Raw genomic sequence first — 124,572 nt, 5'->3', positions numbered from 1 at the left:
ATATGGGGTATCAGCGTACTCAAGACAAATTAGACAACGACTTTTGGGATCCAATTTCTCCTGTTACCCTTGTGAAAATAAAAAATTGGGGTATAAAAAAAATCACATTTGGAATATTTGGAAAAAATATGATTTTTTATTTTCATATTATTTACATTATAAACTTTAGTGAAACACTTGGGGGTTCAAAGTGCTCACCACACATCTAGCCAAGTTCCGTAAAGGGTCTAGTTTCCAAAATGGAATCACTTGTGGGGATTTTCCACTGTTTAGGCACATCAGGGGCTCTCCAAATGCGACATGGCGTCCGAACTCAATTCCAGCCAATTTTGGTTTGAAAAAGTCAAACGGCGCTCCTTCACTTCCAAGCTCTGTGGTGCGCCCAAACAGCGGTTCCCCCCCACTTATGGGGTATCAGCGTACTCAGGACAAATTGCACAACAACCTTTGGCATCCAATTTTTCCTGCTACCCTTGGGAAAATAAAAATTTGGGGGCTAAAAATACATTTTTGTGGAAAAAATATGATTTTTATTTTCACGGCTCTACATTATTAACTTTAGTGAAACACTTGGGGGTTCAAAGTGCTCACCACACAGCTAGATAAGTTCCTTGGGGGTCTAGTTTCCAAAATGGGGTAACTTTTGGGGGTTTTCCACTGTTTAGACACATCAGGGGCTCTCCAAACACGACATGGTATCCAATCTCAATTCCAGCCAATTTGCATTGAAAAGTCAAACGTCGCTCTTTCCCTTCTGAGCTCTGCCGTGTGCCTAAACAATGGTTTTTACCCATATATTGGGTCTCGGCAAGTTCAGGAGATATTGCATTATAAATTTTGGGGTTCACTTTTTCCTGTTACCCTTGTGAAAACAAAAAAAAAATAGTCTGAAGTTACATTTTAGTGAAAAGAACTAAAATGTTATTTTTTTTGCTTCCACGTTGCTGCAGTTCCTGTGAAGCACCTTTAATGAACTTCTTGAATGTGGTTTTGAGGACCCTGAGAGGTGCAATTTTTAGTCACTTGGGTATTTTCTGCCATATAGATCCCTAAGTGACTTCAAATGGGAGGTGGTCCCAAAAAAAAATGGTTTTGTAAATTTTGTAGTAAAAATGAGAAATCGCTCGTCAAATTTTAACCCTTATAACTTATGTTTCCAAAATTGTGCTGGTGTAAAGTAGACATGTGGGAAATGTTATATATGAATTATTTTGTGTGACATATTTATCTGATTTAAGGGCATACAAATTCCAAGTATGAAAACTGCTAAATTTTCGCCAAATTTCCATTTTTTACACAAATAAACGCAAGTTATATGGAAGAAATGTTACCAATAATGTGAAGTACAATATGTTATGAAAAAATAATCTCAGAATAACCAAGATCTGTTAAAGCGTTCCGGAGTTACCCCATAAAGGGACAGTGGTCAGATTTGTAAAAATTGGCCCGGTCAATAACATGCAAACCACCCTCGGGGGTAAAGGGGTTAAATAAAAAAACCTATACATGATTGGTATCTATGTAATATACTGACCTGAAAAATTATACTGCCAGATTAGTTTTACCATATAGTGATCATGTGAATGATTCGGTATATTGTATGGCAGGCGAATAGTATCACGGTATAATGGGGGGCATGTGAATGGTACAGTATATTGGATGGCATGTGAATGGTACAGTATATTGGATGGCATGTGAATGGCATGGTATATTGGGGGGCATGTGAATGGTACAGTATATTGGATGGCATGTGAAAGGTACAGTATATTGGATGGCATGTGAATGGTACAGTATATTGGATGGCATGTGAATGGCATGGTATATTGGATGGCATGTGAATGGTACAGTATATTGGATGGCATGTGAATCATACAGTATATTGGATGGCATGTGAATGGTACAGTATATTGGATGGTAGGTGAATGGTACGGTATATTGGATGGCATGTGAATGGTACAGTATATTGGATGGCATGTGAATGGCATGGTATATTGGATGGCATGTGAATGGTACAGTATATTGGATGGCATGTGAATCATACAGTATATTGGATGGCATGTGAAAGGTACAGTATATTGGATGGTAGGTGAATGGTACGGTATATTGGGGGGGCATGTGAATGGCACGGTATATTGGATGGCATGTGAAAGGTACAGTATATTGGATGGTATGTGAATGGTACAGTATATTGGATGGCATGTGAATGGCATGGTATATTGGGGGGCATGTGAATGGTACAGTATATTGGATGGCATGTGAAAGGTACAGTATATTGGATGGCATGTGAATGGTACAGTATATTGGATGGCATGTGAATGGCATGGTATATTGGATGGCATGTGAATGGTACAGTATATTGGATGGCATGTGAATCATACAGTATATTGGATGGCATGTGAATGGTACAGTATATTGGATGGTAGGTGAATGGTACGGTATATTGGATGGCATGTGAATGGTACAGTATATTGGATGGCATGTGAATCATACAGTATATTGGATGGCATGTGAAAGGTACAGTATATTGGATGGTAGGTGAATGGTACGGTATATTGGGGGGGCATGTGAATGGCACGGTATATTGGATGGCATGTGAAAGGTACAGTATATTGGATGGTATGTGAATGGCACGGTATATTGGGGGGCATGTGAAAGGTACAGTATATTGGATGGCATGTGAATCGTACAGTACATTGGATGGCATGTGAAAGGCACGGTATATTGGGGGGGCATGTGAATGGTACAGTATATTGGGGGGGCATGTGAATGGCACGGTATATTGGGGGGCATGTGAATGGTACGGTATATTGGATGGCATGTGAATGGTACAGTATATTGGATGGCATGTGAATCATACAGTATATTGGGGGGCATGTGAATGGTACAGTATATTGGATGGCATGTGAATGGTACAGTATATTGGATGTCATGTGAATCATACAGTATATTGGGGGGCATGTGAATGGTACAGTATATTGGATGGCATGTGAATGGTACGGTATATTGGGGGGCATATGAATGGCACGGTATATTGGGGGGCATGTGAAAGGCACAGTATATTGGATGGCATGTGAATGGCATGGTATGTTGGGGGGCATGTGAATGGTACAGTATATTGGATGGCATGTGAATGGCACGGTATATTGGGGGGCATGTGAATGGTACAGTATATTGGGGGGCATGTGAATGGCATGGTATATTGGGGGGCATGTGAATGGTACAGTATATTGGGGGGCATGTGAAAGGCACGGTATATTGGGGGGCATGTGAATGGTACAGTATATTGGGGGCATATGAATGGCACGGTGTATTGGGGGGCATGTGAATGGTACGGTATATTGGGGGGCATGTGAATGACACGGTATATTGGATGGCATATGAATGGTACAGTATATTGGGGGGCAGGTGAATGGCACGGTATATTGGGTGCAGGTGAAAGGCACAGTATATTGGGGCATGTGAATTGTACAGTACATTGGGGGGCATTTGAATGACACGGTATATTGGATGGCATGTGAATGGTACAGTATATTGGGGGGCATGTGAATGGCACGGTATATTGGGGGAAAGGTGAATGGTACAGTATATTGGGGGCAGGTGAATGGCACAGTATATTGGGGGGCATGTGAATGGCAGAGTATATTAGGGCAGGTGAAAGGCACAGTATATTGGGGGCAGGTGAATGGCACAGTATATTGGGGGCAGGTGACTGGCACAGTATATTGGGGGCATGTAAACGGTACGGTATATTGGGGGCAGGTGAATTGCACAGTATATTGGGGGCAGGTGAATGGCACGGTATATTGGGGCAGGTGAATTGCACAGTATATTGGGGGCATGTGAACGGCACAGTATATTAGGGCAGGTGACTGGCACAGTATATTGGGGGCAGGTGAATGGCACGGTATATTGGGGCAGGTGAATTGCACAGTATATTGGGGGCATGTGAACGGCACAGTATATTAGGGCAGGTGACTGGCACAGTATATTGGGGGCAGGTGAATGGCACAGTATATTGGGGCAGGTGAATTGCACAGTATATTGGGGGCATGTGAACGGCACAGTATATTAGGGCAGGTGACTGGCACAGTATATTGGGGGCAGGTGAATGGCACAGTATATTGGGGTAGGTGAACGGCACGGTATATTGGGGGCAGGTGAATTGCACAGTATATTGGGGAGCATGTGAATGGCACAGTATATTAGGGCAGGTGAATGGCACAGTATATTGGGGGCATGTGAACGGCACGGTATATTGGGGTAGGTGAACGGCACGGTATATTGGGGTAGGTGAACGGCACGGTATATTGGGGTAGGTGAACGGCACGGTATATTGGGGTAGGTGAACGGCACGGTATATTGGGGTAGGTGAACGGCACGGTATATTGGGGAGCATGTGAATGGCACAGTATATTAGGGCAGGTGAATGGCACAGTATATTGGGGGCATGTGAACGGCACGGTATATTGGGGTAGGTGAACGGCACGGTATATTGGGGTAGGTGAACGGCACGGTATATTGGGGTAGGTGAACGGCACGGTATATTGGGGGGCAGGTGAATAAGGTATAATAAGGGCAGTCAGTTTTGAGAGAAGAGGCAGATCATCGGGGCATGTCGCGGTCACTGACACCTTTGCATTGTCGCCTGGTGCCAAGTAGAAATGAACAGGAGCTAAATGTTCCCACATACAGAACGTTACCGTTCGTTTAACGAGGGATTCAAGAGAGGCCTGGATGTCTTCCTGGAGCAGAACAATATTGTATCATACAATTATTAGGTTCTGTAGAAGGACGTAGATCTGGGGATTTATTATGATGGAATATAGGCTGAACTGGATGGACAGATGTCTTTTTTCGGCCTTACTATGTTACTATGTTACCTCAGCCAAGGTTACGTGACAGCTTCGGTACATTTTCTCAATAATTTCCTATGTCATAATAATAGCCTAGAAACAAGAAGCTGCCAGCCGGTGGCCTGAGGAGAGGGGCCCCGAAAACCGCCATGTATACGGAGAGTACGCCGCCATTCTAGCAGATAAATCATACATGACTCAAACTTTGTCACTAGATGGCGCCAGTGGACGCTCAATACTCCGAGATGCCAGTCACAAGATGGCGACGCGTCATTGACGTGCGGGTAAAAGGTTAGAGGTGAAAGTGCAGCAAGTCATGCTTCTCGGCCTCTCCCGGTGTGTTCTGTGCGGAGTCCGAAGAAACCTTTGGGGAAATTGCAATAATGTAGTAATTAAGAGCTGCGTGCTGGGGCAGAGAATCCTGGGGAGCCGCCCGGTCTCCGATAATGGCCGCACTCCACTCCTAGAAGAGCTGATCAGGAGCGATGCGTGGACAGGTTATCTCGGGCGTCTGGAAGAGTGGGGGGCAGTGGATGGAGGGGACGATGTGGCGGTGGTGAAGCGGCTGCTCCCGGTTCTACGGGAACTGAGGGGCAAAGAGAAGGAACTGGAGGAGCTGCAGCACCTGGCAGGTGGGTAGGAGGGCAGTGAGACCCCCATGGCTGTGTGTAGACCCCGTGCCTGCCAAGATGCTGCTACTGTGAAGACCACCCTGTGCCTGGCGCTGGTAGACCATGATCTGCCCTATAATGAGGTGCTACTACAATCCCTAGTATAAGTAGCGATGAGCGGATCAGGCAGAATCATCAGTTCGCCCATCTTATTATCCTGGGAAATCGGATTTGTAGTTCAGATCTTCTCTGTGAACTCATCGTCCCTTATATGTATGTTCAGAATAAACATAATATGTAAAAAACATCTCTCCGCCCCCCCGCGTCCCCTCTGCCCCCTGTCTGCGTCCCCTCTGCCCCCTGTCTGCGTCCCCTCTGCCCCCTGACTGCGTCCCCTCTGCCCCCCCCGTCTGCATCCGCTCTGCCCCCCATCTGCGTCCGCTCTGCCCCCCGTCTGCGTCCCCTCTGTGCCCTGTCTGCATCCCCTCTGCCCTCCGTCTGCATCCGCTCTGCCCCCCCTTCTGCGTCCGCTCTGCCCCCCGTCTGCATCCGCTCTGCCCCCCTGTCTGCGTCCCCTCTGCCCCCCCATCTGCGTCCGCTCTGCCCCCCCGTCTGCATCCGCTCTGCGTCCCCTCTGCCCCCCCTTCTGCGTCCCCTCTGCCCCCCCTTCTGCGTCCCCTCTGCCCCCCTTCTGCGTCCCCTCTGCCCCCCTTCTGCGTCCCCTCTGCCCCCCATCTGCGTCCCCTCTGCCCTCCGTCTGCGTCCGCTCTGTCCTCTCTGCCCCCCGTCTGCATCCGCTCTGCCCCCCTGTCTGCGTCCCCTCTGCCCTCCGTCTGCGTTCGCTCTGCCCCCCCGTCTGCGTCCGCTCTGCCCCCCGTCTGCGTCCGCTCTGCCCTCCGTCTGCATCCGCTCTGCCCCATCTGCATCCCGTCTGCAAATACGAATTTAAAAAACAAAAGCAAGTAGAATTTTTCTTTGTATTCGCTCATCTCTAATAAGTGACCAGACAATCTCAGGTTCCAGTTGTTTGGTCAGATTAAAAAATAAAGTAAAAAAATGTGTTATTATTAAAACCTACTGTTCACCTATTACACATAATAAAAATACCCTTATGTCGCATCACGGCGGCCATAACAGTCCCATCTTTCGTAATATAACACTAATTATCCCGATCGAAAAACAATAGAAGCGCCAAAACTGTGTTTTTTTTTTTTGTTTTTTTTTAAATTTTCCAGTCATCATAACACTTCAATAAAGAGCGATTGTCGGCTTGTCACGAAATAAACCTGCTCTTGTAGATCTCCATTGCCATAATGTCACCGCTCCGTGTATGCTGTACTGTGACTGCGCCCCCGACACTGACTGACAGCAGCTCCTCGTTAGGGATGGTACACGATGACGTGCCGCCATGTTCTTGAAAGAGTAGGAGCAGGGCTGCCCAGACATTTGTCTATGGACAGTCCATAAACAGTTAATAAGTGCTATGAACCCCCAAAATGATGGCACTAAGAAATACAACTCATCCCCAAAAAACAAATGAAAACTATGGTGTGGCCTAAAGGCCCAACGGGGCAGATTAACCCCTTCACGACCTTGCCATTTTCCGTTTCTGCGTTCTTGCTTTTCGCTCCCCTCCTTTCCAGAGACATAACTTTTTAATTTTTCCGTCAATATGGCCATGTGAGAGCTTGTTTTTTGCGGGACAAGCTGCACATTTCAACAACATCATTGGTTTTAGCATCTCGTGTACTAGAAAGCGGGAAAAAATTCCAAGTGCGGTGAAATTGCAAAAAAGTGCAATCCCACACTTGTTTTTTGTTTCACTTTTTTGCTAGGTTCACTAAATGCTAGAAATGACCTGCCTTCAGGTCATTACAAGTTCATAGACACCAAACATGTCTAGGTCACATTTTATCTAAGTGGTAAAAAAAAAAATCCAAACTTTGCTGAAAAAAAAAAAATTGCGCAATTTTCCAATACCCATAGCATCTCCATTTTTCATGATATGGGGTCAGGAGAGGGCTTATTTTTTGCGTGCCAAGCTGGCGTTTTTAATGATACCATTTTGGTGCAGATACATTCTTTTGATCGCCCGTTATTACATTTTAATGCAATGTTGCAGCGACCAAAAAAACATAATTCTGGTGTTTAGAATTTTTTCTCGCTACGCCGTTTAGCGATCAGGTTAATCCTTTTTTATTGATAGATCGGGGGATTCTGAATGCGGCGATACCAAATATGTGTAGGTTTGAATTTTTTTTTTTATTGTTTTATTTTCAATGGGGCGAAAAGGGGGTGATTTAAACTTTTATATATTTTTTTTTTATTTTTTTCATATTTTTTTCAAACATTTTTTTTAACTTTTGCCATGCTTCAATAGCCTCCATGGGAGGCTAGAAGCTGGCACAACTGGATCAGCTCAGCTACATAGCAGCGATAATTAGATCGCTGCTATGTAGCTGAATTGCAGGGTGGCGCTCACAGCAGGCCGGCATCAGTAACCAGAGAGGTCTCAAGGACCTCTATGGTTACCATCCTGACGCATCGCCGACCCCCAATCATGTGACGGGGTCAGCGATGCGATAATTTCCGGCTGCACGGCCGGAAGCACCGGTTTAATGTCGCTGTCAGCGTTTGACAGCGGCATTCAACTGGTTAATAGTGGTGGGTGAATCGCGATTTCACCCGCCGCTATTGCAGGTACACGTCAGCTGTTCAAAACTGCTGACATGTCCCGGCTTTGTGGTGGGCTCAGCGCCGGAGCCCACATCAAAGCAGGGGACCTGACCTCTGCAGTAATAGTACGGCGGGGGTCGGGAAGGGGTTAATATATCTGTTTTTTATTGTTCCTGTGTTTCACTTTATAGAGGAAAATGAAGATTTAAAATCTCTGGCAACAACAGACATGGCTTCCTGCGAGGCGGAGATAACCGACCTAAAATACAAGGTACGGTTTTATTTCTTTACACTGCAGTCGGAAAGGTTTTACACAGTGGATGAGAAAACTAATACAAAAAGCTCGTCATCCCGCCCAACTAATACAAAAGGCTCGTCATCCCGCCCAACTAATACAAAAGGCTCGTCATCCCGCCCAACTAATACAAAAGGCTCGTCATCCCGCCCAACTAATACAAAAGGCTCGTCATCCCGCCCAACTAATACAAAAGGCTCGTCATCCCGCCCAACTAATACAAAAGGCTCGTCATCCCGCCCAACTAATACAAAAGGCTCGTCATCCCGCCCAACTAATACAAAAGGCTCGTCATCCCGCCCAACTAATACAAAAGGCTCGTCATCCCGCCCAACTAATACAAAAGGCTCGTCATCCCGCCCAACTAATACAAAAGGCTCGTCATCCCGCCCAACTAATACAAAAGGCTCGTCATCCCGCCCAACTAATACAAGAGGCTCGTCATCCCGCCCAACTAATACAAGAGGCTCGTCATCCCGCCCAACTAATACAAGAGGCTCGTCATCCCGCCCAACTAATACAAGAGGCTCGTCATCCCGCCCAACTAATACAAGAGGCTCGTCATCCCGCCCAACTAATACAAGAGGCTCGTCATCCCGCCCAACTAATACAAGAGGCTCGTCATCCCGCCCAACTAATACAAGAGGCTCGTCATCCCGCCCAACTAATACAAGAGGCTCACCATCCTGCCCACTGCCGACGTCTTAAAGGGAACCTGTCACCAGGTTTGGCTGATATAAGTTATCCACGGCATTCTTTAATGCTGTATATAAGCCCCCGATCCTACCTGCAAGAGAAGAAAAATAACTTTTATTATACTCACCTGAGGATCGGTCCGGTCCGAGGGGTGTCGCTGATCTTGGTGTAGTACTGCAGTGCGCTGGCGCAGGGAAAAGTCAGAGGCCCAGCGCCTGCGCACTGCAGTACTTTGCTCTGCCCTCAGTAGGGCAGATGGGTACGCCTGCGCAGGAGCGTGATTCTGGAGAGCCATGAAGCAAGCAGGAGGGCGGCATCGCAAGAAGATGGAAGGCGCCGGACCTGGACCTGCGACACCCATCAGACTGGACCACCTCCCGAGTGAGTATAATAAAACTTATTTTTCTTCTCTTGCAGGTTGGATCGGGGGCTTATCTATAGTATTACAGAATGCTGTGGATAAGCCCTGAAAGGCAGTGGCCATAACTCGTATGGGCCAAAACTGGTGACAGGTTCCCTTTAAATTGAGGCTGTTGGCACATGACTCTGCAAGGATGTTTTAGTACGTCCTTAGGAGTGGGGAGCAGACGGGCAGACGTCTCATACTGAAGGTTTGGTACAATCGTTGGTAAAGAAGTGCTGTGGATACAGTATAGGAAGCACTAGCGATGTCTTCTGCTTCAGTCCTGGTGATCATCGACTACTGGGAAGGAGTCTAACGGACCATGACAGGCCTGCAGTGAACGGAGCATCTGTGGCAGAGGAGACACTGAATATTAATATATGTATCAATACTGTGATATTGCTGGATAGAGAACAAGCTATAAGACGAATGCTGGTTTAGGGGGTTAAAAAATAGAATGAAAAGAAAACTATTAAATAAGGGTAAAAAAAGAAAAAACAGGTTCATATCACAAACCCTTTACTTCATCCAAAATAAAGATAAAAAAAATACATATGGTATCGTTGCATCCAGAAAAGTTTGACTTATTAACCCCTTAAAGTCCGCCGATAGGCCTTTTAATGGCGGTAGTTAAGGGTACTTAAACCACAGTGGAAAAAGTGTATAGCGCCCCCTAGAGTCGGATTTTCTCGGGGTCTCAGCTTCTGTGGATAGCCGAGACCCCAGAGAACATGATTCTGGTAGTTTTTTACCGACCCCCAGGTTGCGATCGCTGTTATTAACTGTATAACAGCGACCGCAAAAAAGCGCTATTTGCCATTTAATCTCTCTGTCCTCTGATATGATCGCACACCAGAGGACAGATAAATAGGGTCCCCAATCCCCCCCCACCCCCCGATACTAACCAGTGTCCCTGGGTCCTCCTGCTTCTCAACCACCCCCCCCACAGCCGCTGGCATCTTCCGGTAAAAAAATGGCGGGCGCAAGGCGCCCGCCGAGATGTGCCGTTCGGCACCCGGCAACAGTAGGAAGATTTTTCCTATTGGTTCATTTTGGTCACTGTGATAGGGTCTAGTAAATGAACCCCTCCTTTATCACCCCCTTAGTTAGGGAAAAATAATAAAATAAAATATATTTATTTCCATTTTCCCATTAGGGTTATAGTTGCGCTAAAGTGAGTTGGACAAAAGTTAGGGTTGGGGCTAAAATTAGGGTTAGGGTGAGGATTAGAGTTAGGCTTGGGATTAGGGTTAGCGGTGTCTTGGGAATAGGGTTAGGGTTAAGATTAGGGTTAGGGGTGTGTTGAGGTTAGGGTTGTGATTAGGGTTATGGTTAGAGTTGGGATTATGGTTAGGGGTGTGTTGGATTTAGGGTTGGAATTAGAATTGGGGGATTTTCACTGTTTAGGTACTTAAGGGGGTCTCCAGACACAACATGGCGCCACCATTGATTCCAGCCAATTTTGCGTTCAAAAAGTCAAATGGTGCTCCCTCTCTTTTGAGCTCTGCTGTGCCCCTAACCAGTGGTTTACCCCAACATTTGGGGCATCAGCGTTCTCAGGACAAATTGAACAACAACTTTTGGGGACCAATTTCTCCTGTTACCCTTAGGAAAATAAATAATTGCTGGCTAAAAAATAATTTTTGTGGGAAAAAAATACTTGTTTTCACGGCGCTGCGTTATAAACCTCTGTGAAGCACTTGGGGGTTCATAGTGCTCCCCACACATCTGGATTAGCTCCTTGGGGGGGTCTAGTTTCCAAAATGGTGTCACTTGTGAGGGGTTTCTACTGTTCAGGCACATCAGAGGCTCTGCAAACGCAACATGCTTACCATTCTGTCAAAGTCTGCTTTCCAAAACAGCGCTCCTCCCCTTCCAAGCTCTGCATGTGCCCAAACAGTAGTTTTCCCCCCACATACGGGGTATCGGCGTACTCAAGACAAATTGCGCAACAGCTTTTATGGTCCAATTTCTCCTGTTATCTTTGTGAAAGTAAAAAATACTAGCTGTCTCTTCCTCACCGATCAGACATTGAGGACCTAAGGAAAGTCCCGTCCAACCCCTTTAATTTGTGTGTAAGGCAGTGCTGTGCATCTGTTGTCCCATCTGGACCATCCCGTCCTGCGACTTACATTACCCTTTCTGTTGTACAGATGGCTGGGCTGTTAATTTCCAAAGAAGAAGCTGACGACTGTAACCTTATATTGGAGGTGACGGCTGGTGTCGGGGGACAGGAGGCAATGCTCTTCTCCGCTGAGATATTTGATATGTATCAGCGTTTTGCCGCCTATAAACACTGGAGCTTTGACATATTGGAGTATTTTCGCAGTGATTTAGGTGAATTGTTCTTGATGCCAACGTCACCACAGGGCGGGTCGTCATATACTATGGTTCTACCAATGACTATTGCGTGTGTTGCAGGTGGTGTGCGGCACGCAACAGCAAGTGTGGCTGGTTCTGATGCCTATAGACACCTGAAATACGAGGGTGGCGTGCATCGGGTTCAGAGAGTACCCAAGACGGAGAAGCAAGGAAGAATTCATACCAGCACTATGACTGTCGCTATTCTGCCTCAGCCAAGTGAGGTAAGGACTGTGGGCAACATGTTTGTCCTGTCTTACTTTTTTCTATCTACTTTTAAGTGGCCACAGACATTAAATGGACCAGGTTTTTGCTTTGTAGTCTGAGAACAGCATAATGTAGAGACTGAGACCCTGATTCCAGCAATGTATCACTTGGCTGCTTGTAGTTTTTAACGTCCTGGTGATGCAACGATGATTTTATCACCATAGGACTAGTAAACCTGCTGCCATGTAGTCCTCCATATTCATGAGCTCTGTATAACCCCGCCCCACCAGTGATTGGCAGCTTTTCATCATTGATACACAGAAAGCTGCCAATCCGTAGTGTGGGCGGGGTTATACAGAGCTCCGCAATCTGAGTAATGCTAGATTTGCAGCAGAGAACTGTGATTTTTATCAAAACTGCAGCACCCAGCAAGGTTACTTATGGATTGCTGGATTCAGGGTCTCTGCCCCTACATCATGCTGTCAATTACATAACAAAAACGTGTATCAGATTCACTCTAACCCCTTTACCCCCCAAGGGTGGTTTGCATGTTAATGACCGGGCCAATTTTTACAATTCAGACCACTGTCCCTTTATGAGGTAATAACTCTGGAACGCCTCAACGGATCTTGGCGATTCTGAGATTGTTTTTTTCCATGACATATTGTACTTCAAATTTGGCGAAAATTTTGAAAATGTTGCAATTTTCAAACTGTGAATTTTTATGCCCTTAAAACAGAGAGTTACATGACACAAAATAGTTAATAAGTAACATTTCCCACATGTCTACTTTAACCCCTCTGTGACCTTAGACGTACTATCCCGTCGAGGTGCCCTGGGCTTATCTGACCCTGGACGGGATAGTACGTCATAGCCATAAGCCATAGCTTATCGCAGCTGACATCCGGCACTATGTGCCAGGAGCGGTCACGGACCGCCCCCGGCACATTAACCCCTGGCACACCGCGATCAAAGATGATCGCGATGTGCCGGCGGTGCAGGGAAGCACCGCGCAGGGAGGGGGCTCCCTGCGGGCTTCCCTGAGCCCCCCGCAGCAACGCGATGTGATCGCGTTGCTGCGAGGGTCTCCTCACCTCCCTCCCTGCTCGAGCCCCGGATCCAAGATGGCCGCGGATCCGGGTCCTGCAGGGAGGGAGGTGGCTTCACAGAGCCTGCTCAGAGCAGGCACTGTGAAGGCTGCAGCGCTGCATGTCATATCAGTGATCTGACAGAGTGCTGTGCAAACTGTCAGATCACTGATCTGTGATGTCCCCCCCCTGGGACAAAGTAAAAAAGTAAAAAAAAAATTTTCCAAATGTGTAAAAAAAATAAAAAAAAATATTCCAAAATAATGAAAAAAAAAAATAAATATTATTCCCATAAATACATTTCTTCATCTAAATAAAAAAAAAAAACAATAAAAGTACACATATTTAGTATCGCCGCGTCCGTAACGACCCGACCTATAAAACTGTCCTACTAGTTAACCCCTTCAGTAAACACCGTAAGAAAAAAAAAAAAAAACGAGGCAAAAAACAACGCTTTATTATCATACCGCCGAACAAAAAGTGGAATAACACGCGATCAAAAGGACAGATATAAATAACCATGGTACCGCTGAAAGCGTCATATTGTCCCGCAAAAAAAGAGCCGCCATACAGCATCATCAGCAAAAAAATAAAAAAGTTATAGTCCTGAGAATAAAGCGATGCAAAAATAATTATTTTTTCTGTAAAATAGTTTTTATCGTATAAAAGCACCAAACCATAAAAAAATGATATAAATGAGGTATCGCTGTAATCGTACTGACCCGAAGAATAAAACTGATTTATCAATTTTACCAAACGCGGAACGGTATAAACGCCTCCCCCAATAGAAATTCATGAATAGCTGGCTTTTGGTCATTCTTCCTCACAAAAATCGGAATAAAAAGCGATAAAAAAATGTCACGTGCCCAAAAATGTTTTCAATAAAAACGTCAACTTGTCCCGCAAAAAACAAGACCTCACATGACTCTGTGGACCAAAATATGGAAAAATTATAGCTCTCAAAATGTGGTATTGCAAAAAATATTTTTTGCAATAAAAAGCGTCTTTCAGTGTGTGACGGCTGCCAATCATAAAAATCCGCTAAAAAACTCGCTATAAAAGTAAATCAAACCCCCCTTCATCACCCCCTTAGTTAGGGAAAAATAAAAAAAAATGTATTTATTTCCATTTTCCCATTAGGGCTAGGGTTAGGGCTAGGGTTAGGGCTAGGGCTAGGGTTAGGGCTAGGGTTAGGGCTAGGGCTAGGGCTAGGGTTAGGGTTAGGGCTAGGGTTAGGGCTAGGGTTAGGGCTAGGGTTAGGGTTAGGGCTAGGGCTAGGGTTAGGGCTAGGGTTAGGGTTAGGGTTGGGGCTACAGTTAGGGTTGGGGCTAAAGTTAGGGTTAGGGTTTAGATTACATTTACAGTTGGGAATAGGGTTGGGATTAGGGTTAGGGGTGTGTCAGGGTTAGAGGTGTGGTTAGGGTTACCGTTGGAATTAGGGTTAGAGGTGTGTTTAGATTAGGGTTTCAGTTATAATTGGGGGGTTTCCACTGTTTCGGCACATCAGGGGCTCTCCAAACACGACATGGCGTCCGATCTCAATTCCAGCCAATTCTGCGTTGAAAAAGTAAAACAGTGCTCCTTCCCTTCCGAGCTCTCCTGTGTGCCCAAACAGGGGTTTACCCCAACATATGGGGTATCAGCGTACTCAGGACAAATTGGACAACAACGTTTGTGGACCAATTTCTCCTGTTACCCTTGGGAAAATACAAAACTGGGGGCTAAAAAATAATTTTTGTGGAAAAAAAAATATTTTTTATTTGCATGGCTCTGCGTTATAAACTGTAGTGAAATACTTGGGGGTTCAAAGCTCTCACATCACATCAAGATGAGTTCCTTAGGGGGTCTACTTTCCAAAATGGTGTCACTTGTGGGGGGTTTCTACTGTTTAGGTACATTAGGGGCTCTGCAAACGCAATGTGACGCCTGCAGACCATTCCATCTAAGTCTGCATTCCAAATGGCGCTCCTTCCCTTCCGAACCCTCCCATGCGCCCAAACGGTGGTTCCCCCCCACATATGGGGTATCAGCGTACTCAGGACAAATTGCACAACAACTTTTGGGGTCCAATTTCTCCTGTTACCCTAGGGAAAATACAAAACTGGGGGCTAAAAAATAATTTTTGTGGGAAAAAAATTTTGTTTTATTTTTATGGCTCTGCATTATAAACTTCTGTGAAGCACTTGGTGGGTCAAAGTGCTCACCACACATCCAGATAAGTTCCTTAGGGGGTCTACTTTCCAAAATGGTGTCACTTGTGGGGGGTTTCAATGTTTAGGCACATCAGTGGCTCTCCAAACGCAACATGGCGTCCCATCTCAATTCCTGTCAATTTTGCATTGAAAAGTCAAATAGCGCTCCTTCCCTTCCGAGCTCTCCCATGCGCCCAAACAGTGGTTTACTGCCACATATGGGGTATCAGCGTACTCAGGACAAATTGGACAACAACTTTTGAGGTCCAATTTCTTCTCTTACCCTTGGAAAAATAAAAAATTGGGGGTAAAAATATAATTTTTGTGAAAAAATATGATTTTTTATTTTTACGGTTCTGCATTATAAACTTCTGTGAAGCACTTGGTGGGTCAAAGTGCTCACCACACATCCAGATAAGTTCCTTAGGGGGCCTACTTTCCAAAATGGTGTCACTTGTGGGGGGTTTCAATGTTTAGGCACATCAGTGGCTCTCCAAACGCAACATGGCGTCCCATCTCAATTCCTGTCAATTTTGCATTGAAAAGTCAAATAGCGCTCCTTCCCTTCCGAGCTCTCCCATGCGCCCAAACAGTGGTTTACTGCCACATATGGGGTATCAGCGTACTCAGGACAAATTGGACAACAACTTTTTGGGTCCAATTTCTCCTGTTACCCTTGGTAAAATAAAACAAATTGGAGCTGAAGTAAATTTTTTGTGTAAAAAAGTTAAATGTTCATTTTTATTTAAACATTCCAAAAATTCCTATTAAACACCTGAAGGGTTAATAAACTTCTTGAATGTGGTTTTGAGCACCTTGAGGGGTGCAGTTTTTAGAATGGTGTCACACTTGGGCATTTTCTATCATATAGACCCCTCAAAATGACTTCAAATGAGACGTGGTCCCTAAAAAAAAATGGTGTTGTAAAAATGAGAAATTGCTGGTCAACTTTTAACCCTTATAACTCCCTAACAAAAAAAAAAATTGGTTCCAAAATTATGCTGATGTAAAGGAGACATGTGGGAAATGTTACTTATTAAGTATTTTGTGTGACATATCTCTGTGATTTAATTGCATAAAAATTCAAAGTTTGAAAATTGCGAAATTTTCAAAATTTTCGCCAAATTTCCGTTTTTTTCACAAATAAACGCAGGTACTATCAAAGAAATTTTACCACTATCATGAAGTACAATATGTCACGAGAAAACAATGTAAGAATCACCAGGATCCGTTGAAGCGTTTCAGAGTTATAACCTCATAAAGGGACAGTGGTCAGAATTGTAAAAATTGGCCTGGTCATTAACGTGCAAACCACCCTTGGGGGTAAAGGGGTTAAATCAGCACAATTTTTGAAAGCAATTTTTTTTTTTGTTAGGGAATTATAAGGGTTAAAAGTTAAGCAGTCATTTCTCATTTTTACAACACCATTTTTTTTTGGGACCATCTCATATTTGAAGTCACTTTGAGGGGTCTATATGATAGAAAATACCCAAACCATTCCAAAAACGGCACCCCTCAAGGTGCTCAAAACCCCATTCAAGAAGTCTATTAACCCTTCAGTGCATCACAGGAATTTTTTGAATGTTTAAAAAAAAAATGAACGTTTTTCACAAAAAATTTAATTCAGACCAAATTTTTTTTTATTTTACCAAGGGTAACATTAGCTATTGGACCCCAAAAGTTGTTGTGCATTTTGTCCTGAGTATGCTGATGCCCCATATGTGGGGGTAAACCACTGTTTGGGCGCATGGCATAGCTCGTAAGGGAAGGAGCGCCTGTCACGGATCGCTGCTCTGTGGTGTCACTTATTCGTCACGTGCCTGCTCTCACACGTGACTTTGGGTTGTGCCTGCAAGGGTTAATCTATCTCCCCACTCTCCGTCCAGCATTCAACCTCTGTCCTATGCTGTAAGGGGAGCATAAATCACACACCGACCCAGGCCACACACCCGCTCATACGCGCTGCCACCACTCATTGAATACACGGGCGATGAGTCCCAGAAATAACTAATAAAAATATGTTTATCACTCATAAGGCTCACACACCTTAGGCTATGGATTCTTTAGAACATTCAAGGTTCAACTTATTAAAGGTTTATACTTTAATAGAAAAAGGTTCAATGCTTACAATAAGAAAAGGTATAAAAATATGATAATAAAAAGACATACAACTTATGCAAAACAGTATCAAATAAACAGGAGAAAACTTACAGAAATCATCTAACTTGTAGTCTGCTTTCTGCTCCCTGAGGGGGGGGGGGTGAATGTAGTTCTGGAACACATCAGGTTTTCAGGCTGCCCTCATCATGTGAACCCAATTCTCTGTCTGCAGCCTAAATTTATAACTTTGGTCTGAGGTCAGGTTTCTAGACCAGCCTCCCAGGTTAATATCATAATTGCGGTCTGTTTGATTGGGCACGGCCGCTCTACCAATGAATATATATTCTTTTCCTCTGGGACACGTGTGAAATGGTTCCCAGGGATACCTTCCCTCAGGCCACAATTTAGCATCTCCCCTCCAAGACCTCAGAGGTGTCAAGTGTTCCTTTTGTTCTTCGGCCTTAGCCAGACCCCCTGGTGAGATCTGGAGACAGAATTCTTAAGGCCCCTTCACATTAAGCGACGCTGCAGCGATACCGACAACGATCCGGATTGCTGCAGCGTCGCTGGAGAGCTGTCACACAGACCGCTCTCCAGCGACCAACGATCCCGAGGTCCCCGGTAACCAGGGTAAACATCGGGTAACTAAGCGCAGGGCCGCGCTTAGTAACCCGATGTTTACCCTGGTTACCATGCTAAAAGTAAAAAAAAAACAAACAGTACATACTTACCTACAGCCGTCTGTCCTCCAGCGCTGCGCTCTGCTTCTCTGCTCTCCTCCTGTACTGTCTGGGAGCCGGAAAGCAGAGCGGTGACGTCACCGCTCTGCTTTCCGGCTCACAGCCAGTACAGGAGGAGTGCAGAGCACAACGCTGGAGGACAGACGGCTGTAGGTAAGTATCTAGTGTTTGTTTTTTTTTACTTTTAGGATGGTAACCAGGGTAAACATCGGGTTACTAAGCGCCGCCCTGCGCTTAGTTACCCGATGTTTACCCTGGTTACCAGTGAAGACATCGCTGGATCGGTGTCACACACGCCGATCCAGCGATGTCAGCAGGAGATCCAGCGACGAAATAAAGTTCTGGACTTTATTCAGCGACCAACGATCTCCCAGCAGGGGCCTGATCGTTGGTCGCTGTCACACATAACGATTTCATTAACGATATCGTTGCTACGTCACAAATAGCAACGATATCGTTAACGATATCGTTATGTGTGAAGGTACCTTTACTCTTCCCAAGGAAGTACATATTAAAACCTAGGTGCCACTGGCCTTCAGGACGGATGCTACATTATCACTAGTCACACATATAACCCTAGACAGATGTCAGATGTCACTACACACATATAGATATATATATACACATTTCACCACAGCGCCTTTTTACTTTTTCAATGCAAAATTGGCTGGAATTAAGATCTGAAACCATGTCGCGCTTGGAGAGCCCCTGATGTGTCTAAACAGTGGAAACTCCCCACAAGTGACACCATTTTGGAAACTAGACCCCCTAAGGAACTTATCTAGATGTGTGGTGAGCACTTTGAACCCCCAAGTGCTTCACCGATGTTTATAACGTTAAGCAGTAAAACTAAAAAAATTCATAGTTTTTCCACAAGAGTGAAATTTTTGCTCTCAATTTTTTATTTTCCCAAGGGTAACAGGAGAAATTGGATTCCAAAAGTTGTTGAGCAATTTGTCCTTAGTATGATGATACCCCATATTTGGGGATAAACCACTGTTTGGGCGCATGGCAGGGCTCGGAAGGGAAGGAGCGCCAGATTTTACTGTTATGGTTTGCAGATGCCAAGACCCACTGGGAGAGCCCATGAGGTGCCAAAACAGCAGACCCCCCCCCCCCCATAAGTAACCCCATTTTACAAACTACACCTCTCAATGAATTCATCTAGGGGTGCAGTGATCATATTAACACCATGCGTGCGTAACAGAATTTTATAACATTGGGCAGTGAGGACAAAATAACTACATTTTTACCACCAAAATTTTGTTTTCGCCAAAAATTTTACATTTTCACACAAGAAGTGGGTAAAAATGGCAACAAAATTTGTTCCACAATTTCTACTGAACGTGGCAATACCCCATGTGTGGCTGTACAGTGCTACTTAGCCATGCGGAGAGACTAGGGAGGAATGGGCGCTATTTGCTTATTCAAGTGAATTGGTCTGTGCACATATCAGTGTGTTTCTACGGACAGTGTGTCCATGGGCAAAACACACTGATATGTCCATTTTTTAAAGTCAGCACAGGCCATAAAACGTCCCGCACACGTGCATACACATAACACACATGGATGTCATCCATGTGACAAGCATCGGAGCCTGGGACAGAAGTGTTACAGTAAGTGCTGTTCCCTGTCGCCGGGTGCTGAACATGGCTCTCCTGCTCTGCCGCTGATGGGCGTGAGCAGGGGAGAATGATGAGAATTACATTTAAGTAATAAAAGAGACAGCCGGTGGCGGCTGATGGAACTAATACTCCCATCAGCCTACCCCTGCTGCTGCTAATAATAGTGACAGCAGGAGAGGCGGATGGGAGAATTCATCTGCCGCTCCTGCGCTGTAAATAAATACGGTAATTTAAAAAAAAAAATGGTGTGGGTTAACCCCCTATTTTTAATAACCAGCCAGACAATACTCAGCTGTCAGCTTCAGCAAGGTTGGATATCAAGAAGAGAGTGGTCGCCACGCCATTTTTAAAAAATTATTTATTTAAATAATTAAAAAACAACGGCGTTGGGTTCCCCCCCATCATTTTTGACAACCAGCCTTGCTAAAGCTCACAGCTGGGGGCTGGTATTTTTAGGCTGGTAAGGGGCCATGGATATTGACCCCCTCCCCCAGCCTAAAAATAGCAGCCCACAGCTGCCCAGAGAGGGCACAGCTATTAGATGCCACAATTCTGGAGCTTTGCCTGACTCTTCCCAGTTGCCCTGTAGCAGTGGCAAGTGGGGTAATAGTTGTGGGGTTGATGTCACCGGTGACATCAAGCCCACGGCTTAATAATGGAGAAGCATCTATAAGACGTGCCTGAGGAGGTGGTGATGGCGAACTAAGTCGAGGGGTTCAAGAGAGGTCTGGATGTCTTCCTGGAGCAGAACAATATTGTATCATACAATTATTAGGTTCTGTAGAAGGACGTAGATCTGGGGATTTATTATGATGGAATATAGGCTGAACTGGATGGACAAATGTCTTTTTTCGGGCTTACTATGTTACTATGTTACATTACTAATCCTACAGTTGTAATCTACTATATAATTGTCTAAGGGTCACTTCCGTCTGTCCTTCTGTCTGTCTGTCTGTCACGGATATTCATTGGTCGCGGCCTCTGTCTGTCATGGAAATCCAAGTCCCTGATTGGTCGCGGCAAAACAGCCACGACAATCAGCGACGGGCACAGTCCGGAAGAAAATGGCCGCTCCTTACTCTTACAGTGCCCGGTGCCCGCATACTCCCCTCCAGTCACCGCTCACACAGGGTTAATGCCGGCGGTAACGGACCGCGTTATGCCGCAGGTAACGCACTACGTAACTGCTGCTATTAACCCTGTGTCCCCCCAACTTTTTACTATTGATGCTGCCTATGCGGCATCAATAGTAAAAAGATCTAATGTTAAAAATAATAATAAAAAAACAAAACCTGCTATTCTTACCCTCCGTCGTCCGACGATGCGCTCGCGCCTGCCGCCATCTTCCGTTCCCGGCGATGCATTGCGAAATTACCCAGAAGACTTGGCGGTCTCACGAGACCGCTAAGTCATCTGGGTAATTTCGCAATGCATCCTGGGAACGGAAGATGGCGGCAGCCGCGCGTGTAGCGCCGGAGCTTCGCTGGATCCCAGGGGGTGAGTACATAACTATTTTTTATTTTAATTATTTTTTTAACAGGGATATGGTGCTCACACTGCTGTATACTACGTGGGCTGTGTTAGATACCGCGTGGCTGCTATATACTACATAGGCAGTGTTATATACTATGTGGGCTGTGTTATGTACTGCGTGGGCTGTGCTATATATTACGTGGCCACTGTTAATATACTGCGTGGGCAATGTTTATTATGTGGCTGCTATATACTGCGTGGGCAGTGTTATATACTACCTGGCTGCTATATAATGCGTGGGTTGTGCTATATATTACGTGGCCAGTGTTATATACTGCGTGGCTGCTATATACTGCATGGGCTGTGTTACATACTGCGTGGCCACTGTTAATCTATTGCGTGGCCTGTATTAACGCATCGGGTATTCTACAATATGTATGTATATAGCAGCCACATAGTATATAGCACAGGCCACGTAGTATTTGTCTGCTATATACTACATGGCTTTTATATACTACGTGGCCTGTGCTATATACTGTGTGGCTGCTATATACATACATAAATACATGTTCTAGAATACCCGATGCGTTAGAATCGGGCCACCATCTAGTCTACTGTATAATTGTCTAAGGGTCACTTCCGTCTTTCTGTCTGTCTGTCTTTCTGTCTGTCTGTAACGGAAATCCCAAGTCGCTGATTGGTCGCGGCAAAACGGCCACGACCAATCAGCGACGGACATAGTCCGGTGGCTAAATGGCCGCTCCTTACTCCCCGCAGTCAGTGCCCGCTCCATACTCCCCTCCAGTCAGCGCTCACGGGGTTAATGGCAGCGCTACCGGGCCACGGTGTAACGCACTCCGTTAACGCTGCTATTAACCCTGTGTGACTAACTTTTTACTATTGATGCTGCCTATGCAGCATCAATATTAAAAAGATCTAATGTTAAAGATAATAATAAAAGAAATAGTTATATACTCATCGTCCGTCGCCCCCTCGGATCCAGAACAGGCCTTTCCCGCTCCTCCCGACACGCCGGTGACCGCGCCATGCATTGCGATCTCGCGAGATGATGAAGTAGCGGTCTCGCAAGACCGCACGTCATCTCGCGAGACCGCAATGCACTCTTCAGACCGGAGCGCGCGAGGAGCATCGGTAACCGCTTCGATCCAGGGGCCAACGGAAGGTGAGTATATAACTATTTTTTATTTTAATTCTTTTTTTTAACAGGGATATGATGCCCAAATTGCTATATACTGCGTGGGCTGTGCAATATACTACATGGGCTGTGTAATATACTACGTGGGCTGTGTAATGTACTACGTGGGCTATGCAATGTACTACGTGGGCTATGCAATGTACTACGTGGGCTGTGCAATGTACTACGTGGGCTGTGCAATGTACTACGTGGGCTGTGCAATGTACTACGTGGGCTGTGCAATGTACTACGTGGGCTGTGCAATGTACTACGTGGGCTGTGCAATGTACTACGTGGGCTGTGCAATGTACTACGTGGGCTGTGCAATGTACTACGTGGGCTGTGCAATGTACTACGTGGGCTGTGCAATGTACTACGTGGGCTGTGCAATGTACTACGTGGGCTGTGCAATGTACTACGTGGGCTGTGCAATGTACTACGTGGGCTGTGCAATGTACTACGTGGGCTGTGCTACGTACTACGTGGCTGTGCTATATACTCCGCGGGCTGTGCTATATACTATGTGGGCTGTTATATACTACGTGGCTGTGCTATATACTATGTGGCCGGCCGCAAATAATCAGTGACAGGCGCAGTCCTGTGTATTCAATGTATTATTCTAAAATCTTCATAAACTACATACATATTGTAGAATACCCGATGCGTTAGAATCGGGCTACCATCTAGTGTTAAATAAAGACACAGCAGGAATAAAGTCTTTTATTCGAAAAAAAATGACAGACACCTTTTATTGTTAATTAAACCATACTGACTGCAACGCCTAATCCAAGCGACGCCCTCGATCTCCTGTAATAAAAGTAAAATTAAAAATCAACAATATACCCATGTCTGTCGTTCTGTCCCACGCAGTAATCCATATCTGGGTGATATACAGTTTTCAACCTGGATGGTGCACAGATGCAACCGCCCCAGCTAAAAACCACTGGTGAATGAGCTGCTTGGGCACTTCAGTGACCGAGGGTGACGTCATAGAGATTACCTCCGGTCACTGAGCTCTATTCCCAGCCGGGCTGAACTGCGGTGACTTCTGTGAAATCCCCGCTAACACCGTGAGCTGTGAGCGCTCACTGTGCTAGTGGGGATATGATCGCAGTTCAGTCCGGCTGGGAACGGAACTCAGTGACTAGAGGTAACCTCCATGACGTCAACCCCCGGTCACTGAAACTCTGCTCCTAGCATCTCCTCATTCCCCAGTGGATAATCATTCAAAGTTTGAAAATGGCAAATATTTTTACATTTGTCAAATTTTTTATAGAAATACCGACCTAAATTATATTGTGCCATGAAAAAGCAATCTCCGAATCACTGGGATATGTTGACACGTTACAGAGTTATTACTAAAGTTGAGCGAATTTATTCAGATTCGGTTCCGAATACGATCAGCGGTGAATATTGTTTTTGCAATACTTGTCTAACATAGCCGAATGTCATTAGTCAATGGGAGTAGAAATTAGCGAATAAGTTCGGAACCGATCATCAAACATACATTCGGCACGAATTGGGTTCGAATATGGCCTGAATATGGCAAATTCAGATTCGGTGACCGAATTCGCTCAACTCTGGTTATTACCATATAAAGTGTCACTAGTCAGATTTCAAAAATTTGACCCAGTCACTAATTGGTTAAATGGGCGAGTATCATCCAAAATACATAAGACACTAGTGCATTCTGCCGTTTTTACACAGTCAAACACTCCATGGGAAAAACGCTGAATCTGAACAGCCCTACTCCATAACATCCCAATAGCGGCATCCCGTGCCCCACTCCATGTTCACACCTTCAGTATTTTGGATCAGTATTTGTTCCTCACCTGGTTTTGGCTTACAATCAGAAACACGTCACCAATTCTGTATTTTTCACCCACTCCAGATTTTGGTTTACAAATACTGAGGTAAAAAACTGACTAAATACTGAACGTGTGAACGGGGCCTTTATAGTATAAGTCTATGGGGTCTTGTTCTGATACCTCATAGGCATACACTGAAAAAAGACTTGTGGCCGACACACAGATCTTTGTTATCCGGTGAGGAGGAATTGCGGTCATGTGAGTGAGAGGACAGGAGCGGCGCCGGAAACCGGAGAAGCCACAGATCGCTGATTATAGTAACACAATCGCACTACTTTACAGATACGTTTTCACCAGTTTCAGGCATAAAAAAAAGCATTTTCTGGTTGTGCAGATTAATGAGGTGGTCTTGCAACATGTGTCCATCATAAAAAGAATTCATTTCTTGAAATTTTGTTTTTCCGTTTTTATAACAAAACAGAAAGTGGAACTCCAAACCTAAGTACGGTTCCAGTCATTGTGGGCAGTCATGGTTGTAAACTTCTCTCCTGTCTTTGGCTTTATTCAAACAGCCATTTTTCACATCTGTGTTCTCCGTTTCTTTCATGGATAGAGCACAGACTCATAATCTATGGATTAAATATGAGGAGAACTTGAGTCATAATGTATCTCAAAATATAAATCTTTTATTAAGGGTAGCTATTACCACAGACTAAATGCAAATACCTACAATAGGATATGATAAAATAATGTGATCCCCCAAAAAGAGTAGTAACAGTCATAGGCTGGATCAGGACGACATATTATGCTAAATAATTGCATATACATGTCGAAAGCAATGCACATAAGCAATGTAACTTAAACAGGTAGGACAACCAGTCACTTGTTTGTACCAAGACTAATCCGTTCCACCTATATATTTATAGTGCTTATATATTTAGTGCTAACATGCATTGCTAAAAACAATTACAATGTATCAGACATAAGTAGCATAAGATATGCATCAATAAATCAAGGGTTAATTACCCATATTGTCTCCTCTTGTCCACAATCTAATAGATGCGCCACTCCTGGGCGGCTGAGAGCTGATGGTTTTTAGCCTGGTGGGGGAATATCCATGGCCCCTTTTTAGGCTATTAATATCCCGCAGCTGTTTGCATAGCCTTTGCTGGTTATTATAATTATAGGGGGACCCCACATCATTTTTTTTGTTTGGGGTGCCCCATTTTAATAGCCAGTAAAGGCTAAGTTTACAGTTGTGAGCGTGTGTGTCAGCGTGCACACACTCCCCCATAGACCAGCACACTGCTCTCCTGAAATACTCTGTGCTCCTGTCACCCTGCTCCCTCCACCATATATCTCTCTCTGTGACCCCCCCATAGACCAGCACACTGCCATATGGATCACACATATTACCGCCATATCTATTTATCACCTAATACTCCCATAAAGACCACACACTATACCGCCATATATATTTATTACATAATACTGCCATATAGATCGCACATGATGCCGCCTGTTGTGAATTCTGTGGCAGAGCTCCCTCCTGTGGTCACAAGTGGTACTTCGGCTGATTCTCTCTGTGAGCTTCTGTTGGTGGAGGGAAGTGGTACTGCGGCTTCTGAGTTTCCTCCCTCAGGTGATCTGGTGAGGTCGTTAGGTGCTTCTCTACTTAACTCCACCTAATGCTTTGATCCTGGCTTCCTGTCAATGTTCCAGTGTTAGACTTGCTTTTCCCTGGATCATTCCTGTGGCCTGCTGCTCTGCATAGCTAAGTTCTTCTTTGCTATTTGTTTGCTATTTTTTCTGTCCAGCTTGTCTAATTTGTTGCTGGAAGCTCTGGAACGCAAAGGGTGTACCTCCGTGCCGTTAGTTCGGTACGGAGGGTCTTTTTGCCCCCTTTGCGTGGTTTTCTTTAGGGTTTTGTGTAGACCGCAAAGTTACCTTTTCTATCCTCGATCTGTTAAGAAAGTCGGGCCTCATTTTGCTGAATCTATTTCATCTCTACGTTTGTCTTTTCATCTTAACTCACAGTCATTATATGTGGGGGGGCTGCCTTTTCCTTTGGGGTATTTCTCTGAGGCAAGGTAGGCTTATTTTCTATCTTCAGGCTAGTTAGTTTCTCAGGCTGTGCCGAGTTGCATAGGCAGAGTTAGGCGCAATCCACGGCTGCCTCTAGTGTTGTTTGGAGAGGATTAGGGATTGCGGTCTGCAGAGTTCCCACATCTCAGAGCTTGTTCTATGATTTTGGGTTATTGTCAGATCACTGTATGTGCTCTGACCGCTATGTCCATTGTAGTACTGAATTGCCTTTCATAACAGCCGCCATATATATTTTTTACATAGTACTGCCATATAGACCACACTTGATGCCGCCAAGTATTATGTGTGATCTGTATTATGGCATTGTGTGATCTATATGACGGTATTATATGTGATCTGTATGGTGGTATTATGTTTCAGTATGGTGGAATAATGTAAAAAATATATGACTATTATATGATAACTATATTGTGGGATTATGTGTGATCTATGTGGCATTATTATGTAAAAATTATATGGTGGTTTTATGTGTGATCTACATGTTGTGTGTGATCTATATGACGGTATTATGTGTGATCTATATGGTGGTATTATGTGAGAAGTATATGGCGGTATTATATGAGAACACTATGTCGGTATGTGTGATCTATATGACGGTATTATGTGAGAACTATATGGCGCCATTATGTGTGATCTATTTGGCGGTATTATGTGAGAACTATATGAGGTTTATAGCTTAGGAAGGGGTTAATACCCATGGATCTTCCCAGGCTATAAATATCAGCCCGCAGCTGTATATTTAGCCTTTACTGGCTATTAAAATAGGGGGACCCCCCAAAAAAACTACGTGGGGTTCCCCTACAATTAATAACCAGAAAAGGCTATGCAGACAGCTGCAGGCTGATATTAATAGCCTAAGAAGGGGCCATGGATATTGCCCCCTCCCTCCTTCACCGGCTACAAACACCAGCTCAAAGCCACCCCTGAAATAGCGCATCTCTAAGCCTGTCTCTTCCCACTGCCCTGTAGTGGTGTCATATGGGTAATATTTGTGGGGTTACTGGGGGGTTAATGTCACCTTTGTATTGTAAGGTGACATCAAGCCAGCTTAGTAATGGGGAGGCGTCAATAAGACACCTATCCATTACTAATCCTATAGTTGTTAAGGGGTTAAATAAACACACAGCCAGAATAAAGTATTTTAATGAAATAAAGCATTTATTATTATTATTATTTATTGTTATAGCGCCATTTATTCCATGGCGCTTTACATGTAAGGAGGGGTATACATAATAAAAACAAGTACAATAATCTTAAACAATACAAGTCATAACTGGTACAGGAGGAGAGAGGACCCTGCCCTCGAAGGCTCACAATCTACAAGGGATGGGTGAGAATACAGTAGGCGAGGGTAGAGCTGGTCATGCAGCGGTTTGGTCGATTGGTGGTTACTGCAGGTTGTAGGCTTGTCGGAAGAGGTGGGTCTTCAGGCTCTTTTTGAAGGTTTCGATGGTAGGTGAGAGTCTGTTATGTTGTGGTAGAGAGTTCCAGAGTAGGGGTGATGCGCGAGAGAAATCTTGTATGCGATTTTGGGAAGAGGAGATAAGAGGGGAATAGAGAAGGAGATCTTGTGAGGATCGGAGGTTGCGTGCAGGAAAGTACCGGGAGATGAGGTCACAGATGTATGGAGGAGACAGGTTGTGGATGGCTTTGTATGTCATGGTTAGGGTTTTGTACTGGAGTCTCTGGGCAATGGGGAGCCAGTGAAGGGATTGACAGAGGGGAGAAGCTGGGGAATAGCGGGGGGGACAGGTGGATTAGTCGGGCAGCAGAGTTTAGAATAGATTGGAGGGGTGCAAGAGTGTTCGAGGGGAGGCCACAGAGCAGGAGGTTGCAGTAGTCAAGGCGAGAGATGATGAGGGCATGGACTAGGGTTTTTGCAGATTCTTGGTTGAGGAATGAACGGATTCATGAAATATTTTTGAGTTGAAGTCGGCAGGAAGTGCAAAGGGCTTGGATATGTGGTTTGAAGGAGAGATCAGCGTCAAGGATTACCCAGAGGCAGCGAGCTTGTGGGACTGGGGAGAGTGGGCAGCCATTTACTGTAATGGATAGGTTCGTTGGGGGGGTCACGTGAGATGGGGGAAAGATGATGAATTCCGTTTTGTCCATGTTAAGTTTCAGAAATCTAGCTGAGAAAAAGGATGAAATAGTGGACAGACAATAGTGGAGGGATTCTAGTTAGTAGGGAGGTGATATCTGGTCCAGAGATGTAGATCTGTGTGTCATCAGCATAGAGATGATACTGAAAGCCATGCGATTCTATGAGCTGTCCCAGGCCAAAGGTGTAAATGGAGAAGAGCAGGGGCCCAAGGACTGAACCTTGTGGGACTCCGACAGACAGGGGGCGAAGTGAGGAGGTGGTGTGTGAGTGGGAGACGCTGAATGTCCAGTCTGTTAGGTATGATGAGATCCAGGATAGGGCCAAGTCTGTGATGCCAAGGGATGAGAGGGTCTGTAATAATAGCGAATGGTCCACTGTGTCAAAGGCAGCCGACAGGTCCAGGAGGAGGAGGACAGAGTAGTGTCGCTTGCTCTTGGCGGTTAAGAGGTCATTGGTGACCTTAGTAAGGGCAGTTTCAGTGGAGTGGTGTGACCAGAAGCCAGATTGTAAGCGGTCGAAGAGGGAGCAAGAAGAGAGATGGGAGGACAGTTCAAGGTAGACATGTTGTTCCAGTAGCTTGGAGGCATAGGGGAGAAGTGATATAGGGCGATAGCTAGATACAGAGGATGGGTCAAGAGAGGGCTTTTTTAGGATAGGTGTGATGGAGGCATGTTTAAAGCTTGAGGGGAAAACACCAGTTGTTAGTGATAGGCTGAATAGATGGGTTAGGGTTGGGATGAAGACTGTGGTGAGGTTTGGGATGAAGTGGGATGGGATCGGGTCAAGTGCACAGGTGGTGAGATGCGATCCTGAGAGTAGAGTGGAGAGTCGATCTTCTGTAATGGTGGAGAAGTTGGTTTTGGAGGTGGAGGGCTGGGAAGTCGGGAGGAAGGGCTCTGGGGGTTGTTGACCAAAACTGTCTCTAATGTTATCAATCTTCTGCTTGAAAAATGAGGCAAAGTCTTCAGCTGAGATGAGTGGGGAGGGAGGAGGTGCTGGGGGACGGAGGAGAGAATTGAAGGTGTTGAATAACTGTTTAGGGTTGTGAGACAGGGAGGTTATGAGAGATGAGAAGTAGGTTTGTTTAGCTGTGGCGAGTGTGGTCTTGAAAGTAGTGAGGGACTTTTTGAATGCGATAAAGTGCTTGTTGGAGTGGGATCTTTTCATCTGCGCTCAGCAGCCCTGGAAGCTTGCCTCAGTTCTTTGTTCAGGCTGGTGTGCCAGGGCTGTCTGTTGATTTTGCGAGCTTTGGTATGTGTAAGTGGGGCAGCAGATTCCAAAGCTGCAGCTATTGTGGTGTTATATAGAGCGGCAGCGTCATCCATATTGTGTAAGGAACTTACATCTGTGAGAGGGAGGAGGGATTCAGAGAATGAGTGTAGGTCAAGGTGTTTAAGATTTCTGCGAGGGTGTGAAAGTTTGTGGGGTGGGGATTGTAGACATGGAGTGGAGAGGGAAGAGAATGTGAGAAGGTTGTGGTCAGAGAGAGGAAGAGGTGAGTTAGAGAGGTTAGATAGGGAGCAGAGGCGGGTGAAGATGAGGTCCAGTGTATGGCCATCTTTGTGGGTGGCTGTAGAAGACCATTGAGTGAGGCCGAAGGAGGAAGTGAGAGATAGAAGTTTAGTGGCAGCAGAGAGGGAAGTGTCAATGGGGATGTTGAAGTCACCCATGATGGTAGTAGGGATGTCCGCGGAAAGGAAATGAAGTAGCCAGGTGGTGAAGTGGTCAAAGAAGGTGGTGGCTGGCCCTGGGGGGCGGTAGATGACAGCCAGTTGGAGGGGGAGTAGATGCACACAGAGTGCACCTCAAAGGAAGGGAGGGTAACAGAGGGTGGCAGTGGGATTGGGGTGAAGGAGCAGGTATCTGACAGGAGAAAACCAACTCCTCCGCCATGTTTGCTGCTGGGGCGGGGGGTGTGAGAAAAGTGGAAGCCACCATAGGAAAGTGCAGCAGGAGAGGCTGTGTCAGAAGGGGTGAGCCAGGTTTCGGTGATGGCGAGGAAGGAAAGTTTGGTAGTAACAAAAAGATCATGGATGTAGGAAAGCTTGTTGCAGACAGAGCGAGCGTTCCACAGAGCTCCTGTTAGTGGGACTGGGGAAGCGGGGGCTGGGTGAATGGGTATAAGGTTAGAGAGGTTACGGAAATTTGTGAGTTGTGAGGTAGAACTGACTGTGGGGATGTGGTGAGGAGGACCAGGATTTGGAGAGATATCACCAGCAGTGAGAGAGCAGAGAAAGTGTTAGCAGGTGGGAACAGGAGAGGGCATGAGGGGGCTGTCTGTGCTTGGAGACAGAGGACTGTATGTTAAGGAACAGTTTTGAGGAGGAAGTGAGGTGGATGGGGAGGATTGAAGAAGAGATGATCAATTCTTACTTGGTGCAGGGATCAGGGGAGTTAGCAGAAAGTGAAGGATTATAGGGGTGAAAGTGAAAACAAACAGAAACATTGTTTACAGTGACTGGCCAGTTACCTTCAGTTCCGTTCTGGTTCAATTCTGGTTTTAATTCTAAAACAGTTACCCATCTTTATTATTCAGCTAATCCATACAACGCACTCGATCTCCTGTAAAAAAAAAAAAAAAAAAAAATAAACCAGTAGTATACCCCCTTTTCCCGCACACACACATGCTCAGCTCACAGTCTCCGCACACACAAGTCTCCACACACACTCTTCCTCCTCCCTATCTGCAGCGTTTATCGCACACAACTCCGCAGCAAAACCACAGATTTTTACACCTGCAGCTTTGTTGTGGATTTGCCTTACTCATTGGTAGTCAATAGGTGCAGAAACGCTGCAGATCCGCAATATGAATTGACTTGCTGTGGAAAATAAAACCCTGCAAATCCGCACGTATTTTTCCGCAGCATGTACACAACAATTCTCAAATTCCCATTGACTAACATTGGTTGTGCACTACACTGTGGATTTGATACAATTCCGCGCATCGAAAAACGCTGCGGAAAAGCATCAAAATCCGCAACGTGTGTACATAGCCCGTGTTTCACGCCTGCTATTCCATGTCCATCTCTCTCCCCTGATATTCAATATGTATCTCTCTCCCCATCACGCTCCATAAGTGCCTCACTCATACTACATGTGTCTCTCCCCATCACGCTCCAAGTGTCTCACCCCTGCTATTCCATGTGTATCTCTCCCCATCATGCTCCATATGTGTCTCACTCATCATTCTACATGTCTTTCTCTCTCCCATCAGTCTCTCTCAGCCATACTAATATATCTCTCCCCTCCCTCCACAATGCCTGGCCATTCGCTGCAGACCTGGATCTCCTTCTTATCTTACTGATGGATGAGTCACAGACAGCTCTGCTCAGATAATGCTGCTCCATACACACCACATGTTCTCACTCTTCCTCCAGTCCACCATGCTGCTGAGTCCACCATCTTTTGCTCCTCTGTAAACAAGCAGTGCTTCTGATTCAGTAACTGCTGGTGATAGTAGGTCACAGGTCAGTCACACACAAAATGGTGCTGCCCTGTGATGCTACTCTTCATTCTGTCCCAGGGATACTAGACCACCCAAAAGGGGAGGGAAATGGGGATGTGAGCAATTACTGCCGCAATTTTCCAGCTAACAGTAAATATGGTAAGTGTTACTATAGCTGCTTGAGGTCTAAAACGGAAAATGCTCCCCCTAGTGGTAAATATATATTTGTAAGAAAATATATAATACTAGATGGCAGCCCGATTCTAACGCATTGGGTATTCTAGAATATGTATGTAGTTTATTTATGAAGATTTTAGAATAATACATTGATTACACAGGATTCGGACTGCGCCTGTCGCTGATTGTTCGCGGCCGGCCACGTAGTATATAGCACAGCCACATAGTATATAACAGCCCACGAAGTAAATAGCACAGCCACGTAGTATATAGCACAGCCCACGTAGTATATAGCACAGCCCACGTAGTATATAGCACAGCCCACGGAGTATATAGCACAGCCCACGGAGTATATAGCACAGCCCACGGCGTATATAGCACAGCCCACGGCGTATATAGCACAGCCCACGGAGTATATAGCACAGCCCACGGAGTATATAGCACAGCGCACGTAGTATATAGCACAGCGCACGTAGTATATAGCACAGCGCACGTAGTATATAGCACAGCCCACGTAGTATATAGCACAGCCCGCGTAGTATATTGCACAGCCCGCGCAGTACCACGCACGTAGTGTATAACACAGGCCACGTAGTGTATAACACAGGCCACGTAGTGTATAACACAGGCCACGTAGTGTATAACACAGGCCACGTAGTGTATAACACAGGCCACGTAGTGTATAACACAGGCCACGTAGTGTATAGCAGAGCCCGCGCAGTACATTGCAGAGCCCGCGCAGTACATTGCAGAGCCCGCGCAGTACATTGCAGAGCCCGCGCAGTACATTGCAGAGCCCGCGCAGTACATTGCAGAGCCCGCGCAGTACATTGCAGAGCCCGCGCAGTACATTGCAGAGCCCGCGCAGTACATTGCACAGCCCGCGCAGTACATTGCACATGATTCGGACTGCGCCTGTCGTTGATTGTTCACGGCTGGCCACGTAGTATATAGCACAGCCACGTAGTATATAACAGCCCGCGAAGTATATAGCACAGCCCGCGTAGTATATAGCACAGCCCGCGCAGTACCACGCACATAGTGTATAACACAGGCCACGTAGTGTATAACACAGGCCACGTAGTGTATAACACAGGCCACGTAGTGTATAACACAGGCCACGTAGTGTATAACACAGGCCACGTAGTGTATAACACAGGCCACGTAGTACATTGCCCAGCCCGCGGAGTACATTGCCAAGCCCACGTAATATATTGCACAGCCCACGTAGTATACAGCAATGTGGGCATCATATCCCTGTTAAAAAAAAAAAAAAAAAAAAAAGAATTAAAATAAAAAATAGTTATATACTCACCTTCCGTTGGCCCCCGGATCCAAGCGAAGCAGTTACCGACGCTCCTCGCGTGCTCTGGTCTCGAGAGTGCATTGCGGTCTCGCGAGATGATGACGTAGCGGTCTCACGAGACCGATACGTCATCATCTCGCGAAATCGCAATGCATGGAGCGGTCACCGGGGCGTCGCGAGGAGCGGGAAAGGCCTGTTCCTGATCCGGGGACCGACGGACGGTGAGTATATAACGATTTTATTTATTATTTTTAACATTAGATCTTTTTACTATTGATGCTGCATAGGCAGCATCAATAGTAAAAAGTTGGTCACACAGGGTTAATAGCAGCGTTAATGGAGTGCGTTACACCGCGGTCTGTTAGCGCTGCCATTAACCCTCTGTGAGCACTGACTGGAGGGGAGTATGGAGCGGGCACTGACTGCGGGGAAGAAGGAGCGGCCATGTTGCCGCCGGACTGTGCCCGTCGCTGATTTGTCATGGCAATGGTCGTGGGCGTTTGCCACGACCAATTAGCGACTTGGATTTCAATGACAGACAGAGGCCGCGACCAATGAATATCCGTGACAGAAAGACAGACAGACAAACAGACATACGGAAGTGACCCTTAGACAATTATATAGTAGATTTTTCATATAGAAATGTTCGCAAACAGTGCAAACATTACATTAATACATTTTAATTACTATTTTAAGCTTAATTTCACAAAAAAAAAAAACTACAAGAAAACTGGTGGCACCTTCCCTTTAAGGTTTTGCACTCAAAAGAAAAAAAACAATGTGTGCATGATATTTCTAAAATCTGATGGCTTTTGCTGGTACTGTGAAACGTAGCTTTAAAGGGCCACTGTCATCCCCTCCAGCCGTTATAAACTAAAAGAGCCACCTTGTGCAGCAGTAAAGCTGCATTCTACCAAGGTGGATCTTTTAGTTTTTGTTGCTGTTATTCCCAAAATAAAGGTATTTATAATTTTGCCCAAATACCTGTCTTTAGACCTGGAGGCAGGTCTGTTCCCCCCTCTTTGAAGTGCCCAACTGCCGTCAGTCATATCTGAAAAATTCAACATGTGAAAATAGCCTAAGTGTCCGCAAAAAAATCCCGGACAGCACATGGATGGAATTACTGTGCAATGAGTGTGGTGTCTGTTTCTTAGAGGGAACCTGTCAGCAGGATTGTGCACAGTAACCTACAGACAGTGTCATGTCAGCGCCATTATACTGAATACAATGACACCTTGGTGGTTGCGATCCATTTTGTGGTTGTTGTTTAATCTTTATTTTCAGTTTTGAGTTAATGATATGCTCATGCTCCGGGGTGGGCTGGAGGGGGGTCTTCACGTGGGGCTCTGATTGACAATCTGACACTGTAGGTTACTGAGCACAATCCTGCCGACAGGTTCTCATTAACCCCTTTCTGACATCGGACGTACTATCCCGTCGAGGTGGGGTGGGCCCGTATGACCACCGACGGGATAGTACGTCATAGCGATTGGCCACGCTCACGGGGGGTGCGCGGCCGGGTGTCAGCTGACTATCGCAGCTGACATCTGACACAATGTGCTAGGCGTGGTGACGGACCGCCCCGGCACATTAACCCCCCCGGCACACTGCGACCAAACATGATTGCAGTGTTCCGGCGGCATAGGGAAGCATCGTGCAGGGAGGGGGCCTCCTGCAGGCTTCCCTGAGACCCTCGGAGCAACGCAATGTGATCGCGTTGCTCGGAGGGTCTCTTACCACCACCTCCCTGCAGCAGGCCCGGATCCAAGATGGCCGCGCGGCTGCATCCGGGTCCTGCAGGGAGGTGGCTTCACAGCGCTTGCTCAGAGCAAGCGCCGGAAAGCCTGGAGAGTGCACGTCAGATCGCTGATCTAACACAGTGCACAGCAAAGTGTCAGATCAGCGATCTTACACTATAAAGTGATGCCCCCCCCCCCCCCAGGGGCAATGTTATAGTGTTAAAAAAAAAATATTCACATGTGTAAAAAAAAAATCCTAAAAGAAAAAAATATATATATTGTTCCTATAAATACATTTTTTTATCTAAATAAAAAAAAACAATAAAAGCACACATATTTAGTATCGCCGCGTCTGTAACAACCCGACCTATAAAACTGTCCCACTAGTTAACTCCTTCAGTGAACACCGTAAAAAAAAAGAGGCAAAAAACAACGCTTTATTATCATACCGCCAAACAAAAAGTGGAATAACACGCGATCAAAAAGACGGATATAAATAACCATGGTTCCGCTGAAAACGTCATCTTGTCCCGCAAAAAATGAGCCACCATACAGCGTCAAAGAAAAAATAAAATAAGAATAAAGCGATGCAAAAATAATTATTATTCTATAAAATAGTTTTTATCGCATAAAAGAGCCAAAACATAAAAAATTATGTAAATGAGGTATCGCTGTAATCGTACCGACCCGAAGAATAAAACTGCTTTATCAATTTTACCAAACGTGGCACGGTATAAATGCACCCCCCCCCCCCAAAAAAAAAAAAAAAAAAATTCATGAATAGCTGGTTTTTGATCATTCTGCCTCACAAAAATCGGAATAAAAAGCGATCAAAAATTGTCACGTGCCCGAAAATGGTACCAATAAAAACGTCAACTCGTCCCGCAAAAAACAAGACCTCACATGACTCTGTGGACCAAAATATGGAAAAATTATAGCTCTCAAAATGTAGTAAGCAAAAAATATTTTTTGCAATAAAAAGCGTCTTTTAGTGTGTGACGGCTGCCAATCCTAAAAATCCGCTAAAAAGCCCGCTATAAAAGTAAAGCACACCCCAGTTCATCACCCCCTTAGTTAGGGAAAAATTAAAAACCCATTAGGGTTAGGGCTAGGGTTAGGGCTACAGTTAGGGTTTGGATTACATTTACGATTGGGAATAGGGTTGGGATTAGGGCTAGGGGTGTGTCAGGGTTAGCGGTGTGGTTAGGGTTACCATTGGGATTAGGGATATGGGTGTGCTTGGATTAGGGTTTCAGTTATAATTGGGGGGTTTCCACTGTTTAGGCACATCAGGGGCTCTCCAAACACGACATGGCGTCCGATCTCAATTCCAGCCAATTCTGCGTTGAAAAAGTAAAACAGTGCTTGTTCCCTTCCGAGCTCTCCCGTGTGCCCAAACAGGGGTTTACCCAACATATGGGGTATCAGCATACTCAGGACACATTGGACAACAACTTTTGGGGTCTAATTTCTCCTGTTACCCTTGGGAAAATACAAAACTGGGGGATAAAAAATAATTTTTGTGGAAAAAAAAAAAGGATTTTTTATTTTCACCGCTCTGCGTTATAAACTGTAGTGAAACACTTGGGGGTTCAAAGTTCTCACAACACATCTAGATAAGTTCCTTGGGGGGTCTAGTTTCCAATATGGGGTCACTTGTGGGGGGTTGCTACTGTTTAGGTACATTAGGGGCTCTGCAAACGCAATGTGACACCTGCAGACCAATCCATCTAAGTCTGCATTCCAAATGGAGCTCCTTTCCTTCCGAGCTCTGCCATGCGCTCAATCGGTGGTTCCCCCCCACATATGGCGTATCAGCGTACCCAGGACAAATTGTACAACAACTTTTGCAGTCCAATTTCTTCTCTTACCCTTGGGAAAATAAAAAATTGGGGGCGAAAAGATCGTTTTTGTGAAAAAATATGATTTTGTATTTTTACGGCTCTGCATTATAAACTTCTGTGAATCACTTAATGGGTCAAAGTGCTCACCACACATCTGGATAAGTTCCGTGGGGGGTCTACTTTCCAAAATGGTGTCTTGTGGGGGGTTTCAATGTTTAGGCACATCAGTGGCTCTCCAAACGCAACATGGCGTCCCATCTCAATTCCAGTCAATTTTGCATTGAAAAGTCAAATGGCGCTCCTTCGCTTCTGAGCTCTGCCATGCTCCCAAACAGTGGTTTACCCCCACATATGGGGTATCAGCGTACTCAGGACAAATTGTACAACAACTTTCGGGGTCCATTTTCTCCTGTTACCCTTGGTAAAATAAAACAAATTGGAGCTGAAGTATATTTTTTGTGAAAAAAAGTTTAATGTTCATTTGTATTTAAACATTCCAAAAATTCCTGTGAAACACCTGAAGGGTTAATAAAGTTCTTGAATGTGGTGTCGCACTTGGTTATTTTCTGTCACATAGACCCCTCAAAATGACTTCAAATGAGATGTGGTCCCTAAAAAAAATGGTGTTGTAAAAATGAGAAATTGCTGGTCAACTTTTAACCCTTATAACTCCCTAAGAAAAAAAAATGTTGGTTCCAAAATTGTGCTGACGTAAAGTAGACATGTGGGAAATGTTACTTATTAAGTATTTTGTGTGACATATCTCTGTGATTTAATTGCATAAAAATTCAGAGTTGGAAAATTGCGAAATTTTCAAAATTTTTGCCAAATTTCCGTTTTTTTCACAAATAAACGCAGGTAATATCAAAGAAATTTTACCACTATCGTGAAGTACAATATGTCAGAATCACTGGGATCCGTTGAAGCGTTCCAGAGTTATAACCTCATAAAGGGACAGTGGTCAGAATTGTAAAAATTGGCCCGGTCATTAACATGCAAACCACCCTTGGGGGTAAAGGGGTTAACACTACAGTGTAAGATCTCATTCAGATGACTCTGGATCTCACAATGCACAGACTGGCCACAGATCTCCCAACCAGAGCATGACGGACAATTTTTCAAGAAAATATCCAATGACAAAAACTGGCACACTGATTCAGTCTTTTTTTTCCACATATTGGAGAATAAATGGACGTATGAGCAAGGCCTTAAACTCTGTAAGGCATTATAACCACCCTTGCAGCTATGTGAGCAAGATGTGGTCAGGGACTGTTTCCGGCCTCTGAGTTTTGTAAGATGGCCGCCGGACGAGTCCTTGAGGGGAGATATGTGTCATCGCGGCTATTAGCTGCAGTGATGTGAGCTTGGAAGGTATGCTCCAGCACTTTAGAGCTCAGAGAGTTATCAGGCCATTCCAGGGCCGGGTTTTACGAGTGGTCATAAGAGATGGGTGGGAATGACGGCTCCCATATCCCATAAGTGATGGGTGGGAATGACGGCTCCCATATCCCATAAGGGATGGGTGGGAATGACGGCTCCCATATCCCATAAGGGATGGGTGGGAATGACGGCTCCCATATCCCATAAAGGATGGGTGGGAATGACGGCTCCCATATCCCATAAGGGATGGGTGGGAATGACGGCTCCCATATCCCATAAGGGATGGGTGGGAATGACGGCTCGCATATCCCATAATAGATGGGTGGGAATGACGGCTCGCATATTCCATAATAGATGGGTGGGAATGACGGCTCACATATCCCATAAGAGATGGGTTGGAATGACGGCTCACATATCCCATAAGGGATGGGTGGGAATGACGGCTCCCATATTCCATAATGGATGGGTGGGAATGACGGCTCCCATATCCCATAATAGATGGGTGGGAATGACTGCTCCCATATCCCATAATAGATGGGTGGGAATGACGGCTCCCATATTCCATAATAGATGGGTGGGAATGACGGCTCCCATATTCCATAATAGATGGGTGGGAATGACGGCTCCCATATTCCATAATAGATGGGTGGGAATGACCGCTCACATATCCCATAAGAGATGGGTGGGAATGACGGCTCCCATATTCCATAATAGATGGGTGGGAATGACTGCTGCCATATTCCATAATAGATGGGTGGGAATTTCACATAAGAGACGGGTGGGAATGACGGCTCACATGTCCTATAAGAGACTGGTGGGACTGACTGCTCCGATATCCCACCCCATGGGCGTGGTTTGGCTAGTAAAATGGAGGCCAAATGTGTCATTTCGTGTGTGTGGCTGGAGATGTGGAGACCGTCAGTGTATGTACTAAAGACACTGACCTGAGCGGCAGACCCGCAGAACTATATGGACTGTTTATTTTTCTGTTTGCTTTTCACTTTGTGACGGAAAAGGCTGTTTGTTTGTTTTGGCTATCCAGAACGGGTTATGCAGTTTTAATAAACTTTCTTGGACATTTCAACAATACCGCGTCCTGTGCCTGCCGCAGCCGAGTGAGTACAGACTCCTACAATGTCTATAAAACCTGTTCTTTCACTTCTCTTCCTGCAGATTCATCTAGTAATTAATCCCAAGGATTTACGTATTGAAACCAAAAGAGCCAGTGGTGCTGGAGGACAACATGTGAACACCACAGACAGCGCGGTGCGGATTGTTCACACACCAACTGGTAGGTGGCTCTGCTGATCTTCACCAGGACCGCAAACTCCCATCACTCATTTACTATGTTATTCTTTTTAATCCAACTATGTCCCAGTTCAGATCTTTAGGTTTTCTTTTTCTGTAAATGACACGTGGCTGCAATGGGTCTCTGCCCTTCATATTGCTGCTATCGGCTTACGTACCAATGACCTAATAACTGACTCCCTGTAAGGATTCTGCCTAAAAAAGTGCTTAAAAAATAAAGAACGTAAGCATGGCAATGTGAAAACGACTTGCTGTGCACATGTCCAGTCTTTTTAAACTTCTGTTGATCGCCTCAGGGTTCCAAAGCCACAATGCGGTGAATCGAAGTGACCGGTCCATTCTTAGGTAGCTTCTTCTTAGAAGGTGCTCATTATTAATATATACAGTAAAAAATGCAAAACTGCCAGCACAGAGCTGAAGCTAAAGACTGAGAAGAACGCCATTCTGGAAAATACTGCTATCGTTTTCCTGAAGTCTTTTGCAGCAAAAACTCAACACATGCACTGCCGTCTAAAGGAGGGATCTGGATTAATGGAAAAATAACTTGCATAATATTAATAACCGATAACTTTTGTTTCATTGATTTTCGGACTTCATATTGCAGGAATAGTTTCTGAATGCCAGCAAGAAAGGTCACAAATTAAAAATAAGGAGACTGCCATGAAAGTGCTCCGTGCAAAGCTATACAACATGAAGTTAGAAGAGCAGGTTAATAAACGACAGAATGCAAGAAAAATCCAGGTAAATGGCCCAGAAAGCTTCAAAAAAATGTTTTTGTTAAAGTTGTAGCTAGGGACACTAGGTTAGATCAAATAGACGGTCATCCAGATCATGAATCCACTACTTCAGCTTGCCTTATACCTGCATGGTCAGCTTCTGGCTTGTCTTACAGCAGTTGTCAAGAACATTTCAGATATGCCAAGCTAACTGTTAAAAGGTAGTGAAATGGATTTTATCCTAGCATGCACTGATGGGGATGAAGGTGCTACTCTAGGCCCAAACATTAGCAATACTATGGCGTTCCTGGTGCCAGTATTGCACAGTAGTATTTTGGGTTGCCACATGTCATAGTAACATAGTTAGTAAGGCCGAAAAAAGACATTTGTCCATCCAGTTCAGCCTATATTCCATCATAATAAATACCCAGATCTACGTCCTTCTACAGAACCTAATAATTGTATGATACAATATTGTTCTGCTCCAGGAAGACATCCAGGCCTCTCTTGAACCCCTCGACTGAGTTCGCCATCACCACCTCCTCAGGCAAGCAATTCCAGATTCTCACTGCCCTAACAGTAAAGAATCCTCTTCTATGTTGGTGGAAAAACCTTCTCTCCTCCAGACGCAAAGAATGCCCCCTTGTGCCCGTCACCTTCCTTGGTATAAACAGATCCTCAGCGAGATATTTGTATTGTCCCCTTATATACTTATACATGGTTATTAGATCGCCCCTCAGTCGTCTTTTTTCTAGACTAAATAATCCTAATTTCGCTAATCTATCTGGGTATTGTAGTTCTCCCATCCCCTTTATTAATTTTGTTGCCCGCCTTTGTACTCTCTCTAGTTCCATTATATCCTTCCTGAGCACCGGTGCCCAAAACTGGACACAGTACTCCATGTGCGGTCTAACTAGGGATTTGTACAGAGGCAGTATAATGCTCTCATCATGTGTATCCAGACCTCTTTTAATGCACCCCATGATCCTGTTTGCCTTGGCAGCTGCTGCCTGGCACTGGCTGCTCCAGGTAAGTTTATCATTAACTAGGATCCCCAAGTCCTTCTCCCTGTCAGATTTACCCAGTGGTTTCCCGTTCAGTGTGTAATGGTGATATTGATTCCCTCTTCCCATGTGTATAACCTTACATTTATCATTGTTAAACCTCATCTGCCACCTTTCAGCCCAAGTTTCCAACTTATCCAGATCCATCTGTAGCAGAATACTATCTTCTCTTGTATTAACTGCTTTACATAGTTTTGTATCATCTGCAAATATCGATATTTTACTGTGTAAACCTTCTACCAGATCATTAATGAATATGTTGAAGAGAACAGGTCCCAATACTGACCCCTGCGGTACCCCACTGGTCACAGCGACCCAGTTAGAGAAGGCTTGAGAGCCACATGTAGCTCCTTAGTAATTTGTGGTAAGCTCTTAGGCCCCTATTCATCAGTGTTTAATCATGAAATACTCTAAAAAATGTCAAAGCCTTTGTTCAACTAAAATTTTGCAGTTTTAGGCAATTTTACCAAAGTGTGTGATTCAGGGATGCGGCGAGACTCGCCGGCCCGTCACATTCATTGAAAGTGGCAATGTTACTTACTCCAGAAATGTTATTCAAGTTATGGAGTTAAGTAACGTTTCTGGCGAGGAGCACCCTACTGATGAGATGCGCCAAATTCTTTTACTGGCATGTGTCTCGCAATGAAATTGTCTTATTCCTGCATCCCGTTAATTAAGACTGGCATACAAAATGCTAGTCTGGGAGCATCCATTAGCATAGCAAAACAGAAACAAGAACCACTTATAACGGATGCACACCTCCAATGGCAGAGATAGAAAAGAAAACAACTTTATTGACAACAATTTAAAAACATATTAAAAACAATAAGTCCCAATAACCACCATCACCCAGCTTCTCTCCAGATAACTTATGCACGGTTATAAATGGTAAATACACCACATGACACTCAAATAACAAATGTAAGATGGTGCATAAAATATTCACTTAAGACATTACATATGGCACTACTCCCGCATATAAAACACCTTCGTACAGACATAGGTGCTATTATACACTTATGCTGAGGTGGCATTATATGTCTGTACGAAGGTGTTTTATATGCGGGATTAGTGCCATATGTAATGTATATTTTATGCACCATCTTACATTTGTTGTTTGAGTGTCATGTGGTGTGTTTCCCATTTATAGGTGTGCATCCGTTATAAGTGGTTCTTGTTTCTGTTTTGCTATGCTCATTATCAGTCCACCACTTGTTTGCACCCCCCCATTCTTACACTGAATTATTGGCAGTGCGCCAGTGACTTACTATTGTTGGAGCATCCATTAGTGTCTGTAACAATTCCTATAAAGACACAGGGCTCCGATGTACAAATATTACCACTCTGAGTTCAGCTGCATGGTGCCATTTTTGGGCTAATCCCTCTCCCCATCAGCTATTGGATTGATGCTTGTGTTTGAACTAAATCTAATATATTATCAATTGTTTTCTCTAGGTTGGGACAAAAGGAAGGTCAGAAAAAATTAGAACATACAACTTCCCTCAGGACCGTGTTACAGACCACCGGATTGGCATGTCCGTGCACAACATTGATGGGTTCCTGTTTGGTGATGAACTTTTAGATGAGATGATTCAGGCTCTTAGTGAATTTTCTGACTACGAGACCCTCATGGAAATGATTGAACAAGCGAACACTTGTAAATAAAGGTGCTGTATTTGTAAGTTGCTGCCTAGTATTCAGTACTGTTCAAAACAGGATGACCAATCCATAATCCAAAATGTCTGCTGCTGACAGTCTTTAGCATTTAGCAGTCCTGCCTTAAAGATTACCTTTGGAAAAAAGGACCAGAAAGGATGATTAACACATATTTTTTTTTCTCCTCACAATTATGGTGATGTGGGCTTACCACTGCAGCTCTCCTCTCCTGGTGCTGCAATTTCATTACTATACAGTCACCTACTACTCCCCTGGGAGAGAAGAGCTGCAGCCCTGATTGAAGGTGACCTGTCAGCAGGATATTCCGTCCATTATTAATGGTATGAGTGTAACCCTCCCCACCCTTGCTTAGTACATTTATACCTTCCTAGTAGAATTTCATTGGTGCATGAGTGAGAAATCTATTATTTAAGTTAAATTCTTGAGTGCATTGGGGCAGGCAGTGACCAGGTCTGCTGTACTTTGCTGCCCACCATTGGTCGTTGATTGATAGGTCACTCTTCCTTCAGTGACACGTCTCCCCTGTGCAGGCGTCTTCTCCCCAGATTCGTTTCATCAGAAGGGGTGGTGCAGGAGCTCCTGATGACATTGCTAGATCAGTGTCCTGGCTCCGCAGCATCATTAGGAGCTCACTGCTCAGGTGCTGTCATTGCAACGAGCCTTGGCAATGATGGCACCTGTGCAGGGGAGACATGTCACGGAGGGAAGTGTGAGCCGTCTGTCAGTGGCCAAAATACAGCAGAGCTGATGAGTGAAGTTCCTGGCTCCGTTAAGTTCAGAATAAAACTTCAAAAATAGATTTCTCATAAACACCCCAAGGAAATTCTACTAGAAATTTAGGAATGTAATAAGCATTAATGGAGCTTTACACATAGATCTTGAGTGTGGGGTTGAATATCCTGCTAACAGGTCCTCTTTTAGATGATCGTGTGACCAGCATTTGTCACATACACTACCATTCAAAAGTTTAGGGTCACCCAGACAATTTTGTGTTTTCCATGAAAACTCATACTTTTATTAATCAATTGAGTTGCCAAATGAATTGAAAATCTAGTCCAGACATTGACAAGGTTCGAAAAAAAGATTATTTGAAATAATAATTCAAACTTTGCTTTTGTCAAAGAATGCTCCCTTTACAGCAATTACAGCATTGCAGAGCTTTGGCATTCTAGCATTTAATTTGCTGAGGAAATCTGGAGAAATTTCACCGCATGCTTCCAGAAGCCCCTACCACAAGTTGGTTTTGGCTTGATGGGCACTTTTTGCGTACCATACGGTCAAGCTGCTCCCACAACAGCTCAATGGGGCGGAGATCCGGTGACTGTGCTGGCCACTCCATTAAAGATAGAATACCAGCTGCCGGCTTCTTCCCTAAATACTTCTTGCATAATTTGGAGGTGTGCTTTGAGTCATTGTCCTGTTGTAGGATGAAATTGGCTCCAATCAAGCGCTGTCCACAGGGTATGACTTGGTGTTGCAAAATGGAGTGATAGCCTTCCTTATTCAATATCCCGTTTACCATGTACTAATCTCCCACATTACCAGCACCAAAGCAACCCCAGACCATCACATTACCTCCACCATGCTTGACAGATGGCGTCAGGCTCTCTTCCAGCGTCTTTTCAGTTGTTCTGCATCTCACAAATATTCTTTTGTGTGATCCAAACACCTCAAACTTGGATTTGTCTGTCCATAACATTTTTTTCCAATCTTCCTCTGTCCTTTTCCTTTCATTAGCCAGTCTCAGATATTACTTTCTTTTTGCCACTCTGCCCTGAAGGCCAGCATCCCGGAGTTGCCTGTTCACTGTAGACGTTGACACTGGCGGTTTTTGCGTGTACTATTTAATGAAGCTGCCAGCTGAGGACCTGTGAGGCGTCGATTTCTCAAACTACAGACTCTAATGTACTTGCCTTGTTGCTCAGTTGTGCAGCGGGGCCTCCATCTTCTCTTTCTACTCTGGTTAGAGCCTGTTTGTGCTCTTCTCTGAAGGGAGTAGTACACACCGTTGTAGGAAATCTTCAGTTTCTTGGCAATTTCTCACATGGAATAGCCTTCATTTCTAAGAACAAGAATTTCACATGAAAGTTTCACATGAAAGTTCTTTTTTTCTGGCCATTTTGAGAGTTTAATGTAAGCAACAAATGTAATGCTCCAGATTCTCAACTAGCTCAAAAGAAGGTCAGGTTTATAGGTTCTCTAATCAGCCAAACTGTTTTCTGCCGTGCTAACATACTTGCACAAGGGTTTACAAGGGTATTCTAACCATCTATTAGCCTTCTTACACAGTTAGTAAACACAAAGTACCATAAGAACACTGGAAATGGGCCTTTATACACCTATGAAGATATTGCATTACAAACCATACGTTTGCAGCTAGAGTAGTCATTTACCACATTAACAATGTATAGTGTATTTCTGAATCATTTAATGTTAGCTTCACTGGAAAAAAAATGTGCTTTTCTTTCAAAAATAAGAAAATTTCTAAGTGACCCTAAATTTTTGAACTGTAGTGTACATCATTTTCATCATTGCTTTCTTTTCTCGTGCTATAATATTACAGCTACAGGAGAATAGTAGATGACTGTATTGTAATTAAATTATAGTGCAGGAAAAGGAGAGCTGCAGCCAGGTGCCTTAATTAAAATGATCCAGAAGCAGTGATTGCAATATACAACAAATTGTGTCTATAGCTGATATTGGGGCACTATTCCCCAATACCTGGGATAGATCCGCAGTGTTGTACAGTGTAAAAAAGTCTGCACAGCCTTGTTAAAATTGCATGTTTTTGTGATAAAAAAAAATCACACCAAGGAGTAATTTCAGAACTTTTTCCACCTTTTATTGTCACCTATAATCTGTGTAATTCAATAGAAAAATAAACTGTAATCTTTTCAGGTGGAATAAGAAAAGATAAGTAAAATGTGGTTGCATAAATATGAGCACGGTTAAGTCACGCTCACTACTTGGTCAGTATTTTACATCGATATTTGGAAACCAAAATCAGGAGTGGCGCAAACAGCGGTAAAGTATAATAGAAACACGTCACCACTGTGGGGGGAACCACTGTTTGGGCGCATGGGAGGGCTCGGAAGGGAAGGAGCGCCATTTGGAATGCAGACTTAGATGGAATGGTCTGCAGGTGTCACATTGCGTTTGCAGAGCCCCTAATGTACCTAAAGAGTAGAAACCCCCCACAAGTGACACCATTTTGGAAAGTAGACCCCCTAAGGAACTTATCTAGATGTGTGGTGAGCGCTTTGACCCACCAAGGGCTTCACAGAAGTTTATAATGCAGAGCCGTAAAAATAAAACAAAAATTTTTTTCCCACAAAAATTATTTTTTAGCCCCCAGTTTTGTATTTTCCCAAGGGTAATAGGAGAAATTGGACCCCAAAAGTTGTTGTCCAATTTCTCCTGAGTACGCTGATACCCCATATGTTGGGGTAAACCCCTGTTTGGGCACACGGGAGAGCTCGGAAGGGAAGGAGCACTGTTTTACTTTTTCAACGCAGAATTGGCTGGAATTGAGATTGGACGCCATGTCGTGTTTGGAGAGCCCCTGATGTGCCTAAACAGTGGAAACCCCCCAATTATAACTGAAACCCTAATCCAAACACACCCCTAACCCTAATTCCAACGGTAACCCTAACCACACCTCTAACCCTAATCCCAACCCTATTCCCAACTGTAAATGTAATCTAAACCCTAACCCTATCTTTAGCCCCAACCCTAACTGTAGCCCCAACCCTAGCCCTAACCCTAAGCCTAATGGGAAAATGGAAATAAATACATTTTTTTTAATTTTTCCCTAACTAAGGGGGTGATGAAGGGGGGTTTGATTTACTTTTATAGTGGGCTTTTTAGCGGATTTTTATGATTGGCAGCCGTCACACACTGAAAGACGCTTTTTATTGCAAAAAATATTTTTTGCATTACCACATTTTGAGAGCTATAATTTTTCCATATTTTGGTCCACAGAGTCATGTGAGGTCTTGTTTTTTGCGGGACGAGTTGACATTTTTATTGGTAACATTTTCGGGCACGTGACATTTTTTGATCCCTTTTTATTCCGATTTTTGTGAGGAAGAATGACCAAAAACCAGCTATTCATGAATTTCTTTTGGGGGAGGCGTTTATACCGTTCCGCGTTTGGTAAAATTGATAAAGCAGTTTTATTCTTCGGGTCAGTACGATTACAGCGATACCTCATTTATATCATTTTTTTATGTTTTGGCGTTTTTATACGATAAAAACTTTTACAGAAAAAATAATTTTTGCATCGCTTTATTGTCAGAACTATAACTTTATTTTTTTTGCTGATGATGCTGTATGGCGGCTCATTTTTTGCGGGACAAGATGACGTTTTCAGCGGTACCATGGTTATTTATATCTGTCTTTTTGATCGCGTGTTATTCCACTTTTTGTTCGGCGGTATGATAATAAAGCGTTGTTTTTTGCCTCGTGTTTTTTTTTTTTTTTTTTTTTTCTTACGGTGTTTACTGAAGGGGTTAACTAGTGGGCCAGTTTTATAGGTCAGGTCGTTACGGACGCGGCGATACTAAATATGTGTACTTTTATTGTTTTTTTTTATTTAGATGAAGAAATGTATTTATGGGAATAATATATATATTTTTTTTCATTATTTAGGAATTTTTTTTTTTTTTTTTTTACACATTTGGAAAAAAAATTTTTTATTTTTTTTATTTTGCCCCAGGGGGCGACATCACAGATCGGTGATCTGACAGTTTGCACAGCACTCTTTAAGATCACCGATCTGACATGCAGCACTGCAGGCTTCACAGTGCCTGCTCTGAGCAGACTCTGTGAAGCCACCTCCCTCCCTGCAGGACCCGGATCCGCGGCCATCTTGGATCCGGGGCTGGAGCAGGCAGGGAGGGAGGTAAGACCCTCGCAGCAACGCGATCACATCGCGTTGCTGCGGGGGCTCAGGGAAGCCCGCAGGGAACCCCCTCCCTGCGGGAAGGTTCCCTATACCGCCGGCACATCGCGATCATCTTTGATCGCAGTGTGCCGGGGGTTAATGTGCCGGGAGCGGTCCGTGACCGCTCCTGGCACATAGTGCCGGATGTCAGCTGCGATAGGCAGCTGACACTCGGCGGCGCTCCCCCCGTGAGCGCTGCCGATCGCATATGACGTACTATCCCGTCGGTGGTCATAGGGGCCCACCCCACCTCGACGGGATAGTCCGTCTAATGTCAGAAAGGGGTTAACCTTGGTCTCATCAGACCACAGTTTTTCCACATGCTTTTGTTAGACTTGTTTCTAAGTTTTGGTACAATATAAAAAACAAAACCAAAGGAAAAACTATAAAAAGCACATACCCTACAATAACTAAAACGCAATGGGGCATGAAAATAACATAGGGTGCTTAGTTAACATAATCTTTTGATAAAAAAAAAAGTGTAAAAGCCATTCCGCAAGTTTATTTCTAAGTTTTCTTTGTTTCTTTTTTTGTCTGCAAATAAAGGCTTGGCCTGCCTTTCTTTAGCTGGACATTACTTTCATGTAGTTCCCCACGCCTGGGTGTCCATTAGCTGCATCTCTCTCCTTCACATCCCTTATCCACATGTATGTCACTTCACATATGGTAAGGTTTTAATACTAGAGTTAGGACCCGCCTCAATAGGATCACCGTGGCGTGGTTGGATGACAGCATAATTTTAATTTAAAACCATGTTACTAAGCACCATATATTTCCATGGACTGTTGTGATTTATTTATTGCATGGTGTCTTATTATGATTTTTATCTTGCGTTTTGTCTGTTTAGTGAGCAGTGTGAACAACTTATATTCCAGTTCATCTCTTGAGGTATTTTAGTAAAATATTGCTGGGCTTAGATGTTTTCTTTTTGAAAAGCTTCCATCTTGCCACCCTACCCCACAAACTGGACATATGCAAATCACGGGAGATTGTCACATGCAGTACACAACCAGTGATTGCCATACATTCCTGCAGCTCCTTTAATGTTACTGTAGGCTTCTTGGAAGCCTCACGGACAAATTTTCTTTGTCTTTTCATCAATTAATGAAAGTTCTAGGTAATGTCACTGTTGTGTCAAATTTAAAAGGAAACCTGTCATGCAAAAAAATGCATCTAACCTGCAAATATGGGGTTAATAGGCAGGTTAATAGCACTGAAAGCCCAGCACCTGGGAGTTTTAAAATTCAGCTGACTCAACAGTGCATTAGTGTCGAGCTGGCTGTCAGTTAGTGCCGGGGCATGGTTTCAGCCGCTGCTCACTATATACTGAACGGTGACTGAAGCCCCACCTCTATGACTGAAAGCTTGAGGCTGTAGGGAGGAATAAAGCTAATTTCCGCCTGCAACCGAGTTATCAGTGTGGCGGCTGCATGGTGTAAGAACACTATTAACCCCATATCTGCTGGTTAGTCACGTTTTTCACCCGACCGTTTCTCTTTAAGCCACTTCTTGATTGACTATCATCTTTGTTCCATTGTATATATAATGCCTTGGAAATGTTTTTGTTCCCTTCTGATGACTGATAACTTTCAACAATGAGATCCTTTTTGCCGTCTTGTAAGCTGTTTATTAACCAACTAAGAAAATGTCAGGAAAATCCTACTAAAAGAGCTAAACTTTATATTGAGTTAATCAAATACACTATAAAATGATAGGAACGATGTACTACCAAATCGTTAATAGGAGTTTAAATATCAGTGACTAATTCTGAACGCAAACATATCCCCAGTTTTAACAGGTGTTCGCACTTAGGCCGGTGTCACACTAGGCGTAAGTAAATACGGTCCATTTTTAAAGGCCGTAATTCGCAGTAATTGTCCCAAAACTCTGTTCCGTATTCAATGCGAGGATGCGATTTTTACGCACAAATTTATCCGTGTCATCCGTATGGCTTCCGTACAGCGATTTTTATTTTTTTTTCTCGCAGGCTTGCAAAATGGACATATCATGGATCCATCGGCTCAAATATTCTAAAAAACATATACACAGTCTATATAAATAAAAAAATATATATATATCTATATATATATATATATATATATATATATATATATATATATATATATATATATATATATATATATATATATATATATATATATATATATATATATATATATTCAGCGCTAGATAGCAGAAAAGCCGGTAATTCAATTTCCGGCTTTTCCTATCTCCTTCCCAAACCCGACAGTATATCCCTTCTTTTATTACATATTCCTCTTTAGTAATGTAAGAAGTGTCTTTGTGTCAAATTTGGGGTCTCTAGCTATTAAATTAAAGGGTTAAATGCTGGAAAAAATTGGCGTGGGCTCCCGCGCAATTTTCTTCGCCAGAGTGGGAAAGCTAGTGACTGAGGTCAGATATTAATAGCCTAGAGAGGGACCATGGTTATAGGACCCCCCTGGCTAAAAACATCTGCCCCCAGCCACGCCAGAAAAGGCACATCTGGAAGATGCGCCTATTCTGGCACTTAGCCTCTCTCTTCCCACTCCCGTGTAGCAGTGGGATATGTGTTATGATCCGGTGACCTTGGAGCAGCATGAGAACTTTCACTGGAGTAGGTGGTCACTATACTGACCGCAATCCTGAACTTAACACCGCAACTAGAAGTAGCCGTGGAGTGTACCTAACAATCCTAGACACCTCGTCACAGCCGGAGGACTAAATACCCCTAAAGATAGAAATAGGAATAGTATCTTGCCTCAGAGCAGATCCCCAAAGGATAGACAGCCCCCCACAAATATTGGCGGTGAGTCGGAGAGGAAAAAACATACACAGGCAGAAAAACAGGATTTAGCACAGGAGGCCACTTCTAGCTAAATAGGACAGGATAGGACATAGTTCTGTGCGGTCAGTATTAACACCCTTCAAAAATATCCACAGCAGGATATACAAAAAACTTCCTACATCTAACTAAAGATGTAGGAGCGTATATCTGCAACTCCAGCGAATCCTACAATCAGAGCAGGAATACAAACAAAAACAAGCACACAGCAGTGTGCCACAGAGACAAAAAACCAAACACTTATCTTTGCTGAATTTGGCAGCTAAGCAGGAGAAGCCAGAAAGTGATCCAACACTTCACAAGGAACATTGACAACTGGCAAGGCTAATGAATCCTGCACACCTAAATATCCCAGTCAGAATTGTAATCAGCAGATACACCTGGCCAGGACTGCGACTCAGAGACAACTGCATTCCCACCTACAACCACTGGAGGGAACCCAAGAGCAGAATTGACAACAGATATGGGGTAATGAAGGGTTAATGTCACCTTGCTTTTGTAAGGTGACATTAAGCCAGGTTAATAATGGAGAGGCGTCAATTATGACACCTATCCATTATTAGTATATATAATAGTGTAGCGGCGCTGGTGGTGCAGCATAAACACCAGCAAGTTACCCCCTTACCACATAGGGGGAAGAAAAAGGGAAATAATATATATGAATGATAAAACAATCAATCAAACTTGCGCTAGGAAATGCGTGCAAATGAGACACAAAAAGATATATATATACAATAAAAATTTACCTGATGGGGAGGAAATAGCACTAATAGATGTAGAATTGGCAGTAAAGTTGCTTGCATATGGTAATAGGTGCACTATTCCAGGTCTAAAGATAAAGACAAGTAGATAGATGTATTCAATGTATTCAGGGATATATACCCTCTGAAGCAGCTATCTGAAGTACTAATACAAATCTAGCAGTGAGGTGAATCCATCCTCATAGAAGCACATACAAACTAAACTGGGAAAAAAGGGGAGAGTCGTACCTGCCGTAGGGTACACACGCGGTGAGAGTACAAGATGCCAGTACGAGCTGTAAGTAGTCTGCGTGGCTTCGCTAACCTTGCGAAGATAAGGGTTGCTGGCGGTGGTTCACGGCGTGCTGTCCCGGCCGGTGACAGCCGCCTCTATCCAAGGAACGTGTTTACAGAGCGCGCCGCGGTCGGCAACGCTGAAGATGGCAGGACCTGCGTGAAGTTCGGGTCACGTGTCCGATATGTCACGTGGTGCCCCTGTTGGCGGTACGGAGCGCTGTGGGAGCCAAGAATAACCAACGCGTTTCGGAATTACACGGATTCCTTCTTCAGGGTAGCCTGAATGTTAGCGAAGCCACGCAGACTACTTACAGCTCGTACTGGCATCTTGTACTCTCACCGCGTGTGTACCCTACGGCAGGTACGACTCTCCCCTTTTTTCCCAGTTTACTTTGTATGTGCTTCTATGAGGATGGATTCACCTCACTGCTAGATTTGTATTAGTACTTCAGATAGCTGCTTCAGAGGGTATATATCCCTGAATACATTGAATACATCTATCTACTTGTCTTTATCTTTAGACCTGGAATAGTGCACCTATTACCATATGCAAGCAACTTTACTGCCAATTCTACATCTATTAGTGCTATTTCCTCCCCATCAGGTAAATTTTTATTGTATATATATATCTTTTTGGGTCTCATTTGCACGCATTTCCTAGCGCAAGTTTGATTGATTGTTTTATCATTCATATATATTATTTCCCTATCCATTATTAATCCAATAGTACGAAATGGATAATAAAACACACACACATTATTAAAAAGTATTTTAATAAAATAAAGACACAGGGTGTTTTAATATTTTATTATACTCTTAATCCACCTGAAGACCCTTGTCACCTGAAACAAAGTTAAAAAAAGCAAACAACAATATTCCATACCTTTCATCGTTAGTCTTTTCCCACGCTGTAAATCCATCTGAAAGGGTTAAATCCTTTTACACCAGGAGCTCTGCTAATGCAGCTGTGCTCCTGACTAAAATCTCGGGGAATTAATGGAATGGAGGGGAATGTACTGTAGTTACCTCGAGTCGCGGTGATGCGCCCTCTGCTGGATGAACTCATATGAACTCGAGCGTGGGAAAATATTCTGAAAAGTTCCCAGGCTCGAGTTCATATGGGTTCATCCAGCAGAGGGCCCATCACCGCGACTCGAGGTAACTACAGTACATTCCCCTGCATTCCATTCATTCACCAAGTTTTACAGGCAGGGGCAGCTGCATTAGCAGGCTCCTGGATGTAAAATGATTTAACCCCTTCAGATGGATTTACAGCGTGGGACAAGACTGTAACGACGGAATGTATGGAATATTGTTGTTTGTTTTTTTTAACTTTGTTTCAGGTGACAAGGGTCTTCAGGTGGATTAAGAGTATAATAAAATATTACAACAACCTGTGTCTTTATTTCATTAAAATAGTTTTTTAATAATGTATGTGTGTTTTATTATCCATTTCGTACTATTTGATTAATTAAGGATAGGTGTCATAATTGACGCCTCTCCATTATTGACCTGGCTTAATGTCACCTTACAATAGCAAGGTGACATTAACCCTTTATTACCCCATATCCCACGGCTACAGGGGAGTGTGAAGAGAGAGGCTAAGTGGCAGAATAGGCTCATCTTACAGATGTGCCTTTTCTGGGGTGGCTGGGGGCAGATCTTTTTAGCCAGGGGGGGTCCTATAACCATGGTCCCTCTCTAGGCTATTAAGATTTGCCCTCAGTCACTGGCTTTCCCACTCTGGCAATTTAACCCTTTAATAGCTAGAGACCCCAAATTTGACACACAGACACTTCTTACATTACTAAAGAGGAATATGTAATAAAAGAAGGGATATGAGATGGTTTACTGTGCTGAATTTTATATATATATATATATATATATATATATATATATATATATATATATATATATACACATACAGTGGGGCAAAAAAGTATTTAGTCAGTCAGCAATAGTGCAAGTTCCACCACTTAAAAAGATGGGGGGCGTCTGTAATTTACATCATAGGTAGACCTCAACTATGGGAGACAAACTGAGAAAAAAAAATCCAGAAAATCACTGTCTGTTTTTTTAACAATTTATTTGCATATTATGGTGGAAAATAAGTATTTGGTCAGAAACAATCAATCAAGATTTCTGGCTCTCACAGACCTGTAACTTCTTCTTTAAGAGTCTCCTCTTTCCTCCACTCATTACCTGTAGTAATGGCACCTGTTTAAACTTGTTATCAGTATAAAAAGACACCTGTGCACACCCTCAAACAGTCTGACTCCAAACTCCACTATGGTGAAGACCAAAGAGCTGTCAAAGGACACCAGAAACAAAATTGTAGCCCTGCACCAGGCTGGGAAGACTGAATCTGCAATAGCCAACCAGCTTGGAGTGAAGAAATCAACAGTGGGAGCAATAATTAGAAAATGGAAGACATACAAGACCACTGATAATCTCCCTCGATCTGGGGCTCCACGCAAAATTCCCCCCCCCGTGGGGTCAGAATGATCACAAGAACGGTGAGCAAAAATCCCAGAACCACGCGGGGGGACCTAGTGAATGAACTGCAGAGAGCTGGGACCAATGTAACAAGGTCTACCATAAGTAACACACTACGCCACCATGGACTCAGATCCTGCAGTGCCAGACGTGTCCCACTGCTTAAGCCAGTACATGTCTGGGCCCGTCTGAAGTTTGCTAGAGAGCATTTGGATGATCCAGAGGAGTTTTGGGAGAATGTCCTATGGTCTGATGAAACCAAACTGGAACTGTTTGGTAGAAACACAACTTGTCATGTTTGGAGGAAAAAGAATACTGAGTTGCATCCATCAAACACCATACCTACTGTAAAGCATGGTGGTGGAAACATCATGCTTTGGGGCTGTTTCTCTGCAAAGGGGCCAGGACGACTGATCCGGGTACATGAAAGAATGAATGGGGCCATGTATCATGAGATTTTGAGTGCAAACCTCCTTCCATCAGCAAGGGCATTGAAGATGAAACGTGGCTGGGTCTTTCAACATGACAATGATCCAAAGCACACCGCCAGGGCAACGAAGGAGTGGCTTCGTAAGAAGCATTTCAAGGTCCTGGAGTGGCCTAGCCAGTCTCCAGATCTCAACCCTATAGAAAACCTTTGGAGGGAGTTGAAAGTCCGTGTTGCCAAGCGAAAAGCCAAAAACATCACTGCTCTAGAGGAGATCTGCATGGAGGAATGGGCCAACATACCAACAACAGTGTGTGGCAACCTTGTGAAGACTTACGGAAAACGTTTGACCTCTGTCATTGCCAACAAAGGATATATTACAAAGTTTTGAGATGAAATTTTGTTTCTGACCAAATACTTATTTTCCACCATAATATGCAAATAAAATGTTAAAAAGACAATGTGATTTTCTGGATTTTTTTTTCTCAGTTTGTCTCCCATAGTTGAGGTCTACCTATGATGTAAATTACAGACGCCTCTCATCTTTTTAAGTGGTGGAACTTGCAATATTGCTGACTGACTAAATACTTTTTTGCCCCACTGTATATATATATATATATATATATATATATATATATATATATATATATATATATATATATATATATATATCCAATACAAAAGGAACAGCCAGACAGCACCACTGCCAGGAAGAACAAAGTGGGAACCGCTCACCTGTGTGAAGCCAGGATATCTGATCTTGGGTGCGTAGCTCCGCTGGAGAAAAGTCCATACGAAATAATGAATATATAAGAAAATAGAGCGCACTCGCCGATCATCCAGTGCAGGAATCTTTATTCAAACATCGTGCTGTACATCTTCACGACCGGGGGTGCTGTACAGAGAGTGCGGCAAAGCGGGACGACGGCCGTTTCACGCCTGGCTGGTGTACACATTTATACTGCCTATTCTATTCTGTCAGTGTGATTTTACTGTACACCGCACTGAATTGTCGGCTTTTCTATAGAACACCGCTGCGTATTTCTCGCAAGTCACACGCATGGTCCGTATGTAATCCGTAATTTTCTCGCCCCCATAGACTTTCATTGGCGTATTTTTTGCGCGATACGCTGACAAACGCAGCATGCTGCGATTTTCTACGCTTGTAACATACCGTATATTACGGATGGGTAATATACGGCAGATAGGAGCTGCCCCATAGAGAATCATTGGGCCGTGTGCAATGCATATTTTCTGGACGTATTTTCTGCGCTCATACGTCCGTAAAACACTCTCAAGTGTGACGCCGACCTTAAGCAACCACATTATTTTATTTATTTATTTTTTTTCTTAATGGGTTTGTACAGATTATGGGTAACATTTAAAGGCAGGAAAAGTTTGGAAATGATTCTTCTTGGCATGACAACTCTAGGGTTGTTTCTGTTTTCCCCATTTATGAAGTTGCCTTCTTTATGATTGGCACAGGATTCATACAGGGGGAAAGGCAAATGTCTGTAGAATATAATCTGTTAACAAATATTTTGAAAGGTTCTCTTTAACTCTTTAATGACCAAGACAATTTTGACCTTAATAACTAAGCCAAATTTTAAAATTCTGACCACTGTCACTTTGAGGTCATACCTCTGGAACACTTCAACCTATCCCACTGATTCCGAGATTGTTTTTTTTTTGTGTGACATGTTGTACCTCATGACAGTGGTAATACTACTTCGATATAATTTGCGTTTATTTGTGTGAGAAAAAAAAATGGAAATTTGACAAATTTGGAAAATTTTGCAATTTTCAAACTTTGAAAAATCAGAGTTGTGTCACACAAAATAGTTAATAAATAACATTTCTCACATGTCTTACTTTATAGCAGCACAATTTTTGAAACTTTTTTTTTGTTAGGAAATTATAAGGGTTAAAATTTGACCTGTGATTCCTCATGTTTCCAACAAAATATACAAAAGTGGTTTTTTTTTGTTTTTTTTTTAGGGATCACCTCACATTTGAAGTGACTTTGAGGGGTCTGTATGATAGCAAATACCCAAAAGTGACACCATTCTAAAAACTGCAACCCTCAAGGTGCTCAAAACCACATTCAAGAAGTTTATTAACCCTTCACGTGCTTCACAGGAATTTTTGGAATGTGGAAAAAAACAAATTAACATGGAACTTTTATCCACAAATAATTTAATTTAGACCATTTTTTTTTATTTTCACAAGAGTTGCAGGAAAAAATGGACCCCAAAATTTGTTGTGCAATTTCTCCTGAGTATGCTGATACCCCATATGTGGGGGGAACCACTGTTTTGGCGCTTGGAAGGGAAGGAGCGCCATTTGACTTTTTGAATGCAACATTTGGTGGAATAATTTGCAGACGCTATGTCACGCTTGGAGAGAGCCTGATGTGCCTAAACAGAGGAAACCCCCAACAAGTGACCCCATTTTGGAATCCACACTCTTCAAGGATTTTATCCAGGGGTATAGTGAGCATTTTGAACCCACAGGTACGACACAGAATTTGATAACATTAAGTCATCATATTGAATATGTTGTTAGAGTTGAGTGCAAGTGCTCTCTACTCCAGTTTGCATCGGGTGCTCAGGTATGCACTGAATATCGCGGGCGCTCAAGTGACATGCGCGAGTCCCTGTCCCACATGTTTCACGGCTGTTAGACACCCCCAAAAAAAAATCAAGGATCCACGATACTCCTTGCATACCTGAGCACCTGATGCAAAATTTAGTAGCGAGCACTTGATCTCGCATTGTATGATTTTTACATATTTCATGCAATTTAATTAAGTATTTGATCACCTACCAACCAGCAAGAATTCTTGTTCACCAACCTGTTAGTTTTTCTTTAAGGAGCTCTCCTACTCTGCACTTATTACCTGTATTAATTGCACCTGTTTGAACTCATTACCTGTATAAATGACACCTGCCCACACACTCAATCAATCACACTCCAACCTCTCCACCATGGCCAAGACCAAAGAGCTGTCTAAGGACACCAGGGACAAAACTGTAGACCTGCACAAGGCTGGGAATGGGCCACAGGATTACAGCAAGCAGCTTTGTGAGAAGGCAACAACTGTTGGCAAAATTGTTAGAAAAGCGAAGAAACACAAGATGATTGTCAGTTTTCCTCTGTCTAGGGCTCCATATGCAAGATCTCTACTGGTGGGGTAAGGATGATTCTGGATGATTATTTGTATAAAAAACAAAATTAAAGTACACATATTTGGTATTGCCGTGTCTACAACGACCTGACCTATAAAACTGTACCATTTTTTAACCCCTTTAGTGAACACCATAAAAAATAAATATAAAACAAGGCAAAAAACAATGCTTTATTTTAATTCCACTGACATTAGGGGCTTATCTACAGTATTCTGTAATGCTGTAGATAAGCCCCCGATGTAACCTGCAAGATAAGAAAAACAGGTTAGATTATACTCACCCAGGGGCCTTCCCGCTGCGGTCTGGTCCGATGGGCGTTGCGCTCCGGGTCTGGCGCCTCCCATCTTCATACGATGACGTCCTCTTATTTTCTTTCTGCCGCGGCTCCTGCGCAGGCGTACTATATCTGCCCTATTGAGGGCAAAGTACTGCCCCTGGGTCAGAGAGGCCTGGCGCCTGCACACTGCAGTACTTTACTCTGCCCTCAACAGGGCAGATAAAGTAATACTGCGCAGGAGCCGCGGCAGAAAGAAAATAAGAGGACGTCATCGTATGAAGATGGGAGGCGCCGGGCCGCGACACCCATTGGACTGGACCACACCGGGACCGCCCCTGGGTGAGTATAATATAACCTGTTTTTCTTATCTTTCAGGATACTTCGGGGGCATTTCTACAGCATTACAGAATGCTGTAGATAAGCCCCTGATGCCGGTGGCCTTAGCTTATAGGCGAATTTTGACAGATTCCCTTTAAGTCTGTCATACAATGTCCAGTTCCAGAGAAATGTTTTCCCACCGGTGTGTCCATTTCATTCCTGATTGTGTCTGTGTAGGTTCATCCTTGTTTGTCGTCTTTGCATAGTTTCCCCAATATAAATACTTCCAGGGCATCTCGTACATTGCATCATATACACCACGTTGGAGGATGTACATGAAAAGAAACCAGTGACCTTATAGTCCTGATTTGTGTTTGGTACCCAGACTATATTTGTTGGTAATATGTGGATACAAGTTTTGCATTTTTTATTGTTACATGGGAATGTGCCAGTCACTGATGGTGATGAGAGGACTCTTCTGACAAGGAGATTCCTTAAGTTATGGGGCTGTTTGTAGGCGAGAAGTGGTAGTCCAGGGAATATGTCTTTCAATTTTTGGTCTCTATGAAATATTGGTTTGAGATCAGCGCCAATTTTCCTTAGGATGCTCATGTGGGGGTTGTATGTGACCACAAGAGGTACCCTGTTGTTGTCCTCTGTTTGTAATCCAGGAGTTCGCTTCTTGGGGTCCTTGTAGCCCTGTGGATCTGTTCATCTATTACCAGTGGATGGTATCCTTGTTGTAGGAATGTATTCCTCAGTGATCGCAGCTGTAGTTCAGTACCACAATATAAATTGTTACTGTACATAATTTAGAAAATAGAAGAAACACAAGATGAGTGTCAATCTTACTCAGTCAGGGGCTCCATGCAAGGTCTCTACTCGTGGGGTAAGGATGATTCTGAGAAAGGTCAGGAATTAGCCCAGAACTACACGTCAACTCGTCCTGCAAAAAGAAGCCCTCACATGACTCTTTAGGCCAAAATATGGAAAAATTATAACTCTCAAAATGTGGTGATGCAAAAACGTTTTTGCAATAAAAAGTATCTTTTAGTGTGTGACAGCAGGCAAACATAAAAACCTGATATAAATTTGGTATCTCTGTAATCACACCGTCCCGAAAAAATAGTCCCCTTATCACTTATAGCGCACGAGGAGCGGTGTAAAAAATAAAACCAAATCTTTACCTCCTGTTCATTTTTTCATTCTGCCTCCCAAAGATCGCAGTAAGGCTCGGCGCACATTTATCTTGTGCTCTGCATTGAGCGCTTACACTAGGGTTTCTGTGTAAATCTCCGAAATACGTGATTCAGACAGAACCTCTGGCGGAAGATTCCCTATAATGAGGCATATGGAAGCATGGTGGGTGCCTTAGGACCTGTGATCCGTCGATGTCCGTCTTTTTAGGATTGTTTGAAAGTGCTGTCGGCCACAGTTTTGTGCACTTCTGAAATGGACACTGCTGAACAGAGGCCAGACGGAGTCCAGAGTAACTCTGCTGTCTCATTATAGTGAATGAATCTCTCGGGGTTTCATCTGAGTCACATGACTCGGAGATTTAGATGGAAGCCCCAAAGTAAGTGCTCAGTGTAGAGCAACAGATAAATGTGATCCCAAATGTCATGTAAAATGTTCCCATTAAAAGCTTCAACTGAGTCCACAAAAAGAAGGAAGTCCCCACTCAGCTGTTAACAGAAGTATAGGGGGCTTCCACGTTACTGGTAGTACAAAGGCTCTGGAAAAGCGAAATGGCTCCATAACCCTCCAAAAGAAATTCAGCTAATTCTGTACTCCCAAATCCAAATGCCCCCCTCCCTTCTTAGCCCCAGTCTACCTAAACCACATATGGCGTCCACATTTGTCATTTCTGAAACGATGAGAGCCCGCCTAACTCACGAGTGCCTCCAGAAACAGTCTGGGCATAACTTACTGGTCACTACAGCTGCAGTTTGCAATTTTCACTTGGAAATGGCAAAATTCATTGCTGCTTGTTTCTAGAAAATACCCATGGAGTCAAAATAGTCACTACACCTATCGATAAATTCCGAAAGGGGTATAATTTCCAAAATGGGGTCACTTGAGGGTGGATTCTGCTTTTCTAACAGTTGGGGACTCTGTATATTGAGTCCGCAAACTCTTCAAGGAAAATCTGCGCTCCAGGAGGCAAATACCATATGGCTAAGTAGCACTGTACAGCCACATGTGTTATTGCCATGTTCAGTAGAAATTGTTGGACAAATTTTGGTGCCATTTTTACCCACTTCTTGTGTGAAAATGTCAAATCTGGGGCTAAAACTAAATTTTGATGGTAAAAACGTAGTATTTTTTTTCACTGCCCAATGGTATAAAATTCTGTGACACACCCATGGTGTCAATATGATCACTGCATCCCTAGATGAATTCATTGAGAGGTGTAGTTTGTAAAATGGGGTCACTTATGGGGGTTTTGCTGTTCTGGCAGCTAATGGGCTTTCCCAGTGGCTCAGGGTACTTGCAAACCATAGCAGTAAAATCATAAAATCTGGCGCTCCTTGCCTTGAGCTTTGCACTGTGCCTGAAATATATTTCCTGATTACATGTAGGGTATTGGCAGTATCAGAAAAAAATGGACCTCAGTTTGTTGTAAAAAAAAATCTTATTAGCCCTTGGAAAAATTAAAAAATTGGGGCTAAAACAACATTTTTGTGAGGAAAATTTAATTTTATTATTTTCACGGCTCAACGTTCTAAACTTCTGTGAAGCACCTGGGGGTTGCTCACCATGCATCTAAACACGATCCTTGAGGGGTCTATTTTCCAAATCTGGGTCACTTGTGGGGGTTTCCATTGTTTTGGCACATTAGGGGCTCTCTAAATGGGACATGACGTCCGCTAATGATTCCAGGAAATTTTACATTAACAAAATTAAATGACACTCCTTCCCTTCTGAGCCTTGCCATGCGCCCATACACTGGTTTTCTCCCTCATATTGGGTATCTGCATACTCAGGAGAATTTGCACTAAAAATTGTATGGTGCAATTTCTTTTGTTACCCTTCTGAAAATGCAATATTTTGTGCTGAAAACATATGTGGGGAAAATTACATTTTTTTTATATTTACAGCTCAATGTTATAAACTTCTGTGAAGCACCTATCTAGATGTGTGGTGAGCACACTGAACTTATCAGTCCGGTGAGGGGTCTAGCTTCCAAAATGATGTCACTTGTGGGGCAATTTCACTGCTTAGGCACTTCAGGGGCTCTCCAAACGCGACATGGTGTCCAATTGTTCCAGCAAATTTTGTATTCAAAAAGTCAAATGGTGCTCCTTTCCTTCTGAGCCCTGCCGTGTACCCGAACAGTGGTTTTCTCCCTCATGGGATATCGGCATGCTCAAGAGAAATTACTGTATTTTTCGTATTAGAAGTTGCACTTTTATCATCCCCAAAATTAGGGGGGGAAATGGGGGTTATAAATCGGACACTCTTTTTACTAAGGGGTCAATGCTGCGGGCCGGAGGGGTGTTGCGGTGGTAGCCCTGCGGCAGCGGCATATGTGGCCTCCATTCTTCTTCCGAGGTCCGGCTTCCAGCTTCTAACTCGGCGCAGATGGAGGAAAGCTGAGATCTCCATCCACACCTGCCTCTTCGAGATATCTCCAGGAAAATGGCTACGGATGCAGCGCAGATGGATATCTCAGCATCAAGATCTCCATCTGCGCATGCATGTCTCGCCCCAGCAGCCATTTTCCCGGAGTCCACCGCATAGTAAACAGTGTGGGGGCTCTGGGCTTTCACAAAATGTCGGCTGAGCCCCCGCACCACCGGACACCCGCAGCACCACTCCTGCCTCCTCCAGCAGTGACCCTGCTTCACCGCAAAGTGATCAGGATCTGGGAGCTACACAGTGGCTCCCTACAGTCTGCTCCCTATGCCTTCTGTTTGACACTGCTTTTAGTGGTGGCTCCATAGAGAATGTATGATGCAGCGGATGGGCGCCATTCTGGCCCAACAATTTTGCAATGGGGGTTAAAGATTCCCTATTCTCTGGATCAGTGCAGGTCCCAGCCTTCAGACCCCAACCTTCAGTAAGACCATCAGTGGTCAGCCTCCACCATCAATCAAACCCCACCATCAATCAGACCCCACCAGCGGTCGGACCCCACTAGCAGTAACCAGAGCCTGTCCCATCAAGACAAGTTCTGGTTACTGATGGTCTTGTCTTACTGATAACATCGGTCAGCTGTTTTCATGCTACGACAATGTGTGAGGCGCCATCATGGCCATAGTATGTACTGGAGCCTTTATTTCCGATATGGTTCCTTGTGCTTGGCGCTATTTGTTGTTCACTTCTCCTGCACTACACTCAGTGCGAGCTGCACCCTCCACCCCGCCGTGTCACAGCCTGCACATCTCTCCTCTGACTGACACCGTACTACTGCCAGGCCGCTGCGCCCATAGTCCCATACCCACCAACATCCCCCCGCCAGACACCAACATGGCGGCTCCAGCGCTCTGCTCGGATGTGTAAGCTGAGTGCTACGTGCCTCCCATCAGCCAATGGAAATCGCAGACTGCTTCGGCGCCAGACGCCTCCTGATTGGCTAGCCGAGATCGGAAGTGGCCGTTCATTGGTCAAAATTTTTAGACGCGAAATTTAAACATTTTCCAAGTTGCTTCTGCAGCTGGCGCCATTTAACTGTGTGTCAGCGACCGGAGCGCTTGTGCCGAGCGGCGGGAATAGTTTTAATAGAACAGGTTTTCATCGTTAATGATCTTATACATGAAGCGGTGAGAGCAGCACGGCCGGGGCTGAGTCTGGGAAGCAGTAAGTGGCTGACGCTATGTGTACTACTAGTGGCTCTACACGGAGGGGGGCGATGCACCGGGAGGCTGGGGGTGCACGGTGGAGATGGCGGGACCTGCTGTGTACAATGGAACCGTCAGCTGGGATCTCACTATGAGGGGAGGCTGGAGACACCGGCTGCCACCCGCCAAAATCCCCCCGGGGACCTGCATCACTTTGTGTGGGGGAAAGAGGGCGCTGGGGTGAGGGGAAAAATGGAGCGGGCTCCGGGGGTCGTCACTGTGCCTGGCACAGGGGTCTGTGTGCGCGACCGGACACACAAAAGCAAGTTTAGGCGGACGGAAAATGGCGCTTAGTGGGGGAGGGGGCGCCTGGTGTTACCTCACACACTGCACCGTGTATGCACACGGGGGAGACATGGTGTGTGCTGGTGACCTGCCCAGTAATGCTATACTGGGGGAGATGGTGTGTGCTGGTGACCTGCCCAGTAATGCTATACTGGGGGAGATGGTGTGTGCTGGTGACCTGCCCAGTAATGCTATACTGGGGGAGATGGTGTATACTGGTGACCTGCCCAGTAATGCTATACTGGGGGAGATGGTGTATACTGGGGACCTGCCCAGTAATGCTATACTGGGGGAGATGGTGTGTACTGGTGACCTGCCCAGTAATGCTATACTGGGGGAGATGGTGTATACTGGGGACCTGCCCTGTAATGCTATACTGGGGGAGATGGTGTATACTGGGGACCTGCCCAGTAATGCTATACTCATACTGGGGGAGATGGTGTATACTGGTGACCTGCCCAGTAATGCTATACTGGGGGAGATGGTGTATACTGGGGACCTGCCCTGTAATGCTATACTCATACTTGGGGAGATGGTGTGTACTGGTGACCTGCCCTGTAATGCTATACTGGGGGAGATGGTGTATACTGGGGACCTGCCCTGTAATGCTATACTCATACTGGGGGAGATGGTGTATACTGGGGACCTGCCCTGTAATGCTATACTGGGGGAGATGGTGTATACTGGGGACCTGCCCTGTAATGCTATACTCATACTGGGGGAGATGGTGTGTACTGGTGACCTGCCCAGTAATGCTATACTCATACTGGGGGAGATGGTGTATACTGGGGACCTGCCCTGTAATGCTATACTCATACTGGGGGAGATGGTGTATACTGGGGACCTGCCCTGTAATGCTATACTCATACTGGGGGAGATGGTGTGTGCTGGGGACCTGCCCAGTAATGCTATACTCATACTGGGGGAGATGGTGTGTGTGCTGGTGACCTGCCCAGTAATGCTATGCTCATACTGGGGGAGATGGTGTGTGCTGGGGACCTGCCCAGTAATGCTATACTCATACTGGGGGAGATGGTGTATGCTGGGGACCTGCCCTGTAATGCTATACTGGGGGAGATGGTGTGTGCTGGTGACCTGCCCAGTAATGCTATACTCATACTGGGGGAGATGGTGTATACTGGGGACCTGCCCTGTAATGCTATACTGGGGGAGATGGTGTGTGCTGGTGACCTGCCCAGTAATGCTATACTCATACTGGGGGAGATGGTGTATACTGGGGACCTGCCCAGTAATGCTATACTCATACTGGGGGAGATGGTGTGTACTGGTGACCTGCCCAGTAATGCTATACTCATACTGGGGGAGATGGTGTATACTGGGGACCTGCCCTGTAATGCTATACTGGGGGAGATGGTGTGTGCTGGTGACCTGCCCAGTAATGCTATACTCATACTGGGGGAGATGGTGTATACTGGGGACCTGCCCAGTAATGCTATACTCATACTGGGGGAGATGGTGTATACTGGGGACCTGCCCTGTAATGCTATACTGGGGGAGATGGTGTGTGCTGGTGACCTGCCCAGTAATGCTATACTCATACTGGGGGAGATGGTGTATACTGGGGACCTGCCCTGTAATGCTATACTGGGGGAGATGGTGTGTGCTGGTGACCTGCCCAGTAATGCTATACTCATACTGGGGGAGATGGTGTGTGCTGGTGACCTGCCCAGTAATGCTATACTCATACTGGGGGAGATGGTGTATACTGGTGACCTGCCCAGTAATGCCATACTGGGGGAGATGGTGTATACTGGGGACCTGCCCAGTAATGCTATACTGGGGGAGATGGTGTATACTGGGGACCTGCCCAGTAATGCTATACTCATACTGGGGGAGATGGTGTGTGTGCTGGTGACCTGCCCAGTAATGCCATACTGGGGGAGATGGTGTGTGCTGGTGACCTGCCCAATAATGCTATACTCATACTGGGGGAGATGGTGTATACTGGGGACCTGCCCAGTAATGCTATACTGGGGGAGATGGTGTATACTGGGGACCTGCCCAGTAATGCTATACTGGGGGAGATGGTGTATACTGGGGACCTGCCCAGTAATGCTATACTGGGGGAGATGGTGTATATTGGTGACCTGCCCAGTAATGCTATACTCATACTGGGGGAGATGGTGTATACTGGTGACCTGCCCAATAATGCTATACTGGGGGAGATGGTGTGTGCTGGTGACCTGCCCAGTAATGCTATACTCATACTGGGGGAGATGGTGTATACTGGTGACCTGCCCAGTAATGCCATACTGGGGGAGATGGTGTATACTGGGGACCTGCCCAGTAATGCTATACTGGGGGAGATGGTGTATACTGGTGACCTGCCCAGTAATGCTATACTCATACTGGGGGAGATGGTGTATACTGGTGACCTGCCCAGTAATGCTATACTCATACTGGGGGAGATGGTGTGTGCTGGTGACCTGCCCAGTAATGCTATACTCATACTGGGGGAGATGGTGTGTGCTGGTGACCTGCCCAGTAATGCTATACTCATACTGGGGGAGATGGTGTATACTGGTGACCTGCCCAGTAATGCTATACTGGGGGAGATGGTGTGTGCTGGTGACCTGCCCAGTAATGCTATACTGGGGGAGATGGTGTATACTGGGGACCTGCCCTGTAATGCTATACTGGGGGAGATGGTGTATACTGGGGACCTGCCCTGTAATGCTATACTCATACTGGGGGAGATGGTGTGTACTGGTGACCTGCCCAGTAATGCTATACTCATACTGGGGGAGATGGTGTATACTGGGGACCTGCCCTGTAATGCTATACTCATACTGGGGGAGATGGTGTATACTGGGGACCTGCCCAGTAATGCTCGCTATACTGGGGAGATATGGTGTGTATACTGGTGACCTGCCCAGTAATGCTCGCTATACTGGGGAGATATGGTGGGTATACTGGTGACCTGCCCAGTAATGTTCGCTATACTGGGGAGATATGGTGTGTATACTGGTGACCTGCCCAGTAATGTTCGCTATACTGGGGAGATATAGTGTGTGTATACTGGTGACCTGCCCAGTAATGTTCGCTATACTGGGGAGATATAGTGTGTGTATACTGGTGACCTGCCCAGTAATGCTATACTGGGGAGATATGGTTGGTATACTGGTGACCTGCCCAGTAATGCTATACTGGGGGGATATGGTGGGTATACTGGTGACACACATAGTGCACTATGAATGAATCACCTGTAATGTAGATGTAAGACATAATTCATTGTTTACCCAGAGAAGCGGGGGCCGAGCTCGCCTGCTTACAATCTATTAGGAAGAGACACAAAAGGCAAGATAAGTGACAAGTACGGTCAGCCATAAGTATAATAAATGGGGGCATAAAAATAACGCTACATGAAGCAGTCCTCAGCCGGTATAAGTACAGAGAGAAAGTGCTACTGAGTGTATGGAAGGGGAAACCGTTAAGATTTAAACCGTTTAAATTTGTGTAAATATTTTAGTTCTTTTCATGGGACAATACTCCATAATATGACACTTTGATACAATGTGTACAAATTGTAGAACACCCAGATTATATATGAAAACTACAGAAGAACCATAGACCAAAAAATGTAATCTTTATTAAACATACAAAAATATTAATAAAAAGTTGGTTAGCACAAGGTGGCGCCACACATCCACAACTGTAAGTAAGCAGGAGGCTGTAGCAGCTGTGCCCAGTCTATAGCCATGGCTTGCTAATTCTACCATAGACAGTATCTGGATGTAGAGAGAAAGCACAGTACACCACACATAAGATACAATGTGTTACCTCGTGCTGGTGCCCGCCCCATATTTCGGCACTCTGCCTTCTTCTGGGAGTTTTTCTCTCTGCCTTGAGTCCTTTCTTACTGAAGACACTGTTTCTATGGTAGAATTAGCAAGCCATGGCTCTAGGCTGGGCACAGCTGCTACAGCCTCCTTTTTACTTACAATTGTGGGTGTGTGGCGCCACCTTGTGGTCTCCCACTTTTTACTAATTGTATGTTTAACCCCTTAACATCCAATACATCAGACATTGGACGCCTCCCTCTGTTTGGAGCAGGCTCCGGCGATGAACCTGCATTTTTTCTGGCCCACGACATCTGATGTGATCAGCTGTCATGTTCCCCTAACAGTCGCTTATGGAATCGCAATCCTCCCGCAGCTGTCAAACTCTTAACAGCAGCATTTAACATGCACGAACAGAAAGCGTTTCACTAACCCCACCCATCCGCACCCGTGTCACATGACCACGGGTCACTGATGGGTTGGCATGACAACCTGGGGTCTCCCAGATAACTGATCACTGCCCAGTGGCCGACTCTCATAGCAAGTGAGCGTTTCTGCTACATAGAGCAGCGCTCTTCCATGGAGACTATTGAAGCGAGTGTGTGTAGAAAGGAAAAAAAGTCAAATCGCCCTCCATTCAAATAACACCATTAAAAAAAATACACGCTTGGTATCACCACGTTCACAATTGCCCAATCTGTGAAGGCGTAGCGAGGGAAAAGAATTCAACATGCCAGAATTATATGGTTGTTTTTTTTTTTTTTTTCGGTTGCTGCAACATTGCATTAACAGGCGATCAAAAGATCGTGTCTACACCAAAATGTACATAAGTATATGTTTTTCTTTCAATATTTTTTTTTCCCCCTCTGGTTACAGATCTATTACTGACTTACAAGCCTAAAGATGAAGTGTGGGGTTAAGACTCCAACCAAGTTATCTCCATCAAAGTTAAAACCAGAAGAGAGCCCAACAAAGAATGACCATGACCCTTGTGGAGGGCATGACATCTCCCCGAAGGCAGACACCAGCGTGGAGCACTTATCTCCTAGTCGAGTCTCTATCTTTTGGGAGGACAGACCTGTGAATAACAAGGAAAACCTTCTGCGTAGGCTGAGTGCCGTAGAAACCAGCGATTTGGAGTGTAGTCCTCTGCAGGACAGCGGTTATTCGTCGGTGCTGCTCAGTGACTCTCAGAGCCAGGATGAGGATTTTGGCACCAGCCTTACATCCACCCATTTGTTTGAGACGCCAAAACAAGACTCTCAGGAAAAAATTGCTCAAGTCCACCCAAGTACACTCTCGTTACCGATTCTCCGCTTTGAGGAGGCTGCTTGTTCTACTTTGAAAAAAAGCGGTAAAAGATGTCCAAAGGTTGACTGGGACGCTCTTCAAGAAGTAGTCTCCCGTGAGGCCTTCTACCTTGATAAGCTTATTGGCAAAAAAATGGGATTGGAGAGAATGGACATCCTTGGGGAGCTTTTCCAGAGGGACTTTAAGCATCTGCTCAGCCAAATCTTAAGATATCTTAATGAAATTGATTTAATCAAGTAAGGATGATTTTTCTGTCAATTGTCATTCTGATTTGCTTTTGTCTTTTTGACTAACTGGGGATTTCGGGTTTTAACATATGGGACTTGGGTCACCTAATTTTTCTTCTTCTTGAGGTTAGGGGCGCACGATCCGGAGTTGCTGTGGTTAAACAAACCCGCAGCGGCCAGATGTTGGTGTAGTGAATGGGATTTCAAGAAATCCCAGACTGCAGCTTGTCAATTTCTAGCATCTCCAGAGATATTTCACCAATAGAATGTGTTTAACTAGGTGAATCCGCATGGCTCAGCGATCACATTCAGATTCACCTGCATTCAATAGAAGGCAGCACTTTGGACGCAGTGAACATGTTCTGTGTCCAGAGCGCTGCTACCTCTGGATCGTGTGCACCCGACCTAAGTATTTTATTAAAAAAATCTCCAAACAGTACATCGCTTGGACTATGTTCACATGTCCAGTAATCATCAATAGAAGGTATAACAACCTCTTTGGTCTGTGCCAGATGAATGAAACCCTGCAATGCACTTAGTGTGAATCTGTTTCCTGTTGGTGATGCCAGTGCAGATCCATTATGTTATCAAGAGTGGCTGATACATCATATGCAATATAGCTTTTATGTATAGGGACCAGTGTGGTCGTTTATTGCAGGGTACGCTCTTCTTGGTGTAAACTGTTTTCCTGACTCCTTGGTTTCTCTTTAGTGTTATCAGTGTGAGCACAACATGGCGGAAGATCTTACAGAAGGATAACTGGGCGTACAGTGTATATAAACGGTGCCATAAAGAAATCTGTGTAAGTACCCTTTGTGCGCTGAGGTTTATCTGCATGCTCTAAATAAGTATTTCCCAAACTCCAGTCCTCAGGGCCCACAGATCATGTTTCAGGATCTCCTTAGTATTATACAGGCCTATGGCAATATCTGAGGCCTTTATATCTGGAGCCTGCAAGAAATCATTAACAAAAGATTAAAACTGCTTTTCTCCACATCTAGACTGCAGCTATGAGACACACGGGTAAGACTGGTTTAACCATTCTATTACCTGTATGCCCATAGTAGCGTCCGGGGGGGGACTGATTCCCTTTCAGTTTTGAAGTGACTTTCCAATATATTGATCCTCCAAAGTGATAGCATTTTAAAAACTGCGCCCCTCGACATATTAAAAACAGCTGTCAGGTAGTTTATTAACCCTTCAGGCATTTTCCAGAAAGCGGCATGGCGGGAAAGAAAAATACCGCTAAGTTCTGAACAGGTCACTAAGGCCATTATTTGGCTGTGTATTGTCTTGGTAAACATCAGGACCCAACAGTCATTGTCTCAGGGTGCCAATGGGGTTAAAGAGGGAGCCCCCCACTCTGTTACCATCTAGATGCTGTAGTCAATAGACCACAACATCTAAGGCTTCTTTCACACTTCTGTCGGTAGTCGCCTGTCACGAAGCGTCGGCACGACGTACCGACGGAAGTGTTTGCTTTCACATTTCCGTCTGCGTTGCCGGGCATGAAAGAGTCAGAGACATTTCCTGCCGGGTATGCGCAGATGGGAAAACTGGATGCGACGTACAGAAAAACGTTCCCTTGAACGTTTTCTGTGACGACAGTCCGCCAAAACCCGACGCAATGCAGTGCACGACGGATGCAACGTGTGGCCATACGTAGCGATCCGTTGGCAATACAAGTCTATGGGGAAAATGCAGAATCCTGTGTTTTCAAAAATCGACAGTTTGCGACGTGACACAAAAGACGGAAATGTGAAAGTAGCCTAAGGTGCTAAGCTTCCATGGTCATTATTATTCATTTTTATAGCGCCATTTATTCCATGGCGCTTTACATGTGAATACGGGGCAAATATAGACAATTACATTAAACATGAGCAGATAACAAGGCACACGAGTACATAAGGAGGGAGGACCCTGCCCGCGAGGGCTCACAGTCTGCAGGAGGTGGGTGAGGATACACTAGGAGAGGGAAGAGCTGGCTGTGCGGCTGTTCAGTAGGTTGAGGATCACTGCAGGCTGTAGGCTTGTCGGAAGAGATGAGTCTTCAGGTTCTTTTTGAAGGTTTCTATGGTAGGCGCAAGTCTGATGTGTTGGGGTAGAGAGTTCCAGAGTATGGGGGAAGCACGGGAGAAGTCTTGGATGCGGTTATGGGAAGAAGAGATGAGAGGGGAGTAGAGAAGGAGGTCTTGGGAGGATCGGAGGTCGCGTGTAGGTAGGTACCGGGAGACCATGTCACAGATGTATGGAGGAGACAGGTTGTGGATGGCTTTGTATGTCAGTGTGAGGGTTTTGAACTGGAGTCTCTGGGCGATAGGAAGCCAGTGAAGGGCTTGACACAGGGGAGAGGCTGGGGAATAGCGGGGGGACAGGTGGATTAGTCGGGCAGCAGAGTGTAGGATGGATTGGAGTGGTGCCAGAGTGCTAGAGGGGAGTCCAGAGAGTAGGAGGTTGCAGTAGTCGAGGCGGGAGATAAGGGCATGCACTAGCGTTTTTGCAGTGTTGCGGTCAAGGAAAGCACGGATCCGGGAAATATTTTTGAGTTTGAGACGACAGGAGGAGGCAAGGGCTTGGATATGTGGCTTGAAAGAGAGGGCAGAGTCGAGGATCACCCCGAGGCACCGGGCGTGTGGGACTGGGGATAGTGAGCAGCCATTGACATTGATGGATAGGTCTGGTGGAGGGGTAGAGTGAGATGGGGGAAAGATGATGAATTCTGTTTTGTCCATGTTCAGTTGTAGAAAGCGAGCAGAAAAGAAGGCTGAAATGGCAGACAGACAGTGCGGGATTTTGGTAAGCAAGGAGGAGAGGTCAGGTCCGGAGAGGTAGATCTGCGTGTCGTCGGCGTAGAGATGGTACTGCATACCGTGGGATTCTATGCGCTGTCCCAGGCCGAAAGTGTAGATGGAGAAGAGTAGGGGTCCTAGAACAGAGCCTTGAGGAACACCGACTGACAAGGGGCGCAGTGAGGAGGTGGTGTGGGAGGGAGACACTGAATGTTCGGTCTGTCAGATATGACGAGATCCAGGAAAGGGCCAAGTCTGTGATGCCAAGGGATGAGAGGATTTGTAGCAAAAGGGAGTGGTCAACAGTGTCAAAGGCAGAAGACAAGTCCAGGAGAAGGAGGACAGAGTAGTGTCGCTTGCTCCTGGCAGTTAGTAGGTCATTGGTGACTTTAGTTAGGACAGTTTCAGTTGAGTGATGGGAACGGAAGCCTGATTGTAACCGAATGGTCATTGCCAACACTGATCGTGAGTGATGCAGCAGGGTGTCAGCCATGGTGTACAGCTGGTAAGTGTTATGTTTCACCCATTAGAAAGGGCTGTTCTTATGTTAGATCAATTTTTAAATATTATTGGTGGTCACTAAGGGGTTATAAGGGGTTTCCAGTTTTGGAAAGCCTGTGTCCCCTAATGTTTGTGTAGATATTAACCTTGGATTGCATCTGCTTTACATTCTCAAGTAACATTCTGTGTCTTCACAGGAAGGAGAGGCCAGGAGGGAGGAACATACTGCTACACGGGAAGCTTCTGTCTTCCGGATCCCCCTCTCGTCGGTTCAGAAGGTAGCCAGCGCTGCCTGCTGTGTCTCCAAGAAGAAAAGTAGTAAAAAGAGCAAGCCTTCTCAGTCACACAGTCGTTACTCAGAGTATATTGAGGTAAGACTCAAATCTCAAGTTCTAATCATTTTGATTCTCAAGAGATGCTGAAATCATGACTTATTTACTGCCTCTTGTGCTATAGGCTAAAGGGGTGTTATCACACACGCGCTGATGTAATAGAACTTGGTATAATGGTGGTCACATGAATTCTCAAGCTGTGTCCTCTTATTTAAGCATGAGATATAAAATATTTTGTTGCATTGGATATCTTCACTAAACTATTTTTGGGCAGCTGAGGGTATAGCTGGGGAAGCTTTGTAGTGAGTCACATGACCAACCGCCATCTTGAGTGCTATGAATGTGCTGGCGCAGCAGGCACGGTTACACACCACATCTTCTGGCAGAAGGGGGTCTAGAACAGTGTTCACCCAACTCCAGTCCTTAAGAGCCACCAACAGCTCATGTTTTCAGGATTTCCTTAGTATTGCGCAGGTTTTGCCTAGGCAATGCTTAAGGAATCCTGAGAACATGAGCTGTTGGTAGCTCTTAAGGACTGGAGTTGGAGAACCCTGGTCTAGGGACATGACTGCAGTGCTGAGACATGTGGGCTCTTGGGTTTTCTGTTCTAGATTGTGGCAGTTCATCAAGAAGGGGCCAACGGCTGTAACGTCATTCATCCATAAACTTGCAGAGAATTGCACTGAGGAATGTTTTCTTCCCGTTTCAGGCGTTAACGCTGTTTTTCCTGTAGTCCCTCTTATAGCCAGTGGTCCCTAACATCGGTTCTTGGGTACTGAATTTCTGTATAGGTTGAAATGCAGGAAGAGATCCCTCTGTCATGGATATAACTCTGAACACCACAGCCAAAATGACAGCATATGAATCTGCAATTTATGTCCAATTGTTCTCATTTGCTCTTTCTGCTTTCCTCGCAGGTTGGGAGAACCCTGACAAATGACCGAAGCCTAAAAGTGTGTATAGACTGTGGTTCTCCTGCCAAGTACGACTCCTACCAGCACAGGGCTGTCTGTACCAGGGACAGTTGTCAGCTGGACTTCTGCACACTGTGCAATTGTAAATATCATTTTTCCAAAGACTGTGCAACCAGCAAAGCTCAAAATCACAGATACTTATCAGAACCACTTCCAGGGAGTAAGAAGAGCAAGCAGAATTTGCGAAGGCTCTAACTTTTAAGAAAAAAAACAAAAAACTGATCAAATGATTCCTGTTGGAATGACAAAAGCAAACTTTTATTTCACATAGAAAGTATGTTTTATCCTATTTGTAAACGGAAAACTGAAATGTTTATTGGCAAACTACGGTCTAAATTACCTACTGGTGCCTGGCATTAACTCAGTCACACTCTTCCTGCCCATCTAGTACATTAACTGTGGCAAAAACTTTTAAGCCGAGTGTGTAATGCCTAGAAGACCCCCTGTCTATTTCAGTCACCGGAGTCTTCTACATGTCCGAAGACCTTCTGATAAACAACAGCTTGGGGGGGGCGCCCTGTCGGATCCCCAAACATTGTGTTCTTGAAGGCCATATAGTTTGCGCTCTTGGAATTTGATGGTTTTAGTCCCAGTTTGCCTGTGAATCTTTGCAAGATTTTTTTTTTTTTTTTTTTTTTTTATTTGATCTTAAAGTTTTATATATTTTTTTCAATCTTTTATAATTACCAAAACAATGAATATCTTTAAATTTCAAGATTCATTCAGTTTTAAGACACATTCCAAAGCTCGCTGAGTTGTTTTAAGGTTTGCTTTTGTTGTGCTAGTTTTATGACTCAATATGCTTTTGTATATCTGTAAATATGTAAGTGTCTGTAAGCGTCCTGTTCTAGTTGTATATATTTACGTGTGCAATATTTGCACGAAGTTGAATAAATTATTACAAATGAATTTGAGTGAATTTCGGAAATGGTTGCTTGAAATGATTTTTGTCATAAATACCTGGTGAGTGCACTACATGTTGCCATTGTAAATTACAGCCAACATCCCACTGCAATGTCTGTGATTGGAGATGATCCTCAGTGTTAATAAGATAAGCCCACTAGGGATACAAGAATCCAATCAAAGTAGGGGTCAGCAGGATCAGATATAGATAAAATATGGGTAGCCAGTACCTTGCAATGACATACAGACAGTGATAAGTGAACCAGTGCTCAATTAGAAAGTGGTTGGATCTTGACATTAGAAGTTTCTGATTAGCAAAAACATAATGCAGGAGGGAGAAAAGGGAAATGAAGTCAGACAAGTAAAACTACATTCCACGTCATGCCCAATGCAATATCTCCCGTCCTGACAAGGAATGTGACCTATCTCTCTAAAAAATGTCCTTGTACAATCCCTCCCTACATCTTTCATCACCCTGTAGTGGGGGACTCATCAGGGGAGATTAATGTATATAAAGAGAATAGACTATGAATAGTGATCGGCAAACCCCTGTATGTTTGGTTCGGGGAAATGTTGCACAAGCGCATTTTGTAGGACCTGGGACCCTGTCAGTATCCGTATTTTCACAGCCACTTTGTAACCATATTTATGAGCCCTAAACCTAATGACCAGATAAGACCCTGCAATTACCTATAATGACCACAAGATGGTGTTCCTGCAACATTAGGAATCATAACAAATGGTGTCCAGAATTCAGCAGTAATCACTAAAGATCACTCATTTTCTGTCAGTCTTTTTTGGACAGTGTTTGTTTTATTTTTGTTTGGTTTTTTGTTTTTTTTATCTGAAGTTCTGACATCTGGAAAGTTTTCTTGTCTATACTATTCCTGGGTCATTCAGCTCTGATATTGGAATAGCTGCTTCTAAGCCCTGGCCTGTTGGAACTTTACTGTGGTTATTGCAACAAGTACTGTGCTGCACATTACTGTGATAGGATAATAAAAACAGTGTTGCCGAGAGAATACAGGGAGAACACCGGAAGAGATGCTCCTGTGCACCGACTAAGATGCATGCTGAGATTTATACTCTGAGATACTTTATAGGTTTCAGGAATAATCTATTTCTAGGTCTCGGACACAGGCGAGGTTTTGAAAATGGGTAAGCAAAGCTGCGCTACGCTGTTAATATAACTCCCATATACAAGAGATGAGAAAATCTGATCGGCACTTCCAAACAGACAAGTGTGAACAGGTGCAAACTAAGAACCACTTCATGTAATATTGATGAGCGAGCATGCTCCGGGGCTAACAGTGACTTCTGTGTGCTCGGAAAAAAAAAAAAAAAAAATTCCAGTCCCCACGCCTGCATGCCTTGCTGCAGAGATTGCCTAACAGGCAATTCCTGCATGTGTTATGGCTAATTAACAGCCATGAAACATGCAGCTGAGGGGACTCGAACATGCCCAGATAACACCTTATCCCAGCACGTTCGCTCTTTACTAGTAGCTAACAAATTAAAGCTGCCCTTTCAAACACTATAATATATAAACATTGAATCTATGAAATTGGAATTCCATTACTGCTGTATTAAAAAAAAAAAAAACATTTAAAAAAGGTACTCTGTGCACAAATTGACCAATTTGGGTGAACCCAACAGCCAGGGACAAAATGTACCACTTTCCCTAAACCTAACAGCTGTTGAGCTCACAAGAATTGGAGAATTTGTGCGCTATGTACCTTAATTTTGTTAACTATGGTGTCTACAGGAGTAATGCAGTTTCAGTTTGATGCCTGGCTATTGTCTGAACCCCACCTCTGGAAGTCAGTACTCGGACAAGACGGAGATACCTGTTCCTATGAATGGCAGGAACGGAAATAATCCATTGGCTAATGATAATAGTTAAGAAAGCCTCAAACATTAACCCCAAAATGACCTGACATTTACGTCATGTCCCTGATTTTGATGAGGAATCCAGCGCTGAGCCCTAATCTTTCCCCGCACATGACAGCTGATTTAATCAGCCATCATGTGCCTTAACAGCCGTGGGTGGATTAGAGCTCTACCCGCATTATTAGCGGGATTAAACCGGTTATCAATCTGATGGTGGAATTTAACACACACCGGCTACAAGCATGTCATTCTTACGTGATGGGTTGTCACGGCAATTGGGGTCTGCAGGAGACCACCGTGCCTGTCATTACATTACTCCTGTGAATGCTGGCTTGTGACCAGTGTTCATAGATTATTTCTGCTGTACAAAACAGTGCTGAAGCCCTGCTATGTATAGCACAGGTGATCAGAAGATCACAGCTTAGTCTCCAAAGGGGATTATTAAACTAAAACGTGGAAAAACATTTTTTAAATAAAGTTCAACTCACTCCCATTTTGCACCATTAAAAATAAAACCATTATAAAAAATACACATATTTGGTATCGCTGCACAGAACGGGCATTTTTCAATCAAAATATAACGTAAATTAATCAGATCAGTAAACAGGGTAATGAGAAAAAAAATCAAAACCCCAGAATTCTGTTTTTATTCACCACAACATTGCAATAAGAGATGAACAAAACATTGTGTATTTGTGTCTGCCCCAAAATGGTATAAGTAAAAACCTAAGCTCAATGTGCAAATAATTAGCCCTCATCCAGCCCCAGAGCCCGAAAAATAAAAATGCTACGGGTCTTGAAAAAATGGTGATAAACGCAAACCCCTTTTTCATAAAAACTTGGGATTTTTTTTTTAAATAAAATTAAAAAAAAAAAACCCTATACATGTTTGGTATATATGTACTCGTAGTGATCTGTAGAATCATATTTCCAGGTCAGTTTTACCATATAGCGAACATGGTAAATAAAAAAAAAAAAATTGAGGAATTGCACTTTTTTGCAATTTCACCGCACTTGGATTTATTTTTTCACGTTTTCCAGTGCCCTATCTGGTAAAATCAACGGTGTTATTTACAAGTACAACTCATACCACAAAAATCAAGCTCTCATACAGCCACATTGACAGAAAAAAAAAAAAAAAAACTTATGGCTCTTGGAAGGAGAGAAATAAATTTAAAATGGCAAGATCGTAAAGGGATTTTCCCACGAACAAAAGTTCATTTTTATCATTAGATCTTGGAATAATAATTTCCACAATTGGATGTGTATAAATAAAATGTTCCTGTGCTAAGATAATCTTATAAATGTGCCTCTGCTGTGTACGGTGTAATGGCTGTGTCTGACCGTACAAGAACACGGTCTGATCATATGACAGCTCCTGGGCAGGGGAGGGAAGGAAAATAGTATACAGATATTACAGCATGGGGTCACTTTTTCCATGCCTGTTTTTAAACAATGTTTTACTTCAAAGAAATAATCTTTTGCAGTCCCATGCTGTAATGTCTGTATTCTATTGGGACCTTATCAGAAAGGGTTAATATCCTGCGCTCAACTCCCAGCACTTTGTAATCATGCAGGAGGTTAGACCAGGAGATCATGGCCATATCCTTACATCTCACACACAGAGAAACCTGCTCTAAGCTACGGTGGACCGTGTTCTACTTTCCTTAGCATTTCTGCCTGCTTATGATTATTCAAAAGTAAGAAAGGGTCCGAAGAGAAAACTCTGACTAGCGAAAATTAACTTATTTCGTGCTAAATACTATGATTGCTAATATTGCTTCAACTGAGCAGCAATAAAATAACTAAAAAAAGTTTCTTTCCGCTCTGCAGCCAGTAAAACATCCTGTGTACAGTGCATCGTGAAAATTTCGGTGAAAGGTCCCCTTTAATGGGGTTAAGGATAAGTGATAACTTTTTAATTGGTGAAGGTCTGACTGGTGAAACCCGTACCGATTGGCAGAATATGGTATTTTTATCTGCTTTAGAATGGAACAACATTTTGACTCAACCACCGTTGCATTCATTCCCTATGAGGCAACCAAGCCTTGTGCTTGGGTTTTTTGGCAGACCGACAGAGATTGAATGGAGCACTGCTCAGACACCCGACCTGCCATTCTATTTTGAAATGGGAATGAAAGTATCACGTCTGGTATAAACATATGAGTCACGCAGGGAAATCTCCTTGACCTAATGGAAAAGAGAAGAATTAGCTGGGTAGAAAGGCAAAATGAGCAATTGTAAGTGCACAGTGCTATATAATATGATGATTGCAATATATTAAGAGGATAAAAACATTGATTGGAGTGCTTCCTTAATGCAAACCACATAAATTGTACATCACAATTATAGTGTAGGCCTTGTGGATGTACATGATCTGCCGGTATTTTACAGTTGAAGCTCCACTCTAAGGCCAGGATCACACATGCGAGAAATACATCTGAGTCTCGCATGTTAATACCCGGCATTGCCGCCGTCTCTCTGGAGCGGAGCGTGCAGCTCCATGTTTTGCTATGCGGCCGCACTCTCTGCTCCTGAGTGATGGTGGCAATGTCTGGTATTACCATGCGAGACCCAGACATATTTTTCGCATGTGTGATCCCGGCCTAACAAGGATTACTCCTAACAGTGTTTTGCATGTAAGGCGTTGACTTGGTATGCCACGTACCTCCACGCTTTTGGACTCTTATACATGTACCTAGTGCGGCACTCTGATGTTTTAGCAATGCTGATGTAATGTGTGGTTTCCTGCTGTTTATTAATGTACACTGTAATGTATTTTTCATGTACTGTAATGTGTTATATTGTGCTTTAGTTTAGGGATACATTAGTATAAGGGAATTAGAATCGAGGGGGCACAGTAGAAATAGTGTGTTAGTTACAGGCAACACAGGGTTAAGTCGATGGGAGGGGCACTGTTAGCAGCGGGTTAATCAGCGTGATGTCCACAACGAGCAACAGAGAATGTTCATTTATTAAGAATATCCAGCTTAAAACATGAGAACAGGATCAATCTGGTTTCTGTGAGAGAGAGATCTGCTGTGAGTCCTTCTGCTTCAGCTCCACACAAGAAATGTGCTCACAGGGAAGGGGAGGAGGAACATCCTGTCTGTAAATGAGGACTTTTTTTTTTAACTTTGTTGACATGTGAACAATATGCATGCAGATATATAAATCACGTCATATTAAACAAACAATAGTTGTTGCAATACATACAGATCAATATGCATTAGGCCAACACCCCCACTCAACAACTACTTATTCTGTCAGTCCCATAGTGGTTCTCAATTCTTGGAACCTAGGTCGTGGCAATGGCTTGGTCAAAATATCAGCTAACATTTTATCAGTTTCACAATAAACAAATTGAATTACGCCACGATCTATTAAATCACGTAGATGATGACATCTGACGTCGATGTGCTTAGTTCTAGCACTGATCTTTTCACTGCATGCAAGTTTAATGCATCCTTGGTTGTCCTCATATTTCACCGTTGGCTGAGTTAACGGTTTACTAAGATCGTCCATCAGTTGTCTTAGCCAAATGATCTCCTGACTTGCATAGGCTGCGGATACATACTCAGCTTCTGTAGATGACAAAGCAACAGACACTTGTTTTCTACTAGACCAGGAGATTGAACTTTCTCCAAGTTTAAATACATATCCGCTTGTGGATTTACGATCTTGCCAATCACCAGCCCAATCTGAGTCAACATAGCCGGTGAGTTTTAGATTTCCTGCTGCAGATATTTTTAAATTTACACCTTGTGTCCCTTTTAAATATTGGAGAACTCTTTTAACGGCATTCCAGTCCTTTTGGTGCGGTTTCTCCACATATCTGCACAATATTCCAACTGCTGTTGTAATATCCGGTCGAGTCGTAGTTGATATATATAGAAGTGCCCCCACTGCCTGTCGATATTTCTCATTGTTAGGCCGGGGTCACACTAGACCGTAATACGGACGAGTGCAATGCGATAAAAATTCGCATAGCACTCGTCCCAATGTTAATCAATGGGGCAGCTCCCATCATCCGATATTTTCTCAGCCGTATTCAGGATCCGAGTGAAATCGCAGCATGCTGCGATTGTCAGCGTTTCTCTGCCGAGAATCGCCAATGAAAGTCTATGGGGGTGAGAAAAAATAGCACAGCACACGGACCATCAGTGTGACTTGCGAGAAATTCTCAGACATTGGGCAGGTGACAGGAAAGGCTCAGCCATTATTTGCTCATTTTGCAAGTGTGTGAGAAAATTTCACCATACGGACGCCATACGGATGTCACACGGATGTCACACGGATCATTTGATGCGAGAAAATCGCATCCTCGCACTGCACATGGATCACTGTTTTGGTAACATTTGTGCGATTCTCGTCCGTCAAAAACGGACCGTTTTTTTATACGTTGTGTGTGTCCCCGTCCTTAGGCAACAGGTCATCTTCTTCCAGTTTCAGGTAGGATGATTCCATTGGCGTTGATACACCTTTGGCCTCCGTAATTCCCAACTGATCCAAAATTGAATTAATCTTTGCACTTTGATTTAAAAGAAAACTTCCATCTTCCTCTCTCTGGATGTGGATTCCTAGATAATATGTCACATTTCGTAGGTCTTTCGTTTCAAAATGCTTGTTCAAAATTTTTAGTAATTTTCCCAATTTCAGCTTCTTCTTGATGAACTACAATTACATCGTCCACATATAAGAGAATATACATCAATTTTCCATCTGTATATCGTGTACAGGCATGGATCCGCTTGACCTCTTTTAAATCCTTCTTCTAACAAGACTTTGTTCATTTTAGAGTTCCATGCTCTCGCCGATTGCTTAAGACCATAAAGAGATCTTTGTAGTTTGCAAACAAGATTCTGTTCACCTTCCTTTACATAACCTTCAGGTTGAGTCATGTATAAAGGTACCTTCAGACAAAACGATATCGTTAACAATATCGTTGCTTTTTGTGACGTAGCAACGATATCGTTAAGGAAATCGTTCTGTGTGACAGCGACCAACGATCAGGCCCCTGCTGGGAGATCGATGGTCGCTGAACAAAGTCCAGAACTTTATTTCGTCGATGGATCTCCCGTGGACATCGCTGGATCGGCGTGTGTGACACCGATCCAGCGATGTCTTCACTGGTAACCAGGGTAAACATCGGGTTACTAAGCGCAGCCCTGCGCTTAGTTACCTGATGTTTACCCTTGTTACCCGGGGACTTCGGGATCGTTGGTCGCTGGAGAGCTGTCTGTGTGACAGCTCTCCAGCGACGAAACAGCGACGCTGCATTTATCCGGATCGTTGTCGGTATCGCTGCAGCGTCGCTAAATGTGAAGGGGCCTTAAGTCCTCCTCAATGTCACCATTTAAAAATGCGGTTTTGATATCCAAATGTCTGACAAACATCCTTTGTACTGCAGCTACCGCAAACAATGCTCTAAATGTTGTCTGCTTAGTGACCGGGGAAAAAGTAGCATCATAGTCTTCGCCATATTTTTGAGAATATCCTTTTGCGACCAACCTCGCTTTAAATCTGTGGACTTTACTTTCAGAATCATATTTGGTTTTAAATGCCCATTTACACTTAATTGCCTTTTTATCCTGTGGTAACTCAGTGAGTTTCCAAGTTTGAAGTTGATGAAGCGAGTTCATTTCTTCATTCGCGGCATTGATCCACTTTGTTCTTTCATGGGCGGGTAGTTTCTGCATTTCATCCCATGACTGTGGTTCTGACTCAGGCAGTGTCTTCACAATGTAGGATAAACGTTTAGCTGGTATTCCTTTGTTCGATCTTGATGACCGTCTAATTTCAGGTTCACTTAGGCCTTTTGTTGTTCCTTCAGTGGTTGAAGAGTCCAGCCAGACTTCTACATTCTTTTCTTAGTTGTCTTGTAATTGTGATTGAGATTGTTGTTGTTGCTTCATCTGGACTACTGGCATAATGTCATAAAACTTGGGTGACACGAAGTTTTCATCAAACACTACATCTTTACTTATTGTGACCTTGTTTGTCTCTGGGTGTAAAATTCTATAACCTTTCTGGGTTTCACTGTAGCCTACCAGGATGCCTTCCTTGGCATGAGATTCCCACTTAGTTCGTTTTTCTTTGGGAACATGTGCAAATGCTTTACTTCCGAAAATCCTTATGTGTTGTAGTTTTGGTTTTGTACCATTCCATTGCTCAAATGGAGTTTTCTCTGTCGCTTTACTTGGTAGTCTGTTCTGAAGATAACAAGCCATCATAATAGCTTCGCCCCAATATACTGTAGGCAAATTAGCATCAAATAACATACTCCTTGCGCTTTCACAGAGTGTCCGGTTCCTTCTTTCTGCTACACCATTTTGCTCAGGGTTGTATGGTACAGTAGTTTGAAATATGATTCCATTTTTCTTTAAAATGCTCTGTGTTTCATTACTTGTATACTCAGTTCCATTATCTGCACGTAAAGTTTTTGGCATTCTTCCAAACTTGTTGTGTACTTCAGCTAGATATATTCCAAGTTTCTCTGGAACTTCATTTTTGCTGTGAAGTAAATAGACAACTGTATATTTTGAATTGTCATCAATAAATGTAAGAAAATATCTCTTCTTTCCAGGGGTCTGAGTACGCATTGGACCACAGATATCCGTGTGTACTAAATCTAGTGGTTGTTCTGTTCTTGTAGTACTTTTCTTAGGAAAGGCCTTTCTGGACATTTTCCCTTTGATACAGCTGGAACACCTCATTGTCTGATTACATGAATCAATTGTAATATTATCAGCTAATTGTTCTTGAAACAACTTTCTTATTGCTTCTGGGTCTCTATGCGCAAGCCGCCTGTGCCATACGTGAATACAGTTCTTGTGCAGTTCTTGCTTAGCTGTGCATACACACTCTTTACATTTCAACTGATACAGTTCATCTCTGATTTTTCCTTTTGCTAATGTGTGACCCTCCTTTGAGATGATGCAGCTATCTTCCTTAAATGTAACTTCATTACCTTGTTTTGTGAGCTTTTTCACAGATAATAGATTACTTTCAAGACTAGGCACATATAGTACATCTTTTACATGGATCCTTCTACTTTGTGTTGCAGAGATGTTACAATCAATATAACCGTCTCCTATGCCTTCTGAGTTCATGCACTGACCGTTTGCCATTATCACTTTCTCTGACTTATTTTGGTTAAGCTTAGTAAAGAAGTCTCTGTCATTGGTCATGTGACTGGTTGCACCAGAATCTATACACCACGCATGCTTTGATTTAACCCTGCTGTTCTGTTCGGTCTGGGGAGACCTATTTTAAACTTTGGTATTTTTTGGGGTGTTCAAGATGCGGTACTGAAACTTGTGGTTGATTGACTTAAATGAGGATGGGTCGGTCGGCCACGGGTTTCAGAGCCGCATCTTGAATATTTTAAAGAATATTGAAGTTCAAAGTCAGTCATTTTTGACCAACAGAACAGCAGGGTTAAATGCATTGACTGATGTGAATGCAGCTTCAGTATTTGCCGAATCATTGTTTCCAGATACAGCACTCTTAACTCTCTGTTGGCTGTTTTGCTTTTTCAACTGACTCATTTTAGCTTTCCAGACTCTGCATTCAGCTTTTAAATGACCTGGCTTCTTGCATACAAAACATTCACGTGTCTCTTTAAGGTGGTTTCTGCTGGTGGGCACATCATGTGTTTGTAAAGCAGTTTCCTTGTTACATATCTTGCTGCTCACATTTTCTGCCTTTCTCTTATATTCATCTACAAGCTTTCCTCTGACGTATTCCAATGTCAGCTCATCATCTGGGCGTGCATCTAGTGCAGTTACCAGAGTGTCATAGCTTTCTGGGAGACCACTAAGTAATAGTGCTGCTACATGGAAGTCCTTCATATCTTCCCCAATGCCCCGCAGGCGCTCTACGGTCTCCAGAGTATTTCTAATGTAGTCCTGCATGTCCTGGTCATTGTGTAGCTTAGACTGATACAGCTTTCTCATTAGATAGAGTTTATTACTTAAATTTATTCTCTCATGTACTTTCTGCAACTGCTCCCACATTTCCTTTGCAGATTCACACTTACACACATGCACAATCTGATCATCCTCTGTACTGAGTGATATGGTGCTCTGTGCTTTCTGATTCATTTCTAGCCATTCCTGTGGTACTGGGTCAGGCTTAGGGTCCTGAGTGTATTTCCGCGTACCTTCTCTTATCAGCAGCATCTTCAACTTGATTTTCCAGGATTGGTAGTTCTGGTTATTCAGGCTTGGCACTGTACACTTTGTTGAGTTGCTGCTGGTGGCCATTTTACTTCTTCTCAGTTTGCTGTTGTCTTTCTATCTCTGTGCTCTGGAGGTTTGGGATTGCTTTGACTCCTGGGCCCATAACCTGTTAGCAGCGGGTTAATCAGCGTGATGTCCACAACGAGCAACAGAGAATGTTCATTTATTAAGAATATCCAGCTTAAAACATGAGAACAGGATCAATCTGGTTTCTGAGAGAGAGAGATCTGCTGTGAGTCCTTCTGCTTCAGCTCCACACAAGAAATGTGCTCACAGGGAAGAGGAGGAGGAACATCCTGTCTGTAAATGAGGACTTTTTTTTTTTTTAACTTTGTTGACATGTGAACAATATGCATGCAGATATATAAATCACATCATATTAAACAAACAATAGTTGTTGCAATACATACAGATCAATATGCATTAGGCCAACAGGCACATAGGAGAAAGACTTCCTGGTTAGTGAGGAGTTCCCAGGCAGATTGCCCGAAGGCAAGATGCCTGTAGAATACAGGGGCTCTGGCTGGAGGGAGTCCCAGGATAGGGACCAGTGTGGACGGCCACCAGTAACCAGAGGTCAACTCAAGGAGAAATTGGGGTTTATGACTGGGGCAGGTGAAGCTGAGATAGCCATCCTAGTACCTCTTCTCAAGGAAGCCGGACCTTGGACATGAGTAAAACTGGCAGGGCAAAGCACATGTGGGACAAAGTAAGTGCAGGAGATGGAAGAATTTGTCAGGAAAAATCAGGTCTGTCCGAAGGACAGGGAGAGTGAGGAGATGCCACTCTGTGTGAACTGTGCTGCTGATGAAGGAAGATGGACCAGAATAGTGGTCTCGCTTGCGTGTCGGGGCTGTCACCATTGTTGCCGGGGGAAGCACTTTCTGACCAGAGTAGACCTTTGCACCTGACTGTTGGGGCGGGTGTGGTATAAAAGGGACTGAGCGCGGGAATGGGGTTTTTGGCGGGTACCCAGCATGTGCTACAAGAGAAGGTTGACTCCCTCTGCACTGACCAACGCCAACTGACAGGCCCGTATTGCATCATTACATCCCCCGCACATACAGACTGTGCACCTCCTGACACCAATTTCCTGTTACTCTTCGACCCCTACAGTACTGACCGGTCGGTGCATCTGACATCTGCCCACTCTCTTTGCAACGCTGATCCGGCATTGCATGCGGTTCGTAGTGGTGAGACTGCGGCCTCCACTCCGGGACTTTGTACATCAGTACCAGTGCAGCAGACCTTCCCCCGATCAGCACCTTGTTCCAGGACCATAAGATCATAAGATCACGTGTAGGAAGACCAGGATACTTCGTCGCCATACAGAAACAGTGCTTCACTTTTCTCCAGGACCGGCTCAGAGACTTCTCGCGCCACCTACGGCGCCATCATGGGATTTTCCAGCAACCATCATCCAGGAACCAGGGACTGATAAGTTAACTCGTTATTTGACCCTTTGATGTTACCTTATTGCCGCATATACGTTGTGGGCCTGTTTACTTTCACCCCCTTACTGCCTGCGTGGAGTATTTATTGCTGTGATAACTATATATAAAAAACCCGTTAACTCTTGCTCTGCCTCCTGCTCGTCACTGCATCCCGCGTTCCTGCTAGTACTCTACACTGATTTGATGGATGCTTTGCTATTTATTAAAGTTCAACTGTTGGAAAAAGACATCTTCTCTGAAGTGATTTGCAGAGCCTATGTGCTAGCAGCCGAAAGGAATTTGACAGAGCTTGAGAGTGCTGAGGTGCATGTTACACATGCTGTACAAGGAACTTTATTTGACTTTTCATGAGCAAAGTGTCTGGGTGCTCACTGACTGTTGCTTAGTGGACTTGCTCATGGCTGCCACCCTGTGCCACCTTGTTACATGCATATAACTGTAGTGTGGGCCCCTAGAGTCAATCCTATATTGGGGCCCCAGGCATAACAGTCCAACTCTGCTGCTAGATAAGTATTATTTAGTTTTCTTTTTTTCATTATATTACGTACCACTTAACAAATTGACAGCATTGCATACGGGTTGTGTGCCATAAATACAACTCTTCGCTGGTGTAGATTTGCACTATAGTTTACACCACTTTCTGGCTTAAACTATAGTAAAACTGGTGAATAGTTGATAAATGTGGTTGTTATCACCTATCATATCTATGAGCCGCAAAAGAACGTGGCTAGAAAAAGCGTTACATAGTCTGATGACCCAGTATGTCCTTTTTACCTACAGCCTATTAAATTCAAATGGTACCAGTCACATACCACTCAACCATTCTTGATTCAGCCGAACTGTCCTGAATTTGGTGTCCTGTTGTCCCTGGAGGGCTTCAACTTCTTCCTAGAGGTAAGGAAAGAAGAAATGCGGGACACTGGCTACTTCAGTTGATTATTGTGTTCAGTAGGTGATAGCATCACTATACTGCCTCCTGCTGGTGTTATAGCTGGGAGCAGTGAGATTAGGCCACGCTACCGAAGAAGGAAAGGAGAGAGGAGCAGTCAGAAACAGTCCTCGACTCCTCCTTGCTTCCTTACAGCCCAGTTGCCAATGTGTATGGACTCCTTTGCGTGACTGAGGTGACTACATAGGTGAGTTGCATTGCTTAGTAATTTTACAAGGAGGCCAAGGTGCTCATGAAGATTCTCTACAGAAAAATCCTTCAGTGAAATCAATTTTTCAGATGTCTCTACCTGCTCAAAAACCCCGGCCACAAAGTGTCCCCCTCAATTCCCCACCAAGAGCTCTTGCTGCTTACTGTCTCCCTTTAATCACTACCAAAATACCCTGCACCAATTCTGCCCCTCTAATCCTGACCAAAAACACCTGCCATGCAATATCCCCCTCTTATGCGCATCATGAGCCCCTGCCACACAGTGTGTCTCTCTCTAGCACCTACCAATAGCCCCTGCCACCTACTGTTTTTCTTTTATCCTCACCAAGATGCATGGCCACCCATTATCTTAGTCTAATCCTCACCAAGATTCCCTGACACAGTCTCCCTCCAATTCCCTCCCATAGCTCCTGTAGCACAGTATATTCCCTCTCATCTGCACCAAGAGACCATGTCACCCACTGTCTCCCTCAAATACCAACCAAGATCTCATGTCACTGATTCTCACTCTAATCCTCACCAAGAGCCCATGCCACCCAGTGTCTCTCTTTAGATAGTACCAATAGCCCCTGCCACCCACTGTTTCCCTCTAATCCCTATAAAAAAAAATCTCTGACACACACACTCGCCTTCCAATCTCCACTAAAATCCCCTTCTTCTCACCGTCTCCCTCCAATAGCAACCAAAAGTACCTTACACTTTCCAATGTTTCCCTCTAATCAGTACCAAAAGTGGTTTCCACGCACTATTCCAATTGAATTTCCACCATAATCTTGTGCAACCCACTCTCTTCCTTTAATCCATGCCAAGATCCCCTTCCTCCACTGTCTCCCTTTAATCCATACAAAGAGCCCCTGCCACCCAATGTTCACTAAGAGACCCTACCACATTATCCTCCTCTAATCCTCTACTACCCATTATCTCCCTCTAATCCCCATCAAGATCCATGGCTACTATTGTCTCTTTCCAACTCTCACCAAGAGCCTCTGCCACCCACCATTTTCCATGGATCCCCACCAAGAGCCTCTGCCAATCAGTATCTCCTTTTAACCCATTATCTTCCAATGTGATTTTTTTGGGACGCCTAATCTTTAGCTTCTATCAACTAAGATTTTATAATTTTTATAATTAGGTCCATTTTTTTGTGTTGTTTTTGTAAAATAAATGTTTACAAAATAGAAAATCATGTCATTGTCATTTTTAATTGAATAGTGGGATGCCCTTTTCTGAAAAATCCGTACTTGAAAAAATTTTGCAAATTATGTTTCTGATTCATTAGGACCCAAATCATTAAAAATCTGTCATTAAAAAAAAAAAAAAAAAGAAAATTGCTAATTTGGCAAGTAATGGGTTAATTAATGCCAAAAGTATATACTGTCTGCAGAATTATTAGGCAAGTTGTATTTTAGAGGATTATTTTTATTATTGATCAACAACTATGTTCTCAATCAACCCAAAAGACTCATAAATATCATAGCTTAATGTTTTTGGAAGTTGGAGTGGGATTTTTTTTTAGCTTTGGCTATCTTATGAGGATATCTGTTTGTGCAGGTAACTACTACTGTGCAGAATTATTAGGCAACTTAATAAAAACCAAATATATTCCCATTTCACTTATTTTCACCAGGTAAACCAATATCACTGCACAAAATTTAGAAATAAACATTTCAGACATGCAAAAACAAAACCCCAAAAAATTAGTGACAATATAGCCACCTTTCTTTATGATGACACTCAACATCCTTCCATCCATAGATTCTGTCAGTTGCTTGATCTGTTTACGATCAACATTGCGTGCAGCAGCCACCACAGCCTCCCAGACACTGTTCAGAGAGGTGGACTGTTTTCCCTCCCTGTAGATCTCACATTTTATGAGGGACCACAGGTTCTCTATGGGGTTCAGGTCAGGTGAACAATGGGGCCATATCATTATTTTTTCTTCTTCGAGACCTTTACTGGCCAGCCACGCTGTGGAGTAGTTGGAGGCATGTGATGGAGCATTGTCCTGCATGAAAATCATGTTTTTCTTGAATGATACCGACTTCTTCCTTTACCACTGCTTGAAGAAGTTGTCTTCCAGAAACTGGCAGTAGGTCTGGGAGTTGAGCTTCGCTCCATCTTCAACCCGAAAATGTCCCACAAGTTCATCTTTGATGATACCAGTCCATATCAGTACCCAACCTCCACCTTGCTGGCGTCTGAGTCGGAGTGGAGAGCTCTGCCCTTTACTGATCCAGCCTCTGGCCCATCAAGAGTCACTCTCATTTCATCAGTACATAAAACCTTTGAAAAGTCAGTCTTAAGATATTTTTTGGGCCCAGTCTTGACGTTTTATCTTATGTTTCTTGTTCAAAGGTGGTCGTTTTTCAGCCTTCCTTACCTTGGCCATGTCCCTGAGTATCGCACACCTTGTGCATTTTGTTACTCCAGTAACGTTGCAGCTCTGAAATATGGCAAAACTGGTGGCAAATGGCATCTTGGCAGCTTCACGCTTGATTTTCCTCAATTCATGGGCAGTTATTTTGTGTCTTTTTTGCCCAACACTCTTCTTGCGACCCTGTTGGCTATTTGCCATGAAATGCTTGATTGTTCGGTGATCACGCTTCAAAAGTTTGGCAATTTCAAGACTGCTGCATCCCTCTGCAAGACATCTCACAATTTTGGACTCTTCGGAGCCCGTCAAAGCTCCTGACCCATTTTGCCAAAGGAAAGTTGCCTAATAATTAAGCACACCTTATATAGTGTGTTGATGTCATTAGACAACACCCCTCCTTATTTCAGAGATGCACATCACCTGATTTACTTAATTGGTAGTTGGCTCTCAAGCCTGAACAGCTTGGAGTAGGACAACATGTATAAAAAGTATCATGTGATCAAAATACAACTTGCCGAATAATTCTGCACACAGTGTTGTGGTGTGACTGGTGGTCGCGTGGTTAATGGGAGGTATGCGTCACAGGGATGGATGCTCCATGCGATGCAACCCGGAGTATTTTGTCTTTAGTGCACCTGGGTCCGGGTTGCGGGTAGCTATGAGAGATGGGAGGGTCTGGCTTCCCACATACCTCACTCTGAATGGGGGTGCTCACTGTACCCTTTTCCCTGCAGGAGTTTGAGGACCTGCAATGATGTCATGATCACGTGACAGTGCATGTGATGTTACCTCACCTGTGGGTGTGGTTTCAGGCTACCTAATGGAGGTGTGTTTGGCACATGTTAGTGAGTGTTTGGGAGTCTGTCAGTGTGGACAGATTTCCATGTGTCCAGGCTGGACACTACAGAGTAGTCTGTGTAAAGAGAGGGAGAAGCCTTTCTGTGGCTTGAGGCTTCAGATAGAGCCTGAGTGCTGGACATTGCACAGCCTGTGTGCCTTCAGGCCTGAGAGAGCAGAGCTCTTCTATGGACATTAATGCTGTGTCGGCCTGATGTACGGACTGTCTACCTTTTTGTTGCTGCCTTGATGGTTTATGGAGCAAATAAACCCACATGGACATTGAAGAGAATGTGCCTCCTGTTTCCTCCTACGCATCCTTACAGTGTATAGAGTACTGGTAATACAGTGAGTACCAGTGACATTATGCACAGGAGCTCTGTATATAGTGTAAAGTGTGCATGTACTGTACATGTGATGCAATGACTTACCAGTGACACCTCTAGGTAAAGTTCTTCATCTTCACTTCCTATTCAGCAGGACTATCAGCTGTGTATCCACCAGACTTCTGCACAACACAACTGATGGTCCCAACCCCATTTATAAGGCAAGAAGTCCCACTTATTAAACCTGACAGGGCACACCTGTGAAGTGAAAACCATTCCCGGTGACTACCTCTTGAAGCTCATAAAGAGAATGCCAAGAGTGTGCAAAGCAGTCATCAAAGCAAAAGGTGGCTACTTTGAAGAACCTAGAATATAAGACATGTTTTAAGTTATTTCACACTTTTTTGTTAAGTATATAATTCCACATGTGTTAATTCGTAGTTTTGATGCCTTCAGTGTGAATGTACAATTTTCATAGTCATGAAAATACTGAAAAATCTTTAAATGAGAAAGTGTGTCCAAACTTTTGATCTATATAATACTGTATAATAAATAAATCTTGGTCAACTAGCCAGTGGAAAAAGGTAATTTTCAGAATTAGTATGTAACAGTGCATTCTAACATTTTATTTTTTTGCTTTGTCCCAATAAATTTGCACAGCACTGTACCATTCACAGGTTGGGAGACATTAGCTCCTATTGGCTGAATTTATGTAAGATTTGCCTACTACTGGAATGCCAGTTCCCTGAAGAAGGCACCGCAGCCGAAATGCACATTGTGGTGGTGGTACCACAGTATTGGACCATGGTACTCTCTCTTTATATTCATATATATGTCTTGTACGATTATGCTTCATATGAGTGCATTTTTCGTAGGGATATTGGCTTGTGGCTGCTTCTAAGCATCATGATATAAACTGCTTCACCTCTTTCTGTGATATTCACATCTCTAGCCACATGTCCATGCCCTGACTATTTCTACCTTACGATTTAATCTGTCCTGCATACTAAACTATTTATTAATTTTTGCCCAGCCCCTTTATTGCGGTGCCATATTTTGGACATTTACATGTCATCACCCTAACCTTAGATGTTTTTAATTATTAAATAAAGGTTGTTTTTATCTTTCTGCTACCTTTTGATTCTTTGGTGACACTTTTTCATAAGATCTTCATGTTGGTTTGCGCTGACTCTATTAACTACAGTATGGTTACCATCATAGTAACATAGTAACATAGTTAGTAAGGCCGAAAAAAGACATTTGTCCATCCAGTTCAGCCTATATTCCATCATAATAAATCCCCAGATCTACGTCCTTCTACAGAACCTAATAATTGTATGATACAATATTGTTCTGCTCCAGGAAGACATCTAGGCCTCTCTTGAACCCCTCGACTGAGTTCGCCATCACCACCTCCTCAGGCAAGCAATTCCAGATTCTCACTGCCCTAACAGTAAAGAATCCTCTTCTATGTTGGTGGAAAAACCTTCTCTCCTCCAGACGCAAAGAATGCCCCCTTGTGCCCATCACCTTCCTTGGTATAAACAGATCCTCAGCGAGATATTTGTATTGTCCCCTTATATACTTATACATGGTTATTAGATCGCCCCTCAGTCGTCTTTTTTCTAGACTAAATAATCCTAATTTCGCTAATCTATCTGGGTATTATAGTTCTCCCATCCCCTTTATTAATTTTGTTGCCCTCCTTTGTACTCTCTCTAGTTCCATTATATCCTTCCTGAGCACCGGTGCCCAAAACTGGACACAGTACTCCATGTGCGGTCTAGCTAGGGATTTGTACAGAGGCAGTATAATGCTCTCATCATGTGTATCCAGACCTCTTTTAATGCACCCCATGGTCCTGTTTGCCTTGGCAGCTGCTGCCTGGCACTGGCTGCTCCAGGTAAGTTTATCATTAACTAGGATCCCCAAGTCCTTCTCCCTGTCAGATTTACCCAGTGGTTTCCCGTTCAGTGTGTAATGGTGATATTGATTCCTTCTTCCCATGTGTATAACCTTACATTTATCATTGTTAAACCTCATCTGCCACCTTTCAGCCCAAGTTTCCAACTTATCCAGATCCATCTGTAGCAGAATACTATCTTCTCTTGTATTAACTGCTTTACATAGTTTTGTATCATCTGCAAATATCGATATTTTACTGTGTAAACCTTCTACTAGATCATTAATGAATATGCTGAAGAGAACAGGTCCCAATACCGACCCCTGCGGTACCCCACTGGTCACAGCGACCCAGTTAGAGACTATACCATTTATAACCACCCTCTGCTTTCTATCACTAAGCCAGTTACTAACCCATTTACACACATTTTCCCCCAGACCAAGCATTCTCATTTTGTGTACCAACCTCTTGGGCGGCACGGTATCAAACGCTTTGGAAAAATCGAGATATACCACGTCCAATGACTCACCGTGGTCCAGCCTATAGCTTACCTCTTCATAAAAACTGATTAGATTGGTTTGACAGGAGCTATTTCTCATAAACCCATGCTGATATGGAGTTAAAGAATTATTCTCATTGAGATAATCCAGAATAACATCCCTCAGAAACCCTTCAAATATTTTAACAACAATAGAGGTTAGACTTACTGGCCTATAATTTCCAGGTTCACTTTTAGAGCCCTTTTTGAATATTGGCACCACATTTGCTATGCGCCAGTCCTGCGGAACAGACCCCGTCGCTATAGAGTCCCTAAAAATAAGAAATAATGGTTTATCTATTACATTACTTAGTTCTCTTAGTACTCGTGGGTGTATGCCATCCGGACCCGGAGATTTATCTATTTTGATCTTATTTAGCCGGTTTCGCACCTCTTCTTGGGTTAGATTGGTGACCCTTAATATAGGGTTTTCGTTGTTTCTTGGGATTTCACCTAGCATTTCATTTTCCACCATGAATACCGTGGAGAAGAAGGTGTTTAATATGTTAGCTTTTTCCTCGTCATCTACAACCATATTTTCCTCACAATTTTTTAAGGGGCCTACATTTTCAGTTTTTATTCTTTTACTATTGATATAGTTGAAGAACAGTTTGGGATTAGTTTTACTCTCCTTAGCAATGTGCTTCTCTGTTTCCTTTTTGGCAGCTTTAATTAGTTTTTTAGATAAAGTATTTTTCTCCCTATAGTTTTTTAGAGCTTCAATGGTGCCATCCTGCTTTAGTAGTGCAAATGCTTTCTTTTTACTGTTAATTGCCTGTCTTACTTCTTTGTTTAGCCACATTGTTTTTTTTCCTATTTCTAGTCCTTTTATTCCCACAAGGTATAAACCGCTTACATTGCCTATTTAGGATGTTCTTAAACATTTTCCATTTATTATCTGTATTCTTATTTCTGAGGATATTGTCCCAGTCTACCAGATTAAGGGCATCTCTAAGCTGGTCAAACTTTGCCTTCCTAAAGTTCAGTGTTTTTGTGACTCCCTGACAAGTCCCCCTAGTGAAAGACAGGTGAAACTGTACAATATTGTGGTCGCTATTTCCTAGATGCCCGACCACCTGCAGATTTGTTATTCTGTCAGGTCTATTAGATAGTATTAGGTCTAAAAGTGCTGCTCCTCTGGTTGGATTCTGCACCAATTGTGAAAGATAATTTTTCTTGATTATTAGCAGAAACCTCTTGCCTTTATGTGTTTCACAGGTTTCTGTTTCCCAGTTAATATCCGGGTAGTTAAAGTCCCCCATAACCAGGACCTCATTATGGGTTGCAGCTTCATCTATCTGCTTTAGAAGTAGACTTTCCATGGTTTCTGTTATATTTGGGGGTTTGTAACAGACCCCAATGAGAATTTTGTTACCATTTTTCCCTCCATGAATTTCGACCCATATGGACTCGACATCCTCATTCCCTTCGCTAATATCCTCTCTTAAAGTGGACTTTAGACAAGACTTTACATAGAGACAAAACCCTCCTCCTCTCCGATTTTTATGATCCTTTCTAAACAGACTGTAACCCTGTAAGTTAACTGCCAAGTCATAGCTTTCATCTCACCATGTCTCGGTTATTCCCACTATGTCAAAGTTACCTGTAGATATTTCTGCTTCTAGTTCTTCCATCTTGTTTGTCAGGTTTCTGGCATTTGTGAGCATGCAGTTTAGAGGATTTTGTTTTGTTCCAATCTCCTCGCTGTGGATTGTTTTAGAAATGTTCTTACCTCCCTTCTGAGTATGTTTTCCTGGGTCTTCTTTGTTCGAGTCTAATGTTCTTCTTCCCGTCCCCTCTTCTTCTAATTTAACGCATCACATTTACTATATTTATACAGAGATCTCTTTACTTATATATTACTAAAATTAGTCTGATAAAGACATGCTCTCATATTTAAAGGGAACCTGTAACCCTGAAAATCGCAGGTGAGGTAAGCCCACCGGCATCAGGGGCTTATCTACAGCATTCTGTAATGCTGTAGATAAGCCCCCGATGTATCCTGAAAGAGGAGAAAAAGACGTTAGATTATACTCACCCAGGGGCGGTCCCGCTGCTGGTCTGGTCGGATGGGCGTCTCTGGTCTGCTCCGGCGTCTCCCATCTTCATTCCAAGATGTCCTCTTCTGATCCTCAGCCGCGGCTCCGGCGCAGGCGTACTTTGTCTGCCCTGTTGAGGGCAGAGCAAAGTACTGCAGTGCGCAGGCGCCAGGAAAGGTCAGAGACGCCCATCCGACCGGACCAGCATCGGGACCGCCCCTGGGTGAGTATAATCTAACGTCTTTTTCTCCTCTTTCAGGATACATCACGGAATGCTGTAGATAAGCCCCTGATGCCGGTGGGCTTACCTCACCTGCGATTTTCGGGGTGACAGGTTCCCTTTAAGCATGTACTGTTGCTATTAACCCTATCTAGGATTTTACCCACTGTCCCTTGGCCTGGCCTCAACATTATACCGCAACCACAAAAGAAAAAAAGATTCCTCTTACCTGCCTGCTCGCCCGGCGTTGCATGGCATCCTCATCTTGCCGATCTGGTGTGCTCATGTTAAAATGGCCCCGGACCTAACAGAGGCTGTCGTGTGTGCACCGGTTGCAACCAGGTTCTTTTACAGGTTAACAGATTCCGCAAGAAGTCATCCTGTGATCGGCTTATTTTCAGGACCCTAAAAAGAGAGCAAAAAAAAACTGACAGCCCCAAATTTTTTTTCCTTGCAACATGATGGTAATGTTTTCACCTAATTTAATGTAGATGTATTTGGTGCATGTTATAGTCAACTGTTGAGTTTAGTTTTATATTATTAGAGACAGTAAATATTTATTCAGGGTTGAGTCAACTTTAGTCACTTGTTACTAATGTCATATTTATTACGATAAAGAGTTCTTAGGCTCATTTTAGGTCTCATACCTGAATATATATTTGTTAAATTAGCTTTGCAAAATGTTATATCTAAAGGTAACCATAGAAGTTAAAAAAAAAAATCTAACAGATTATATGCTGAAAATGTACAGTATGCAGTATCGGCTTAGAAATAGAGCACTTTCTCTCATTGCCACTTGGTGGCGCCAGCCATCTCTGGAAGTTCCTCGTTCCCTGGGGAATGTGTTAGCAGAATACCTCTGGGGTTGTTGTGATGATATATGAGTCATAATGCAGCCCAAATGCAAGGTCTGTCATAAAACACTTACCATGTTTAATGTCAATTTGAGAGTTTTTCTTGCATGGACTAATTATTTTATGTTAGATGCTTTCTGTTCACATTTAAATCTAATTTATGTGCTTGTGGCAGGGAAGATTAGAGCACACACGTCACAGGGAGGGCTCTTTCAGTATAGTTGCGTGTTTTCAATGTGAAACGTGACCTGCAGACTACTACTATATTTTGCACCATTGATAAAACCGAGAAGAGGAACCACTTATCTTTACTTATGAGATTCCCCCATCCAGGTGTAAGCCATCATATTAACATGCATATCATGTTGGTGTTCTGCTCTAGTCCTCATTAGTCAGGTTAATTACAAATTAAAGAATCATTAACTTATTCCCTGAAGTGAACCTGTCAATTTAGCTACAATGTTTAGCAAAATTTACTGAATTTCATTCTTCCCTTTTAACATAAAATGTGGTTAAGGTAAATCTGTCAATATGATGAGTTTATTATAAAGGCCCCATTTGAAATGCAAATAAAAAGGCATAAAAGTGTTTGTTTCTGGTCTCCGTTTAAAAGGAATCTGTCAGCAGGTATTTGCTATGTAATTTAAGGGCAGCACAAGGTAGAAGCTGAGACACTTATTTCAGCAATGTTTCACTTACTGGTCTGTGTGCTGTTGTTTCAATAGGTATTTTGTTATCAGGAGCAGAGGCATAGCTAAGAGTTCAGCTCAGGGTGGTGTGGAACATCTGAGTGGGCTCCTAACAAGCTAACCCTGATTACAACTACGGTGGTGCAAACTAACTGTGAGTAGAGGGGAACCTCAGTATATGACCACACTGTTACTGGAAATTGCCCCCTATACAAAGATCAACACTGACATCACTGTAATATGGTGACCATATAGTGGTAGAGCATACAAGTGATCACAGAACAGTTATACAACCCCTGGCAAAAAATATGTAATCACCGGCTTTGGAGGATGCTCATTCAGTTGATTAATTTTGTAGAAAAAAAGCAGATCACAGACATGACACAAAACTAAAGTCATTTCAATTGGCAACTTTCTGGCTTTAAGAAACAGTAATAGAAATGAAGAACAAAAAATGTGGTAGTCAGTAGGGTTGAGCGAAACGGATCGTTCATTTTCAAAAGTCGCCAACTTTTGGCACAGTCGGGTTTCATGAAACCCGACCCGATCCCTGTGTGGGGTCGGCCATGCGGTACGCGACTTTTGCGCCAAAGTCGCGTTTCAATTACGCGAAAAGCGCCATTTCTCAGCCAATGAAGGTGGACGCAGAGTGTGGGCAGCGTGATGACATAGGTCCTGGTCCCCACCATCTTAGAGAAGGGCATTGCAGTGATTGGCTTGCTGTCTGCGGCGTCAGAGGGGATATAAAGGGGCGTTCCCGCCGACCGCCATGTTACTGCTGCTGATCTGAGCATAGGGAGTGGTTGCTGCCGCTTCGTCAGAAGCAGGGATAGCGTTAGGCAGGGTCCATTAACCACCAAACCGCTTGTGCTGTAGCGATTTCCACTGTTCAACACCACCTTTTGTTTGCAGGGACAGTGGAAGCTACATTTTTTTTCCTCAGCGCTGTAGCTCATTGGGCTGCCCTAGAAGGCTCCCTGATAGCTGCATTGCTGTGTGTACGCCGCTGTGCAAACCAACTGCTTTTTTCAAAGCACAAATCCTGTTGTTCCTTCCTTTCTGCACAGCTATTTTGTTTGTTTGTCCACACTTTTGATGTAATTTGTGCAGCAGTCCACTCCTTGTTATTGCTGCCTGCCATACCTGGCTGAGATTACTGCAGGGAGATAGTAATTGTAGGACAGTCCCTGTTTTTTTTTAAATTCTCCCTGAAAAAAAATAAATAGTGGGAGATTAATCTTGGCATTTGTGCTTGAGTGCTAGTCGTGTGTGCCATCTCTCTCCAATTGTGGGGCACAGAAAGCCTAGTGTGTAATACTGGCCCTGATTTCTTGGCAATTCTCCCTAACCAAAAAAAGTAGTGGGAGATTAAGATTGGCATTTCTGCTAGAGTGCCAGTCCTGTGTGTGCCATCTCTCTCCAATTTTGGGGCACAGAAAGCCTAGTGTCTTTTTTTTATTTTGGTTTTTAAATTCTCCCTGAAAAAAAAATAAATAGTGGGAGATTAATATTGGCCTTTGTGCTTCTGTGCCAGTCCTGTCTGTGCCATCTCTCTCAAATTGTGGGCCACAGAAAGCCTAGTGTCTTTTTTTTTATTTTGGTTTTTAAATTCTCCCTGAAAAAAAATAAATAGTGGGAGATTAATATTGGCCTTTGTGCTTCTGTGCCCGTCCTGTCTGTGCCATCTCTCTCAAATTGTGGGCCACAGAAAGCCTAGTGTCTGTTTTTTTTATTTTGGTTTTTAAATTCTCCCTTAAAAAAAAAAATAGTGGGAGATTATTATTGGCCTTTGTGCTTCTGTGCCAGTCCTGTCTGTGCCATCTCTCTCAAATTGTGGGCCACAGAAAGCCTAGTGTCTTCTTTTTTATTTTGGTTTTTAAATTCTCCCTTAAAAAAAAAATAGTGGGAGATTAATATTGGCCTTTGTGCTTCTGTGCCAGTCCTGTCTGTTCCATCTCTCTCAAATTGTGGGCCACAGAAAGCCTAGTGTCTGTTTTTTGGTTATTTTGGTTTTTAAATTCTTCCTGAAAAAAAAAAATAGTGGGAGATTAATATTGGCATTTGTGCTTGAGTGACAGTCCTGCGTGTGTGGCATCTGTCTCATTTTGTGCCACAGAAAACCGAGTGTGTAACATTGTGCCTGATTTTCCTTGCAGTCTCACCCACCTATAAAGGGATATCTAAATCCTACAGAAGTTTGAGTTCACCTTGTAAGTTGTTTAACAGTAACAAATACTGTTACTTTGTTTACGTTTTTAAAACAATGAGGAAGTCTGGTGGAAGAGGTCGTGGCCGTGGGCGTTCATTGCCAGCTGGTAATGATGGTAGTGGTGGTGGAGCATCAGGTGGTCATGGGAAAAACAATATAGCACCTAAGTCACGAGCTGTGGAGCCAGGTTCGTCGTCTTGCTACACAAGGCCTCGAACGCTCCCTTTTCTGGGAGTAGGAAAACCGCTTTTAAAGCCGGAGCAGCAAGAGCAAGTTTTGGCTTTCCTTGCTGACTCAGCCTCTAGCTCTTTTGCCTCCTCTTCTGAAACTGGTAAATGTAAAAGCGCGTCGTTAGTGGATGTTCACGGTCAGGGACAAGTCGCTTCCTTGTCCTCTTCAGCCAAAACAACAACAGAGAAGGATGCGTCAGGCGACACAACGGGTTACTCCATGGAGCTCTTTACACATACCGTTCCTGGGTTAGAAAGTGAAACAGTTAACAGGCCATGCCCATTACAAGTTGAATCGGACATGGAGTGCACAGATGCACAGCCACAGCCAGATTACTATGCTGTTCCTTTGACTCAGACCACAACATAGCCCTCGCAGTGTACTGATCCAGAATCAGACCCTGATGAGACTATGGTGCCCCGTCACGAACGCTATACCACCGGCTTACACGGTGACACAGACAAAGTTGCACACGAGATAGAAGAGGAGGTCATAGATGACACAGTTGTTGACCCCGATTGGCACCCATTGGGGGAACAGGGTGCAGGCAGCAGTAGTTCTGAAGCGGAGGAGGAGGTCGCCGCAGCAGGCATCAACATCGCAACAGGTTCCATCTGCCGGGCCCGTATCTGGCCCAAAACGCGGACAGCATGGCCATCCGGTTAAAGCTCAGTCTGCAATGCCTGAAAAGGTATCCGATGCTAGAAAGAGTGCAGTCTGGCATTTTTTTAAACAACATCCAATTGATCAGCGCAAAGTCATCTGTCAAAAATGTTCAACTACCTTAAGCAGAGGTCAGAATCTGAAAAGTCTAAATACAAGTTGCATGCATAGATATTTAACCACCATGCATTTGCAAGCCTGGACTAACTACCAAACGTCCCTTAAGGTTGTAGCACCCTCGGCCAATGAAGCTAGTCAGCAACGCTACATCCCTTCCGTCACTGTAATGCCACCATTTTCTGCACCACCTGCAGTATCTGTGCAGGTTTCGTTGCCAGGCCAAAGCAGTCAGGGTCAGGGAATCACCAGTTTCATAGTTGGAAACACTGCATGTAGGGCACCGGCAAGAATACCGTCTCCAACCATCTCTCAGTCTGCCATGTCCACCGGCACCCCCGCTAGTTCCACGATCTCCAGCTCTCCAGTCCAGCTCACCCTACATGAGACTCTCGTTAGAAAAAGGAAGTACTTAGCCTCGCATCCGCGTACACAGGGTTTGAACACCCACATAGCTAGGCTAATCTCGTTAGAGATGATGCCCTACCGGTTAGTTGAAAGCGAAGCTTTCAAAGCCCTGATGGACTACGCTGTACCACGCTACAAGCTACCCAGTCGACACTTCTTTTCGAGAAAAGCCATCCCAGCCCTCCACCAGCATGTTAAAGAGCGCATCGTCCATGCACTCAGGCAATCTGTGAGTACAAAGGTGCACCTGACAACAGATGCATGGACCAGTAGGCATGGCCAGGGACGTTACGTGTCCATCACGGCACACTGGGTAAATGTGGTGGATGCAGGGTCCACAGGGGACAGCAATTTTGGGACAGTTCTGCCTAGCCCACGGTCTAGGAAACAGTTGGCTGTAGCCGTTCGCACCCCCTCCTCCTCCTCCTTGTCCTCCTGCAGAAGCGAGAGCTCTTCCACAGAACGCAGTCGCACAACCACTCCATCCGCAGCTGCCACTGTTGCACAACAGGTGTCCCATTATGGGGCAGCTACTGGCAAGCGTCAGCAGGCTGTATTTGCTATGAAGTGTTTGGGCGACAACAGACACACCGCGGAAGTTCTGTCCGAGTTCTTGCAGAAAGAAACGCAGTCGTGGCTGGGCACTGTAGATCTTGAGGCAGGCAAGGTAGTGAGTGATAACGGAAGGAATTTCATGGCTGCCATCTCCCTTTCCCTACTGAAACACATTCCTTGCCTGGCTCACACCTTAAACCTGGTGGTGCAGTGCTTCCTGAAAAGTTATCCGGGGTTATCCGACCTGCTCCTCAAAGTGTGCGGACTTTGCTCGCATATCCGCCGTTCGCCCCCGTACACTCCAGCCGTATGCAGACCTATCAGCGGTCTTTGAACCTTCCCCAGCATTACCTAATCATCGACGTTGCAACAAGGTGGAACTCAACACTGCACATGCTTCAGAGACTGTGCGAACAGAGGCGTGCTGTTATGTTTTTGTGGGAGGATACACATACACGGGCAGGCAGTAGGATGGCAGACATGGAGTTGTCAGGTGTGCAGTGGTCGAAGGTACAAGACATGTGTCAAGTCCTTCAGTGTTTTGAGGAATGCACATGGCTGGTTAGTGCAGACAACGCCATAATAAGCATGAGCATCCCCCTAATGCGTCTGCTGATGCAAAGTTTGACGCACATAAAGGAGCAGGCGTCTGCAGCAGAGGAAGAGGAAAGCCTTGATGACAGTCAGCCATTGTCTGGTCAGGGCAGTGTACAGGACGAGGTAGCGGGCGAACAGGAGGAGGACGAGGAGGATGATGGGGATGAGTATTTTTTTAATGAGGAAGCTTCTCCGGGGCCAATAGCAACTGGTGGCGTTGCAAGGCCGGGTTCAGGTTTTTTTAGGGAGACAAGTGACGTAGATTTGCCTGAAACTGCCCCTCAACCCAGCACGACCGCAGATTTGACAACTGGAACTGTGGCCCACATGGCGGATTATGCCTTACATATCCTCAAAAGGGACCCACGCATTATTAAAATGATAACCGATGACGATTACTGGTTGGCCTGCCTCCTTGATCCTCGCTATAAAGGCAAATTGCAAAATATTATGCCACATGAGAACCTGGAACAAATATTAGCAACCAAACAATCAACTCTTGTTGACCGTTTGATTCAGGCATTCCCAGCACACAGCGACGGTGAGCGTTATCACATGAGCTGCAGGGGGCAGCAGGCCAGAGGTGTTAGAGGTGCACAAATCAGAAGTGGCGTTGGACAGAGGGGTTTTCTGACCAGGTTGTGGAGTGATTTTGCTATGACCGCAGACAGGACAGGTACTGCAGCATCAATTCAAAGTGACAGGAGACAACATTTGTCCAGTATGGTTACTAACTATTTTTCATCCCTTATCGACGTTCTCCCTCAACCGTCATTCCCATTTGATTACTGGGCATCCAAATAAGACACCTGGCCAGAATTGGCAGAATATGCATTGCAGGAGCTTGCTTGCCCAGCAGCTAGTGTGCTATCAGAAAGAGTATTCAGTGCTGCAGGTTCAATATTAACCGAAAAAGGACTCGTCTGGCTACCCAAAATGTTGATGATCTAACCTTCATTAAAATGAACCACAACTGGATTTCGAATTCTTTTGCCCCACCTTTCCCGGCTGGCACCTAGCTTTCCTATGAAAAGGTCTTGCTTGTGGACTGCTCTGACTGACTTTTCCAATCTCGTAATTTGCAGCAGCTGTTTGTCCAGCATATGACATGTTTACACCTCCCAAAATGGCCAAACTCCCCCCACAGGGCCGTGGTCTCGCCACTTGGCGCAAGCACCCGTGAGAGTGCCGTTTGTCTGAAGAGGTGGGTGTGCACGCTTTTGGTCGACGGCACTGCCACTGGGTCCCTCATAGTACAATAAAGTGTCTCTGGCGGTGGTGGTGCGCACCCAACGTCAGACAAACCGTTGTAACATGAGGGGCCTGTACCGCCGGCCACAAGAGAGTTCCCCCCCCAGCTCAAACAGTGCTCTACCACTTGCAAAATTATCTCTCACAGCTCCACCAATGTTTAGTCTATGCGCTGACATCCTTCTTCAATGCCTGGCACTGACAATACCAATGTGTTGACATGTATGATGCTACTTAAAATAGTCAGGGGCAGTGTCCTATATTTACACCAGTAAATACTTTGCGCCAAATTACTAGGTCTGAAACTCAGCAGAGGAGCCCACCCCTGTACCTAAGTATGCCACCCTTTTGTCTTTTGGTTTTGTTGTATTGCGAGACATTAACATCTATTTATTTTTTGTGAGTACTAACTGTCAGACACTCATTACAATCGGCGTCCGCTGACAACACCAATGCTGCCTGTGTACCCCTGCAAGATAATTCCAAGTGTCTACAGCCTACTTTTGTTATGTTAGGCCTACTAAGCCTGTCTGCGGTCCATTATAGAAATTGTCCTTCACTGACCACACCACTGCTGCCCGTGTACCCCTGGAACCTATTTTAAAGTGCCTACAGCCTACTTTTGTTATGTTAGGCCTACTAAGCCTGTCTGCGGTCCATTATAGAAATTGTCCTTCACTGACCAGACCACTGCTACCCGTGTACCCCTGGAACCTATTTTAAAGTGCCTACAGCCTACTTTTGTTATGTTAGGTCTACTAAGCCTGTCTGCGGTCCCTCCTTCCACTAGTCCTCCACTAACCAGACCACTGCTGCCCGTGTACCCCTGGAACTTATTTTAAAGTGCCTACAGCCTACTTTTGTTATGTTAGGCCTACTAAGCCTGTCTGCGGTCCCTCCTTCCAATAGTCCTCCACTGACCAGACCAATGCTGTCCGTGTACCCCTGGAACCTATTTTAAATTGCATAGAGCATCCTTTTTTAATTGTAGGCGTACTAAGTCTGTCTGCGGTCCATAATTGAAATTGTCCTCCACTGACCAGAGCAATGCTTCCTGTGTACCCCTGTAACCTTTTTTAAACTGCATTGAGCCAAATTTTTTGTTTAAGGCCTACTACCTGTGTCTGTCTGCGCCACTCAATACAGCTGTCCTCCTCTGAAAAAAGCTGAGCGTCAATAGTCTGGTTTTCAGCCTATAGGAATTTGAAAGCTGCATTGGGGCTACTACTTCGGTAGGGCCTACTAACGGTGTCTGCCGCTCCAAGGTGTTCTCCAGGTTGCCTCTCCATAGCTTCGATCTTCTAGATCTCGTTCAGTAGTTGTTGAAACAACACTGCATTAGGCCTATAAGTTGGGTCTGGGTTGTAGAGACTGTGTCTTCCGCTCCAAGGTGTTCTCCAGGTTGCCTCTCCATAGCTTCGATCTTCTAGCTCTCGTTTAGTAGTTGTTGAAACAACACTGCATTAGGCCTATAAGTTGGGTCTGGGTTGTAGAGACTGTGTCTTCCGCTCCAAGGTGTTCTCCAGGTTGCCTCTCCATAGCTTTGATCTTCTAGCTCTCGTTTAGTAGTTGTTGAAACAACACTGCATTAGGCCTACAAGTTGGGTCTGGGTTGTAGAGACGGTGTCTGCCGCTCCAAGGTGTTCTCCAGGTTGCCTCTCCATAGCTTCGATCTTCTAGCTCTCGTTTAGTAGTTGTTGAAACAACACTGCATTAGGCCTACAAGTTGGGTCTGGGTTGTAGAGATGGCGTCTGCCGCTCCAAGGTGTTCTCCAGGTTGCCTCTCCATAGCTTCAATCTTCATGCTCGTGTTAAGTAGTTGTTGAAACAACACTACATTAGGCCTACAAGTTGGGTCTGGGTCGTAGAGACGGTGTCTGCCGCTCCAAGGTGTTCTCCAGGTTGCCTCTCCGTAGCATCGATCTTCTAGCTCTCGTTTAGTAGTTGTTGAAACAACACTGCATTAGGCCTACAAGTTGGGTCTGGGTCGTAGAGACGGTGTCTGCCGCTCCAAGGTGTTCTCCAGGTTGCCTCTCCATAGCTTCGATCTTCTAGCTCTCGTTTAGTAGTTGTTGAAACAACACTGCATTAGGCCTACAAGTTGGGTCTGGGTGGTAGAGACGGTGTCTGCCGCTCCAAGGTGTTCTCCAGGTTGCCTCTCCATTGCTTCAATTTTCATGCTCGTCTTAAGTAGTTGTTGAAACAACACTGCATTAGGCCTACAAGTTGGGTCTGGGTTGTAGAGACGGTGTCTGCCGCTCCAAGGTGTTCTCCAGGTTGCCTCTCCATAGCTTCGATCTTCTAGCTCTCGTTCAGTAGTTGTTGAAACAACACTGCATTAGGCCTACAAGTTGGGTCTGGGTTGTAGAGACGGTGTCTGCCGCTCCAAGGTGTTCTCCAGGTTGCCTCTCCATAGCTTCGATCTTCTAGCTCTCGTTTAGTAGTTGTTGAAACAACACTGCATTAGGCCTACAAGTTGGGTCTGGGTTGTAGAGACGGTGTCTGCCGCTCCAAGGTATTCTCCAGATTGCCTCTCCATAGCTTCGATCTTCTAGCTCTCGTTCAGTAGTTGTTGAAACAACACTACATTAGGCCTACAAGTTGGGTCTGGGTCGTAGAGACGGTGTCTGCCGCTCCAAGGTGTTCTCCAGGTTGCCTCTCCATTGCTTCAATGTTCATGCTCGTCTTAAGTAGTTGTTGAAACAACACTACATTTGGCCTACAAGTTGGGTCTGGGTCGTAGAGACGGTGTCTGCCGCTCCAAGGTGTTCTCCAGGTTGCCACATAATCGAAGCTGCATAAAGCCTATTTTGTTATTTTAAGCCTACTAAGTCTTTCTGCGGTCCCTCCTTCCAATTGTCCTCCACTGAGCACAACAATGCAGACCGTGTACCCATGTAACCTTTTTTAAACCTGCGTCGAGCCAACTTTGTGGTGTAAGGCCTACTTGTAGTGTCTGGCTGCGCCACTCAATACAGCTGTCCTCTTTACAAAAAATGACCTACAATTATCTGGTTTTCAGCCTATCGGAATATTAAAACTGCAGTGGGCCTACTAGTTGGGTTGGGGCCTTCTATCGGTGTCTGCCGCTCCTTGCTGTTCTCCTCCAGTGAACAAAATTGTGCCGCCTGTTTACTACTGTTGCCAATTTTGAACTGCATTTAGACTGCTTACTGATTTGGGCCTACTCTCTGTGTCAGCCTCTCATTACAGTTGTCCTCCACTGAACAAAGCAATGCCCCCTGGCTAGTCCTGTTACCAATTTTGAACTGCATTTAGCCCACTTTATTCTTTGGGCCCATATCTGTTTCCCCCTCATCCTGCCCATTGCCCAGCCAGTGATAGATGAGACTAATTACTTGAACCAGCCCTACCCCCACAACTTTAGCCAAATGACCCCCAATTTCCAATGCCTTACTATTATTATAAGGTAAATTTAGATTGACAAGCTTCAGTAACAAGAGTGTATGTTTTTTGCCATTAAAATGGGCACTGTAGGTGTTTTCCTGGCCTCCACTCACTGCCGACTATGCTCCCCCATTGACTTGCATTGGGTTTCGTGTTTCGGTCGATCCCCGACTTTTCGCGATAATCGGCCGATTCCACTCGACTCGACTTTTGAGATAGTCGGGTTTCGCGAAACCCGACTCGACTCTAAAAAAAGTCAAGGTCGCTCAACCCTAGTAGTCAGTAATGGTTACTTTTTTAACCAAGCATAGGGTAAAAATGATGGACTCACTCAATTATGAGGGAAAAATTATGGAATCACCCTGTAAATTTTCATTCCCAAAACTAACACCTGCATCAAATTAGATCTACTCCTTAGTCTGCATCTAAAAGGAGTGATCACACCTTGGAGAGCTGTTGCACCAAGTGGACTGACATGAATCATGGCTCCAACACGAGAAATGGCAATTGAAACAAAGAAAAGGATTATCAAACTCTTAAAAGAGGGTAAATCACCTCACAATCTTGCAAAAGATATTGGTTGCACACAGTCAGCTGTGTCATGGGAAGGTTTTAAAGGCAAACATACTGGTAGACGAAGGAAGACATCAAAGCGTCATGACCGGAAACTTAAAGCAATATGTCTCCAAAACAGGAAATGCACAACAAAACAAATGAGGAACGAATAGGTGGAAACTGGAGTCAACGTCTGTGACCGAACTGTAAGAAACCGCCTAAAGGAAATGGGATTTACATACAGAAAAGCTAAACGAAAGCCCTCATTAACACATAAGCAGAAAAAAAGGTTACAATGGGCTAAGGAAAAGCAATCGTGGACTGTGGATGACTAGATGAAAGTCATATTCAGTGATGAATCACGAATCTGCATTGGGCAAGGTGATGATGCTGGAACTTCTGTTTGGTGCCGTTCCAATGAGATTTATAAAGATGACTTCCTGAAGAGAACATGCAAATTTCCACAATCATTGATGATATGGGGCTGCCTGTCAGGTAAAAGCACTGGGGAGATGGCGGTCATTACATCTTCAATAAATGAACAAGTTTATGTTGATATTTTGGACACCTTTCTAATCCCATCAATTGAAAGGATGTTTGGGGATGATGAAATCATTTTTCAATATGATAATGCATCCTGCCATAGAGCAAAAATTGTGAAAACATTCCTTGAAAAAAGACACATAAGGTCAATGTCATGGCCTGCATATAGTCCGGATCTCAATCCAATTGAAAATCTTTGGTGGAAGTTGAAGAAAATGGTCCATGACAAGGCTCCAACCTGCAAAGCTGATCTGGCAACAGCAATCAGAGAAAGTTGGAGCCAGATTGATGAAGAGTACTGTTTGACACTCATTAAGTCCATGCCTCAGAGACTGCAAGCTGTTATAAAAGCCAGAGGTGGTGCAACAAAATACTAGTGATGTTTTGAGTGTTTTTTTGTTTGTTTTTCATGATTCCAAAATTTTTTCCCTCACAATTGAGTGACTCCATAATTTTTCCCCTATGCTTGGTTAAAAAAGTAACCATTACAGACTACCACATTTTTTTGTTCCTGATTTCTTTTACTGTTTCTTATAGCCAGAAAGTTGCCATTTGAAATGACTTTAGTTTTGTGCCATGTCTGTGATCTGCTTTTTTTCTACAAAATTAAACAACTGAATGAACATCCTCCAAGGCCGGTGATTCCATAATTTTTTTCCAGGGGTTGTAGATGGTAACTTACAGCTGACATTCTTTCTGATGGAGTTGTTCACTTTTCCCATCGTTTTCATTTGGCCCAGATCACGATGGCAACTTTTTCCAGCAACAACTCATCTGCAAAGATTCCAGCTGTGACGCTAGTCACTTCTCATGCCCAAGCCCTGAGTCAGGATTGTCAAGGAGTCTAAGATCAGAAACTAGGAGGGTACGTCATAAACAGCAGGAAGAGACAAAAGCATAGTCAGGTAACATTCAGAGGTTAGAATACCCAGAGGATAGCAGATCAGAGCAGAAGGGGTTAAACAGACAGATGGTCAGAACAAAGTCCAAGGTCAGGCATCGAAAGATCAACATACAGTAAGGCACAGAGGAAGCAAACCACACTTAGCTGAATGTATGTCTGGCCGAGGTCTGGGACAAACAGTTAAGTAGCATGGCAATCACTTGGGATAATGAACAGTTGGAGACAGTCGACACCTCCCAGTCTCAGATTGGACAGTTGAGCAGTCAATCAAAGCTTCAACATGCATTGGATGGCTGAGCTGTTAATAATTGCATCCCAGACGCACTGAGGGGTGGAACCGTGACACTAGCAAAGTTGCATTTGACTTCTCACATTTCCAGCAGTCTCCCCATCTATTCCCAACCTGCACAAACTGCTAAACTCAATATTGAGCTTCTGCTGCCGTATGTGTTCCTATTGCTGAACCTGCTGTTTGGCACAATAACAGTGCTCCTCTTATTGCTCAACATAATATTGTTCACTACTGTGCCCTTTAGAAAATAAAAATCTCCTTTATGCCCTCTGGTAATATGGCCTCCTAAAAATATTAATGCCCTGAAAAAGTGCCCTATAAAAACACATTTTGGCTAGAAATTAATAATGCCCCATGTGCACTCTTGATGGTCACAATATCATGTGTACCCAGTAGTGCAGCGGGGTTGGTGCAATGTGACAGACATGCAGGGACCACAGGAAAGTTCAAAGCAAATGTCTTTTAATGTTCAAAGAAACTCACAAAATGAACAGCACATGGTATCCTCCGGATCGCAGCCGGGGCATCTCAACAGTCCTTATCCGAGACCGGTTGCTGAGGGCGACGGCACCACCTTGTCACTCTCAGGGGTGCCAGGTAATCGCTGCTCTTGGTTCTGTGTTACTGCACACCCAAGCGGGATGTTGCAGAGCCACCTACTCTGCAGTTTGCAATAAAAATTCACTCTTAGACCTCCAACCCTTTGCTGCAGGGTTTTTAAATAGAATCTTGTGGCCATGGGCCACTTGTAAGACCCGGTCTGGAGGGAGCGGACCGCCCCACTACCATCCTGTAGTCCGCTCCAAAAATAAAAGCCCTTAACGGGTTTTCCTAAACATTGCCTTGGTAAAATAACTTGACCAGGTCCACACTTACTTTTATTTTGCACTGCAGCTACAGCTATATCTGTGACTGCAATGCAATCCAGCGGGGTTAATGCGCTTGTATGCGCATCCTGGGGGATACATATCGATCCTCGCATATGATCCCCCTCACTGCCTCACAGCCCCTATAACAATAATGCTTGTTAAGATCCCACTTAACATTTAATAATATCCCCTGATTTCCCCCATGTGCAACTCCCATTTACACAATATGATGGGACCACAGCTCCCCTATCCACAGTATGATGTCCCCACTGCTCAATCAAAACACTATATAATGGTCCCCACAATAGCCCCCACACTGTATAATGATTTATACAGTAGCTGATACACTATATAATGGCCTCCACAGTAGACCCCACGCTTTGTGAGAGCCCTCACACTATATGAGCCCCCTCAAAGTAGAACCCAAACTGTATAATGGCTCCCATTCTGGGTAATAGCCCCACATTAGCTCCTACAATGTATAATTGTCACACATTAGCTTCCACGTTCTATAATGGCCTCAACATTAGATCTCACTCTGTATAATGGCTCACATTAGCTCCCATGCTGTATAATAGCCCCTATATTAGCTCCCATGCTGTATATTGGCCCCAATATTAGCTCCATGCCTTATAATGGCCCAACATACATTTGCTGCCAGTCTGTATAAAGGCCCCCATATTAGCTCCCATGCTTTATAATGACACCCATATTAGCTCCCTTGTTCTATAATGGTCCCACATTACCTTTCATTCAGTATAATGGACCCACTTTAGCTCCTTCACTGTATAATGACCCCATATTAGCTCCCACTCTGTATAATAGCCCCCAAATTAGTCCCCATGCAGTATAACGACCCTCATATTAGCTTGCAAGCTGTATTAAAACCCCACATTAGCTCTTACACTGTATAATGGTACGACACTAGCTCTCATGCTGTATACTTGCCCCACATTAGCTCCCATGAAGTTTAATTGCCCTACATTAGCTGCCACACTGTATAATTGCCCCACATTAGCTCCCATGCTATATAATGGCCCCAACATTAGCTCACACGTGGTCTAATGGCCCCAAGAATATCTCCCATGCTGTATAATGGCCCCACATTAGTTCCCTCCCTGTATCATGGCCCCATATTGGCTCCCACTCTGTATGATGGCCCGCAAATTAGTTCCCATGTTGTATAACGACCCTCATATTAGTTTCCACAATGTTTAAAGGCTTCACATTAACTCCCATGCTGTATAATTGTCCACACTAGCTTCTATGCTGTATAACAGTCATATATTAGCTCCCATGCTGTATAACGGTCATACATTAGCTCCCACACTGTATAGTGGCCTTACATTAGCCCATAAACTGTATAATCACCTCTATATTAGCTCCCATGCTGTATAATGGTCCACATTAGCTCCTATGCTGTATAATGGACACACATTAGCTCCCCCATTGTATAACGGCCCCCATATTAGCTACCATGCTGTATAATGGCTCCACATTAGCTCCCATACTGTACAATGGCCCCACATTAGCTCCCATGCTGTATAACAGTCGAACATTAGCTTCCATGATGTATAATGGTTGTACATTAGCTCCCACACTGTATAATGGCTATACAATAGCCCATAAATTGTATAATCACCTCTATGTTAGTTCCCATGCTGTATAATGGTCCACATTAGCTCCCATGCTGTATAATGGACACACATTAGCACCCACATTGTATAATGGCCCCACGTTAGCCTAAAAACTGTATAATGACCTTCTTATTAGCTCCAATGCTGTATAATGGCCCACATTAGCTTCCATTCTGTATAATAGACACACATTAGTTCCCTCATTGAATAACGGCCCTCATATTAGCTCCCACACTGTATAATGGCCCCATATTATTTCCACTCTGTATAATGACCCCCAAATTAGTTCCCATGAGGTATAAAGATCCTCATATTAGTTCCCATGATGTATAAAGGCCCCACATTAGCTCCCACGCTGTATTATTGCCCCACATTCGCTCCCACACTGTGTAATGGCCCCAACATTAACTCCCTTGCTGTATAATGGCCTCATATGGGATCCAAAACTGTATAATGGCTCTACATTAGCCCACAAACTGTATAATGCCTACTAACAAATTACCCAGAGGGAAATAGACCAAATTAAAGGGATGTATTAAAACTTGACTTTTATTATATCCTCTTTTAAAAGTAGTAGAATTTTAAAATTATAGTAGTGAACCCGTGTTTCTCGTCTTAAACTGGACTCATACATTTTTACAGTTCTATCCACATTGCTGATAATTTACTTGCATGACAAACTATATTCTGTCGTACCTATACCATGGCTGTCGCCAGGGGCTGGCTGGCACTTTTCAGCCTGGGGGCAATCACAAGGCAGTGGCCCTCCAGTTGCGGTGCTTTTGCCCTGCTTATCTCTGGCCGCTGCATTAAAGCAGCAGGGATAACAGGCTTTAAAAGCAGGCTGGTACATAGATATGGGAACAGAATGGAGCTAGCTGCATACATATGGAAGCAGAACCAAGCTTGCTGCCTACATAGATACTGCAACAGAAGCAAGCTAACTACATAAACACGAGACCGGAACCAAGATTGCTAAGTAGACAAGGAGCTTACTACAGAGTTATGGGAGCAAAATCGAGCTTACCACAGAGATATAGGAGCAGAACTGAGCTTACAGAGATATAGGAGCAGAACGGAGCTTACTACAGAGATATGGGAACAGAACGGAGCTTACTACAGAGATATGGGAACAGAACGGAGCTTACTATAGATCTATGGGAGCAGAACCGAGCTTACTACAGAGAATATAGGAACAGAACAGAGCTTACTACAGAGCTATGGGAGCAGAACAGAGCTTACTACAGAGATATGGAGCAGAACCAAACTTACTACAGAGATATAGGAACAGAACAGAGCTTACTAGAGATATGGAGCAGAACCGAACTTACTACAGAGTTATAGGAACAGAACAGAGCTTACTACAGAGCTATGGGAGCAAAACCAAGCTTACTATGGAGATGTGGGAGCAGAACCGAGCTTACTACAGAGCTATGGGAGCAGAACTGAGCTTACTACAGAGATATGGAGCAGAACCGAGCTTACTACAGAGCTATTGGAGCAGAACAGAGCTTACTACAGAGATATGGAGCAGAACCGAGCTTACTATGTCTACTACAAGATACGGAAACAGAACCAATACATATCGTACCAGAATCTAGATTAATACATTGATACAGTACTAGAACCAAGGTTACTGCTTAGATATGGTACCATAACTGAGCTTACTTACAAGCATACATACAACTCCAGAAACACGGACATGTAAACACACAGTACGGCATGTCTCCCCATACGACCACCCTATAGCCATTTAAAATAGCATGTATATATAATTACAGTATACCACTGTTGCTAACCAAAAACACACAATGCAAAGACCAATATTATCACTATTACCACTACAAAAGGCCAAAACAATACGGCTGCACAATGCCCACTACCATCACCACCATACCGCGAATACATAATATAATATGACCATTAGCTCTACATAACAAAACAATCTATACAAAGACAAATGACACCACCATACACCTTCTACTCAGTAGAGTAGTTACCGGGGGGCAGAGGGAGTGGTTGTCCAGGGCACCGCGCTCTGAGGGGACCCACCCGGAGCTATGCTACTGTAACTGTATCGGCGTGCACAGCGTGCCAATACAGTTACATTCTGTGGCAGAGCAGGGAGAATCGATCTCCCTGCTCTGCCGCCCAGCCGCTATGGGGCCCCTGAGCAGGCGGGGGGGGGCCCGGTGCCAGCAGTGGGCCCCCGCCCGTCATCACCGGGTCAGCTGTACCGGCATTTAGCCGATACAGCTGATCTCATTGATGGGAGAAGGAGTGCTACGCTCTTTCTCCCACCCCCCTCTCAGCGTCTGATATCACTGATGCAGACACTGACAGGGGGTGTGATGACGTCACAAACCGGTGCCCGCTGTCAGGGGGGCTGCCTTATACTACAGGGTCTGATTATGGGGGTTCTGTTTTATACTACAGAATCTGCCTATGGGGTGCTGCCTTATATTACAGGGTCTGTCTATGGAGGTGCTGCCTTATACTACAGGGTCTGCCTATGGGGGTGCTGCCTTATACTACAGGGTCTGCCTATGGGGTGCTGCCTTATACTACAGGGTCTGCCTATGGGGTGCTGCCTTATACTACAGGGTCTGCCTATAGGGTGCTGCCTTATTCTACAGGGTCTGCCTAGGGGGGTGCTGCCTTATATTACAGGGTCTGTCTATGGGGGTGCTGCATTATACCACAGGGTCTGCCTAGGGGGGTTCTGCCTTATACTACAGGGTCTGCCTATGGGGATGCTGCCTTATACTACAGGGTCTGCATATGGGGGTGCTACCTTATACTACAGAGTCTGCCTATGGGGATGCTGCTTTATACTACAGGGTCTGCGTATGGGGGTTCTGCCTTATACTACAGGGTCTGCCTATGGGGGTATTGCCTTATACTACAGGGTCTGCCTATGGGGGTGCTGCCTTACACTACAGGGTCTGCCTATGGGGTTCTGCCTTATACTCCAGGGTCTGCCTATGGGGGTGCTGCTTTATACTACAGGGTCTGCCTATGGGGTGCTGCCTTGTGCTATAGAGTCTGCCTATGGGGGGTGCATTATATAATGTATAGTAGGCCTATGGGGAGTGCATTATACTATATGAAGGGAGGCTTATGGGGAGTGCATTATACTATATGGAGGCTTATGGGGAGTGCATTATGCTTCATATAGGACTATTTTGTGCATTATACTATATGGAGGCTATCTAGGGGGGCATCATACAGTGTGGAGATTACAGTGAGGGGGCCATCGTACAGTGTGGGGATTACAGTGAAGGGGCCATCATACAGTGTTGGAGCCATCAGTTTGGAGGCTACTATGGGGTCAGTATACTGTGTGGGTGGTACTATACAGTGAGGGGGCATTATACTGTCTATTAGAGAGCATCATACTGTGTATAGGGGAGCTGTACAGGGGAGACTCGGGACATTATTTAATGTAAAGTGGGCACTTATTGTTATAGGGGAACTCAGGTTACTGTGACTATCAAAGGGGCACCCAGGGCATTAATACTTTCTAGGGGGCAAAATATGGGCACTGTTTTCTAGGGCACTTGCACCAGGCATTACTATATTATAGAGGGTTGCTTTAGAATTTAGAGGGCACAGGGAACCACATAGCAGGTGCAGTAATAGGGACACATACAGCAGCAGCGGCTCAGTATTGGGGTATCAGCAGGATGAGGAGATGTGCAGGTTGGGAATAGATGGTGATGTGGTTGGAATATGAGAAGTGAACCGTATCTTTGTTGTATTCTCTGCAGACGAGTCCTGGCTGGAAGAAGTTGTCGTGTCGGTCTGGGCCAGATGGAAAAGACGGGAAAATTGAACGATTCCATCAGAAAGAACGTCAGCGGTAAGTCACCATCGGTAACTGTGCTATGATCTCTGTATGTGTATGTATGTATGTGATATGTTCTGTAGGACTGACTATATGGCGGTAATATCCATGTTGGTCTTTATATAGAGATTATCTTCAGTAACAGCGCTGTCATCTGCTGAGGTTCTCCTCCACCATTAAGGTGCGTCACCCAGTTGTAATCAGAAGCTTCGCGCCCCCTGAACCAAAACTCTAGCTACGCCTCTGCTTCTACTACATAATGACCAAAACACATTAAGCTGCTACTAAATAAATTAAAAAAAAAGCAATATTCCGACCTTACAGGAACCATATATTGGTAGATACCAGTCCTGCAGAACATACACATGTTTACAGTACAGTTATATATAGTAACTTACAGCTGACGTTCTTTCTGACTTGGGTCGCTCACTTTTCCCGTCTTTTCCATCTGGCCCAGATCGACGTGACAACTTCTCCAGCCACGACTCATCTGCACAAATTACAACAAAAACACATCTGACTTCTCTCATTTCCATCGATGTCTCCATCTATTACCTACCTACAAAAACTCCCCACGCTGTGTGCTCTGGAGGAGAGGAACAGCGACCCAAATATTTAAACAACTGTGTCATTACTATGATTACTCCTTCCCCCCAAAAATTAAAGTGTGCCATAGAAAGTATTAATGCCCATACTGTGCTACATAGAAAAGCCCTGTAGGTTCCTTTGAAGAATATAATATCCCAAATGGCCCCTTCTAGCCACAAATACCCTTGAGTGTCCACTTAAAGATAACAATGCCCCCCCAAGAAAAAAATAATGGAACCTGAGTGACCCTATTAAAACTAATAATGTTCCCATTTATAACAAATAATGTCCTCTGAGTGCCCACACAGCTCTGAATATACAGAATGATGGTCCTACAGACCCCAAAACACAATATGATGGTCCCCAAAGCCCTTTGTTATACATTGAGGATCCCAGAGCTCCCTATATATAGTAAAATTGCTACATAGCACCTATATAAAATATGATGTTCCCATTGCCCCTATATATAATATGATGGTTCCCTCTGCCCTTATATACAGCATGAAGGTCCCCCTGCGCCTATATATATTATGAAGGTCCCCACTGCCCCCTGCATATAGTATGAAGGTCCCCCTGCCCCCTATATATAGTATAAAGGTCCCCACTCCCCCCTGTATATACTGTAGTATGAAGGTCCCCCTGCCTCCTATAGTATGAAGGTCCCCACTGCCCCCTGTATATAGTATGAAGTTCCCACTCCACCCTGTATATAGTATGAAGGTCCCCACTGCCCCCTGTATATAGTATGAAGGTCCCACTGCCCCCTGTATATAGTATGAAAGTCCCCACTGCCCCCTGTATATAGTATGAAGGTCCCACTGCCCCCTGTATATAGTATGAAAGTCCCCACTGCCCCCTGTATATAGTATGAAGATCCCCCTGCCCCCTATATATAGTATGAAGGTCCCCACTGCCCCCTGTATATAGTATGAAGGTCCCCACTGCCCCCTGTATATAGTATGAAGGTCCCCACTGCCCCCTGTATATAATGGCTAACAAAGTGGCTTGGATAACAATGTCAATGTTTTAGAGTGGCCATCACAAAGCCCTGATCTCAATCCTAGTGAAAATTTATGGGCAAAGCTGAAAAGGCCGGTGCGAGCAAGGCGCCCTACAAACCTGGATCTGTTACACCAGTTTTGTAAAGAGAAATGGGCCCAAATTCTGACCAATTATTGTGAGAAGCTTGTGGAAGGATTATTCTGATTTCATGTCAGATAATGAGAAAAACATGCAGATGTGTCTTTTTATATAGTGCATACTTCTGGTTTCAACTGTATAGTGTGATGGCCCCACTTCCCTGTATATATAGCATAAAGGTCCCCACATCACCATATAAATAGTTTGATGGCCCCAGTTGCCCCCATGTATACAGTAGGATGGTCCCAGTTCCCCCATATATATAGTATGATGTCCCCAGTTCCCTCATATATAAAGTACTAGACGGTGGCCCGATTCTAACATATCAGGTATTCTAGAATATGTAGGTAGTATATAGCACATACTACGTACTATATTGCACAGTGATGTAGTATATAACACAACCGACGTAGTATATAACATAGCTACGTAGTATATAACAGAGCTACGTAGTATGTAACACAGCGTACGTAGTATATAGCAGAGCTACGTAGTATATAACACAGCCACGTAGTACTGTATAGTATGACCCCAGTTCTCTCATATATAAAGTATGATGGTCCCACAGCCCCATATATATAGTAGGATATCCCCAGTTCACCCCATATATATAGTATGATGGCCCCACAGACCCAAGTATATAGTATGATGGCCCCAGTTCCCCCTTTGGATATAGTAAGATGGACCCAGTTCCCTCATATATAAAGTATGATAGTCCCACAGCCCCATATATATAGAACAGAAGTAAAAAAAAAAGCAATTTATAACACCAAGGCCGAGAGAGAATCAAACCTCGCTCCCAAAGTAAATACACAAACACCAATAATAACTGATGGAATACTCCCAAAACTATGAAAATCAAAGAAAATGGAGTACTAGAAAACCATCAAAGGAAATAAAGTCCAGAAAATTTTATTAAGCAAAAATATTCAATGAATAAAATGTAAGCCATACATAGTGGCATAAAGAGGTGAAAAAGGTAAAGACAGGCAGAAAATGAATAAGGATATAGTGAACCAAGTAAGACATTCCACAATAGATGTGATTTATGTTTTTGTCCATTGGCACTAGAGCATTTTGATAATATGTGAGGAGCGAGAAAGTTCAGAAGTTCTGTGTGTATGGATGTGATTGAAATATCAGACAAATGCTTCCCATGTGTGCACCACATACTGTGTGAAAAGTGTCTGTGTTCAGTTCACCAGTATAGGCGCAGAGAATATTATTGTCATATAGTAACTCACCCTCATGGATTGATCAGAAGCTGGGTAGATATATTAGACACTAGATGGTATATGCCAAGGTGGCAAAATAATATCACACACAAATATTTTCTTATTGAAGCCGGAGTGGATTCAGGAATAGACCTTGCATATTCAGAGTCTACTGAGGACTCAGATCCAGATGTATGAGGCGTATACAGCGCTTGTGGTTGGAACTGCGTTGTTCATAGTGATCTACTTTTTCAGGGCAGTGTGCATCAGCATCAGGACAGAACAGAGAGTTGCGCTTCAGCTTGTTGCTTAGGAAGCAGGATTGCTGGCTATGACAGTAGACCAGTGAGATCCAGCTTATACAGTTAGGTCCATATATATTTGGACAGAGACAACATTTTTCTAATTTTGGTTATAGACATTACCACAATGAATTTTAAACAAAACAATTCAGATGCAGTTGAAGTTCAGACTTTCAGCTTTCATTTGAGGGTATCCATATTAAAATTGGATGAAGGGTTTAGGAGTTTCAGCTCCTTAACTTGTGCCACCCTGTTTTTAAAGGGACCAAAAGTAATTGGACAATTGGCTCCAAGGCTATTTCATGGACAGGTGTGGGCAATCCCTTTGTTATGTCATTCTCAATTAAGCAGATAAAAGGCCTGGAGTTGATTTGAGGTGTAGTGCTTGCATTTGGAAGGTTTTGCTGTGAAGTAAACATGCGGTCAAAGGAGCTCTCCATGCAGATGAAACAAGCCATCCTTAGCCGGAAAAAACAGAAAAAAAAACACCCGAGAAATTGCTACAATATTAGGAGTGGCAAAATCTACAGTTTGGTACATCCTGAGAAAGAAAGAAAGCACTGGTGAACTCATCAATGCAAAAAGACCTGGGCGCCCACGGAAGACAACAGTGGTGGATGATCGCAGAATAATCTCCATGGTGAAGAGAAACCCCTTCACAACAGCCAACCAAGTGACCAACACTCTCCAGGAGGTCGGCGTATCAATATCCAAATCTACCATAAAGAGAAGACTACATGAAAGTAAATACAGAGGAATCACTGCACAGCGCAAGCCACTCATAAGCATCAAGAATAAAAAGGCTAGACTGGACTTTGCTAAAAAACATCTAAAAAAGCCAGCACAGTTCTGGAAGAACATTCTTTGGACAGATGAAACTAAGATCAACCTCTACCAGAATGATGGAAAGAGAAAAGAATGGCGAAGGCGTGGTACAGCTCATGGTCCAAAGCATACCACATCATCTGTAAAACACGGCAGAGGCAGTGTGATGGCTTGGGCATACATGGCTGCCAGTGGCACTGGGTCATTAGTGTTTATTAATGATGTGACATAGGACAGAAACAGCCAAATGAATTCTGAGGTATTCAGAGTCATACTGTGTGCTCAGATCCAGCCAAATGCAGCCAAACTGATTGGTAGTTGTTTCATACTACAGATGGACAATGACCCAAAACATAAAGCCAAAACAACCCAGGAGTTTGTTAAAGCAAAGAAGTGGAATATTCTTGAATGGCCAAGTCAGTCACCTCATCTCAACCCAATTGAGCATGCATTTCACTTGTTAAAGACTGAACTTCAGACAGAAAGGCCCACAAACAAACAGCAACTGAAAACCACCGCAGTGAAGGCCTGGCAGAGCCTCAAAAAGGAGGAAACACAGCGTCTGGTGATGTCCATGAGTTCAAGACTTCAGGCAGTCATTGCCAAAGGGTTTTCAACCAACTACTAAAAATGAACATTTTATTTAAAATTATTGAATCTGTCCAATTAATTTTGGTCCCTTTAAAAACAGGGGGGCACATGTGAAGGAGCTGAAACTCTTAAACCCTTCATCCAATTTTAATGTGGATACCCTCAAATGAAAGCTGAAAGTCTGAACTGGTAGAGCAGCTTAGTATACATTTTTTGCAAAAAACGTATCAACCAAATACCCTGTTTTTTACATCTTTTACTAGCACTTGCGGATTACTGCAACATTTTTTCAAACTGAGTGTTTTTGGTTTTACTATTCTCTTTTGTGTCTTCAGGTTTCTTGGTGGTGTGTGAACATGATCATACAGACTTGTTCACTGTGCAAGTAGCCCATGTGTTCCTGTTTCCATAATTGTTCTCTTGTGTCTACAAGACTGGGGAGTTCCACCACTCCTCTTGGGCTATCTGCACAAAAGCTGTTCTACCCTGTATGCACACATGGATTTTTCCTCTCTGAACACTGTTCACACAGGTTATATACAGATGATCAGGTTTTTAAATACATCAGATAGGGATTGCATACATTAGTTAGGACTGCTCTGATAAGGGTATACCGTGAAGATTGGTAGAGCAGCTTAGTATACATTTTTTGCAAAAAACGTATCAACCAAATACCCTGTTTTTTACATCTTTTACTAGCACTTGCGGATTACTGCAACATTTTTTCAAACTGAGTGTTTTTGGTTTTACTATTCTCTTTTGTGTCTTCAGGTTTCTTGGTGGTGTGTGAACATGATCATACAGACTTGTTCACTGTGCAAGTAGCCCATGTGTTCCTGTTTCCATAATTGTTCTCTTGTGTCTACAAGACTGGGGAGTTCCACCACTCCTCTTGGGCTATCTGCACAAAAGCTGTTCTACCCTGTATGCACACATGGATTTTTCCTCTCTGAACCCTGTTCACACAGGTTATATACAGATGATCAGGTTTTTAAATACATCAGATTGGGATTGCATACATTAGTTAGGACTGCTCTGATAAGGGTATACCATGAAGATTGGTAGAGCAGCTTAGTATACATTTTTTGCAAAAAACGTATCAACCAAATACCCTGTTTTTTACATCTTTTACTAGCACTTGCGGATTACTGCAACATTTTTTCAAACTGAGTGTTTTTGGTTTTACTATTCTCTTTTGTATCTTCAGGTTTCTTGGTGGTGTGTGAACATGATCATACAGACTTGTTCACTGTGCAAGTAGCCCATGTGTTCCTGTTTCCATAATTGTTCTCTTGTGTCTACAAGACTGGGGAGTTCCACCACTCCTCTTGGGCTATCTGCACAAAAGCTGTTCTACCCTGTATGCACACATGGATTTTTCCTCTCTGAACCCTGTTCACACAGGTTATATACAGATGATCAGGTTTTTAAATACATCAGATAGGGATTGCATACATTAGTTAGGACTGCTCTGATAAGGGTATACCGTGAAAATTGGTAGAGCAGCTTAGTATACATTTTTTGCAAAAAACGTATCAACCAAATACCCTGTTTTTTATATCTTTTACTAGCACTTGCGGATTACTGCAACATTTTTTCAAACTGAGTGTTTTTGGTTTTACTATTCTCTTTTGTGTCTTCAAGTCTGAACTTCAACTGCATCTGAATTGTTTTGTTTAAAATTCATTGTGGTAATGTCTATAACCAAAATTAGAAAAATGTTGTCTCTGTCCAAATATATATGGACCTAACTGTACATAACAGGGCTGAAGCGCCCCCAGATGCAGGGCCACGAGTGACTCGATACCGGTCCTCTGCTGGCTCAGTTCTGGGGATGTCACGGTGGCTGGACCCGGTCCGTGACCCTGCTAAGGGGCGTCCAATGAAAGGTGATACGAGTCTGTCAAGGTTTAGTGACGCCACCTGTGGTATTCGGTCAGGGTGACCGACGCTGCTTGGGGTCCACTGGGGTGATGTGATGGCAGCTAGATGGTATACCTTCCCACAGGTGAAGTATGTCCCCAGGGCTTCCCAGTATGATGGATAGTGATAGTGTGGGGTACAGACAATAGCGAGGACACAAGGTTGCAGTCTCTTTACCTCTTTACTGAAGACTTCAGGATCCGCAATCCAGAGCACAGTTAACAGGGCTGTCTGAGACAGGCCGGTCCGAAGGCACACCCAGATTTCCCTTTACAGGTGGAAATCGTTGCCTACCACTAGCGCCTGTGTGCTGTAGTGCTTCCCTGCTGAGTATTCGGGATAGTCCTCACAACTTCTATTCTCGTTCTTTCTACTTCGTTCCAGTTCTTTCTAGTTCTCCATCCCCCAGGTATGTTATGGCTAGGATGCACCCGTTTGACGGGTAGGCTCGGAGTTCTTCCGGGACCCTAGAGATGCCCCTCTCCACGCGTTGCCCCCTATGTCTGCTTAGGTGATGTAAGGTAGACAGCCAACCTATAATTAACTGTCCTGCGGAGTTTGAAGTAAGGCATAGAGTCAGTTACTTCCTCGGTGTTCCGGCCACCGGCTACGCGCCTCAGTAGGATGTTGCCGTTCTCCAGGCACGACTCCTACTGGCTCTCCTTTGTGCTTGATCTCGTTTCTCACTGTCCACAATATCCTTCGCTTCGTGTCTCTTTCTTAGGATACCACCGCGGGTAGTGCAGGCGCGGTTCCGTTACGTTCTGTTCTTGTCGCCAGGTACCTGCCAGGTTCCCACGCCTGGCAGGGACCCCCCTGAATCTTCTCCCTGCAACACCCCCTGCCACGGGATGTTGCCTGCCTCCAACCCAGTCAGCTTCTGACTAACTTCCTATCCAACCCCTAGTTTTACCAGTGTGAGGAGTGGCCCAATAAATAAAGCCTTTTTCTCCCCCTAGTGGCCGGAGTGTGAAGTGTAATGTGTGCTGGTGATACCTGGTCAGAAGAACTCCCTTAGTGCCATCAGACATACCATCACTCCCCTTAGTGGCAGAGCGATGTTACTGCAACGACCAGATCTCTGGGGCGCTGCACTACCTTTAACAGCTGTTATGGGTGCTAGGCACACCAGGTCAGGACAGATTATGGATCCGGAATATAAGATAAAGGACCTGGTTTGTCTTGAGCAGGGAAATAAAGCAGATAAGGATACGCTAATAATTCTAGAACAAGCAGGAATGCCAAGGAATGGATGTTTAGATGCTGAGAGATGGCATCATTCAGGTAAGAAGCATGCCACATGGATTGATAAATATGACTATGGGATGCAAGTTGCAGTATGGATCAGAACCTCTCAACTACATGGTCAGTTTTAAATACTGAGAATGAGGAATGTGATGAAGCTAGAATGTGAGAATGCATGAGAGGTGATCTGCAGCATTCCCGCAAGGCACAAGTAGCCCCCCTTCACAAAGTCAGTCTGTGTCTCCCAGGTTCCCTCTGCCCCTGTAACAGCAGGGGGGGGATGAAATCAGCCCCCCCTTCCAGCAGCAGCCCAGCAAAGAGTGAGGCTGCAAGTGAAAAGGAAGTGTCTTCAGCATCTTCTGTGTCTGCAGCCTTGACAACAGTACAGTACCCTACTTGCATGGGAGTTTTGGATCTACCCCTTCATTCCCGTTCTAGATACCTGGGCTCTGCTCTACGCAGACCACAGTGATCTGTCAGCAGCCAGGGGCACCGTGGTTGCCAATTATGGGGGGAGGGATCATTCCAACGTCAGTCTTAATGCAAATGCAACCTGGCTTCCCAGCATATGACACCTCTCCTTCTACTTATTCGACTACGAATCAATACCCTGGGCTGCCAAAGGGATCCCTGGATAGTTTCTCCCCCCCAATAAACAGTCCCCAACAGCAGCAGCAAGCTCCTACCGGACAAGATGAAGACAGGTTTCACTTGCAGACAACCCTCCCCCAGGTGACAATAGAGTAGTAAAAAAGTTGGTCCTAAACAGAATAGATAGTGAATGGAGGTGTATGGGAGAGGACCAGTCCAGTGAAGGGGCAGTGGGGGCTGCAGAAAGTAGTCCCTCACACCCACAACCCCAGTGCACACAGGCAATCAACAAGACAGGCAGGGGGATAAAAGAGCCATGAGATCCACTACCTGGATCTGTAATAAATGTAAGACCCGCTTCCACGGGTCCTAGGACGATGGCCATTTCGCGTTGAACATGCTTCCACGGGTCCTATCTGGACCCGTGGAAGCGTGTTTAACGCGAAACGGCCGTCGTCCTTTTACTTGCACTGTCCCTACTCTTATTACCTTGTCCATGAATTTATATTGGAAATAAAGGACCAAGGTTTCTTCGTCACATAACGGTAGTGTTGCTGCTTTCTTCTTCCTTCGGATGTAATAAATGTAACAAGCCACAAGATAAAGGAAAAACGCAATGTGACTTCTGTGCTATGACTGAGAGGGGTGATGCTGCAATTACCCTTCTTGTAATAACAAAGACTACCAGTAGAACACAGGAGGATGGAGAGGATCACGCAAAGATAAATACCACTACTTGGTATAAACCATGGAGCAGATCTGAGTAACTTGCCATGGCAAATAGCTTCCCAGACCCGTATAAGAATACCCTTGGGTTTTATAAAGTCATGGAGGGTACAGCTGATAACTATAA

At 44.2% G+C, this 124,572-nt stretch overlaps 2 protein-coding genes across 5 annotated transcripts; both read left to right on the top strand.

Moving 5' to 3' along the window:
- The first annotated feature begins 5,128 nt into the window (after positions 1-5,128).
- Positions 5,129-57,071, top strand: MTRF1L (mitochondrial translation release factor 1 like). 3 transcript variants are annotated; one of them, XM_069769182.1, is made up of 8 exons: positions 5,129-5,485; positions 8,332-8,411; positions 11,688-11,871; positions 11,956-12,119; positions 39,598-39,715; positions 40,337-40,473; positions 42,968-43,179; positions 56,938-57,071. In XM_069769182.1, exons 1-7 carry the CDS (start codon positions 5,170-5,172, stop codon positions 43,175-43,177), a joined length of 1,209 nt encoding a protein of 402 aa, XP_069625283.1. In that variant the 5' UTR covers positions 5,129-5,169; the 3' UTR covers positions 43,178-43,179; positions 56,938-57,071. The 3 variants fall into 3 exon arrangements, with proteins under 3 accessions (XP_069625283.1, XP_069625282.1, XP_069625281.1); XM_069769181.1 differs by having other exon boundaries at positions 42,968-43,190; positions 56,938-57,070; XM_069769180.1 differs by lacking the exon at positions 56,938-57,071 and having other exon boundaries at positions 42,968-46,091.
- Positions 57,072-57,313: 242 nt separating this feature from the next.
- Positions 57,314-74,713, top strand: FBXO5 (F-box protein 5). 2 transcript variants are annotated; one of them, XM_069769185.1, is made up of 5 exons: positions 57,314-57,452; positions 68,528-69,198; positions 69,901-69,991; positions 72,677-72,850; positions 73,729-74,119. In XM_069769185.1, exons 2-5 carry the CDS (start codon positions 68,555-68,557, stop codon positions 73,978-73,980), a joined length of 1,161 nt encoding a protein of 386 aa, XP_069625286.1. In that variant the 5' UTR covers positions 57,314-57,452; positions 68,528-68,554; the 3' UTR covers positions 73,981-74,119. The 2 variants fall into 2 exon arrangements, with proteins under 2 accessions (XP_069625286.1, XP_069625284.1); XM_069769183.1 differs by lacking the exon at positions 57,314-57,452 and adding an exon at positions 63,361-63,525 and having other exon boundaries at positions 73,729-74,713.
- The last annotated feature ends 49,859 nt before the right edge of the window (positions 74,714-124,572 follow it).

Source organism: Ranitomeya imitator, chromosome 5, assembly GCF_032444005.1.
Source record: "Ranitomeya imitator isolate aRanImi1 chromosome 5, aRanImi1.pri, whole genome shotgun sequence".
NCBI classification, from domain to species: Eukaryota; Metazoa; Chordata; class Amphibia; order Anura; family Dendrobatidae; genus Ranitomeya; species Ranitomeya imitator.
Note: the sequence above shows the minus strand (reverse complement) of the source record. Positions and strands in the feature narration are given on the sequence as shown.

Coding starts and splice junctions, on each gene's coding strand:
- MTRF1L (XM_069769182.1), top strand. CDS start 5,170: ATGCTTCTCGGCCTCTCCCGGTGTGTTCTGTGCGGAGTCCGAAGAAAC. Junction 5,486..8,331: donor GGAGCTGCAGCACCTGGCAG/GTGGGTAGGAGG, acceptor TTCACTTTATAG/AGGAAAATGAAGATTTAAAA. Junction 39,716..40,336: donor GATTGTTCACACACCAACTG/GTAGGTGGCTCT, acceptor TTCATATTGCAG/GAATAGTTTCTGAATGCCAG.
- FBXO5 (XM_069769183.1), top strand. CDS start 68,555: ATGAAGTGTGGGGTTAAGACTCCAACCAAGTTATCTCCATCAAAGTTA. Junction 69,199..69,900: donor AATGAAATTGATTTAATCAA/GTAAGGATGATT, acceptor GTTTCTCTTTAG/TGTTATCAGTGTGAGCACAA. Junction 72,851..73,728: donor GTTACTCAGAGTATATTGAG/GTAAGACTCAAA, acceptor CTTTCCTCGCAG/GTTGGGAGAACCCTGACAAA.